Consider the following 144,179-nt stretch of genomic DNA (forward strand, 5'->3'; position numbering starts at 1 on the left):
GACAATGTTTGTTGAGTATCAGAACATCACCGAGTTTGTCTTTAGAACTTGAGTGTCAGTAAATGGGTTGACTTTGTGATCTTGATGGAAACTTATATTGTATCCGACTTTGATGAATTATGTTTCAGATTGGCATTTATATAATATATTATATCATATCCAAATATAAATGGAAGAAGAAATTATGCAAATATAGAGAGCAAAAGTGCAAAGTGAAAATGCTACAAGCACTATAAGGAGAAGCAAAGATTTATCTATCATAGCAAGGTGATCATTACATTTCAAAGGAATCTCAACCAAAAAATCAAAGTTGTAGATAGGAGATCAGCCACTAGTTCATTCTAACAGGTGTATCAGTTAAATCCTTTAACTAGGTAGACTTAACTATATTTTGCAAATTTCTTTACTAAGTGCATACTTCATTGTATGTTTTGTAAATCCTTTCACAAGGTGGACCTAGTAGTCCTTATTGCTCCTAATAGGGCAAATCATTAGAAGTGATCAATTGTAAGCCTTAACTAGCCAACTTTATACTACAATACTAAATCTTGTGGGTATCATCCCCACCCTAGTTTTACTTTCTATTTGGAAGGTTTCTAGGTCACCATATCTTCTGTCAAAGTGTTATGAATGTTTTACTACTTTCAGTCTTTCATGCATGCAATTAGATTAGAATATATAAGAAGGATTAATTAGTGAAATAAGGTTAAGTTTTAGTGGTTCTTGATTTATCCCTCCCCTCTTAGTAACCTAGCCTATCCTATATTTTCAACAAATGGTATCAAACCAGTTATGGTTCTCAGGAAAGAAGTTTAACAACTTGAGCAAAGATTAGAGGCAATGGAGGTATACAAGCTAAATAAGGCTATTGACAATGAAAAGTTGGATTTAGAATTGGCTATTGGGAAACTAAAGAAAGAAAAGGAGAAACTCTCTCAATCATTGAAAAGAAGAAAATATCTTCAGTACAAATGAATGCCAATCTCTACATTGAAGAAAGAATTGAAGACATCTATCTAGAAAGAAATTCAAATGAAAATAATGATGCAATCAAAGATCTATTAGAAAATATTCCAATCTTCAAGAAGAACTTAGAAAGCTGAAAAGGGAACAAGAAATTCAGTTAGTAAGATTATGTGAAGTCATGGAAGAAAAAGACAAAGCTAAAGAAGAAATAGAAGAAAAGAACATTGAAATTCAACATCTATCCCTTCGACAAATAGACTTCATTGATCAGCTTACCAATACAAATGAAGAAATCCAAGCAAAGGAGCTCAAAATAATAAATGGCCTACTTGCAATTACTATGGTAAGTTAGGTCATACATTAAACAAATGTTGGAGCAATGGTAAAGAAAAATTCAATGGAAAGTGTTACAAGTGCAAGAATCATGGACACAAATATTTTGAATGCAAAACCAAGATATTGAACTCAGCATAATAGATTGTGAAAGCTATATTCAGTTGGGACTACAACACATGGTGTAGATGCCACTACTATGGAGAATTTGGGCACATTAGAGAAAGATGTGTGACACATCATAGGAGAAAAAGATACACCACTAGAAGTTGTTTTATTTATACAAAACCTAGACATCTTACCAAGAAGTGTATGAACACTAGAAGGATTGAAGATGAAAAAAAAAAGCCAAAGCTAACAATATTAGAAAGCAGATGAGGTAGCAATGGATTCCAAAATCTTCTAAGAATACAATTCTGAGTCATGAATCACATGTCACTCAAGAATTGGGTGACTCAAGCATTTCAACTTGATCTCCCATAGGGATAACTGGAATTGAGACTCTGAAGCACACATCTCACATCATTTCTAGCTAATAAAGATCCAAATCAGCTTTCAAGATGCAAAGGGATCGCCAAGTAATTGCAAAAATTCAAGACCTTATTGAGCTAGGTTGGGTTGCAAGACCTTGTCGAGCAAGGTCAAGATACACTAAAACATTGTATGGACATCGAGTAATGATAAATTTCACCAAGAAATGAATGACTCTACTGAGCATTAAGGTTGAACCAAGTGGAAGATAGTCTGTCACCAAATGAGTGAACATACCAAGCATTTATGGTGATTGAAAAGAAAAAAATTGTTAAAAGAAAGGAAATCAAATTCATTTTTCACCATGAATTTTTGAAGAGCTATTTGCAAAGGGAAATTTATGTGTCTCCAAGCAATCTATGTGTTTTTTGTTGAATATTTCCATGTTTTCATAAACCCTATTGAGCATGGTGTCTTCCAACAGCTAAACTAGGAAAGGATCTAAGATGTTGGTTCGTAGAATTGAATGGAAGGCACTAGACTTCAAGTTGAGTTTGGCAATTGCAGAAGCACTTGACCCAACTGGAGCTCAATCGTAGATTTCACCCAAGGTATTACTCATTAATGACATTCATTCACATTTTCACTATTCAATTCAATAAATTGGAACCCTAGAGATGGATGAAACTCTAGTGAAGTTGTGTGTGAATGGTGTGTTGAAACTTGAGCATCAACATTTGGAGACCAAGGGTTTAATAAACATTTCACATAAGCCCTAAGACTTTCAAATAAAGTGGACAAGGTTTATCATTGGTCATGTACACAGTGAGAGATTATGGTTGGAATAGCCTATCCAAATAAGAAAGAAAATGATTCATAGGATAATAGGGCTCCTAATGTTGAACGCAACTACAACTACATGGAAGAAAATTTATAACTTGCATCAAGCTAGTGACTTTGCCATCCATGTTGATGAAAAAGATGATGAAAATATCAAGGAAGATGATGACAATGATGATGAAGAAGATATAGAAACAAAAGATGTAAATCTAGATGATGAGGAGGAAGAATGGGAAGCTACAGAGGAGAATCTCCCTGAGATTCAGAGTATTGAGGAAACTAAGCTAGGGAAGATTGCAGCATCAATAATGGCCTCATTTCCTCATTCTCTAAACAAATCTTTAATGCCATCAAGCTCAGAGAAAGCTTCTACTGAGTTGGTTTTGGCAACCACTGCAACATCAATCGCCCAACCAGACTTTGCACCTGTTCAGCTGAGTACCATATTGACTGAAGTGATCAACACCTCATCTACTGAGAAACTAGTGTCTCCACCATCATCAGATTTGGCTACAAAACAACTAGGTATTTCTACTATTAGTGCAATATCTACTTTTGTTGATAGCCCTTCTATTTCTATTATTGTTACAATTCCAAATGTATTAGTAACAAGTATAAAGATAGTTGAGATCATGCCTCAACCGAGTACAAAAGTTTCTAATAAGGATAAGGCAAAGAAGAAGACATTGATCTAGATGAGGATATAGTTATCCCAAATTGGGATATCCCTACTCTGAATCCTGATCAAATGAACATAACGGGTGAACTATTTCAAAAGAGATCTAAGCAACATAAGCTTAGAGCAGAGAAAACCAAGTGCTTGAAGATGTAAAGAACATATTTTTAGATGCACTAAATATTGAGGTTGATAGTACTAACCTATTTTGGTTCAATTAGTAGAAATTGTCCAGAAATTTAACAAAGATTTGAATGGACAAGAAAAGTTTCTATAGAGGGCAGAGAGGAAATTTGAGAACAAGGTATTGGCAATACATCAGGTAGAATTGTCTACTACTCTCAATTCATTAGAAACCTCTACAAATAATATTATTTTATTATTTATAAAGTTGTGTGATATATCTAACTTCACCCAAGGAATCAAAAAAATTATCTAAGATAGATGAAGACTTGAAGGCAAGTGCACACTAGTTATCACTTGACTTGAGCTACAGTTCTTCTCACTACTCAAAGATCAAATTTTTGACTAATTTGCAAGCATAATTATTAAGGGAAGAAGCCAGGATTAGGGCCACACTTGTAGACATCCAAGGCATGATTCTTCCAAACATGGATGCATTGCATAAACACTTTGCACATGCCAAAACTCCCATCCATGATAATAACTTCTCCATAGCTAATCGCATGATGGAGTTATCAACAAAAGTGCAGATTGCATGTCATGCAAGCAAGGTGTTATAGGAAAATTGGGACAAGAATATGGTATTGATTTTGAAGGTACATTCTGACTTCCTATCACATTTTGGCATTACCATGTAGCATTTTTTGCATTAATGTCAAAAAGAGGGAGAAGTAAAGCATAAGATGAGATATGTATATAAAAGGGGAGAGAAATATGTATTTTGATATATGTATGGGGGATCAACATAATATTATACAAATACATGTATAGATAATTAGAAAATATCTTTTACAAAAGTAATTTTGAAATATCTCAAAACAGAGCATGTTACCGAGTTGAAGACACAGGATGGAGATAAAAGAATATTTTGGACTTGAAATTTTGAGTATTCAATTTTGAATTGATAAGTGTTTTTGTCACTAATGCCAAAGGGGGAGATTGTTGACATTATGGTCAAATTTTTTTATTTAGTGACTCACACTTAGTCAATTGGTTAAGCTGCTACTAAGCTTATCTTTTAGTTTGTAGTGTTAACCAAGTGCCATAGTTACTATCAAGCAATACAGTTGCTACTGAGTTCTAGATTAGTATTTAGGTCACACCGAGTAGTATCTACCAAGTTGATTAGTGACAGTGCAAACCGAGCTTCATGGTATTAACTAAGTTGCACAGTGTCAACTATTCTCTCCACTATCCACCATGCTTGCGGTGTCAGTGATGTGAATCTAGTGTTGACTGAGCCAAGGAGTGTCAAACTAGTGATTCTATTTATACCAATGTCATAGTATTAGTGTTGACCGAGCCATGTAGTGTAAACCAAGTGATTTAGTTTATATGTCGAGTTTCAAAGTGTTCACTAAGTCACCAGTGATGACCAAGTTTAGACTACTTTGAAGTGATTAGTACAAATCAAGATTCTACATCTACCAAGAGCATGATGATGTTGAGTATTAACAATGGTTGCCAAGTATCAAAACCTCACCTAGTTTGTTTTCAGAACCCGAGTACCAGCAATTGGGCTGACTTTGTGATCTTGATGGAAACTTATGTTGTAGCCAACTTTGATGAATTATGTTTTAGATTGGTATATATATAATGTATTATATCATATCCAAATATCAATGGAAGAAGCAATGATGTGAATATAGAGAGAAGTGTGAAGTGAAAAGGCTACAAGTAGTATAAGGAGCAGCAAATATTTATCTATCACAACAAGGTGATCATTACATTTTAAAGGAATCTCAACCAACAAATTAGAGTTGTAGATCAGAGATCAACCACTAGTTCATTCTAATAGGTGTATCAGTTAAATCCTTTAACTAGGTAGACTTAACAGTCTTCTGCAAATCTCTTTATAGAGTGCATACTTCATTGTATTTTTGTAAATCCTTTCACAAGGTGGACCTAGCAGTCCTTATTGCTCCTAACAAGGTAGATCATTAGAAGTGATCAATTGTAAGCCTTAACAAGCCACTTTATGCTACAGTACTAAATCTTGTGGGTATCATCCCCACCCCAGTTTTACTTTCTATTTGGAAGGTTTCTGGGTCACCATATCTTGTGTCAAAGAGTTATGAATGTTTTACTATATTTAGTCTTTCATGCATGCAATTAGATCAAAATATATATGAAATATTAATTGGTGAAATAAGATTAAGTTTTATTGGTTCTTGATTTACCCCTCCCCTCTCAGTAACCTAGCCTATCCTATATTTCCAACACTAAGGTCTAGAGAGATCAGTCTAAGGTAATGTTGAGTTGTTATTTTGCATGATTTTGAACGACAAAGATCTTTTCAAATCTCTGTCTTGAAAAGTTGATCAATGACCAACTCCAAGGTTCGAGATGACTATTTTTCAACCCATTGGGTAACTCAATTAAATAAAAATTTGTATGTTCATGAGGAGGCTTTGTTGATTCCAACCAATCTGCACACTTGTTGCTAATATGTAACCACAAAAGAGATATATTTTTGTATTTTCTATTTTATGATGAATGTAGTTTGTCAATGCAACTATATGAATCCCTATTTTAGCCAAGTGTTTGAAAATAAAATAACAGAGATAGATTAACAAGAGATTAAAGCAAATTGTTGAAAGGGAAATTCCTAATAGACATAAGCCAAAGTAACAACACGCCTACAAATTAAATTATCAAAAGAATCTAGTAGGAAACCAATGAAATTAGGAGCAATGCTTCCTCAACTCCATTGATGCAATCATCAATGGAAAATCTAATAATAACCAAAAGATGTTTCACGTTTCATCAAATCATATGGCTACAAAAAGTGTGCTCACATGAGACAAAATGCTATGCAAGAACAAAGATGATCCTTTCTCCAATTCATCACAACAATGAAATTCATTAACACAAGGAAAACACTAGAACTAAAAGATCACACAGTCATAACAACACATAAAAACATTGGCTCCATTATTATTCATGAATGTGCATTCACAAAAATAGCACACTCTGACAAGAAAAACTACACTCAGAATGAGAGCACCAATAGCATATATTATTGCATCAAAATAATGGCTAGGAGTACATATTACGTTGATGTATTTATAGAAAATCATCTCCTCCCTTTGTGCTAGGAGTGAGAGCTCTTTGAATGCAAACTTATGCTAAAAACTAATAAAACAAGAGTTGTGATACAAATGGAGTCCCGTCTAATGCAAAAAGAGCAAAAGGAAATGTACTTATAACTTTGAGAAAATTTGTGGTATACCTTTGAAAAAATTCGTGGTGTATACAAGTTTTTGCATTAATAATAAATTAATTTTGCCAATTTTATAAATGATAATTTAATATGTATACAATATTCATATAAGTTGGTTTATCAATGTTTTTTGAGGGCAACCACATTAACATAAAATATATATATATATAAGAATTATTTTCATTTTTCACTTTTAATTCTTTACTATTTGGCTTTAGATACAAATAGTGTGTTACTGTTTCTAGGTTTATGGAGTTAATGTAAAAAAAATTTAAAATAAATAAAGTTTTTTTTTTACAAATTGTACAAAAAAAAATTTTGGAATTTTTTAAAGAAATGTAGAAATATTTCATTTGCTTGTTTTTTATTGGTGGCATAAGAAACATTTTGAATTTTTTAATAGAAAAATAAAAAAATACTAACAAAAATATGAGGAACCAATTAGGAAAAAGAAATAGATCTAAAAAAATAAAAATAAGATAATGGTGAAACATTACAAATTTAATTAATATTTCTAGAATGGAGGCAAATTAGCAGTAGAAAATGAGTAGCACAAGAAATATTTTGAATTTATGAAAAGAAAATGGAAAAACCTACTAACAAAAATAGGAGGAACCAATGAGAAAAAATAAAGTCTTTAAAAAATAAAAATAAAAACAAGAGAAATGTGAAACATTACCAATGTAATTTAATATTCCTACAATGGAGGCAAACTAGTAGTACAAAATGAGGAGAAAACATAAGTCTTCACCTATATAGGCAGGACTAACAAATCTAATTATATACAAACTGACTCTCTAAATGGTGATAAGTAGGTCTCCACCCTTGTTTATATCAATTAATGGGTGCATGAACCTTTACATGACATAAAAGAATAAAAGAATAAGAAAATAAGAAGATAGAAGCTATGAGATGATCTGGAAGTCTCTAGGAGCTCTAGAAATGGACACTCCACCTTCTTTAGGCATTTTTAGGAGTTTAATTATCGTCAAAATGCATTTTCGATGCATGGAATGCTCTAAAATAGCAATTGGTAGTTAACTATCAACTCATCTCTGAGAAAAGTGCACCTGCGCACCTTGGTGATAGGTTCAAAAAATCCAAAAAAACGTCTAAGTGTCAAAATTGAATTTCCAACATTTGGGTTTTCTTCCCCTTTATACCAAAATGATATATGGATGTTTCCCCTTGAACTTCTCTATTATTTCTGCAACTTCACTAGCCTCTAATAAATCTAATGCATCATATTTATTCTTAACTACTTTTTGATAGTTGCTTACTTCTATTCTAGTTAAAATCCTCAAGCTTAGTGTCGAGTTCCAACAATGCTTCTTTAGCTTTGAATGCGTGTCATACATCATCTTCTAATGAAGCATTTTTGAATGTGTCTCTAAATTGTTAAACTATCAATTGCACCAATGAAAGCTTGGTCTTTGACTCATATTCAAAAATCTCAAGGTTAGTAGTGTTATGGCATCTTTTCACTTCCAAAAATTGCTCTTGAGCTTTATTCTCTATTTGTTGGATTCCCTCCTGTAATCCTTCCATAACCTTATTTACCAAGGATATCTTCTCTATCCAATCATCTAGCTTATCTAGATCCTTTGTTGAGTATACTTCCATCAATATCTAGTACATTTGACCCTTTATTAATCTAAGTGCTTGTAAATCATTAGCCCAGGTACACACTTCATCCATCAACCCAAAATCTTGGTTTATAATGGAAACCAACTTGTCGACATTAGTCTGGATATGGTGCAATAGGTTCAAATTGCCCTATATTATTTGCACTCCTCTCTCTTCAAAACTATCATGCCATTGTTGACATGCTTCCAAAAATGAATCCATGTGTAGCCTATTTTGCTTCCTTCCAAGTGCCACTCCAAGAGCAATCTTAGTATTATCTAGGTCAATGGGTGCCACCACTTCATTCAAGTAGCCTCTTAATAGCTCATTCTACTTTCACAACATTATCATCTTTGATTCCCCCTGATCCATATGTTTGAACACTTGCTTAAGGCTTGTAGTGATCAACACTTTCGTCGTGTCCACCATGGGCTTTCCCAATATGATCTCCTTCATTTGATAATCCTTAGGAGTTAGTTCTTCATTGTCAGCATGAGGAGGAAGAATGACAATGTGTGTAAGAAGGTCCTGATCTTGATCTCAATTCTTCATGATGAAGGCAAGTGTTAGGTGGGTTAGGCTTTTTTATCACTTTTATCAATTCCCTCATTCTTTCCTCTTCTAAAAGTTCCATCTTCTTCCTTTGTTGGAACATTACCTTCTTCTTCAACCATGATGGTGTGGTCCCCATTGCTGACATATATTTGGCTAAAGAAATTGGTTTCGAAGCAAGCTCATTTTCCTTATTAATCCTCTTCGGTGTCTTCTCATGTCGAGGAAAATCTTTAGAAGTAGTTTCTATACTTTGTTGGGCTAAGGATATGGCCTCTATATTTGGGCTAACTTGTGGAGTTTCTTCTGCTATTTTTCCTTCTTCAGATACTTCATCAACATGCAACTATTGATACTCTCCTTCCTCTGTGTCCTAACTTTCTAGTTTTGCTTGGATTGTCGAAGGAGGTGGAGCTACTAACCCTTTATCAATTATTGTGGCCATATCCTATGGTGGTGGTGGTAGAATGCCATGAGGTCCTTGAGGTAGAGGAGGCAGTTGATTTCAATCCTATCCTAATGGCTCATTTTTTGGAGTATCTCTTATCTTTTCTCCTACCAGCTCGGTGCCCACTGGCATGATATCAAAATCCAGGAGGTAAAAAATATCATCTCCTTCACCCTCCATCTTAGCTATTCACTGTTGTTCATCTTTTGATGCTTCTACTTGGATAGGCTCCTTAGTAGAAGATGGAGGTGTTTGATTAGAGATTCTCCTTCTCTCCTCCTTTGCTACCTTAGCCGAGTAGGTTCTCTTATTTAAGGAGACAAAATCAATTTGTTCCCCTTCTTAATCATCCTTTGCTTCTAGAATTATTTTTGACACCTGTGGTGAGGGAGTGCTCTTTTTCTTCAATTTCCTCCTCTTGGTACCTACCACCATTGTTTAAGTTCTGGCTCTCTTTGGTACTAATGGGGAGGCTTCTTCCTCTGAGGTTCTTGGTGGTGGGACCCCTTTCTCTTTTGGTGCTTCCACCTCTTGTTGCTCTAATTGTTGCTCTTGTGATTTCTTTGGTTGTGCTTTCTTGGTTGGCTCTGGCTCTAGCTAGGATTATGTTGCTTGGCCTCAGTCGCTTGCTTCCTTTCCCTAGGGGCTGCCCTTTTCCTTTTACTTTACTCTTGTTAGCCTCAAAATACTCAAACTCCTACTCATGCTGATGTACCACTTTTGGTCTCGCTGGTGATTTAGCAAGGTATGTTAGTGTGGTGACCTTGGTACCTCTTCCTCTCTGAGGCCTGGCAGTAGCTTGTAAAGGTATGGCCTAGGGAATTGGATCCATCAAAAATGGCCTCCTGATCCATTCCCTTGTTAGTTCCACCACATATTTGCCTTGATTTATGTCATCATTCTCCTTGTGCCCTATTTATGCATTCATAATGGGCTTGTCATAAATTTTATCCCTATTGTACAAGGGATCCATTATCTCTAGGACATCATTTTCTATGAACTTTAAGGGTATATTAATGTTTAACACATTTTCTTCCAAATGTAAGTCATCCTACAATAGTCCCTAATGTAAACATTGTAGTTATCTATCACATTCATCCAATGGTCTTCCAAAGTTTCTTCATGCACGAACTTCTTCCCCACTAGATGTTGAACCATCCCAATATTATCAAAATATGGGCAAGGAGCCTGATAATCTTCCAAGGGATATTGATCTCATTATGAGTCAAAGGTAGTGATGTCTTGTTTCTACTTTACCTCAAATGCTCCAATAGTGATCGACCAAACCCAGGTCTTTTTGTGTTGTTTCCTCGCTCTCTCATATGTAGAAGTGAGTTGGCGAGCTATCTCCAAATGTATGAGTTAGTCAGAAGCGTACCTTGGGAGATTCTTGGGGCATAAAAGTATACTAGCTATCCAGAGATAGGTAAATGTTTTAAATTGGATTTAGTAGGCTCCTACTTCAATTATCCTTGCCACTACCTCTATTGACATCTATTTGGCATAATCACCTTCTATGAATCTAATGATGGAAATATGGATCCATCATTCACTACCCTTTATTCCACACTTTGCAGTGGGAGCTTCTTCTTCACTAGTTATGGGTATACCACGTAGGGCCAAGCATTTGCATCTTGCATGCTTCCCTTCTTGTACAATCCTGGGTAGTATGTGGTTTTGGATGCAAGTAGATACACCATATAAGATATCATGTAGAAACATGGGTCAATCTTGACCAAGATCAAGTGCTCATCCAAGTTGTCACTCAAGATGGTGGCCCAATTAATAGGCATCTTTGCAATCTTGATGGTCTTAATGAAGTGAATCGTCCATGTTTGTATGTGACCTATTGCAGGGAGGCCCAAATATCTATTGAGGAGAATAACTGAATACATGATGTCATCCTTCATATACCCCCAAGTCATGTCCACCTTTCCTTGTCTCTAGCCCAAAGGTGTTATGTCGATCAAGAATATAGGTTGTACCAATTCCTCGGCCTCTTTCTCATTTTCCCTATACCATTTGTCTGCTCCATCATAGGATATTTGGAGGTATTGGTCTACCCTCACGAGGTGGAAAATGTTCTTAATGTTCTAAGGTCTAAGGTTGAGGACTATCTCTCCTGCCATGCTCTTTACAACCTTCTCATTTGGCACATAGTGTTCAACTAGTGTCATGATCAGTTCAAATGATTAAACTAATGTAGGGTGTGAAGTGGTGTTCACCAACCTATTCTGGATCAATGTTGATACCATTGTTGATCTCTCCTTCAGTTTGTTGTAGAGTGTCAAAAAGGTGTTCCAGTCAATATGGTCGAGTTCTATATCCTAGATCTCTGCATGCTCATCTTGGAGTCTCGACTTTTTAGGAGCTCCTTGGTACTTGAATGCAACAATTTTAGGTGTTATTTTTGCTTCCATAAATGAAGATGATGATGTCATTATATTTTCACAAAAGAGGAAGACATTAGTATATTGATGTCAGAAGACCAAAATAGACTTAGCTAGTGCCTAAGCTGATAAAAACTTGAGGAAAAAACTAGTCAAAAATGAAAAAACTATAAAAACCTCCCCCTAAGCTTGTTTTGCACACTAGCACACCTATGCAGGGTATTCTAGTGCACCTCTATTTTTCCCTTTGGATGGAAAAGTGAGCAGTTGTGCACATGTGCACAACTACACTTGTGCAGTACTTTGGTGGGGGGAGGGGGGAGAACTGAGTTCTTTGTTTTGTAGGTGCTGAGGTGTGCACCTCCAAGAGGGGTTGTCTTTACCTTGGAGGCTAGTAGATGTAGATGGCGAAGTTGTGGAGCAACTAAAAGTGCACTAAAGAGTGGAGAGCAAAAAATAATGAGTGAGAAGGGGTAAGGGAGGGGGTTATATAGGATTGAGGCCTTGCGTTAGTGTGCACCTCTGCAAGTATGCACCCCCGAGGGTGCACATCCTTAGAAGGAGGCGAAGTGTGCATCTACACACTTAGCACACATGCACATGTGTACATGTGTGCAAGTGTGCACTTTATGCATTGAAAGCTTAAAAACTTTAATTTTCTCCTTGTCTGATTGCTCGACATTGCCCAGTCGAGAATTGGGGTTTGACCTAGACCTAGGGGAGGGTCCTAAATGACCGAGGCTTCAGACTAGATGCCTCATAGAGAATATTGAAACTAGGGGTCCCCATTTTGTGACTCAAAATGGGGCGTGTGTTGTGGGACCACAATAGGTAACTCAAGTAGATGACACTTTTGTAGCATGTAATCTAAGTCTCTATTGTAGGTTTTGTATTTTCCTATGGGTTTGCGTGTATCACATTTGCAATATGTGTGGTATATATTGAGATAGAGATCTTTGTAGGATCCCATCCCTAGTTTTACATAATTAGTTTTGTAATTTTATATCTAAGTGGGTTATGTTGTTATGTCCTCAAAATGGTGGGAGTGGACCTTTGGATCCATGTGGTCAGGTGATAGTAATTCTAGTACCATTGTGATTAGAAATTCATGTTCATATGCTAGATTATTCTAATAGAAGTTTTATTTCCATGTTTATCATTATTGGATACTCATTCTTATCTTTCATATATTGCATCATGTATCAATGTATTAGTTGTGATACTTTTGGAGATTGCTTGTATTTTGTACTTGGTCATTATTACATTCCTTGTGACTTGTACAATAGATATTGGCTCATTATATATATCGTACAATATCAATTGTCTCTATGTATTCACTTAGGTGATGATGTATTTGATAACCACCTATAAATATGAAACTTTGTACTTATGGTTTATCTTTATCATTAATTAACTATTAAGTAGTTCTACATTACAAAACCCTTGAGATTTTTGATATATGTTTGAGTCTCCTTTATGTGCATGTGTTATCCTATGTTACTTTTCTTTTGCATCATTTACATTATTATTGTAAACTTAAGTAAGAAAAAAAACTATTCTATTAACATGTTTTAGGTTAATTTTTGTTGGGTTCCCTAGAAAGGCATTACATTGTTGATCTAGCACAAATGCCTCTTACTATTTTCATAATGACAATTGTGTTTGTTGCTACTTGGGGTAACACTTGTATTACAGTCGAGGACAAGTTTAATCCTTTGGTATTGGTAGTGTGATCTAGAAAGCAATAAGCTTTTTCAAACTAGTTTGAGGCATCTTTAGTATCCTCAAAATATGATTACCTATATAATTGGTGAATAATTATCATGCTTGGTCATACAATATATTTTTTGGTGATATTGGTGGTTTACAAGTAAGATTTGATGTTTTATGCTTGATATGCTCTTTTCTATCCAAATGTGTTACCTTTATTGGGATCATTCTTTTAGTTCAAGTAAAACTTCATGATTAGGGATGTGATGTTATTTGGGTCTTGTCTTGGTGTGTGGAGATCTACATGATCCAAGAGTAGTCTAGAAGATGTTTATTGGCCAATTGGTTCTACAAATTTAATTTTCTATTCACATCTTATGTTTCAAATATGACCTTGGCCGATGAATGAAGCGTTGGATCTATTGTAGAAGAATATGTTAATAAATATTTGGGCACTCTCTTTCTCTTATAATTTACCACCTTATGTGTTTGGGGGCTTAGACATGTTATATTTTATGAAATAATATTTATCTTAGTTGAGGGTTCACTTGCAACAATTATTTTGATGATCTATCCTATATTTGAGGAATGCAATTCAAGGGTAGAGTGTGAGTGTGTATCATGTTTAGGAATAGATGTGTAGAAGAAGAATATAGTAATCAATAATATAAATTTGAAAGAAATATATTTAGAGATAATTTTTTGCATAGTATAATTCCAAACCTAAATAAATATATTTAGATACAGTATATTGTTCAAAGGTTTGAGCCTAAAGAAACATATTCATAAGACAAAAGCTAATTCATGTTCAAGAGATTCTTCTCAATTTTTTTCATCTTCTGAGATTCAAGTTATTGGATGATAGTGAGTTTTCTAGTAGATCTTTTCATATCTTGTTTTGAGATAAAAAAATTTAGTACTACAAGTCTCTTGTATATTACCCTAGACAACAAGCCTTAGTTGTGCAAGTCTATGCATGAGCCCAATCATGCAATACATTCATATGGTGAGTTAGATTTCTCACTATGGTTTTTCTCATCCTTGCCCTTTCCACATAAATTTGGTTTTCTTATATTGATCCTATGTTTTTCTTTGTTGATTCATTGGTGATAATTACTCACTAGTAGAATTGGCTTCATTTTCAACAAAAATTGGTCAAATTTTTGACTCATGTTGGTCAAATGATCTACAAATTATTTTTTTGATATTTCCTTGTTGAAACTTCAACCAAGTCTTGTGAGAATTAGAATTTTGATGCACAATTTGGTAAAAAATGACCTCTCTTATTTATGAGAATGACTGTCAAAATTTTGACCAAACTTGGTCGAACTTTTGACCCAACCATCGATCAGGATGCCAAACCCACAACGAAATCCTGGTCAATGCATTGGATAAACCATTCATAAGCTTCAAGTTTACAAAAAACATTATAGCAAAGAGAAGATTTGTTTGGGAGCCTTGGTATAGGGGCTCATATTCCTTCTCAAGTATAGGTATATCAAGCCCATCTTCATCATCATTATTAGATGCACTAGTACCCTCATCATGATCATCTTCATTAGTTGCATCAATATCATCTTCTTCAATCATGTTCGCTAGCACATTATCATCTTCTTCCATGGGAGTGTTATCCTCAGCTTGGATATTCACACCTCCATGTTCCTCTAGTTGGAAATCCATATTCACCAATTAACAAAAATTGTGCCCCCCTTCAACATGACCATGTTGCCTATAATGACTCTGGGCTATTGTGATTAGAATTATTCAATTCTTTAAGCCCTTACACTTTTTACAAGAACAATTACATTTATCAACTTTTTTTTAGAACTGAGACCACAATCTAGAAATTGTCTCATTATTTTATTCTAGGTTTATATTGTCAGGTGTGGTCTTTCTTCATAGGAAAATATATCTGCAAAATTATTAGACATGTTATACTTAATGTTTATATCTGCACACATGGTTTTGAAAGAAAAATTTGGTCACCTCGCTCAAATTCACCAATATTATAATCAATGAAAATTTTTCTACTTACAATTCTCTTTGTTAATGTCCTCCTTTGTGTAACTTCATTCTCAATTCTTCTTGAAGATGTAAATTCTTAAATTTTTTTTATTTCACTAGTTTTTGAACTTCATCACTAAAACACCTATTTCTTGGTTTTTGAGTGTTTTGGTTTTCAATAATGGAAAACATGTTTGTTTCACCTTAGACATGAATTTCTTACCATTCCAAAAGGTTTGGGATCAATTGGTGTCCATTAGGATTAAAAATGCAAAAAGTTGTCATATTTGACAAGAAATTGCAAATATGCAAAAATGTAATTTTGAAATAGTTGTCAAAATTGTCCTTTTGACCTCCCAACATTCATAACCATAAAAATTTGGTTTGAACTGATTGGATGAAGGTATTTAAGACTCGGTGTGTCCATTTCATAATTGATCATCAAGTTGTACAGAAGAATCAACATTTTATGAAGGGAAAAAACCTATTTTTGGGAGCAAATTTGTTTTGTATGGCTTTGTACAGATTGGTATAGATAGAAGATTCACATGTGAACTTGGATACCTATGTTACCTTTCATTTGCAATTGATTGGGTTGAATTTGATTGAGTTTCGAGGTAGTTATAGCAAATTTTTTGACTACGGGTCTGAAACCCTCATTTCAAGGGTTTGAAGCCAAGAAATGGCCATAATTTGCAATTTCACGATTGGAAATCGATGCCCTTCGATGAAATGCAAGTAGGTAGGATTCATTTAGATACTTCAAAGGCTCGGGACAGGAAAATCCCATTAGCCACTTCAAACTTCATGCCCTAGGCTATATATGACTATGTATTTAGCCTTAGAATGTGTTGTTTGAGCAAGTAATCAACAAGGGAAGATTGTGGGTCAGATTTTCTGGATGGAACAAATAATTCTTGGTTTTTATGAGGTCACCAAACTAATAGATCAATTTTATGCACCCAAAGGGGGCAGTTCTAGCAAAGAAGGCCATCCTAAGAAGCCTTGAAACCATAATCTCATCCTTGTTTGGAGAGAAGTCACTAGGAGAGACTTAGTCTAAAAGTAGGCTAAAGGCAAAAAATCTAATATGTAGCTAATTAACCTTTAGATGGAAGGTTGGGTGATTCAAACAAGTGTAAAGTCCTCCTTTTAAACTAGTATGTGATACCTTAAGTCTTGGGTCAGCATATTGAGACTCATAGTGCCTTGGAGGGAAGTAGGAACCAAGAAGTGAATTAGGAATCTTGAAGAAGGAATAGTAGAAGTTTGAGTTGATAGTGCATCAACACTTTTATCCATATTTGAACTTTGGATTAGGAAGAAGCTTTGTTGCATAACTTTGCATCATAAATGCCCAATAAGGCAAATCACAAGAAATTTGTTATCTTGAAACACACCCTCTCACAATAATATTTGATCAGAAATAAATTCCATTTGAAGTAATAAGACAAAATCTCTTTAAACAAACTTGAAAAGACATTTTTATGCCAGACATATTGGTTTATAAAAAAATCTTTGAAGAGGGGTTATGTTCATGAAAATCTCATATTAGAATAATTCCTTATCAATATGATTGTGATCATCAAAAGAAAATAGATAATTATAGTTAAAAAATCCTTATTAATTTGATTGATATAACTACGATGATGATTTTGGAACCAAATTGTAACCCTAGTAATCTTTGACTTGTTAGATTCACTTGATCATGTCATATAGATATGTTTCATCATTCAAGTTGTTCTAGGCTTTTGAGGCTTCTTCATTGATTAAGATGTAAAACGCAAGAAAACTATATTTGCCATATGAATTTACAAGGTATTATCTTATCTGTAAGAAAAAAATTGTATAACCATACATGGGCTAATGTATTTTAGAAATAAATTCAAAAGGGAGTTGGCACTAATGGAAGGTTTTTATCAAGACACTTAAATATCACATATTAAGATTTGATTTCTAGATTAGAAGTATTAAATAGTCAAAGTTGACTTATTTTTTAAGCTTAATTTTTTCCTAAAATATAATATTTAAGACAAACTATTTTATGAATCAATCATGTCCTATTGCCTCACCTAGTGTTGGATAAGATCCCTTTGTTTTATTAATTTCCTTTCCTCTTCTCTATGTTGTTCCAAACAACATCTCTCAAGCTACTAGTGCGCTCTTGTATAGCTTTTTGAAGATGCAAACTTGCATACTTACACATCGCCTTCAACACACTTAAATAAAATGTGAGGATTTTTGGGAAATAATGAATTCAAGCTTAAGCTCTTTGTGGCAACTGGATTTGAAGCATATTACCCATTTTTTATAGATTTGTATTTGGGTTAAGGGATTGAATTATAATTGGTTAAAGTATTGAGTATTCATTTTGAAGATCTAAGGTCAAATTTGACATGGAAATATTTTATATGAAATCCTAAATTGAATTTGATTAGTTTATAGTATAAAAATGGCTGATTGTTATTAATTTGATATGGATAACTTATGAACAAGATGTTTATAAACTATTATTAATATATATAGATAGCTATTGAAGTATTAATTGGGGTCCTACGCTTCTATCTTAATTTCATTGGGATTTATGCTCTTGAAATAGAATTCCAAGCATGATAGCAGTGGTTGAGACAATGTTTTCATTGAGGTCTCTTTAACCATTTCATTTTGGGCCTTTATTTTTAGTACTAAACATTTTGTGTACATCTTTGTTTGTGTTTTCCTTTATATGTTTTTGCTTTTTTTTTTGTGTGCTTTTGTATGTGATTTTATACTTTAATATCCTTAATTTGAAGTGTTTCACCTCTCTCTCTCTCTCTCTCTCTCTCTCTCTCTCTCTCTCTCTCTCTCTCTCTCTCTCTCTCTCTCTCTCTCTCTCTCTCTCTCTCTCTCTCCTACTTTAGCATGATATTGTATATAGGATCATACTCTTACTAAAGTGAAGGCTAAATGAAATATTGTAAATTGTATTCCCATATAATTTCTTTCTTATCTAGGTCCCACTAAAACCACGTGGCCTTCCACGTCCATTTTTTCTTATCCTATATTGATTACACACATATTTGTAATATCGTATCTCCAAGTAGGATCTTTGTTCCAAATTCAGATCCATCTTGGGAAGAGAAGGACAATTGGGGAGGACAAGGGCAACTTAGGGTTACTCTTTCCCTAAAATTTGTCCCTATCCTCAATGTTTGGTATCAAATCTAAATTGGGCCATATTTATTGATTTTAGTAGGGTTATAGGCCTATGTCAGTCTCATTTGAGATTTGCATCCCAAAATGGCTAGGAGAGGTATATAAACAAGGGTGCCTCCATCATTTACTAGATGCTTATGATTTGTCCACTAGATGAACATTAATTTTAAAACCAATTCAAAGTCAAACCAAAACATTTAAAATGTTTTCGTTGTCTATCCAAACTTCTCTCTTATCTACCTCCACCGAGTTTCTGGATGTGTTGGTTGATCGTGTTGTATTCCAAAATGCTCATATTCTTCACATATATTATGACTTAGTATATCATCGTGATACATTCTAAGACTTTCTTCTAAGATTTTTGTAGAGGCATTTTGGTACCAAATGAGTTTTAGAAAAATAATACATTTACAATACATGTATGTGTTCCATTTAATTATGTGTGGTAAGTTTAATGAAATTCTATTTTTATTTACATTTTTTTGGTAATAAACTATCTAATCATACATTGCATTATTTTAGGGTCATTGCCTTGTCTATTTTATAAGGATTCTATTTGTCATCAATAATATGTACATGTTCAAATTCAAATCTTGATAAACTTCAAATCACCATAAGTCCTAGTACATTATAGGTCAATTTTCGACCTTTTATTTTGACCAAGCCCTTAATGGGCTTGTTGAATACATTTTGTTTTTGTTTTTATGTCCAAATTGGGTAAAATTTTGACCAAATTAGGGTTTTCCAATTTGGTCAAAATTTTGACCAAATCAGGTTCATAATAAAAAAAGAAAAGAAAATTGGGTTCACAATTTCTTATTTCATAGAGCTTGTTTGGCGACGGTCTATGCACACAAGAGCCATTTTAGGTTAGTGTCATTTCAAGATGCATAAATTTTGACCAACATTGGGATAGTTATTTGATGGCTAAAATCAACACTGGGGCAGTTATTTGATGGCTATTTGATTTGCTCACTACCCACACAAAGCCCCAACCTAAGATTTGGCTTTGGAATGCTTGTAGCTCAAGTGACATTGATCTTAGTGAGGGTCTAAAAGCAGGCGAGCATTCCAAATCTATTGAGAATGCCCACACAATATGGCTCTAATTAAAGTTGCATAGATTTTCTTTGCATATACTGTCCTAGGTCCTATTCTACCATATCATATTATATGCCTCTACAAAGGTAAGTTCGAAGGTAGTTTTAAGAAAGAAGTTTGAATTCAACAGGGCTTCTAATTTGCTTTAGTATATGTTGCCTTGAGTTCTATTTTACACTAATATTACATGCCTCTACAAAGTTAATCTAACTAATGCATTGCGTAGGGTATCTTACTTAGCACATAATGCCCTTAGTCTTATTTCTACACTAAATGTTGCTAAAAAGGTAAATCTAGCTAATGAATTGATGAAGGTAGTGTGTTAGAAGAGAAGGTCAAGTTATGCATGACTTTTGCTTTTGATATTGTTAAGAAATGTCAATAATTTTGAAGAAGTGAGGAATATCTCTAAGTAAATTTCCTTACAACAGTGGTTTGATTTCATTATAGACCATGCATAGAATCAGATGCCCTGAATTCATCTTTCTTTATATATACTGCCTATTCCTATGCATAGAAAAATAGGTAAAAGGTTATGTTGATATATAACAGAGGTTGTATTTGAGAAATAATGCCTTATACCTTGATGATGTGATGCTCTTTTTGTTTGATCACAAGTATTGGTGTAAAAATATAGTTAAGAGATCTTAGATTAAAATTCATTACCTTGAAGTGAATTGGACACTTACAAACATGAGGATTAAAAGGATATCTAAAACAAAAACCTTTTTTGAAAACAAGTAAATAGACATAACTTAATGCCTTTTCCATATAATGAATGACTTTTGGTCTAGCATTGATATTTGAACTATCAATCATTTAGCATCTTTACTAATGTAGATACATAAAGGTTTGCATTTAAAATATGTGCATGTGAATGTCTAAACTAGTTTTCAATTGAATTAAATTTTAGATTCAGATAATAGTAGATATATCTTCTAATTGATTTATTTAGTACAACTATTTGTGTACCACCAAATAATCTTCACAAATTTATTATTAGTCTAGAATGATTCATCTCCCCTCTAAGTCCTACTGTGCAGTGAAATTTATTACTTTTTCCTTAATAACTTGTTTATAATGCACCAAATAAGCCAAAGCAATATGTGGACGAATATTATTTTGAAAATGTTGAATGAAATTATCAGTATTAATTAATTAACAAGCAAGGAGCAAAACCATCGCAAGAATTTATCATTTAAGGATTAGGGGATTGGTTTTTGAAGGAGTCCTTGGCCACAACAAAATTTACTACACAAAACAAAAAATATTTTCTCACTAGCAAGAGGGTCACCTTGTCCATTATATTTCTCCAATTAAGGAAACTCAATGTGTTGTGAAAGAGGAGTATGGAATATGCCAATGGAAGGTGGGATAATGACATAATATGTAGGGATAGTCTATAATTGGATTGGGTTATGGAAGCCAATTGTTTACATCATATTGTATCATTAAGGAATAAGTATTCTCAACTACTTAAATAATATTTTCTATGACATTTCCTCTGTAGTTGACATTATTTCACACTTCATGATGGAGCCAACTACATTCTTCAATACATTCATTGCATCATAGTTATTATATTTGTCATCTAATATGTATAGGTTCATAAATGATGACTAGACACATATAATTCGAATAGGTTGACATGCTTGACTATCATTATCCAAATTTGGTAATAATTTTAACTTGGTTCCAATTCCATTTGTTGGTAGATCTAAAAGCAAAACTTTAGTACTCTATCATTGGTCGAAGTTAACTATCAAGGCATTGTAAATGTTGTCATTGAGGATATTTGGCCTTGTAGTATCCTTACTAAATCTAACATCACTTTTCATAAGCTATTAGTAATATGATATGACATTCAAAACACCACTTGATTCAATCCAATTCGTCATTAGTGGATGAAATACACAAGATCCATATGCATTTTTTATGGAGCTAACTTCAAATTAGGTCATTTATTTGTGCCATTTATGAGAACAAAACAAGTTGTAAATATCTTCACCAAATCCTTTGAGAGTAAGTATATCCATTTTTTAGCTCTCTTTGACATTCGAGACATTTCTTGACCCTTCTTTGCATTTCCTCTCATTCAAGAGGGACGTGTTTTTTCACATTATTTTTTCTCCTTTTCTTTTATTTTGAAGGGATATTTATACATGGGTACCTCATCAAGCCTTGTCAAGACCCATCTTTGAGATTTTTTTTCTCTTTCCTTTCCCTAAATTGGATTTAATGGGGGTATAAGTGTGAATAACCATATACTTCATAACTAGTTCTCCACTTAGGTCCTTCCCATCCAGGTAAATTTTATTAAGCTATTTTTACATATTATTCTACATTTTACTATTTTTAATCTCTCGAGTGATGTATTCTATATATCTACTCATTTATAGTTAGTTTTTAATCATTGATTCTAATATGCTTTGTATTTTTGTTGAACATAATACAAATTTTTCTTTCAAATTTAGTCTTCTACTTTAACTTTTCTTTCTAATAACTTGCACTTTGGATGACTTCACAACTAAATCTCATACCTTACATTATTAAATTTTTACAATTTCAATTCCGCCATTGTCATCCTTTTCACTAGCCATTGAAAACTAAATTATTACATGTTATGTTGATTTATGTACTTGATTGTTGTACTCAAAACATTCATTTCTCCCTTAAATAATGCAAGAGCAATCTAGATTACTCATTACTTTACACTTTCATAAGAAAAACAAGTATACTTACACCTACATAATTCTTTTTTAGACCTCTTCCTTGTTCAAAAAGAACAAATTAAATCATTTGCACATGTCATATCAAATCCATGAAAAAGATTAAACAGAATAAATGAAATCAACACAAAAACCTTAAAAAATTGAAATCTATGCAGATAATTACTGACATTTCATCTATCCTTATCAAGATCTAAATATTTAGATTAATCTACTTTAATTTTAATATATATCTACGTCTATAATTTTAACGAACCATAAGATGATTCATGCTTAACTTAATGAATGCATTTGAATTGGTCTAAACAATTCATTAAGGGGTTGTAAAACCCTTCAACGCAGCTGTATCTCTCGACATCGGCAGAATCTTCAAATCCCGCCTCCAATTATAGCCATTCTCTTGTGCATATTACAGTGACTCAGGTCGCTTACCACTCTTTCGAAGAGAAGTACAGCAATAATGACAGAATTCAAGATAGATGATAAGAGTGGTACAACACTGCACCTTTTCCTCTTCTCGGAGGTTGCCAACAGCAAGTGGGTATTTCCTTCTTTAATGTCTTTAATTGTCAATTTATGTTAGAGAGTGTAATTCCTTCTGAGGAAGAATAAAACCTTTCTTTCCATGTCCAAATGTGATCACTCCTCTGTAGACAACGAGGCTGAGAGCTGCATCAAGATAGAATCTCACGCATGTGAGCTTTTTATTCACCGTAACAATTGTGTTATCTTTCTGCCTGCCATCTATGAATGTTGAAGCAGTATTTTGTGTTCACTTAGGTAGTAAGGGAAATTGTCAGACGGTACATTAACTTTTCTGTCAACAATAATTCCCTTTCTTAAATATTTATTAAGAACTTGGCCTTTGTACGAGGCTTGGGACAAATGAACATCCGTTTTGAATTTTTTTCTATTTTTTAAAAAACTGTTCAACTGGATTCCCATATATATCCTCTATCCAAGCCAATCTACCTGACGCTGTGAGAAAGTTCAAAAGAGTTTTCAGCGACTCATCAAACGTAGAATTTTCTTAGTACCATTATCCAGATCAACACCTAAGCCATAAGAGTGAAAGTCTAATTGTTTGCTTTGATATCTGCAGACAAAATAAGAGGTCTTTTCTCATCCTTGGGTAATTTATATCATTATATACTGCACCAACGGGGTCAAAGATCCATATACTTATTATATGGAGGGTGATCTGAGACTTTTGATTCCTTGTCGAAACTTTTCACCATTAGCAGTAGGTGGTGACAAGATGGATAAGTCTTGCCACAGCTTGACGAAGATGCAAATATTTGCAACAGGATGAATAAATAGTCTGCTCAGTCTTAGGATACATTACCACTGTTTACGAATGATCTGTAATGTCAACCAAAATTTGCTAGAAATTAGGACATCAAACAACTCAATTATTGTTCTACCCAGATTTGCAAAAAAAGTCAAAACTGGGAGGAAATATAAGAACTACTTCAAGTGCTGAAATGACTAAATGCAACACAAAGACAAGGATTTTTCTCGCAAAAGCCATTGCAATGCTCACGATTGTCCTCATGCTTATCCATGATATGCAAGGTGTTTCTCTCACTTACCCAGAAAGTGAAATCAGTTTCCTTTCATAGCCATATTGAATAATATGTACAATGTCTATATTGTCATGGAGTGGAAATATGCATCCTTACAACAATCAATTTTTTCTCTCAGTGCTACCCATGCTGCTATTGTTGGAGTAAATAGGTCATCACCTAATTAATCGATCATTAATTAATTAAACCCTCTGTTTATTTTATTCGCTTAAGCCAAATCTAGAAGTACTTTTCTATGTTTAGATAATGTTGTCTGATAGCGTAGGATGGGGATAGCTGTTACGATCTAACTTAATCTTCACTCACGGTTTTCTTTTTGCTTTTCTAACCATTACTTGTACATTGCAATCAATCTAGGTCATTCAATTGAATGCACATACAATTGCTTTTTTTGGAATCCATTCTCTTTTCAAGGTTGTGAGAGTACTTCATTGGTTTGTTCTCTCATCATGTGATAGCTGTTTTGGTTGCAGGTGATTCTTGGGGGCTGTGGAGTTTATTATTAACTCCAACATGGTATTAGAGCACTAAATTTTTGATTTCCTGTCAATTTTTTGAGATATCTAGTCTCGAGGGAAAAATTGGCTCATCTTGGAAAGAAACAAGAATCACCATTGAGTCTGAAACAACAAAAAACCTAGGGATTGCTTGTCCAAATGCCAAATCGAAGTAGTTGAAAGAAACAATTTTTAGGGGTGAAAGCATCTCATGCAATCACCACCATTATTTTGCAAGTATGGGTCAGATTGGAAAAAAAATAATTTTCTTTTAATCTAGATATGAAAAAATCAAAAGAAGGTACTTGCAGTACACTGTCAGGCTTGGTCAGTGACATAGGAGTTGTCATTTTAATTGATGATGAGTTTTGAGTCCATTGTCAACAGCTCTTTTCTAGCCGAGGACTCTTCTTAATCCTTCATTCTCATTATATTCACTGTCGGGGGCAATGCCATCATCATTGCTGACTATTGTACCTCTTGACGATGACAAGAAATTTAACCTACTTTATAGCAGAATTTACCGGTATCAAGAAGAATATTTCAGGTTTATGTGATATATATTGTCAATTTTGATTTTTTCTCGACAAACAAAGGTTTTCAGATAAATGAGGGAATATCCCAATAGAATTTACAGATTTTGGCTACTGGTTTTTTTGGCAGGCATTCATCATCTTCTAAACACAACTACTTGGGATTTGCATCTTATAGATATGTCATCATTGTTTGTGGATTTTTCAATTTGGAATTTGGAGGATTTTTTGAGGACATTCATCTCCTCATTATGACAGCCATATCTTCATTGTCAAAGTATGCTCCACAGAGTTTCTAGGATGGGGACGTTTTAGGGGACAAGGATGTGTTTCTGGTATAGGTATGGGTCAATGCCAAAATTTAGGCGACGGCCCTTAGGGGATGACGATTAAAAACATAGGGGATTTTTTTAAATATATAGAGACAAAATTCAAATATGCATATTATAACATTGATAAACCATTCACCATAGACATTTTAGAAGATCTATACTATTGGACTAAACTAGTCACTCACATGGTTGACCGACAAAATGGCAAGAAGAGGACTCAAGCATTGAGTGGGCATGAAAGTGTTGTCATTGATTGGCAACCGATTAACAAGAAGGCTGAAGTGTTGCAAGCATAGTAAGATGGGGACGTGTGTCCCCCCTTTTTGCCCCACATCCCAGAGACAGGGATGCACCAGGGACTTGGGAACTCTGTTCCCCCGTCCCTAGCGGTGCCACCAGATTTTGTCGCATCCGCCGAGGATGGGGGGATGTCCCAGTGTTGACTATTTGCTGATTCGACTATTTATGTTGAATGTTTGATGTTCCAATTTGTTGATGTTAGTTTTGTACCACTATATAACATATAACGATTGAATACTTGATATGGAATATCAAACACTCAATCCCTCTCTTGAAAAGTAAATACTCATGAAGACATGAGGAAAACTCCTATGTTCCTTACACCTGTGCATACTAACTCAGTTATATTAATGTGATTTGCTGGTTAATCACGTAGGCGGCCTTACGTCGTTCATTCAAGGATTGTCGAACTCTCGTTGTGATGATAATGATGTCTGGCCTTGTAAAGTATACCAACGTCAAATGATGTTGATGGTGATGACGATGGAGGGTGTGTTTGCCAATGATGCTTCTCCTTTTCTAACTTTCTAAGAATGAATTCCAACTACTCAACTACTCGCTGCTTTACCCTACTCCTATGAATGGAATGATTAGCAAATGGACGGGGATCAAATTTGATGAAAGCTTACCAGCGGCTCTAGCTCCACAGATGTAATGATTCAAGGGAAAAAAGATTAGATTACTACGCAAAGCTTCCTAACTAGCCACTAGGATGCCAGTGGCCTAGTTTATAGATCCCTATCAAACATTTACTAATATCACCATGTAACTATCCATCTACTCTTACTCTTAACAACTTTCTTGAAATAAAATCTACTTTAACAACTTCAATGAAATTTAACTCAAACTATTGGAAGTAAAAGCCATGCAATAACACCAAGTGTTCTTATCACCATGCAAGTCACAACAATGATAAGAGAAGCAATTTTGGTATTATCTTAAGCAACAACTTTCTTCCACCCTTTACAACAAGAGTAAATGGCCTTATATAGGGGCCAAAATTACAACCAATGCTAGAGATTAAGAGGCAAAATCAATGATCCACATTAGATCCCAGAAACCCTAATTAGGATTGCCACCTCATCGGCCATTGAGAAGACACCACCTCATCAATGGACCAATGAAAAAAAAAGGAAAAGTGGCAACCAATGAGAAGGCACCAAAATGGTAGCCAATTAGAATCAGACACCTATCCTACCCAAGAAGGAGAACTTTCCACTTGGGCTTACATCAAATGATCTAATATAATTCTACCATTTTCTTTCATCTTTTTAGCCAAGGCAATGAACTTGGCTAGCCTGTCGTTGACTTCCTTCATGGGAAGGCAAAGCGTATGCTTCATCTTGAACTCAGCCGAATTCATCATGTTGCTCGTTGCTTGCAGTGTCTTCTCATGATCCTTTTCATATTCTTTCGCATATTCGATAAAGACACTGAGGGAGGCAAGGGTGCCCAAATGCTTCTTCTTGATGGCAACCTTCCCCAACTCATCCAATCTCGATCCAAATTCTGTCTCATTGACGTTCTCCTCTTTGATATCTTCAAAATCAAGTGCAACCCCAACATCGCTCATCATGGTTGAAATGGAAGTGTCAACGCCTGGGCTATGCTGTGCAATCTCATTCTGTATCTCTTCAAGTATCCTCAATCTGATGGTCAAGGCAACAAACCAAGACTCCACTGTACTTATTCCTCCTTCATCTACCAACTTGGTTCTCTCCAAATATCTCTTTGGTAGCTCGATAAATGCTTGTAGTCTGGGAATGGCTAAGTCCTTGACTGGAAGGAAATCCTTCCCACTCCCCTTCAAATGTTCTGAATTTGTCTCTAATAGCCACTAATGACTTGAATGTTGAGATAAAGGAAGGCAAGAAATTTCGCCCCTCCTGAATTATATCATGGATCCAATCCTTGACTTCGTGCAGCTAAGCCAATATCTCTTCTATATTGCTCCCACTGTCTTGTGAAAGAGCTGCCTGACGCAACTGTTGGATAGGCTGGCAATCTCTCCAATACTTGTTTTCGACCTCCAACTTTACAATCCTTTCGTTTGCCTTCCTCAACCTTTCTCTAATTGAAAGCATGCCTTCCTGGATCTTTTTACATTCCATCTCATCCGTGATTCTTCCCAAGTTATACTCTACTATCTCATATTCTTGGGCTACAATCTCATCCACTGCCTTGCTAACCTTTGGTATATCAATTTGAACTTTTCGGTGACCTTCATCATCACTCCTAATTACTTTTGCCACCATTTTGGCAATTTGTCTCTGTTTCTCGTTATCTTCCTTTTCTTCTAACCCTTGAATATCTTCAACTATTCGAACATTCACCACCTCGCCTCTTGGCATAAGCATTTTCCTTAACCATAGCGGTGTAGTGCATCTCCCAAAATTGAGATTCGGTTCGACTAGCAAAGCATCACCAACGGCCTTTGGCGCCTAACTTATTTCTTCAATATCAATTGGCCTATCCTCTTCTTCACTAGTGACTGTCACATCATCTCCATGTTGGTTCTCCGAGAGAGGAGAGTACTCGGTGCTATCACTGTAACCACTTGATTCGAATCAGAGCTTACCTCTACCGCGACCCCTTGACCACTTGTATTATCCCCTTGGCTTGTAGCCTCAATTATGCTCTCCCTTGACGGTGTTGCATTCTGTCCCTTTGCTGGAGGTTCCTGATGTTCTTTACTTTTCTCAATCTCCAAATTTCTCTTCTTGCCCTTAACTATTCTTTTTTGCTGGCTACTGCCCTCACCTTTTTGTCCGACTGACTCCATTGGACCTTCTTCCTTTGGTTTCATCTTCTCATAAGTAAGGCATACCTTCCGACTTTGTAATTGTCTTAACTTCCCATTGTACCATGACTTAGTGTGTAGATCAACTGTCCTTGTAATTGCCTCTAAGGAAGGATTTTGATGATCATCCCAATCCACTGGACCCAACTTCGTTTCATCCACTATATCATAATTTGCTCTTAGCACATTTTCATCATCTTCTAGTTGATCGGGAATATCAAGTCCTCTCCATCTGATTGCCCTCATCATGCCCACTGACAATCTTGAGAAAGCTAGCTTTCTCACATGAAAGTCATCTTGTGCATTGGCCCAAAAATATTCTATAGTAGGAATATGTTTTGAATGTATTTCCGTGAGATGCCTTGATAAGACCATTAGGATCAAATCCTTGTCTTGCTCTATACCATCCTAGATGATACCATTCTAACTCTTTCTCCGCAGCTGCAAAGGTGACAGGATTGGGGCAAGTATCATTGCCTATTCCAAATGAAAAGGTAATCCCTGTCTCACCTTTAAGTTTCATCATCTTGTCATAATGCTCAAGTTGCCTAGCCAACACTATCAAAACTACCTTGTCGGGTGGGTACCTTGGAAGTCTCTTGGGACAAATTGTACTTCCTACTACTCTGATATATGTAAATTGCGGAAATTGGATGAACCAACTCCTATACTTCTTAACTTTTACTTCCGCTTCCAATGAGAGCCTTCTAGTAGGTGTCCCTTGTAATATCCTTACCGTCTTGATGGCAAAGGCATCATAAAACATCTTATAATCTTTGGTATTGTGCAAATGAAGCTATGGATAACACTCATGCACCAAACATTGCCCTGACCCATGGCCAATCACTCCTAAGGCTTTAAGTCAGGATTTGCATATAGTCTCGCAATCAGATAGAAAAGATAGGATCCCATATAGAATTGCTTTTGATTTTGCACTGTCCTAAGTTGCAACTCTAAATTTTCACTTATGATTCTAGCCCAATCAAACTTTCTCTTTCTATTTTCAATTTCATCAATAAAGTAGTGCAACCAGTACTTGAATTGCATACCTTGAGCCATGCCCATGATCCGACTGAGAAGCACAATTAGATCATTGTACTCCGGTTTGAAAACTGACTTGGTAACTCCCTTCTTGCCTTCGTGTAACCAATTCTGCTTTAGATGAATGAAGTAGGCCTCTTGATTATCCTAAAAGAACTTGGCCGCCTGATCCATCATTGCCACTGTCATGCCTTTATACTGGGGAATATTGAATACTTCTTCGACCACTTGTTTGCTAATGTTAGCCAACACTCTCTTCTCTTCATCGAAAATGATGGACTTGGTCACAATATCAAACTGGAATGCACACTCCATTACCAATTCCAGACAAGGCAAGGTAGGAGGGAAAGCTGTTGCATGTACAATTCCGCTCTTATAGATCTTCTTTTCCATGGGGGATTGTCCTTCAATCTATCCTTCAACTATACCATGTTCACCATGCCAATATTGGTATCACTTATTCGCCTCACTTTCGAGAAGAAGGTGGTCTTAGGCATCATGTCTTCCTTGTCTTTTTTGGTGTTCGTTCCCTTTGGGTTCTTGCTTGCACTAACATCTACCATCCTAAACACTTATTTTTGCCCCTTCATTCTAAATGATATGGACTACACTTATCAATCTCCAACCTTTTTTCTATCGATGGAATCTAGCTTATTTCTGCCTCTTCAAGTTCTATCTCTACACTTATCAATCTTCAAACTTCTTTCCTAGAGATGAGACTACCACTTATTTCTGTCTCTTCGTTACCGTAGGATGGACTATACTTATATCTCCCAACTTCAATCGTAGGGTGGTCTAGCTTATTTCTGCCTCTCCAAATGTCCTATCATGAAATCTACACTTATATCTCCCAACTTCAGCCTATCAATGGAATGATGAAGTGGTGGATGAGTAGTGCAAAAAGAAAATAAGAGAAACAAACCAAGCAAGAACAATGAATAAAATTCACCTTTAAAACCAATCTTCACCTCTAAAAATGAATAGAATTTTACTTTAAATCTGCCTTTACCAATAACCGGGCCCTCTTCAAGTTCCGATCAGATCTTGGAAATTTCAATCCTCCTTGCAAATAATGATGCCCTAGCAAAATCATAATTTCAACTTCCTTGAAATCGCCCACACTTGCCAAAAATCAGACATTAAATCATATAGCCTCTTCACCAAATAAAATCGCCAAATTTTGGAAGGAGAAAATCGCTGCCAAGGATGGAGATATCAGACTCAACAAAAATCGCCCAAGCTGGAAAAAATCAGATTTGCTCAAAAAAATTGCCCTAGGGCAGAAATTTGCCCAAACAAGGAGAAAAATGCCGCCAAGAAATGAAAAAATCTGTCCCAAAAATCGCCCAAGTCTGAAATTCGCTTCCCTTAGAAGAAAATTGCACATCCAAGGAGGAGGAAAAAGGAATGAGAAAATAAGAGGAGGGGAAGCCCCTCTTATACCACACTTTTTGCCTCTCCAAGTGGGTCGACCTGCTTGGAGGGAAAACAAAATTAAGTTAGTCCCTTAATTAATGGTCCAGATTTAAATGCAATTTTAAATTTACTTAGCCCATAGTGAAATTGGCCCATTTAATTGCTAGTTTTGATCAGAAATTTCAAAATAGAAACAAGGTGAGCCTAGGAGATGTCAAAATTTTCATTTAATAATGTTTTGGCAATTAAAATATCATTAAAATCAAATCTAGCAAGATAAAATCAATTTTCAATTCCAAATTACCAATTTCCTTTAACATTTCTAAAATCCTCCAGGCCAAAAATTTAACCAAATCAATGCAATTTTGCAATTCAATCCAATGTCAACTTGCAATAGAATTTTAATTTTTAACAAAATAAATCATTTTCCTGGTAGTCAAAATTCAAACTCCAAGTTCAATTTCACTATAGAAAAAAAATCTTTCCACCAAAAAATTTTCGAGATTTTCTAGAACGACTAAATCAAAAAATTTCATTTTGAAAATTCTCAAGCTTATACAATTATTTCAAATTTTCAAAAATCCATCTAAGTTCAAACTTTGCAATTTATCTTGCCAGATTTTGTTCTAACCATCGAAAAAATGTTGTCGTTGAAACCTGTTTGGCCTAAGGATAAAATTACATGTTCTGGAAAATCAAGTTCTGCACCAGATGAAAACAAGTCAAATCACATCCCTCCTAGCCCAAGGTGTCCAAGGTGTAAAATTTTCAAATTGAAAACCTTTGGACAACTACAAATTTGCTAAGGCAACCGAAAAAGGGGGTCCCCAAAAACTTTGGGGCGATGGTGTGAAAACCTCACAACACAATTCAATGCAATGTTCAAGTATTTACTCTTTTACATCTTTATATCATATATTGCAAAACATCTTTCCATAGCTAGCATTTTAAGTACCATATTTATAGTATATACAATCCTTGTTGTCCCCCTACCATTCCCCCACCTTCCCCAAATTAAGGCTTCTCTGTCCCCTCGTTCTGTCGTCCTCCCATCCCCCAGGGCAGTGTAACTATGGTTGCAAGAGAATGCAACCATTAATAGACTGGCATAGTGGTCATGACAAAGTAAAGACACTTTCCAGCTATGACAGACGAGCAGGCGTGGAAGTTAAATGCTCACAACTGAGTCACCATTAATGTGACAAAACCAAGAGAAGGTTTGATAGTGATGTGACATGCATGCAGAGAGAAGCGACAAAAGCAATAAAAGGAAGCAAGGACACAAAAGTCTATATGTAAACTTACAGGCAAATAGGCAGACCTACATGTACACCTATGTATAGGTAGTCACGGGTATTATGTAACTATGCTCAGTATGCATTTCAAAACTCAAATTGTTGATTTGAGCGGGATAATTTTAGGGTATTGATCGATGGATTGGAAGAGTGAATTTAAGGTCACCTAGTCTTCATTTTGAAGTTGTTGTGTTGATCAGAGATTTGTGTGAGACAAAAAAGAACAAAAAAAACAATGAGTAACAACAGACCAATGCTCAAGCATGAGAAAGAGGAAGTGAACAGAGATCGTTCACAAAGTCAAGCCAGAACAAAGGAAGGAGATCAGTGTATCTTCGTGGAGTATCATAGTGGATCTACAAGGCAAGTTGTGCTGCATCTTTAGATCTAATCTTTAGTTTGCTTTCTTACCATTGCAACTATTGTAAGCCTTTGACAGGGTAGACTTGTAATAAGTCTTTGAAATCATCTAATAAGGTATCTCTCAAAAAGGGATCAAAATTCTCTAACGAGGTAGCCTTTGCAGGTTGCTGTAATCCTAATAGATGATGTTCATTCCTAATAGGATGAGTTCTCAAAAGGAATAGATGTAAGCCTTTAACGGGACACCCTTTTAGTCACATAGAAAGGCTTGTGGGTATATTACTCCCACCGTGGTTTTCAGCCTCACATTGGGGGTTTCCACATAAAAATATTTGTGTCATTGATGTATGCTTCTTTGTGTGATCTTGTTTGGTTTTACATCATTGCATTTGTTATTGTTTTGATTACAAAAGTATTGGTAACAAGGTTTGTGAACAAGATTGCTGCTTTAATCGGTAGAATTGTACATACTGATTTACCCCCCTTCTCGGTACTAGTTGGGACCAACAATTGATATCAGAGCTCAGTCCCTAGCATTGACAAGCCTAATAGCTTGAGGGAAGCTCAGATGGCAACCATGAAATACAAAATGCAACTTGAAAAAGCCCTGGACACTATTGAAGATCTGAAGGACAAGTTGAGAGAATCTTTAGCTAAAAGGGAGAAATTGATGAAGAAGTTGGGAGAGAGACAAGAGCTAATAGAGAAACTTGAGTAAAGTGGTTCTGAAGATTCAAAAGAAGCAATCTCAGAATTGATGAATGGGAATGAAAAGTTGATGAAAAGGGAGCAAGAACATATAGTAGTAAGAATAAGTGAAGCACATGATGATAAAGGAAATGCTATCCTTGAGAGAGATCAAGCTTACGAAGAACTCAAAATGGTCAAGAAGCAAAACAATAAGCTAAAGATTTGCTAAAAGCCAAGTAAGAAGTAATGGCCATGATGGAAGAACACCAATATATCAGACAAGAAAACAATGCCTTACAAGAGCACTGCCATGACAAGGATGAGTAGTTGGGAGTTCTAAATGAAGAAGCCAAATAGCTGGAAGAACAAGTTCGTGAACTGGTGGATAAACTGAAGAACATCAAAGAAGAAAATGAAAGACCAATAAAGTCCAATGAAAGCACTAGGAAGCTGGAGGAGCAACTAAAAGATCAAAGAAAGACCACAAGCACAATCGGTTTAGGATTTGAAGGAGTCAGTACAACTGAGAAATGAGAGACCTAAGGAGCGAAAGACTCTAATCCTACAAAGAACAAGAAGACATCGAAGAGAGGTATGCCATTTAACAAACCTACTTGTTTTTGTTGTGGTAAAGTAGGATAGAAGTCAAATGTATGTTGGCACAGGCAAGTAGTACCTGATAGTCTGCACACAAATATAGAGGCTACTACAATATTTGTCACCATAATGGACACAGTGCACATAAGTTTAGAGATCTTGCAAATGATGCAAGAGCAGAATGCTACTGTTACCATTGTAACAAGTATGGTCATACTGCCAAAGACTGTAGATCAAAAGCTCAATCATATTAGTCATCGTCAAAGACAGAGAGATACATTGAGAACAACAAGTGTGTAAGATAGGTTTGCTTCACTTTTGGAAATAATGGTCACCTTGCACCCCACTACAAACTAAAGACAGGTCGCATGAAAAATGCTAGACCATGGAACAACACAAGAATGACATGCTACAGATGTCACAAAACTGGTCATATCGCTAAGAATTGTTGGGTTTAGCGAAAACCCAAGCAACAACGCAATGGCAACAAATAAAAAGATAAGGCCATTGATATTGAGCAAGGTAGCAAGGACTTTGCCAAGGTGTGGACCAAGAAGTCGTCAGAAGGTTCGAAGTAAAACCTAGAGAGGTTGTGAGCTCATTGACAAATGGTGAGACTTCCCAATCTAATTAAGGCAGTAAGTCTTAAGGGGTTGCACAAGCAAATTTAGTCTTGTACCTGTCCCCACATTCAAACTAGTAGGTCATACAAGGAAGTGCCTCGCAAAGACCAAAACGTGATCACTATTGCAAAGTGCTTAACCTGTGAAGATAAGACAAGTTGTCCTCAAAACTTACTATTGGACATGATGTCATAAAGCATTTATTGCACAAGGGCGAAGGTAGGTAAGAGACAAGGTTACCATTAGAACCTCAACGCTACTTTTCAACAGGATCTATAAATGTGCACATCATCCAACAAATATCACCTTTGCAAACCCGAGATCTTAAGAGCTTTATATTCGCAAAACCCTAGCTATCAAAAGAACAACCTTTGTGCAAATCTAAGCAAGAAGTGATTAGCAACCCTTGAACCAGTTTAGAGCAACAAAGTGTGTGAAAGGAACCATATCAGAATTTGATCTTACATTGACATGAGAACAATACTCTGATCTGTATGATGTTGAACTGGTTGGCGGAAAGGAGAATGATCCGCCAGTCTACAAACTGATCTTGAAGAGTGCTGATGAAAAAGAAATGACAGGAGCCCTATCCTCACTCCTAGGCAGTGTGTTACTAGTTGAAGATGTAAGAGACTATCTGAAGGCAAAGTTCATGGAGCTAGGAGACAAGGAAATTTAGTCAAAAGTATGAGGAGTTCCGTATCAATAACTAGTGGAAATCAAGATTTGAAGATCTGGAAGACACAACCCTAGCCTGTGCGGTGGATATCCCAAATTTCTTTAGAGATGAATGGGTGAGATTTGTGCTAAGCAAGGTGCATGATGAGCACATGTGGCTCAACAAACCCTACAAGATCACAAGGGAGGTGATTGAAAGGGTTACAGGGTTCAGCGAAATGGGAATTGAGCTAACAATAAAGAAATACAAGCCAACTGAAGTAGTAGAACTGATTAGATGCCATCATGATGGTAGGATGTGTTCGTTGAAGGACATTCCAGATGAAAAGGCACAATTTGCTGCAAGGGCGATTGCCTGCTGGTTATGTCAATCAAGCAGAATAAGCAACTTTTCTAGTGGAGCAGTGTATCGAGCACATCAGATTATAACTGAGCACGCCAAACTTAATCTAAGTGGGTGTCTCCATATGCAAATGATGGAAAATCTAAGGAAAATCAAGAGAGGCAGTAGTGCACACATATTCAAGTATAGTGCAATACTGGTATGTGTATTCTTCTACTTTAAGGTAGTATTTGTTGGATTCATGAAATTCCAGTGGAAGCTCAGAAACAACCTCACAACTCAAATAATGAGCATGTACAATAGGTTAGGTAGGGGTGCCTCTAATTCACTCCACAACTATTTTGAGAAGTTTCAGTCAAAAATGCACAGGAGGAGAAGGATACCCTTGAATCTGATCATGGATTAGATAAGAGACATTTGTTTCTTAGGCAGCATAGACAGGTGCATTGTCCAACCGGTCGAACCACGAACTCACTTGTTGACCAAACTGCCCAATTAAGTTGAAGAGAACTCAACTAGAGAACACATTAACTGGCTGTTGGCAATGCTATTGACCAGGAACAACAAAGATTTGGATCAGCTGATAAAAAGATAAAAGAGCTGAGAGAGCAACAGGAAGTAGTTGCTCAAGAGAACAAGCAAAAGAAGAAGGGCACAGGCCAAACTGTGAAGAAGAATGGGAAAGAAAGAGGAGGAGATGAAAGCCCACAAATTGAGCTTCGAGGTGAGTCTTCACCTGAACTAGAGTTAGAAGTAGAGGCCATAGGCAAGAAGATCGCAACTATTGTTAAACCCCCAACGGTAGAAACTTACAAGGGGAAAACCTCTAAGAAGGACCAGAAGAAAGCGTCCAATCCCACTGAAGGAAGAAAAAATTGAAGAGAAGACCGAGACAGAGAGTCTCAAATCACCCAAGGAAGGTAAGAAATTTACACCCAAGGAAGGTAAGAAATTTACTTTCATAAATATTATTGATGATATTGAAAATAACGGTAATTACAATACATTGAAAAATAGATTCTCAAAGTTCACCAAGGTGAACAAAAATAATATTGTAAATGTTGTATTAGTAAGTTTAAGAGTGTTCAATAGAACTAGGATGAAAATTGAAGCACTGGTCCCCAGTGAACTTTATACAATGATTAGTGAAATATGGTCTAAGAGCATAATTGATTGCAAAAATATGCTAGATGATGCTCTAGCTAAAATTAGACCTGACTTGAGTGATGAAGATAGAGTCAGACTAGTGGACTCATGTAGAAAAGACTTTGATATGCTTACAATTGTAGCATTAATAACTACATGTCTGAAGAGAGAAGCATTTTCAAATGCAAAGAAATTTTGGTCGAAATTGTATTATTAGAAAGAATCTAGCTTAAAGAAGAAGCATGGCCAAAAACAAAAGCCAAGAGAAAAGCCAAAGGAAAAGGAACCAACAAAGACATCGGGACCAAAAGGTTCAAATAAGAAGACAACTGAATAGCCTAATGCACCGACCGAGCAGAAGACTCAAATTAGTCAAGATCTGAATATGGAGCCCAAGGAGAGTGGTTAGGTTCAATAGGAATAGGCCACCAAAGTGACAATAGAAAGATGATACTTTTGCTGGTGAGAGTCATCTTGACATTATTGATGTCACAATGATGGACTCAAGTCCAAAAGACACAAAAAAGGAGGTCACGATGTGACCGGTATCATTGAGGGAATACAGGAAGGTGAAAAGAAAGGAGAAGCCATCAAAGAGAAAGAGATTGACAATGGAACTGGATATCAACAAATGCCTACAATGGAGATTCCTGAATATACAACGGGATAGGAAATACAAGAGGAAGAACTTGTAAAAGAAACAAAGCATGAACAAAGGCAAAGTGATTTTCCTTTATCTCAACAAGAAAAGTCTCCTATAGAGACTAGACTATCTAGGACACTATCCAAAGGACAAAGGAACGTTAGGAAACTGGAGAAAAGTAAAGACAAAAGAAAGAGAGATTTAGAGGAATCAAGGAGCAAAAAGAGGAGCGGAAGGAGACATCAATCCTCGAAACCGGTTGAATCATCTACATCTTGGGATGAAGGAGAATTGTATGATGCTGATACACAAGAAGCAATAAAGATGCATAAACTTTTTGTGAAAGTAGATGCAATGGATAAACACATCAATCTACTAAATAGTAAAGAGCTGAACAAATACACAAGACTCATAAAGAGATACAAAATAATGAAATTATCCAACAAGAGGCATGAGAGGGCAACTACATTGGTGAAGGCCCGAGAAATATTCAAACAACTAGCACGAGAAGCCCTGTACAATAAAGATAATTTGATAAGCCAAATCAAAGTTTTTGTAGATCATCTCTATGGAAAAGCGGAAAAAATTACATAGGTCATGGAACAATAGGTTCCAAAGACAAATTTCGAAAAGCAAATAAGTCTTGTTAAAGACAAGCAAGGGGAGTTGATGTCATTAAAAGGTGAATTATCAAAAGCGCTGAAAGAAATAATCCCTGTATTCCAAAAGCCCAACACATTACGTACCCTAACAGGTGATCTAGAGCAAATGAGAGAGAGCTCAACAAGAGCTTGATGCAGCTGCATAGGCTTATGATCCACTTACTAGATCAGCCTCGAAGTACATAGCAAAGATTCAGGATACCATGCACTTAGTACATCAGCTAAGAGCAGAGGAAGAGAAGCGAGCAATCAAATTGATGGAACTTCAATGTTTCCTATCCCCATTGCCAAGCATCATCAATGAACATCTCAAGGATGTAGATGCTCAAATAGCCAAGCCACCGATAGAGATAAAAAAATGCATTGAATAGGCCACTGATAGAGCCTAGAAGTGCAACATTGGCTCTTACTCACCTAAAAGAGTCCTGGAAGACTCTCTTTAATATAGCAAGGGGGCTTTACAAGGACATTTGAGAAGTCGTAAGCCCCAAAACTCTACACCCTTTTATACCCTTTGTCACTGATGACAAAAGGGGGAGATAATTGAGATAACTAAAAACGGGGGATATAACCAAAAATGAGAATACAATGCCAAAGATAATGACGAAAGGAGAGCATATAGAAAGAGGGAGTCCGCAGATAATGAAAAAACTTCATGCAAAAGGAATGTTGTGAAGATACAAAATATGGAGCTCAAATAAAGTCTAAGGCCACAGATAGACAGAACAGAGACTTAGAAGCAAAGAGACACATAAGCGTAAACTTATGAAGAGATGTAAGTCTTGTTAACCACATCAAATTTTATTATTAAAGAGATTTTGCCATTAATGCCAAAGGGGGAGATTGTTGGACTAAATTAGTCACGACATGGTTGATCGACAAAATGGTGAGAATAGGACTCAAGCATTGAGTGAGCATTAAAGTTTTGTCACTGATTGGCAACCGGTTAACAAGAAGACTGAAGCATTGCAAGAGAATGCAACCATCGGTAGACTGGCATACCGGTCATGATAAAAGTAAAGGCACGTTTCAGTCTATGATAGGCAGATAGGTGTGGAAGATAAATGGTCACAACTGAGTCACCATTGATGTGACAAAACCAAGAGAAGGTCTAATAGTGATGTGACATGCACACAGAGAGAAGTGATGGAAACAACAAAAGGAAACAAGGACAGAAAAGTCTATATGTAGACTTATAGGCAGACAAGCAAGCCTACATGTATACGCACCTATGCATAGGTAGTCACGGGTATGGTGTGACTTTGCTTGCTATGCATTTCAAAATTCAAACTGATGATTTGAGCGGGGTAATTTTAGAGATTTGACCCATGGATTGGACGAGTGAATTTAAGGTCACTCAGACTTCATTTTGAAGTTGTTGTTGCTGTGTCAATCAGATATCTGTGGCAGACAAACAAGAACAAACAGAACAATGAGTAACAATAGATCGGTGCTCAAGCACGAGAAAGAGGAAGTGAACAGAGATTGTTCACGGAGTTAAGCCAAAAAAGAGGAAGGAGATTAGTGTATCTTCGTGGAGTATCACAATGGATCTATAAGGCAAGTTGTGCCACATCTATAGATCTAATCTTTAGTTTGCTTTCTTACCATTGCAACTATTGTAAGCCTTTGACAGGGTAGATTTGTAATAAGTCTTTGAATCCTCTAACTCGGTATCTTTCAAAAAGGGATCAAAATCCTCTAATGAGGTAGCCTTAACAGGCTATTGTAATCCTAACAAATTATGTTCATTCCTAACAAGATGAGTTCTCAGAAGGAATAGAGGTAAGCCTTTAACAGGGCACCCACTTGCAAGGAAAGGCTAGTGGGTATATTACTCCCACTGTGGTTTTCACCCTCACACTAGGGGTTTCCACGTAAAAATCTTTGTGTCATTGATGTATGCTTCTTTGTGTGATCATGTTTGGTTTTACATCATTGCATTTGTTATTGTTTTGATTACAAAAGTAATGGTAACAAGGTTTGTGATCAAGATTGCTGCTTTAACCAATAGAATTGTGCGTACTGACTCATGTCCCCTCTCAGTACTAGTTGGGACCAACATATATACATGGAAATTTATCAAATGACAAATAGTAACTACTTCCATTATAGCAATATCGCATACATATAGAAAAAATTAAAATGCCTAAAGGCTCCAAGTATTATGTATAAAATCAGAATGAAATAAAGAGAAGTCCAACTAAAATAGTAAATAGTAAATACTAAATGCAATCTTTCTTCACTGCTGCTGCTGCTGCTCTATGCTTTTTTCTTCCTCTTAGCAAGTATGAAAAATCTAAAAATGAGTAGAAGAGTTAGTGTTTTAGTGTTTTAATGGACTAAATAGTGTTCACATATTTTTGTTGTCTTTAAGACTTCTAGAGGCCTGCGTAGACAATAAAGTTTTTAAAAAATGATTTATTGGGGGTGTTTTGAGGTTACCCCAATGACGGGAATAAAGGGGATGCCCAACAGTATTGGGGAGGCATGAGGAACAACAAAGTCTTCCTTGATACTGCTGGCTGTCCCCAAGTTTCCTGCCCAAAACAATGGCCATTTCAGGGACATTTCCAAAATTGGCAAACAAGGGATGGCTCTAGGGCTGGCAAAAGTCTGTCCCTACGTCCCCGTTGTCTTTGGGATGGGTAGGACCCCGAAATCGTAGGGGACACGCCCTTATGGAACATTGTTGTCAACCCATCAACATTGTCTTTGGATCTTGTTATACATCAGTCGTCGTAGGATTCTTATTCAACATAATTTCATTTCGTCACGTGGACATTTGATTAGTTTTCATAGGAACACATCTTTTGGATTTGTATACCTTATTCATTCAGTTTGTGGTAATGGCTTCTCTAATCACTAAAAAATCTTTTTCTTATGGGGAAATGATGTTTGGAGTTGGTGAGTCATGTTTCGACTTAAGAGTTTCATAATTGGCATAGGATCTATTTTCTTATCCTCGTCTCCTCTCTCCTATTCAAGGGACATTCATTGCACTTATTTGACACAAGCATTTCTTGGGGGATCATTTCAAGTCCTCCCATCCTTCTTTGATTGGTACATTTATTTCATTTTCTCCTTTTTGGAGAGGATTGTTTCCCATGAGGTTTTTTTCTCCTTTGATTTTGAGAGATTCATATTTTTGTACAAGGCTACCTCATTATGCCTTGTAGCTGAGACCCATCCATGCATCTATTATTGCTTCATTAGTAGGTTGTTAGCTTCCCTCTAAGGTGAACTTAATGCGGGGTGTTGGAGTACAAGGTCAATCACTCATTAATTAACTAGGCTCCCTTTTACTTTATTCACTTAAGCTAATCAGGAGTGCTTTTCTGTATTTTTGTTGTCTCATAGTATAGGATAATGACACTTGTCATGATTTAATGTGATCCTCACCTCAAATTTTTTTTTTGAGCCTTCATTCATAAAATGTAATCAATATATATCATTGAATTGAATGCATATGTAGTTTCTTTTCTAGATCCATTTTTTTTGTCAAGGTTGCAAGAGCACATTAATGGCTTTTTCTCTTTTCACACGAGAGGTGTTTTGGTTTGGTGATTTTTGGGAGATTTGAGGTTCACTATCAACTCCAACAGCTAGAAACCTATTGTATTTATGTAAACAATGAAAGTTTGCATGCCTACAACAACCAAATATGCTTTATAGTTTTTCCCTTGCTCAATAATAGCAAGTATGTATCCATACAACTTTCCCAAAAATTGTCATAGTGTTGCATATGCAATGAGTCAAAGTCTACATGGTTACAACCCCAAATATGCTTCACAGTGTTGCTCCTTCTCAATTTGAAGTATACATGCATATTGTTGACTAGGAAAATACGGGCTAGTCACAAACATGATCAAAGCTAACCATGAAAGCCATACAATCATGTAAACTATCCTATTCACATTGACAACACCATCAAAACGAAGTAAACAACATGACAAATCAAATCTGAGCACCGTTACTCCTTTGATGAAGCCTCATCACTTTTTCTCTCTCCTCTTATATGATATGTTGCTCTCAATTGGATAAGTACACCAATAAGATGAAAGCAAGTATGGTCAAATCAATAAAATAAGGGCGACGATACTAGAAAATTGTGGTTGCAAAAATGAGGCCAAAGAGGCCAACTTATAGATTTTTGAAATTTGAATTGACGGTCAAGATTGAAGACAAATCAATGATCACAATTGCATATGAGAACTTGTTTTTGGCAAATGACAAATTTATGACAAATTCAAAAGTGATTTCAGCAAATGACAACTTATGACAAATTAGTGAGTGATTTTGGCAAATGACAAATTATGATAAATTGATGAATGATTTTGGAAAATGATAAATTTATGACAAATTGATGAATGGTTTTGGAAAATGGAGAAATTAGTGGGATTGACATGTGAGAAATTAGTGGGATTATGACACAAAGTGAGAAAAGTTGGATTGGAGAGAAATTAGGCGGCTATAACATGAGTTAGAAAACAAGGGGGAAATTAATAATTTGAAATTAACAGTTCCCTCGTATTTTTGGAAGTTAGCATATTAATTAAATAAAATTAATTAATTGTAGGAAAACGCGATAAAGAGGGTAAATAAATCTATTTTATTTACCAATGTGTGCAACCTTAGGACAAGGGGATGAATTCATTTTTTTTCACCCCTAAAGGTTTAATCAATCATTTGATCATTTAATCAGGCAAAATATGATGCAAATTAAAGGACGAACATCAGTAATTAATTGAATAGTTTTCATTATCTAATTAATAGAAGAATGACACAATGTTGACGAATAATTAAAAAGGGGAGCTCTAGGCATTGGCCATTTTTTTGTCGTTACACATACAATGCCTGCAAACATTTCATATTGCTGCCCATTCACCCATTCTCTTGGCAATTGCCTATACAAATAGAATAAAACTATATTTTTGTGATGACATATTGTAAAACATGTACATGCCAACATCTGTGACAAATGTTTTCTATCCATGTTGCTAAGTTTGCTTATATTGCTTGAAGATTCAAAATCTCTCATGCAACATGCATTGCACTACTCTTGATTTCAGACAACACGTGGATGTGATATTCATTACAACAAATTTGCAAGAAATGTGAAAGCTGAAATTTACCCTTCACCTCATACATTTTCCTTTTGCTTGTCTTGGCTTCCCAAGTAGAATTGCTTAGCATGCTCACCCATAGTAAGTGCAACATACTCCTTGCTTGCTCTACAAATGGAGTTAGCAACATGGACATCCTTAACATATAGAAAAAACTTGATATCCTTCATGTTTCTTGCAAAATTGTTGAAGTTTCTATAGTGTAACAACGATGTGAGCAAATGTTGGGATAGGGGGACGCCGAGACAAGTTTCTAGGGTGGGAAAAAAAGGGCCTCAATTTGAGGACGACGAATGGGGGGAGAGGGGTGTTGCATACTATACATATAGAACTTGAAATGCTAGTTATGAAATGATGTTTCAATATAATGTATCAAATTGATTCTTGAAATACTTGAACATAGCGAAATTACAACATGAACCAGAACCATTGAGCATTCAACATTGTACATAGTAACATACCCAATATTATAGTAACATTCAAAAATCAAAATTCAAATTATCAGCAAATTGGATTTTCATTTATATTAGTGCTATCAAAGATTCAAATATCACAAAGATGATTACAATGAGTAGCATAATAAGAAATCATGATCGGTGCATGGGAGTCCCTTGGGAGTCAAGGGGATGTCTGGGAGTCCCCCAGTGATCTCGGGACGTCATGGAGTCCCCAAGAACACAACCGATGTGGTGGGGGTGCGACTGAGAAATGACGGAGCTCAGATGACAACAAGGGTACCTGGTATTCCAGTACGTGTCCCAGGGACATGCCCATTTCAGATACTCTGAGGTTTTGGGTTGGGTGCACATTCCTAGGTTTCATTGAATTTTTGTCACTAATTGAAACATTCTTGAAATGTCATTTGGTCCACTTACCATCTAATGGTGGTGTAGACTCATAGGAGAGCTATTCTCTCTTTGAAGTTGGTGTTTTGGTTTTTGTTTCTCTTCCTCTTGTAGGTACTTTCTTTTATATTTCCCCTTCTTCCAGTGAAGCTTCCAGCACTTGCAATACTAATGTTCTCCAACCTTGCAATGAGAGCAATAGCCGTGAGCTTAACACATAGTCAAATCAACTTGTTTTCTATGTTCTAAATTGTCTTGACCTTTCTCTTCCCTTTGTCTTGGGGATTGGATTTTTCTTTTTTGTCCTTGCCATCAATATATGCTCCTTAGTGGTGTTTGCTATCATTCTATAATGATTACTTCCTCCACAACAAGTGCAAGGAACAAGAAACCTACATTTTGTGTGAAATCAAATGAAACATAAGATGGACTCTTCACCTTGTTTTCTCACGTGTTCTTCTAGTATTGAAGTGGAATCTCCCATTTCTTCTTTTGTTCTTGTGCATTGTCATTCTTTGCTCTTCCCTTTTGTGAAGGTCCCTTTTTGTCCTTTTGAAGTAGAGTTTTGCTCTTCCCTTCTTCCTTAGTTTGATGCACATATTTTGGAGAGAACACATTATCATTTTAAGGCTTTACAACAACAATATTAGGGGAATTTTTATCTCCCATGGCCTGCCCTTGTTTTGTGCTTGGTCTAGATCCCTTCTTTGAATATTCACCATTTTCCTAGATCCCATATCTGAGACCCTCAAATGGTGGTCTTTCCTTCACAATGATGGGCTGAAGTATTCATTGACCATCTTTATGAAGTCCTGTTACATCAGATCCCATCCTTTCTATGAACGTGGAGCCTATTGTTAACGTTAATTGTAGCTATGGTCGGAATCCTTCAGGCTGACATAGATAATATAAAGGTTGTGATAGTTATAGTGATAATATAAATATTGTGATAGTATAATTATGTTGATAATATAAATAGTTATATTGATAATATAAGTACTGGGGCCAACTTGGAAGTGTGGTGTCCCTTGGTGAAGGGGCACTACCGATAGGTATAAAGGAAGAATGGATCTTCCTCTCTCTTAGAATCAAACATACACAACCTACAACTGATCGATTAATAAATCTGCATTATTTAGAAGAGAAGTGCTTGGGGGAGATGATAGCCGTATGTCGTTTATGGTTGGGAGGGGAACAATGATTTGTGTCATTCCCGTTGTTAAATGAGCACACCTGAAAGAACGTGGTATCGGAGCAGCTCAGTCTTAGGGATCTTTCGGGTGCGAGCAGAGAGGTTGGGGTGAGTTTTAGTAGTGGCTGCCTTGCCTTGGCTTGGGTTCTTCTACATTGGGGACCTTTGTGTGTGCGTGTTAAAACAAAACCACCACACTAGAATCCTTGGTCTTTTTGAGCTGTGCGATGTGTCTTCCGCATACATGGAGGATGCAGCAGTCTCGGGACTTGAAAACGTGCAGATTTGATTGTTCTACTGTATTCAGATGTCTGAGCAACTGCCATAGGAATGGCTGCTTAGAATGCACAAGTCTGTGAGCTGCAGAAAATAAGTGCCACTATTGTTGAAGCCAATCCAAAGATTCTCTGGCAACAACATAGACTGCCTAGATGCATCAATCAAGCATGAGCTGTGAATGTTTTTGTTTGCAGATCACGTACAACAACTCACACAAGAGCATAAGCGCTGCTAATGAGAAGCCCGATCTGCAATAAATGATTTATCATAGTGCGAATTTTACAACTATATGCTGTCAATGAATAACAAATTCACTGTTTGCAATGAACGATGGGCCAGATTTTGTGGGGGTCATATAGCATCAGGACAGATGTGGATGTGCTTATAATATCTTGACCCTAAGCTTTTTTCTGCCTATTCCTATCTATGCTTTAATTGCAGGATATCTTTTGGTCATACTTATCTAGATTGATTTACTTTGTCCCTTTCTAATAATATTATACAATACAAAAGAAAACTTTTTTAGCCCAAAGTTTGAAAGTTTACCTTCTGTGAAACTTGTCTGTGAGCCTCCAACAACAACCCGTCACAAATACTACCACTTTTCTGTTAATCCAATTTCAGACAATCTGAATAATATGCAAGAATTGAGACCATTCAAGGGTTTTGAAGATACTCGAGCTTCAAAATCTCTTTTTGCCTCAATGCATCTCCATATCAATAAATAAAAAATAATCACGAGTAACTGTATTGTGTAGGCAACAGGATCTCTATATTTGTATATAAATTTAACACAGGAAAGGAATATTATATTATGAGGCTTACCCCAGCAACAATACCAGCAAAGGAATTACATGGAAATGAGAGCAAATTCAAATGGAAGGGTGCAAGAAGATCCAAAAGCACATATTGTTCAAAAGGACATTGAGAAATCGCAGACATCTAGAAGTAGGAATTATCATCATCACACTCTGCCTCTGGTTGTATGAGGTTGGCCCTAGTTATTGGGACTGGCTAATCTCCAGACAAAATTCACCAAAGACAAAAAAAAGTCAAACATGATTCTTTTTCAGATTCACAAAAACAGAGCGAAATTTTTTCAAAAACTTTGTTGTTTTCGATCACAAAATATACAGATCATGAAGATCAAATGCTGAAAATATCAAAAAATTTCATGTTGTTTTCGTTTTTTTGAAATTTAGTCAATGGTGCAATTTGTAGGGAGGATAGCCGCGTCCCTAGTTATTTTGGCCAATTTTATTGTCCTACCCCTAGCCTTCTATTTCTCCAACCAAGCCTAATCCTAGGCTTCCTCGGCCGATCTTGGCCATCAAGGTCAACCTTAGCTGTCCACAATGATAGATTGCTGCCTGAAAAGTGACTTCCCAACCAGTTGAGATGATTCTCTATGTCAGAGGTAAATCTTCAACCATCATATGGATGCCATAACCTTGGAAGATGTCTGGGTTGTGGCATAACTCAGCCACCTAAAGGTAATTTACTAATTTGTGAAGCAATCTGTGCCTTGAATCTATAAAATCTCCAGTTCAGGGCTGTGAATTAAATTTTGCAGAGAAAAAACTTTGTCAAATTGGACTTGAATTAACCAAGTTCCGTGTGCTTGTGCTAAATTCTAGATTTAAGAGTCTGGAGATGATTGTCTGCCTAAATTAGTGAAAGGCATTCATTCAGGGTGAGTGTAGAGGGGAATTGTGACAATGGAAATGAATCTGAACATTGATTGGTGTCTCTACTTCAGCTAGATGTTTGACTTCATCATTACCAATTTGATTACCAGTTCTAGTTATCTTGATTGAAGCTGGCACAGCATAAGTGTCATCAAGAGTCCATTTAAAAAATATAAAATTCAGTCTGTTTGGTGATATAGTGTCATTTAAATTTAGTTTTTCCATTCCAGTAGAACCCTAGATTTGTAGCTCATTGTAACTTGTTGTTTGGTTTCAGCACGATACTAAATTCTTGAGTGGTAGATAGGTGTAGATATAGTTTAGTTATTTACACTGAGCTAAGAATTGTAATTCATGTATTTGATAAAGAATTGATTATATGGCTTGTAATCTACTGATGCCCTCCTGTTAATTTTGGGATTGGTAATGGTTATGGTAAGGTCGTGAACTCACTGCTATTGTAAAGTGACGTACATGCCACGTTCTTACCTGTACATACTAGTTGGGTTGAAATACTTTATTTTTTGTCTAGTTCTTAATTGAAGTCCATGAAGATCTTTCTATGTTTAGTCAGACCTCTGTATGTTGGAGACTAGATACAATACACATTTCTATATGAGAAATTCCAATTCATTTGACATGGATATGTTTAACTGAAATATAAAGTTGTTCAAGCCTTCTATAGAGTGTACAGTCCCATTTTGTAAAACCATATACATATCATCTCTTTGTTTTGCTCATGATTTAAAATTAACTAGCTATCTGATCCAGAAATTCGAATCCCATCTTTCAGTTTGTTGATCTTTGGACTAATGGTGAGTTGGGGCCCATAACTTCATAATAACTCAGTTGCGAAACCTGGAAAGCATGCCCAGGATCCTTAAATGCCAAAAAAATAGCTTTAGTTTTATATCTACAATTGTGGATCCCAACTGTAGTATTAAATCAGTTTCTGAATTAATTCATAAGTACTAAGGATTAATTTCTGTTTTGTTAATTTTATGGGATATGGATTGTCAAATTGAATGGCCAGTGTCAGAGACTTTCTTAACTGCATTATGATGTGATTATTGAACTTATGGTGCATAGGATTTGAATTTGAATTTAGGAAGAGATTCAATTGACCATTTGCTTTTTAAATTAATGGAATATTGCTTTCAAGGTCAAGTCAGGGAGGAAATCAAATAGTGAACCTTATCTCAACGTTATCTTCCCTGTTAATCATCTAATGTGCATTCCCTTTTTGCTTTACCAATGAGTAGGAAAGATCACATAGATCAAGATTCAAGTCTCTTAACCTAGTGATATAAGGTTATGTCATCCCATGAGGGCTATGTTTAGCTAGGAAAGGGGCACACTTGTCCTTTGACAGATTTTTAATGCATTGTTTTCTTATTTTATAATTAGTTTAGCAATTGCCTTCTGCCTTTTTATGTCTACATTTATCTTTTTGTTTGATACTTCGATGGATATACATAGTGCATGCTAATGGATATACATAGTGCATACCGATTTGTCCAGGCTTTAGCAAAACTAATATATTGCTGTGAAGAGTTGGGCCTTTTATTGGGCTCATTATCTTTTGACTTGATATGGTTCGTTCTGCTCAGTTCATTATTTCTTTCGATTATATTTTTTTTGTCTTTTTACCTTAAGATGTATTTAGAGTGGGAGTTGTATAGTACTAAAGATCCTTATATCATCTCTCCCATATGTTTCCTTTAGTAAGATGGCAATTTGAATGGACATATTAAATTTGTTTCCCATGTCTCTTCAACAGAATTCCAGATATTTACTCTTTTTCTGTGTTTCAGGGAACTATTAAATCTTATGCAAGCAGGGACACTTGAACCAGAACTGGCATTCTTTAATGCAGCACTTGTAGGTTTCATTTCCCAGTTCTGTCAAATTCTCTTTATTTCCTTATCAAATGCTTGAATCCAATCTATATAATCTGTATGCATTGCAATTGTATGGATATAATTCTTGATTCTATTGATGAGTCAATGGGTGTGAACTGTTCTTTATGGTCAGAAAAAGATGTTAGGTTTATAGTTAGTGCTTTAGTTGGACGTCAATCTTTTTACTTCCTTTAGGAATTAATAAATGTCAGTGCTATCGATCTTACTTTTATTTCTCATTGTTTCAGCTTTTTTAAACTTAAGTGTTAAGACTTAAGAGTTCTATTAATGGGGACCTCATCCAAGCGATATGAGAAAGATTATGTGAAAGGCCTTCCTGCGTGAACAACCTTGAACATGGCATAAAAAACCAAAGAGCTATGCATGTAATAACTATCCATAGCATATTATAAAAAACAGTATAGAAGTACTGCCACTGCCCCACAACAACATAACTGTTAAAAACCATTCTGCCAAGAATTGTTCTTCAGAACACGAAATTATCAACACTACGTGTTTTAGAAAACCATGTTCCGAGAATAGCATGGTGTATCCACTTGTAATTGACAGCGTACCTTATCTACTAAAACCACCATGTTTCTCATTAATACAAATATCTGCATGAAATTTTCTAAAATCTCTGCATTGATGATCATATCCCTGGTATTCATCCTCATATATTTCAGCTAGAACCGTGTCTCCTTATACTCCACAATTCCTTTACCATCAGATTTTTTTCTCTTCCCAGCTCCAAACTACTTCCCAAACCTCAATCTTCTTCAGCAAGGTAGTTACTAATAACAGCTGCATCAAGCTATCCCTTTAGTTGTCTATTCCCTACTGTCTGTTTCAAAATTACATTGAATTCTGCCAAAATAGTTACATGGGACTTTGGAAAACTATTATCAATCGTGCCTTCTTTATCTGAACAGTGTTAATAACTTTGAGGTTTTTAGCTAAATTGCAATTGGAATTATTCTTCAATGAATGATCTGTGACCAGGCCTTGCCTGAAGAAGCCACAAGTCAATAAACTGCACATCCTTCCTGTAAAATAAATAGCTATAGAAATCAGGCCATAGAAAAATAAAACATAGAGGCCCTTCACATACCAGATAGCTCCACCTAAAGATAAACATATACACATCAAAACAAATTTTTATATTGTTGTTGAATATGTCCAATGCTATTATAATGATACGAAGGAAATCTGGTAGTACTGATGCTACCTTGTAGCTACTAGCCTACTTCAAGTACCAATTGCACTCTATTTGGGAATTGTACAATATAAAAAGGGGTTCATGCAAAAGGGCTTATTTCCCCAATTCATATGGCACATTGGAATACAAAACCACCTCAAACCCAATATGATTAATACCATTTGAAAGATGCCAATGTGATATCTATGCTTGAAGGTTTTTATTTCTTTGTTGTTTAGAATTTGTGATGCACTTGAACTACCAATTTTGCTCAACGCAAATGATAATGAACCTGATAGAAAATCAGCAATGTACCCAATGACAACACGGGTGATGCACCAAATGACAATGCGGGTGATGTGCTCGATGACAATATGGTGAGGTGTCCGATGACAATGCAGTGATGTGTTTGACGACAATGCGAGTAATGCGCTTGATGACAACGTGGTGAGGTGTTCGATGACAATGCAAGTGATGTACCTAACGAAAACGTGGGTGATGTACTTGATGCAATGCAGTGAGGTGTCTATCGACAAGCGGGTGATGTGCCTAACGAAAATGTGGGTGATGTACCCGATGACAATATGGGTGATGTTTCCGAGGACAGCCTTCTAATACCTTAGACAAACTCAACCCTTTGGTACTCTGCACTCTTCGAAACTCGACACCCTTCTACTCCCTTCCACACTCTTAACTAATAGGAGCCAACTGTATGGTTCATAGATGCCAAATGTATTATTAATGAATAAATTCTAACATAGGGCACTCACTGACCACCAAATTGAATTGCAAAGAACAAAGAATTTGTATTTTCAGATTATATATCTTAGAGTACATCAGATTTGTGTTCAAGTGAAGACTTGACAATCTGAACAATTTTGCACAAGTGAAATCTTTGAAATGATATCTCCAGCAACAAACTAGGATGGCTGCTGACCACCAAAATTGCAATTACAAACTAGGGAGGATCTTGTACCTTCAAAATTGCAAGGACTCCCCAACTAGAATTGCAAATACATAAGATATTTAACTCCATGATGACTTCCAACAATGCTAAACATGACCTTATAAAGGGCTCCGGTAAGTTTCCAAAGGGTTTTAGGGTCGACATATTTAATTACTTTAAGTTTATTTATAATTAAGTAAATTAAGTAAAGTTGTTTTTATGATATTATTTAAGGGACCACTTAATACATTAATATAATCAAATCACTTCCTATTTATTTGGGACATTACGGTCCTCACCGCCTCAAGATTGCTTGCCCTCAAGCAATTTGTCATCAAACCATTTGCCGACTGTGAAGCTCCAAGATCCCAAGCCAAGTGTGAGCGCTAATAGTTGTAACTGCTGAAAGCTTGATGCTGCAACATGACCATGTGCGTGCTAATAGTTGTAACTGCTGAAAGCTTGATGGTGCAACATGATCATGTGCATGCACCTAGATGTAGGCGAGAAGAGTAAATCTCCATTAAGCTTCCATTTCTCCACTGCGATATAAACATTGCCATGGTTGGAGTCATCAGGATCCCACAAAAACCAATCATCAAACACATCAATGCTTAGATCCCAATCTTTCATGCTTTCATGCCCATCAATCTCTTTCAAAAAATGGTCTGAAATCTTAAAGCTCGGATTTAACTTGTTCTACTCATGAGGAAACCACGCTCATATAGAGAATGTAAAAATGCACGTTTCATGCCCAACCAAATGGTAAACTCCATATTCAACCAATTGCAGAGATTGCTCTTGCAAGGGATCATTGGTAGAGTCTGCATCTCCATGAAGAATCATTGGTAGAGCTTTCTCATTCTAAGATCATTGGTAGAGCCTGCATTTTCATCAAGTTGATTGATGAGTGTTGGTTCAATGTGTTAGAGACCCTAAAGAACGATGTTAAATTCTATCCATTGAAATATAATTTCAATCAAGTGATATCAATTGATCAAATATTATAATTAAATCAATAATCAAATTATATATGTTAAAAAGTAATCAATAAATGATCAAATCCAAGAATAACCAAAAGTGTCCAAGGGGTTTAGCTTAATTGATTGAAACAATGTATTCTCATTGTGGAAATCTTGGTTCAAATCCCATGTGGGACATCTTTGTGGCTTTCTAAGTTGTGACTCTTGGGGTCTCCCAATTGTTGTTGCTCATCAAGAGCTAGAATTTCATGTTATTCGCATGAACACAAGATTTCTAAATGATATTCAATAGAAAAAAAACAATAACCAAAAGGTATGAATGTCTAATAATACATTTAAATTATAAAATGTATGTTTACTCTGACCCACCTTTTGGATAAGTATTAAAGAACAAGAATGTTAGAAGCACCCCCAAGAATGAATAATATAAAAAAAGTTATAAATCCCCTTCTTGGCCTTGGGCTGTAGAAATGCATTGCACACAAACCAATAGGAAGGATTGGCTCGCAGTTAAGAAAAGGCCGCTCAGTAATCTAACAATATTGACACTGTAATTGTCACTGACGAAATACACACATGGAGTGAATCGAAAAAGGACAGCTGAGACGAGTATTATAAAAATGATATATTGGCTTTGGATGCCAAGTGAGATGAATTGAGGGCTAAGGATGTCTATGTTGAATGCAAGACCCAAATCCCAAAGTCAAAGGAGAAGATATCGGGAAGTAAGCCTCATGCATATCGGGCCTCCCCATCATAAAATAGTAGTCATGGTACTTCACATGGTACCCATAATACATAATTAAATGGGATATATATATCAACTTAAGTAAATTAAATCATATTTATATGAATAGAGATCAATGATGAATTAAATTAAGGAATATGATAAAAATATATACACGATGTTAATAAATAAATAAATAGAGTGCGATTTATTATATAAAGAAGTATCAAGGGAGTTCATATTTTTGAGCTCTATATAAACGTATACAACTTGTAATGTATAGAGATTAAAAGATGTTTATAGCCAAATTTCTTATCTGCTTACTATACTCCTAGGAGTTGATAGATGGTGTTGTGTAGGGAGAGGCGGAGTAAAACCAGAGGATGTGCTGGTGTCAAGTGTCCTACGACAAGTAAATCCACACTCTCATTAGGATAAGTATAGGAGGGAAGTAAGGAATTAAGGTTTAATCATGTTAATTACTAGATGCATTATAAAATATCTATTATTTACACTAAAATTGATTAAATTTTTTGTATGGTAATGTGTGTCAAACTTTGATTATTGACAACCTCAGATTGGCATCCTGTGAAGGGCATGCATGCCAAATCAAAAGAAAGAGGATAAAGGAAAAATGAATGCTCAATTAGCAAACAAAATGAGATCATTTATGGAACAAGCAAATCAGACAAACCTAGCACTACTCAAAACACAACAAAACATGGGAAACTCAATTGAAAGCCTTAAAAACAGTTCTATTGGGAGGGATATGAGTTCCAACCATTCTGAAAATTATAATAACGGCTACCCATCTTGTGGGATACTTGACCCTCCCTTGCTACCCAAGAAAGAGGCATTAAGAGAAGAGTAAACTGAACACCCTACAAATAGTGCAGTAGATAATGCTAGAGCCTATGCTAGCCTAGAACCTAAAATCAGAGAATTCATAACATTTAGCGAATTTTGTAAAAGCCAAAAACATGGAGCACAAAAAAGAGCGATAGTGGATTCAAACAAGGACCTTAAGCACAAAGTAAGCAAAGTTATATCTTGAACTTTGATGGATCAGGGGAAATCACAACATATGATTGGTTGCAGGCTCTAAACACTTACCTCACGTTTAGCCCCATGACGGGGAAGATGCACTCCAATTTTGTATCTTACACCTAAAGGACATAGCCCATGAATGGTGGTACTATGGAACTCACACCCGAGACTGATCAAAAGATTTGATAGGAAGAATTTGCAAGAAGACTTTAAAAGACTAGCACATATCACGCAACGAGGAAAAGTCAAAAGTTATATTAATGAATTTCAAAGACTTTCAATGTGAGTGACAAGAATAGATGAAGCTCGACTCACATATTTGTTGGAAATCTAATAGGGAAAGTAAGATACTAAGAGGAGGGGGGGGGGGGGGGGGGGGGGTGGGGGGTGAATCAGGATCTTCAAAACCACATCAAACGTAAACCATATTTGATATCTTCACCATAAATCCTCATTAAACCTTAACCTTATATCAAGTCAATCATATACTCCAATGTAATATCAGATGTAACATCTGATAACATAAATAACACATATAAGCAATTGATCAACACATGACACCAGATATGGTAATGCAGAAACCCTCCAAGGTGAAGGTAAAATTGCGGCGGGGATGACACCCACAAAGATCTTCACTACTGCAGCAATAAAGTGTCCTTGTTAGGGCTTCACTTCTAATGATCTACCCTTTGATGGGTCTGCCCTGTTAAGAGCTTACAAGACTGTTAGGTCTACCTCGATTAAAGGATTTAACATCACAACTAAGTGAGTACTCTGGTAGGAGATTTACATAGGCCTTTTAGGACCACTGTGTTAATAGATTTACCTTGAAACACGTGTTAAAATGTTACAGTACTTAAATCCTTCGGTTTGCACTAGAATGCTGATACAGATCTCCTCTATCCAATGTAATATCACCTCCTCACTGCACTGCTTGATCGCCTCTATCTTTTATTTTTTGATTAACTTAAACTTCATACTTACACGATCCTCTGTCAACAACTTAACAACCATACATAGCCCTGGCTTGAATCCTTCTTTTATAGTCATCTAAGAAACTTCTAGATCTCATCCAACAATCTAGATCTAGCCTTCTTGCTGCTTAGTCCTTCTAATGATTTGATTGGTTGATTACCTTTCATAGGGATTAATGATCTGTGATTGTAGGTGTAATCACCTCCTTGATTTTCTTCTCAATCCTTAAATTATGCTTCCTGTTCGGCAAAAACGGTTTACATAAGATTTTGCACCATTACAAACTCATATATAGAAATTGGCTTACTCAGCACTAATAGTCTTTTGTTGCTTGGTCATGCCTATTCTTCATGTTGTCCCTCGGCTTTAGCTCTGCTCGGCTTATACTGTAAGTTCCTCTATCTCACTTGGCAGACATTGTCTCCTGAGTCACTTGGCAACCACAATATCTTCCTTCTCTGAATTGTTTGGCTTCTATGTTAGCTCGGCACTAACCAAATTGGTCGGCGACTGTGATGGATACTTGGCATTAACTATTACTCCGTATGAACTAAATATGTACACTTCACCATTATACTTGCTCGGCCTATATAGTGGCTCGGTCGCAGTGTTGACCGACCAACATTGCCTAGATAATGACTAAGTGTTTTGCACTAATAGACAATATTGAGATTGCCTTTAGGGTCAACAATCTCCCCCTTTAGCATTAGTGGCAAAAACACTTATCATGATCAACATTTCATGTACATAAAAATTCCAAAACTTCAAAATCTTCAAAAATTCCCCCTTAGGGTGTGCTCCATAAATATATGTGCTGCTTCTATCTCTCGGTATATTATCCTTCATTTCGCCTTGTGCTTTTACTTGATCATACATATTTTGCCCCTTGTTTTTGTCACAGTTGTTGTGGGGTACGAGTAGGGGTTAAACCATACTTGTCCAAAAATGGTTTATGAATTTGCAAAATCATGTCTGTTAATGTTAGTGTAGTTTCAGTCAGATAAAACACACACACACACACACACACACACACACACACTATATATATATATATATATATTGTGTGTGTGTGTGTGTGTGTGCATAAGTTATTATCATATGCTTAATCATGATAATAAGCAAATGTTAGAACTAATAAGAATTAAAAAGAAATGTCTCTATGGAGACATGCCTCTTAATATCATATACATATGCATTGAGAATGTAACTTGAAAAACACATAAAATGTACAAGTGCTATTGCAAGTTATAGCATATCGAAAATCTTGGAATATATAACATGGTATCAGAGCCTAGTTCCCTACCAGACATAAATATTTCATGACTGGTAGAGAGTGATGGAAATTGGTTTAGAAGAATATATTCTTAGTCTTCATATGTCTTTTACAATGGTCCAAAGTAGAAACAAACACATACAGCTAATATAGTAAGCTCATATAATCGCAGAGTATGTATATATATATATATTATGATCGTAGTGACTATTATATATCGGAAAAGATCAATATATATTGCTGAATATACATTGAAGACATTATAATATCAGAGGTTGATATCAGTCAAGTTGAGATTGTGGAAAAGGATCATGCCTAGATGCTTGTATATGGGTGATTAGGATTTGTGGCTATCGATCATTTGTTGTTTATCAGATCTACCTGGGAGTTTCAGCAAGTCGCTATAAGCATTTTTAGTAATTGACTATGGGCTTTTGCAAAAATAGGGCCAAGGCTGGGTTTTTCCTTTGTATTTGCAGCATTTTTTATGCCTTGGTCATATCTAAACTCCACTTAGGCCACATAAGCATTTCCTCTGTAACCTTTCGTTGATGTTCACTGTCAATTTCAAGGAAGAACGATATTTTATATTGAATTCATTTGGCAGAGAAAGGTAGGAAACATTTAGATAAAATTCAACTCAACTGTGGGTCTGTTTGTTGGTTTCAGAAGACTCCCTCTTTGTGCATGCATCCACATGTAAATGAGTAGCAGGTGAGTTGACCGGATCAAGGACATCAACCATGTAGATGCAGTTTTTGGGATGTATTATCTTCCTTATACAATAAAGTGCTCAATGGATTAAAGGGAACCACTGCGGAGCACAGAACACAAAAAGGGCCCACATCATTGACAGGCCAACTGATATCAGATTCAGATATAAATGCTTATATGGAGGCATTAATTGAGAAAAGAAAGAAGACAGCAGTCAAAAGGACCTTTGAACGATGGACAAGTGACTCGATCCCCGTGTATGAGCTGTAATTAATTTACGTGCCTAAGTCTTCCAAATCAGACTGGGAAATAACATCATTATTGTTGATTAAAAATATAAGAATACAGTCTTTCCTGTTGGTCGAACATCTGTGATTAATAATTTTTGATGGATCATTGGATGTTGCAAGTGCCACGTTGATATTTTAGCCATGTGAGGAATTCATTGTGATCTGCTATACTTGGAGGAAAGTATGTGCAGATGTTGCAGTGCTTTCATTATCAGGAATTTTAATATGTAGAGTTCCCTATAGCACAGTGCATAGAAGATTAATGTTTGACATGTCAGATTCTGACTTGGAGCAATACAATGATCATGTTCAAAAGATTGTATTGGAAAATAAAGAATTACAGCAGCAACTACACTCGTCACTATCAGTGTAAAGCACATACTTATTTATCCCCATCAATTTCTATAGTATCATTTGGAATGTTTTCTAGAAGATTATATTGATCAAATGAGAGAAAGTATTTAACATGATATTGATTACCTATCAATATCTTCTCCAATTCCAGTTGACTTTGCGTGAATTCAGAATATATGATTTATCTACCAATGTGAGCACATGAATTTGGTTTAAGAAACTTCTTGTCATCTTTCGAAGTTATTGAGGATTCATTAGAAGTCTCAGATACCTTTTACTGTGATTTTTTAAAGAAAACGACAATATGAGAAGAGGAAGATATTCATTCTGTGAACTGCATGTTTCAATTGAAGATTAATCGTTACCAAATACTTTGGAGGCTATATTTTCAAGTTAGAAAAAGTGGAAGTTTTGATAAATATATTTATAATTGGTATGATAATATTCGCACATGCTCTCTTACACAACATTAGAAGCATCAGGCAGGCTATAGAGTTTACTTATGCTTATCTCAAGATTGACAAACTTGGTGAAATCAAATCATTTATCTCGACGCCAAATACTGCCAATCTTCAACATGTGGGAGATCATCTATTTAATGAAATTCTAAATGAGTTTGCTAAAATAAAGTCCGGGGAAAGCTTGCATAGACATTGAGTTCCTAGCATGAAAGTTGTAGACCATGGCTGTTTCTTTATTTGTGAAAGTTTTATAATATGATTACTATCACGTGGATATGAAAATTAGCAGGAACTTGAGATGCAGAAGGAGAAATATAAATTTTTATGGGTATCAACTAGTTGGTGTGACCGTGTAGCCCGTCTAGCTTCTTGTTTAATCAACTTTGGAATTTTAACATGGTATCAACCTTGGAATAATATCTATAAATAATGGAATAAGTGGGAATTAAACATTGTAGCGAGGAATAATAACCAATGTTCCGTTCCCATTTGAACCATCCTTAGTGGGGAGATGATTCAAAGGGGAGATGTCTCTCGAACAATATGAGAAAACGTTTTCTAAGTTGATGTAAATGGACCTTCACTGAAGCAATTTGTATCAAAGTTGTGCAGATAATTATTTCTTATTCTTAAGTATTACATTTATCTACTTATTGTAGTCTCTCTGTTATTTGTATTTCTATATGTTCTATAAAGAGTTATTTGCCTTGATCTTTTCCTTTGTCTTTGGAGATGTTCTTGTAGGAAAAGGGTTGATACTTTACACATAATATGCAAAACTCGATCTTATGACAGTGGCTCCAAAGAAGCTTTTGATCTCGAATTCATTAAGTCATTTGATGATCATGCTATATAATGTGAGGCTCTTGAAGTGACTATCTTTGATGATTAAGATTATGAAGTAGCCTTCTATATTAAGAGGGAGTCTGACAGTTCATTAGAGGCAACCTTGGACAAAGAGAGGGAGCAGATAGAAGATATGCTTTAGTCATATTTTTGATGATCTTGGTTGTATTGATTCAAAGGAGTAGACCATGTTGAGAAGGATTCTCCAGTGATTAGAAACTAAAGCAGTTAAAAGACTATGATTCATGGGATAAATTTTGATGTATGTAGGTTGGAAGGTCTTATGCTATTAGGATACCTATTGAACTAGGGAAGCATGATACGACTAGCTGCTAGGAGGTTAGAAGGCTGATAATAGATTCATAGGGAGTTTGACACTTTATTAGAGAGAACCTTGTACTAAGAGGTCAGAAAAGTTGATATCAGACTTGGAGTTTTTGACACTTTATTAGTAACCTTAACAAGGAGGTCAAAAGGTCAGTGTTTCTTCGTAAAGAAGAATCTCCAAGTGCAATCCCTTGCAATACATCCTTGTCTATGAGAGATAAATTTGAGGTGAAAACCTTATTCTCTAATACGTTTCATGGTAGATGTCATGACAACACCAAATGACAGTGTTTGTGGTGACTTTATGTGAACTTTTGATGTCATGTTGTATGGGCCTGCCCTTTGTCTACAGCCCTTTGTCTACATCTTGAGGAAGTGATTACTTTTAAATGATAATCACTTGTACTTGCAAAAGTTGTTGGAAGGTGACGACCTTACAATAACTTAAAATTATGATATACATTTTATGTAAATGTTGAAATAGATCATGAAAGGCTTTATCTTGTAAGTCAACAACTAAGTGTTAGATGTCATTAAATTGATGGTCTATAAGTTGTTTGTATAGATATATGATAGGTATTTGGTGAATATCTTGCCTTGATATTTTGATAGGCCATTACCGTATTGAGTACTTGGTGGATATCAATTACTGATCTTCTGTTAGGCCATTACTCAGAGTCATTGGTGAATATCATGTGTTGATATTTTGATAGGCCAATACTCATGCTACCTAATATGATATCATAATAGTATTTGGTGAATATTATGTGTTGATATTTCGTTAGGCCAATACACATTTGATATCATTTAGTGGAAGTCTTTTGATCAAAGATTTCCTTGATGTGTCATTCCTAAATATTACCAATGGTGTATTATTTACTTATGTGTTTATCCTTCTAAACTTAGAGGGAGTGTTAATGTTAGTGTAGTTTTAGTCAGATAAAACTCACTAAAGATATATATATATATATATATATATATATATATATATATATTTTAGATATAGTGTGTGTGTATAAGTTATTATCATATGCTTAATCATGATAATAAGAAAATGTTATTGATAGTTGATAAGAATTAAAAAGAAATGTCTCTATGGAGACATGCCTCTTAATATCATATACATATGCATTGAGAAGGTAACTTGAAAAACACATAGAATCTACAAGTGCTATTACAAGTTACAACATATCCAAAATCCTGGGATATTTAACAATGTCCACTGTACTGTCCCAAGTAGTCCTTATGAACTCTAATGCTTGAATTTCGATTTCCAATTTTGCTGCGAGATCAACCATATTATCTTCTATAGATAGATTAGGATCCCTCTTTATTAACTCTCTAGCATTCTGTAAATGCCTTTGCATTATCTACATATGGGGTGCCAACATAGCTTGAATAGATATAAGCTTTGCTCTTATTCTGCTATCTTCTGCCATTAATTCAGATTGTCTCCCTTGCAAAAATCTCATCTTATGGAAATGAACTGAACTAGAACTTGCATCCATGTTCAGTGTGTTTGCACTGTACTGCAAGTCAGCTTCATTCTTATCCATTTGTGCTCTTATTTCTTTTGTGAATATGGAAACATCACATAACCTTTCTAAACAATATGTGTACATTCTGAACTACATTTTCCAAAATATCTACAAGATTAGAAAGTTCTACCTGTCTTACAGCTAACTCAGCTGCAATTTTCTCCATGACCTTTTTTTCAAACTTCCTCTTAGACCATTGCATAAGTTTCTCATTTGTATCAATGTCTGGATCATTCAATTTTTCCACTATTTGAACCAATTATTCAATGATTGGAGCTTGTTCATTCAAGTTATCAATAACAATTGTGTTAAGGAAAATGTCCTTGATCTCATACTATACCTCCTTCTGTTGTTGTTCCCTTCTCATCTCTTCTTGTTTAGTTTTCCTTGTTAACAACTCTCGAAGTGTCTTCATCTGATCATAGGTTAAATTATTTGTGTCCCAATTAGGAATCACAATCACTTCATCAAGTGTTATAGGCTTACCTTGTATTCCTCCCGAAGATTTCAATTTTCTTTTCTTATTTTTATTCCGCTTAGAGTCTGGGGTGCTGGTACTTGGCACAAACAACTATAGACCATTTGTGGGAATTTGTACACTCGGTCTTTGTGGCTCCTCGACTCCTTTTGTCTCCATTTCTTATGTCCTTTGCTCCACATTAGTTTGTCCCTCTCCAGTGGCTATCACCTGTTGCTCAGGTGCATCATCCTTATCTTTCTAACACTAGAAATGAGTTCACTGGTCAAGCTCAGTTGCACAACCTCCTTTGTTCCCTCAATCCGAGGTCCTGAGGCATTGACCATCTCATCTATAGTAGACTTATCTACTCAAACATTTGGGTCTTCTTCCTTCTTCTCTCCTTCAGAATTTATACATACATTATCCTTATTTACATCGTTTGTCTATTTAGGTTCTTTTGCATTTTTGCCTTCATTGCCCAACACACTCTATTGCTCGGCAACACTTGCATTTGCATCTACATGACTTTCAATTGGATTCAAAGTGATAATAGGAATAGGTGGTGGTTCGACTAGTTGAGAAGTTACCTGTGTGTCAATCTTTGGACATTCTTTAACTTGTAATACCACAGGATTAGTGGTCATCAATACTTATCTTGCTGACTTCTGTGTAGGAGCTTGCTCCTTTTGTTCTTGCTCGGTCAATGTAGTCTTTTCTAGCTCTTCCTTTGCATTTGTCCCACGTTTCAGTGGATCTTCTATAGGTTCATCCTCTATGGTGACTGTTTCAATTTGCTGCTCACTTTCTTGAGCCATCTGATGGATTGAGTCAACTAATTGCTTGGCAACATCATAGATGTCCTCATTATATAATTCAACTTGGCCAGCCTCCTTCTCTTCCTCATCCTTGTTCTCTTCATCATCAAGCATTAAACCATAAATCTTCTTCCATGGTATTTTGCTTTCTTGAACTACCTCTTCTACTTGGTTCTTCGATAACAAATATGCTCTCCTCTTGGGTACAAATCTATTTGTATGATCTCTCATAGCTAAACAGATTTGTTGCTTTCTCAATTCAGGTAGAGTTTGGGCCAATGAGGCTTCCCTTATTTGTCTCTTGGTCACTAATGCCTATTTCCATTTTGCATCAATTTTGTTGTACAACTCCTTTGGAATCATCTTTCCTAACTCTATAGGTGTATATTTAAAATTTGCCATCATATCCAAAACCGCTTCTTCTACCTTACTTTAATCAGCATTAATTAATGCATCATATTTTATATAATGAAATCCAGATATTCCTGCACTACCCCTTATATTCTTACCAATGTTATGGGACTTGGACTTGTCTCTGACTCGGAAAGTCAGAATCCGACTTGGACTCGGACTCGGACTCGGTGACTGGACTCGGCCAGTACTCAGAAAATTGAAAAACACATGAAATTCAAAGATTTTTAAGGATTTAGAGATTTTTTCATACATCATTTAGTCAATTAACATCAAATACACAATAACTGAGATAAATAGAAGCTACTTAACATTCATAAACAATTTTGCATAGATCACATAACAATGAATTTCTGAAGGAAAAAAATAGAATAACATAATATAAAATTAAATAGAGTGTCACTGTCAAATGTCTACAATATGAAATCCATGGAATCAAAGGTTGAAAACATATATCAAAATATTAGTTAGAGTGTAGAAGACTAAGGTTCATAGTAGCCTATGCCCTCCTACGAATATGCCTAAGATAAGTCATGGAAGACTTAGATATTGAGAAATATGTTTGTTACAGCTTATGTGCACATTGTAGACAACAACAGGGCTCTCAAGTATGTCTATCAATTTGCTTGGTGAAACACAACCTTTAACGGTAAAAGTCTTTTAATAACAATTATAGTGGGCTTAAAAATTTTTGCCAAGAAAATGCTCAAGGACATAGCTAACAACACATATACACGTAAGTCTGAAAGTTTATAACTTTATGTACAACACTAGAGAGTTCTAACATTCATGAACACGTAAGTCTAAAAAAAAAGAAAAACTCATATACATCATTATAGAATTCTAACACAAATATATGTAAATTTGAAAATATTTGTACAACATTACTAAACTCTACAATGCTGAAAGCGACTTATTCATAATGGAACCTAGATAGTAACCAATATTGGCAGGGAGTCTTCAATTTGGGTAACTATCCTTCATTTTGAGATGCAGGGCTATTCAGCTATGTAATTTGCTATAACCTGGTTAACGACATTTGAAGATTTAAACATTAAATTTCCTATAATAGTCAAGATTTTCAGACATAAATTTGAAGATTTAAGATTTAAGATTCAATCCTTAATAAATTCCTGACATACCACAACATCATTTTTAGAATTAATATACACTGAAAAAAAAAACCTTCCAAAAATCTCTAAGTTTTTTAAAAAATAAAATAAAATAAATTCGGGAGAGTCTTGGGCTTGGGACTCGGCAAGTCCATGTGGACTCTTCCAAGACTCGGTCGACTCTAAGTCCAAAGGCCTTTTGCCTTGGAAAGGCCACCTCTACCTTAGACTCGCAGAGTCCCGGAATACTGATTCTTACATACCTCGTCTAAGTTCTAGGGCTTCTTGTGTGTAGCAATTCTGAATTGACTCTAGTCATTTGACTCGGTCCTCTCTACATCCTCTTCCTCATCATCCTTCTTGACTATGAGCCTTCTTGGTTTCTTCATAGTTTTGCTTGGCTTGGCTTCCTCAGAGGTTGTCTTCCTCTTTGTTGAGCTCTGGATTTGAGCTGGCTTGGTTACCTTCACAACTGCTCTCTTTTGAGGCTTGGCAATTGCAGTAATAGTTGCCCTGGTCCTTTGTCTTGTTACCCTTGGTGGTTTAGGTGTAAGTTTTGTGGCAGGCTTCTTCAAGCTCTTCTTCACCTCAAGCTCGGGAACAACAATCTATTTGCTTTTTGTTGCTCGTGGCTCAACAACCACTAATTCTTTGCCTTTGCCTTCTGCTACTTCTTCTTCTTCATTATCTCCTTCATTACCTTATTCTTCATCATTGCTCAAGTCTTCACCTTTGCCTTGTGTACTCTGTAATGGTGCCTCACCAAATGTACCGTCCAAGTTCTTTATCATTTTCTTCCTCTCTCTCCATCTTAGGCACTTTTGTTTCCATCATGATCTTGATCTTTGTTGTTTCATATGTGTCGAATGGCTTGACATCCTTATTAATAGGTTCATCTAATAATATTGTTATGGCAACAACAACCTCATCAATTTTCATCTCATAACCTAGTGGTCTCAACCATGCAATTCTTGGTAGAACTGCTTGAACATAAGTCCAATCTATATCAACTAGGAAATAAATGTGATTGTAGTACTTGTCTACCAGAGATTTAGGTATTCTTGACCTATTTTTCATCTTTTGTTTAAACTCTTCAAAGTACCCATCCATGATAGTCTCAACATCATCTCCTAGCTGCTTAGTAAACTCATTAATTTGTTGAGTAACTGACTTCTTATTCCAATTCACGTTACCAATGGTAGGAAATGAATTTTGCACATAAAAGAATATGCAAACTAACAGTGAACCAAACTTACACATTGTATTATTTTCTTTCTTGATGCTTTTTAGGTTCTCATCCAATTGTTGTAGTTGCAAGTCAGCAAGATCATATTAATGACCTTTCTTCACAATTTTCCATGCTACGTCAATTGCAATGCACGATACACTTCCTGGTCGACTAGATTGATAGAATTTGTGAGCCATTACCCTCACTGCAAAGTCCATCTCTAGATCTTTGATAGTGGAAATTGACATTCCTCGCTTATTCCATTTAGCCAACGTATTTGCTTCAATCACTTCTCTCCCTTGGCAACGAATAGATTTCACTTTATCTAAAATAGGGTATCCGGTAACTCAGTGGATAATTTGTTTAGTGATAACAACCGGTCCTCCTTCTAACCATAACTTCATATCATGCACATGACTTAAAACAATTTTGATCCATTCTAATTTGAAAACCTGTAGAAAATTTAGGGCATGAGTTAACCCTTTCTCAGCAATGTGTTTGTGTTCCTCCTTTAGTTTCCCATCAAAATGTAGCTTCTCATATGCATTCCTTAGTTTGAAGTCTCTAATTTCACCAATTTTGCACGTATAACAGCATTTGACATCAGGAATTAAAATTACTCTAGGAGGGATGAAGGATAGGGCTCTAGATGCATCTCCCTTAACTAATATCTTAGGGTATGCCTTGAATTTAGGCGGATTGCAAGCATCATTATGGATCAATTGATTTTTACTAACCTTGAATGATAGCTCTTTCTCCATTATAGCTGAACTTGATGCCATTCTTTGTGCTTAGGGTTTGATTTTCCAACTCTGCTTCACTCGGTAACAATACGACCCTTGAAGCACACTTGATTGTCGATGGCATGTTGTAAGATCTTCACTCAAATCGCTGTTCAACAATCTGAATTGCTCTAGCTCTTTGGTCTCTTGAAAACTCGAATGCATGACAAGTAAAATGATCGATGAAGTCCGTTATAAAGGTTAAAACATTTGAATTAGGGCCTCATTAATGCATCGTAGATATAGTGGGTGTGCAACAACTGTCTTGGCCATCTCTATAAAACTTGGCAAACATACTTCCTTTAGCTTCGCTCAGTCAATACCACTGCAATCTTCAGTTCGGTCTATGTTCCAACTTGGTCACTATAGCAACTTGGTCCTTACTAGCATTTTAAGACCCTAATACTTGCACTCAGTCATCACAAGTTATTCAACTCAGCTCCAAAATACATTGCTCGATTCAATCAGATCTATCGTCATGCATCTAATATCATGCTGATTTGGACTTTTATGCAAACAATTTTAGGAATTGATGTATGATGTTGCAATTTGGAACACAGTTCCATACATACCTCTTTATTTAGTTTGAGGTGGGGGAATCACCTAATCCATTGGATTGGGTGATCACAATTTCACCATTTGCACTGTTGCTTCCATCAGATTTCTTCTTCCAAGTTTGATTCATCTGAGTTCTCACTTCTTCTGCATTGACCTTTACTTTTCCATTGCTCTCTTCATCATTGTATATTGGTGCTCGGTTCCTACACTCTTTGCTTAGGTGATCAACCTTCTGATAGTGAAAACACACTGGCCCAAAATGTTTCCAATTCTTTCCTCTAAAGTGTGTCTTCACATAATTTGCTGCAATATGTCCATTCTTACCACATAGCTGACAAGTGACCCAAGTGTTGTAATCCCAACTTATTGCATTACCTTGTCTAGGTGCGTTGCCTTGATTCTTAGGTGTCCAGTTAGGTTTTGCATTAGATCTGCAATTTTGTGCCATGTGACCATGCTTCTAACATGTATAACAATATCCTTTCTAGATCCCTTATTGACCTTTGATCTACACTCAATTGCTTAGTGTCCATACTTGTAATTAAAACAATTTCCATTGAATTTCGGTTTAGGATTTGACTTACCAACTTTGCTCCTGCAAACATTTGCAATATGGCCCGGTTTTCCACATTGATAGCATGTAGGCTTTTTGTTCTTTGGTTTTGCAGTCACATTCCTCTGTTCTCCTTGCTTTGATGACTCTCCTTGCTTGACACCTGATAGGAACTCAACATAGCCTAATCCAAAAGTGTCATGAGGTCTCCTTGATGCATTCATCTGTTCATCAAGTAATCTCATAGCCTCTTTAGGTTTGTTCATCCTTTCAATGACTTCTTTTTCAGCTCTCAATTCATTCTTCAGTTGATCATTTTCAAATATCAAATTTGCAATCTCTTCCACCTTTCTAGCAATCTCATGATTGACACTTAATAATTGATTGACCATGTCAAATTGATTTTGTGTCATCCTTTGCACTTGATTGATCCTTTCATCAAGTCTTATAGCCATTTGCCTCTTGTGTTCATTGACTATTGCTCCTCAGCTTTCTTCTTTTGTTCCATGACTTCACATAACCTTACTGAATGCATTTCATGGTCTCTTTTCAGTGCTCTAACTTCTTCATTCATATTTCTGCTATGGCTGCATTAGATTCACTAGATCTTCCTTCATCAAACAAGTCTTCAATAGTTTCTTCTTTGCATTGTGTGTGATTTTGTTGAATTTCCATCTCTTTCCTTCTCTTCAAGGATTTCCTCAATGTCTCCCTTGCGGTCTTAACTTTTTCAAATGCAAGCTGAACATCAAGATTCTGATTTTCAATGATCTTTCCCCATTTGTAGGCTTCCATTTTTCAAGATCTTTAACTCTCAAGTGGTTAGACTTCTGCTAAGAGAACACTGCTCTGATACCAATTGTTGGAAATCTAATAGGGAAAGTGAGATACTAAGAGGCGGGGGGGGGGGGGGCGCGGGGGGTGTGAATCAGGATTTTCAAAACTAATCAAACATGAACCATGTTTGATATCTTCACCATAAATCCTCATTAACCTTAACCTTATATCAAGTCAATCATATACTGCAATGTAATATAAGATCTAACATCTAATAACTCAAATAACACATATAAGCAATTAATCAACACATGACACCAGTTATGGTAACGAAGAAACTCATAAACCCTCCAAGGTGAAGGTAAAACTATGGTGGGGATGACACCTACAAAGATCTTCACTACTGCATCAATAAAGTGTGCCTGTTAGGGCTACAAAGTTTGATCACTTTTGATGAGCTGCCCTATGTAAATCTATTAGGAGATTTACATAGGCTTGTTGGGACCACTCTGTTAAGAGATTTACCCTGAAACACCGATTAAAATGTTACAATATCTTATCCTTCGATTTGCACTAGAATGCTGATACAAATCTCCTCTATCCAATATAATATTACCTCTTTGTGATTGATCTTCATTGACTCCATTGCACTTCTTGGTCGCCTTTGTCTTTTACTTCTGATTCACCTTAAACTTCGCACTTACACGATCCTTTGTCAACAACTTAACAACCATACACAAACCTGGCTTGAATCCTTCTTTTATAGCCATCTAAGAAACTTCTAGAGCCCATCCAAGGATTTGGATCTATCCTTTTTGCCGCTTAGTCCTAATTTTCTGATTTGTTGATTACCTTCCATAGGGATTAATGATCTATGATTGCAGGCATAATCACCTCCTTAATTCTCTCCTCGATCCTTAAATTATGCTTCTAGTTCGGAAAAAACAGTTTACATAAGATTTTGTGCCATTACAAACTCATATACAAAAATTGTCTTACTCTGCACTAATAGTCACCAGAAGGACTTCCTACCAAAAGAAGAGCTTAAGAAAAATAATTTATGTTTCAAATGCCAAGAACCTCGGGGACAATGGCACACTTGTCACCAAAAAGAATCATAAGAGAAAAAATGGTGCTACAAGTGTAAGGAGAAATGGGGTCCCGAGCATAGATGTGGTAAGAGAGAGAAAACCCTAGCATAAAAAAAACACTCAATATAGAGACATACATGAAGCCGAATAAAAGAGGAAAACACGATGAAGTGGGGAGCAAAAATGTCCAAGAGGCGAATGAAGGATTGGGAAGCAAATGGAGCTTTATGGAGGAACTCCTTTAGCCTCTACAACATTTTTTATTCATCCCCCCATGTAAGGCAATACTAATAATGTTAAAACCTTGAAAATCATTTGGAGAATAGGACATATAATGCAAATGTAAAGATGAAACAATAAAAATAAAATTAATTGATAATGTGTATATACTTTGTATCTTGATGCAGTTATGTGTATTCTATATTTTTACCTCATCTTTAAAACACTAACATGTATAATTTGTCTCCTTGTAATAGATGTAATTCTCTTATAGATTGATCTCAAGAATAAAAGATACTTAAGTTACCAATCTTGATTTTCCAAGAGGGAAATATACATTGCTTGAGGGCAAGCAAATTAAGGAAGGGCGGACTGTTAGAGACCCTCAAATAAGATGCTAAATCCTATCCATTGAAATATAATTTCCTTTAAAGTAAATAAATTGATCAAATATTATAATTAAATTAACAATCAAAGTATATATTTTAAAAAGTAATAAATTAAATTACACAATGAAATTTGTGCAAGCATCTTCTTCACCTTTTTGGTGTGCCTTGAAGATTTTGATGTACTACATTTAAAGGGATAATTGTTGGTTCTTGCTTGTCGATATTCCTCGTGTGACTAAAGTGAAGTTGTAGGCATGACTTCATCCTTTGTAGAGCTCATGGTGTTAAGCACCTCATTGTTGATCTCCTGTTTGGGATTATTGTTGTAGGTTATATTACCTTTAGATGATGGATACCTCATCCTTAGGTATGTCTTGTCCTTGAGAGATATATCCATTAGTCATCCACCATCAACCCGATCCTTCTTCAATTGCTTTAGTGACTCATCCAAAGTGGGTGTTTGCATTTCTTGTTGCTCAATCTTGGGTAGGAAGGTTGGTAGGATCGGCCTTGGGTTGAAACATTTTGAATCTCCCTTCACCCTTGCTTTTGTCAAGCAATTGAGTATCTCCTCCATTTTTTGGTACCCTCTTGCTAGGGTCTTACTAAATTATTGTTGACTTCTTATCAACTCCCTCAACATGGTTGTCATATCCATATATGCTTTTACATTCTATCAATGGGTGCGATGGTTCTCTCGACAGGATGGTAGAATCACCAATTTGTTACCGCAATGATGTGCTTGAACAACCAAATGTACCTAACACAAATGATAATGAACCCGACGGAAAATCGGTGATGTACCCAACGATAACACATGTGATGTTCTCGATGACAACGTGAGTGATGTGCTTGATGACAATGCAGTGAGGTGGCTGACAACAATGCAGGTGATGTGCTCAACAACAACGCAAGTGATGTGGCTGATGGAAATAGTGAGGTGTTCGACGACAATGCAAGTGATGTGCCCAATGACAACGCGGATGATGTACTCGAGACAATGTGATGAGGTGTTTGACAACACGTGGGTGATGTGTCTGACGACGATGCGAGTGATATGCCCCATAGCAATGCGGGTGATGTGTCGGATGACAATGTGGGCAATGTGCCTAATAACAATGCAGGTGATGTGTGCGACGAGAGCACAGGTGATGTTCTTGATGACAACATTCTCACATTTGTACAATAAACTCAACTCTTTGGCACTCGACACCCTTTGACTTCCTTTGACACCTTTAATTAAAAGGAGTCAAGTATATGGTTCATAGATGCCAAATGTTTATTGATGAATAAATTCTAATATAGGGTGCTCACCAATAACTAGATTTAATTGGAAAGAACAAAGAATTTGTATTTTCAGATTATATATCTTAGTGTACATCAGATGTGTCTTCAAGTGAAGATATCACAAAGTTGAACAATTACACACAAGTGAAATATCTGAAACAATATCTCTAACGACAGACTAGGGTAGCTACTAATAACATAAATAGACTAGGGAGGGTCTTGCACTTTTGAAATGCAAGGGGACACAATTCCAACAGGAATTGCAAATACACAAGAAAATAAACTCCACGATGACTTCTTGCAATGCCAAACACGACATTAGCAAGGGACTTCGAGAAGTTTCTGAAGGGTTACATGGCCGACATACTTAATTACTTCTATTATTTTATTACTTTATTTTATAATTAAATTTATTTATGAAAGTAGTCCATATGATATTATTTGAATTTGGGACCACTTAATAAATTAATTGAATTAATAGGCAAGAGCCTACAACACTAGGGCAAATTGTGAGCCTCTTATTTGGGAGGTCTTGGGTTCAAGTCTACTCAAGCTTAAGAAATAATAATAATTGATCACAACAGATAATAATAATTAATCTTATCTTCAGCCTCTTATTGATCAAAAGTTAAAAAAAATTAAAAATTATTGAATTAAATAAATTCCCATTTATTTGGGACATCACAAAATCGAGAAAGAAAAGGATGATATTGATATGCGAAAGACTAGATACAGATATGGTCTAAACCAACTGAGGAAATGATTTATAGGGAATGGAAATGAATATAAATGCTCCTAGAAATGAAATAGGAAATGTGAGCTTTCAGATCTGAATTCTCGACTGTTGAAATGTTAGAAGGAGCTGTAACTGCAGATTTGGGCCCTCAAGATTCTAATTTGACTCTGCCAAATTTGTGCAGAAAATGCTAGGGACAGGTCAAAACTTGTCTTGTACCCAGGAGCAGATCGCCAATGGCATTCAGTACCCAACAAATTTGACTAAGACTTCTTGGATCTCTTCAACTATGTCCGATATTATTGATTCCCACTTGGTGGCTCCGTCACCTGATCTTACACAATAAAACGGTGAAAAATGTTGGCCCTTTTTAAGAATCAACCTTGAAAATGAAATGAAATTACATAAGGAATGATGAAATAGAAACAAGATCTGAATTGTAAATCACCTTATATCTCGATGATGCAATGCTTCTTTGGATGTGATCACAAATGTTAATGCAATATCTTGAACTCCACAAAAACCCTAAAGGAAATCGTGAAATATAAGCCTTGGATGATGGATGTTGTAGTTTGACATAATTCTTGATAAAGGAGGGATGCTTTGAAGTATTGAAGACTTGGATCCTTGAATTGGTATGATCTCCTTGTTTGAAGATTGTAGATTGAATTTTTGTGTTGAATGAATGGGAAGGGAGGCCTTTATATAGAGATCTCAAAATAAAATTACCTCTAGGCCGACTTTATAGATGTGGAAAATATGCTTCAAACTTTAAAATGAGGTGAGACCATCTTAACGTGAGGAAATGGAATAATTTAAAGGGCACAATTATAATAAATGCCACAACAAGATTTTTATGAGAATAAATTACGAGAGGAGCCATAATATTGATTTAGATTAATAAAAGGTCTAACCCACTTTATATGCTAAATATAATAAGAGAGAACCCATGATATTAATTTAAATTAATAAAGGTCTAACCGACTTTAGGTGCTAAATAAATTTAAGAGAGGACCTATAGTATTAATTTAAATTAATAGAGGAGGACTCATAATATTAATTTAAATTAATAAATGAGGACCCATAATATTGATTTAAATTAGTAAAGGAGGACCCATATTGCTAATTTAAATTAATAAAGGAAGATTATATCAATTTAAATTAATAAAGGTAAAGCTCCAATGAGTGTTAGAAGAGCGTGAGATCAATGTGGGAATCCATACAGACTAAAATGGGGCTAAAATGAACATCTAATTAAGGTTGCTTACTTTCTAGAACGATATAGGAATAAACATGTTATGTATATTCTCATTTATTATAGTGCTCAGATTTTCCCAGTCATTAACCTTTGTACTTTCCACCAATGAGAGATGTTTTCCAAGCTCCCAAGTTGGCCACAAGATCTGCAGCCTTTTGTTCCCTATAACAATGTGAGGTAAAGGAAAAATAATTTCTCTTCATATTAATATTTCTTCTATGGTTGCTTTAAGTGCCAACTTCGACAACTTTTTTTAGTAACAGAAGACCACAATTTGCAAATCACAATTTATTTCTATTTCTCTATAACCAGCTCTTTAAGAAGCTTGAATATTTGCAAGAAGCACTATCCACTTCTCATAGTTATTGATTTTGTTCCCAAAAGAAATTAAACCTCCAATTATAAAGTTTCCGGTTCCTTTCTCATCTCAGAATATAAAACTATCCCCTACTAAGCCAGGGTTGCCTTTAGAGGCATCAACAAAATTTAGCTTTACAATTACCCCTCTTGCAGGCACTTGCAGTTCTTTTCTTTTATGTTATTTTTATCATCTATTAACCTTTCAATTGGAATCCCATTTTTGTTCAACTTATTCAATATATTTATAAAGATTAACCATTAATTCATTGACCGGTTTCGTAAGGTTAATGTTTCTGTGTCATCTCTAATCTATGTATTGGATTGTACTTACATCCTTGATAAAATGATGAACAGATAAAATATTAAAGTACTGTTGAAATTCATTTATATCTGTTCCTACTTTTATTACTCTGAGCTCAATTTTTCCAATAAGTTTTCCTTTCATGTTGATTTGTTGCAGATACCAGATACATTTCCTATTCTTGCTGCTGCACATAAAACTCTCTTGGCCAAGTGGCGAGGGTGTCTTACTACAAGAACTCTTCATTCAGAGCTTGTGTACAACTACTCTGGATCAAAGCACGTAACCTTCACTAACAAGTTTCATCTTCAAGAAGAACCTTTGCCTTTTCATTACTTCCTAAATCAATAGTTTTGTAGACCTTAACATTTTCAAGATATCAGAATCTTTGAAAAGATGTGGCATTGACGAGAATACAACATATATTCTTGTAGCTCGCTTTGATGCCACTTCGACTGAGGTGACTATCTCTAAACCTTTTCTTTGTAGTCATTTCTAATTAAATATGGCATATTGACAAGCACAATGCATTTCTATGTTCTGTTTTCATATTGTCAAGTATATTTTCATTAAATCAATAAATTATGTACTAATACAAATTAATTTTGGGAGACATGGTTGATCTGAAATGGAGCACAAGAATTATGAATAGATGCAAATAAATCCATGAACACTTAGACCATGGATTTACACCTGAAAAGTCCAACAAACACCATCGAAATCATTCTGCCATACCTCTTAGATATGCTAAGCTACCTTAGTGTAACATGTTAGAATTCGAGTGGATTGCTATGAAAAAAATTAGTGAGAGTTGAAACATTGTTGTTACAAAAGTAGACAAGGAGAATGCTGCAGTGGTTATGTCCAAGGTTGACTAGGAGGCAATGATGTAGACCATTTGATAAACAATGAAAATTTCAAAAGATTGGACAACTTCTTATGTCCATGTTCATTAAGAAAGTGCGAAAAGCTATAAATCAAGTTGTTTGAGGACAGGGTGAAGAAATATCTTAACCCAAATAAGACATCACCTCAAGAATTTCTGGTGCCTAATTGATTCACAAAGAGGGGGTCCCATTAAGACCAATTATGGGTACATTGTTTTTCTTGATTATTGTTGGAAGTACATTAAGTTTAGCATTAAATTAGAATAAATAAATATAATGTGAGGTAGTAGTTAGTCATTCTCACGAGTGGGTTGGAATGATATGGGAAAATGGAAGGCTTTATAAGCCATTTGGAAAGCAATGTAAAATCATCTGGAGAAAATCAATATTCCATTTTTATATTGATATGCAAACTATGGTTTAATCTAAATTTTCTTTTGATGGCTCTACCATTTTAGCATGGTATCGGAGCATCTTTGAGCTATGTGCCTGTTAAATTATGGCATGATATTTGATAGAAGGCATTGCATCTCCCAACAGGGACATCAGTCTATCTTTCAATAATGATGAAGTGATTCTGAGAAGGGTGAGTGAACCAGCTGCATGTAAGGAGGTCATCAATGTTGTATAAGGAAAAGTAGTATCTCTTAGTATGTGAAAAGCAGATTGCATTGACAGAGGAATGGATTACAGGGAAAGGTACTTGTATCGATTGGTCACCATTGAAAAAAACTCATTATGAATATTAGCAAATTGATTCAAACCATGGTGCATTTATCTACAGTAGTTTGGTAAAGCAGAGTGGTTTTTGCAACTATTTGAAGGTTGCTCTAAATTACTAATCATAAATAATATTGCCTTTTCTCTTGTTTATGTTGTTGGGCATGATTGGTTATTATTTGACAGTGCCTTGTTGGAAAAATAATACGCATGGTGAATGAAGCACAAAATTCTGTTGGAAGTCCATTAATATATCATTTAATGGAATACTTTTGTAGGCTAAAAATGCATTGTTGAAATGCATGTTGCAAAGGTAGTTACATAATTGTGGTTTACTTTGAAGAATAGATAGAAGCAAAGTGAATAGGAAACATGGGAAAATTCAATTCTGCATTGAGTATGCAGATGCTTCTTTGCACCTTTTGTTGTGCCTCTTACACTGTAAACTGTATGCAATGAAAAAAGGAAGTTTGAAATCCTTATCATCAGAATATGTGAAGCAAAACTGAGGTATCTTTTGAGAAATGTGCTGCAAAGTAATTAATTTTCTAGTGTGCTATTGATCTAGTGATTTGACATTGGTAGGTTTATATGGTGGTTGCATAGACAAGTCTAATGTTTAGTGGTGTTGGTATTCACAGCATTGTTTTAAGGTATTCAAATATGTGATTGGAAGTTCAAAATGGTACCTTTCTTTTTTAACGAGAGTGGCATTTTTAGACAATGGTACATGTGAGTATTCAAAAGACAGAGGAAGTGAGGTAGAGACAATGTTTACCACACTGTAAAAAGGTGTATTTTTACTTGAATCAAACACCTTCAATTTTTTATAATGTTTAACTAAAAATTATATTGTCAAATGATTGTGCTCTCGGGGCTATGTACACCACCCTTGAGAAAGCTTTTGATAATGCAATGTATGGTAGTTAGAGTGTAAATGGGTCTTATTGGAGGTTGCACATCTATCATCTTGAGCTAGCTTCTCTCTTAGGTACGATTCATTAAATGAGAAGCATCTTTTCTATTTGTGTTCCTTAAAGGACCAAGGGGGACTAATCTTTTCTTGTGGGTGCTATTTGATGTATCTACATTGGCTGATGTTTTGTGCAATGGATGACAGATTGTTTTCACAACACCAGAGAAGGGATTTGACACATGTTTTCACAACACCAGAGAAGGGATTTGACACATTTAGAGGAGTTGTGGACTCTCGAAGGAGAGTTGTTCTCTCATGTGCAACATTGGGGAGGACTTTGATACACTTGGAGGAGACGTGGATAGAGGAAAGTTGTTCTCTCATTGTATAGGAGGATGGGTGTAATGTCCCCTTCTCACTAACACTCAGATTTAATGGACGTTGGCCTATAATTGGACCCTCATAGGCCAAGGTGTTGAGGAGAGGGTCGTGTGGGCAATTCTTACTGTTGTTACAATCTTCTTGCAGCCACAAACTTCTGGCAGCTACAGATTTCCTGCAGCCACGGACTTTCCGTAGCCTATGATCTTTGCACTTTATATTAATTATATTTTTTAAGTGCAATTAATTATTATTATAAGAAGGGGTGAATCTTCTAGAAAGTGAAATATATGAAGTATGGGAACCTAAAGATTGAAAGTCGGAAGCGCTTAGCTGCCCTATCTAAGCAGTCTGGTTCACAGCCCACAGCGAACAGTGCGGAGCACTTTGAGCAGACAAGATCTGTCTTTTACACTTCTTGACAGCTTTGTGCTTTGGATAGATTAACCATTAAGGGAGGGTATTATGATAATAGATAAGCTTCTATTATAGTTAATTGTTATCTGTTTGTAATCTATTGTAAATATTAGAATGTCTCTTATATTTAATTAGCTGTAGTTATTTGTTAGCTTTCTTTAGCTTTATTTTAGCTAGAATAGAATATTTCTATTTTTTATGATCATTTCCTAAGGAAACATCGCTTTATTCTTTTGTATATATAGACCTCTCGGCCTCTATTAATAACAAGCAAATATTTTACCAATTACTTTGTAAATAAATCAATAATCAGAATTAATCAAAATCATATATCAAATGAAACATTGGAATCTACATAAATAGGCCTCTTGGATGCATGATTCAAGGGGATGACATGACTAGAGGGCATGAGTTTAACAAACAGTTAGTGGATTAGTTAATAATAAATATAACTGGGAAAAAAATAGTCGAACTGCCAATTAGTGAAATGGTCAACTCAAATTAAGACGCAGGTGTCTTGATTGAACAAATGTGACGCCTAGCTATTGTCAATAAAGGATTGATCAAGCAATGGTGGCACCTGTGCACCTTGATGGAACTCTAAATTGTGGCAAAATTTAGAGTTCCAAATTCCATGCCAAGGGGAGAATCTTCATGTATGACTATGTGTACATCCTCATATTCAAGTGTTCATGAAATGCCAATGCTTTCTGCAATACAAGCAACCTTTACGGAGTTTTGATGACTATATGTTGCAAGTTCTTGAAGATGATTGGTAAAAAGAAAGGTGTGACTCTTTGCTCAATCTGAATCATCTTCCAACCAGTTCTAAAGCAAATGGCGGTATCTCTTCTAGTATAAGTCGAAGTGTCAAAAGTTTATCAGGTCCAAAACTACAAATCTCTCATAGGGCGCGCAAAGTATGCAGATAGTACCTACAACTGAGAAACCTTTTCTTGAAAAGAGGGCTTCAGCTTATGCAGATGTTGCGAGGAATCTTAATGCTCAAAGAGAACGTGGTTTTTCTTTTCAAGGTGATAACAACTTTCAAAACATTCATTGAGGTACTGATGGCAAAGAAAGAAATGAAGTATACAGAACACACCTGAAGTAATGTATTAGATGATGACAGGAGGAGCAATTAAGATTTGCGTAAATTGCAACATTGTCTATTGTATATTGATGTGCTAAATACATTGCTGTAGCATTTATGCTAGCAGAGGTTTATTAGAGAGAAGCCACCAAACATCAGACATAAAGACCAATTGGAGAAATGCTTTAATGGTTATTACTTGTCACATCATCATTGAAAGAATACAAAATTAGGATTCATCAGCAAGAGTACGTACAGTGACTGGAATAAAACAAGAGTAATATGCAAATAGAGATACTAATGTATCAGAAAAATTATGGAGTCAGCATATGTGTTCAACATAACAAGAAATCAAGAATGATGGCACATACATGTATTGCTATCAAGACATCAGAGTTCATAACCTTAATTCAAAAGAACAATATCAAAGTATATGCATAGGATAGCTAATAGGAAAACTGACATGTTTTCTTTTGGAGTGTTATTGGTGGAAATTGTGTGTGGTAGGAAGTCTTTTGATGCTTCAAAATGGAACATTTTAATTTTGGGCAAAACCATTGTTAGAGTTTGGAAACAACAAATCAAAGGTTTGACTTTCAGTATAACACCGTTGAGATTGAGAGGGTGCTTTTCACAGCATCCCTGTGCATAAGGCATTTAGCAATCTAGAGGCCATCCATGAGTGAGGCTCTATAATTGTTGACAGATGGAAAAAAGAAAGTACAAGCAGCATGGACAAACATAAAATAAAGAAAAACGCATAAGGGGGAGCTCGAACTAACCAACATTGAATGAGGTATTGACGACTTAAAAGAAATAAGACAACATCAATAAAAATTAATAACATATGTGAAAGATTCTAGAAGCAACAAAGTCCAAGCCAAACATGTCATCCGTTCACAAGGAGCCATCGTGAATCCACTATATGCAAAGGACAAAGAGCATCATCTTCAATGGTTGCCGGGAATGCATCAATGTATATTTACATATAGAAACACTTAAGGAGTTGGAAGAATTATCATGATGTCGTGAACCAGACTGAAAACACTTAGATGGAGAGTATGTGTGACTTGAAAACTATTCCATGGTGTTCGACTGATGTCTATATCCATTACCATCCATGGGGAATTGACTATGTCTACTCGATGATAAAAGAGTGCTTGCAAATTAAACTATTTGGTTTCGGGACTTAAAACAAAGTTTAGATTATATTATAAACTAAGTTTAAGAGCCCGAACTAATATAATTATCAATCAATTATTATTATGGAGCAGTATGTTGCTTAGAGGCAACCTTTCATCCTTTATAATTATTTTTAAAATTCCATAAACAATTTATGTCAGATTAGTGGATGTGGTCATCTATGGCATTTTAAACTCAATCATTGCAGATATTGTGAAATAATTAATTGTTTCTGAATATGTGTCTAGTTTGTCTCCTCGACCTTAGGAGTTAAAGTTCAATCTGGACTAGTTTGGAATTGCATATATATATTTGATCCGTCGCATCTTGATTATTAAACTGTTTATAGTTTATGTGCATAGAACATTATAAAGTTGTATGTTATAATATTAATTGTAGTTGACTCTATTGGCCGAATAAGCTAAAGCACTAGTCTTTTATCATTGAAGTATTGGATTTATATTTGAAGTTAGAAAATCTATAACTTCCTTCTTACAAGCCTCAAATCCATTTTTAAAACCTTACAAAATTCATTCAATTAAAACATTTAGCATTTAGTTTCATTTTAATTGAGTTCAAGAACTTTGTCAACCAAAGAACTCTCCAAAGCTTAAATTCGCTATAGAAAAGCTCTAGACCAAGTCAGGTTTGAGGAGAAGTCTACCCGCCTAAGTGTAGTGGAGCTTGAAGTGCAGGGGAATCAAGGTGATTCTTGTTTGTTGGTCATAAGTGATTGCATAATCCTATCGGAGAAGTGGCAAGTTCTTGGATTTCCAATCTACGGTTTTGGGAACTAATAGATTTGTGACTCTATTGGGGAGAGTTGCTTGCAACAAGTTTTGTGCTGTTATCTAGAGTTTCAGATTTCGTAAGACTAGAATCATTAAGTAGTTGTATCAGTTTTGTTTGGAAGCGTACTTTGCTGGAAGCAAGAACCCGAAGGATCAACAAATCAATACATTCCTCGAAAGAGGTGGCGACTCTATTCAATAAAGACTTAAGTTGGTAGCTCTGCTGAGGGAGAAAACTCAGAAGGAGATGGTGGATAGTTTTTTCAAATGTATCGATCATTTCAAAGAAAGCCTTTTATTCTAGATGGTATCAGGCCATTGGATTTCAGCAATTTTGATTATGAACCTAGCATGTTATCCCCAAAGCTTTCACAACTTGTACCAAAGTTCCATGGAGAATGGGATGAATTGGCAATTCGGCATTTGGATGTGTTTTATACATTCATAGAGGACTATAAGGTTTGCGTAGAGGATCAGGTGATGAAGCTGTTTGTCAGAACATTGAAGGACAATGTGAGACAGGTGTATGAATCATTACCTACACAATTTATCTCTTCTTGGAAGCAATTTGAACAATGGTTCCTATGTGAATTTCATGATGGTAGTGTGTTGAATGACATGTGTTATGAACCAGATGAAGACCAAAATTGCAACATGGAAGAGGATCTTAACATGTCTCCACTTGATCCCTTTTTCAATTTGGAAAGATTTGCAGGGGAGTCTTCAGCGTATTTGTACATGAGGATGAAAAACACTTATCATGAGATACCATCAGACATCAAGCCTCCATATGTGGAATTTTTAAGGATTTTTTTTTTGAGTTGGGAGTCTCACCAAGTGACCCTGATTTGAAGCTTCTTTTTCAGATATTGGAAGAAGGTGGTATCAAAGAGAAACAAATGCATGAGGATGTTCCTAATTTGAATGGGGAAGAAGTTTTGGGCCTAGTTGAAGAAGAATTCATCCATGATGAGACCTGTGCAATAGTAGATGACAGTGATTGTAAATTGAGGAAGAAAATTCTCTTAGTGTGGAAGAAATTTCAGCATTGTTAGATTTAGAATATTATAAACATGTTGAAAGAAATAGTGCAATTTTTTTCTCAATTCACCATAGTGAGCAAGTTGATGGATCAGTGCATTCTCAAGGGTTGCTGGGTGAAGGAGATAGTAATTCATAGGAATCATATAGTGAAGATGAAATAGAAATGCGTACAATGTATGAACATGAGGAAGTTTCAGGAGATAATGAAGATATTAGTCTTGTTGATGAAACATTTGATGATCTGGATATAAACTCTCATTAAATAAATGAGACATGCACTACTTCATCTTATGAGCAGGAGTTGTGTGATAAGATTGAATCAGCCAAATAGAATGAGGAAAATGTGTTGAAGGGTAGTTCTGAAAATTTTCCAAGTGCCATGTCTGATCAGGTTCTTGGTAAAGGGAAGTAGCATTTCCTGAATGTGAGTTATCTTCAGAACCTTTATGTGAGGAAAAGCGATGTCTTGAGTACTGATGGAACTCTAATTTCTGCAAAGGATTAGAGTCTCCATTTGAGAAATAATATTGGAGATTTATAATGGAAATACAAGCAATTGATGTGTCATAGACTCCAGCAGCAATCAAACAATTTGGACATGTGATATGTACAGAATGGGCTGATAAGTAAAAGGTAACAATAAGGCAGCAATCCTCATGAAAACTTAAGCCGCAGATATGTATGCTTGTGGAGTGCAGAAAAGAAGAACCGGCACAGAAGTTTGAAGACCAGAAATAAAGATAATATACAAATAGCATGTGATTAAAGACCGAGATAAGCATAGATCAATCCATTCAAACTGCACATGATTCATGATACCAGAATATCTTCTCGAGTTCCAATACTGATAGATATGGAGATTCTGCAAATTATATTAATGTTTTAGGATGTATATCCTACAGCCAATGGTGAAGCAAATTAATTGCAGAAGAGTAAAACAACTAAGATACTCAAATCCTTATATGCACAGGCCAATGAGACATCAACGTCCTTGTTGAAGTGTCATGATGATTAAAAACAACAATATATGCTATTGTTATGACACAGAATATATCATGCTGATTTGGTGCTATCAGATCCTGTTATTTGGTGGGGCTATTGCTAGGCATATTTATTTGTTACAAGTCAGGAATAACTGGCATCTGGTCTGGAATGATAGCTGGGACTTCATTGCAGCGCCTAATCCTTTTCTACTCTGCATGGAATACAAATTGGAATGAGCACATTAGTGTTTGAAGACATACAGAAAATCAGAAATGAAATGGCATTCTTATTGAATTCAACGTTAGCATATAACCAAGAGATATAGTGCCTTTGGAACTATTGTGAAATGAAGTTCTAGAGTACTGAACGATCATAAGTTCCAGTATCGATTTGTAATCAGATTCACGCTGAGCCTATTCGGACAAAATGATGGAATGTTTAGATGCAACAGATGCCAGTGTACAGGGAGCAGAGGATGAGATATTCGGAGACATATGTTACGGAGCCAAAGGAAGATGGGAGACGCCAACAGTGAGCATAAAAAATATGAAGAGATGAAACACCAGCCAGTAAAAATTACACGATGCCAAGAGACTTGGTGCTACGACAATAAACCAGTAAATATAGAAAGAGACTCCGCCATCAATAAAGCCATGACATTAGATACCTAGCCCGATGCCGGCAATAAAAAGACGAAAAATTATATGCATGAACATGGATAATAACCCGCCAACACTAAGGAATATAATATATACTTCAATGAGCAAAAGTCACAATGGAATAAATTTAAATGAGTTATTGTCAAAAGTCAAAATAATAAATAAATTACTTTAGTTTGGGGGCTAAAGTTAATTATGAATAGTCGCATCTAATTTGAAAAGTCGCATCCCCATATCATTAAAGTATAAATAGGGAGATACTCAAGAAGCAAGAAGAAAAAAACATTGAAAGACATCCACATTCAGCGAAAAGCATTTTATATCTACTTGTTTGGAGGAATAAGGGCTCAATATGGCTTTGTAATATGAATTCCATTATTTTAATTTTATAATAAAATAAGTGTTTTGTTTATTTTTAAATGGCATGGAGATTTAAACTACAGATGAATCGTCCTTTGTAATTTTTTTTGGAATTTTGTATACAATTTAAATGTCGGTTAAGTGGACATGGTCATTTAACATTTTAAATTCGATCATCATATATATAGTGAAATATATAATTGTTTCCGTATCTCTGTCCAGTTTGTCTCCCTACCAGAGGAGTTAAAGTTCAATTTGGACTAATTTAAGATTGCATAAATATTTGATTTGTTGCATCTTGATTATTTAATTGGTGGTAGTATAAGTGCATAAGAACTTTATGAAGTTGTATGTGAAAATTCACTGAAGTTGACTCTATTGCCCGGATGAGCAGAGGCACTGGTCTTTCTATTATTGAAGTCAAAAAATCTATATATTCCTTCCTACAAGCATCAAATTCATTATTAATAAAACCTTATACAATTCATTCAATTCAAACACCCAGCATTCAGTTTTCATTTTAATTGAGTTCGAGGAACTTGCCAGTCGAAGAACTCCAAAGCTTAAATTCACTTTAAAAAAAACTTTGAACCAAGTGATCAGGTTCGAGGAGAAGGTTTACCCGCCTAGGTGTAGCAGAGCCTGAAGTGCAGGGGAATCTAGGTTGTTCTTGTTCGTTGGCCAGAACTGATTGAGAAGTCCTATTAGAGAAGTGGCAGGCTCTTGGATTTCCAATCTACGGTTTTGGGAACCAACAAGTACGATCATGGATTAGATTGTGTGCGAGGAAATATTAAAAACCTTGATCTAGATGTTTGCATGATTGATCAAATGCATAAAGATCTACTTAGCAAAGACCATGTTGTACTTGATGATTTCTTTAAGGCTAAACAAAAGTTGCATACCAAATATGAGATTGACAAAGAAGAAACAAAAAGGCATACCATGATTAGAAGGAAGAAATTGTTACATGATCAGAAGTTAGAACTATGTGTTCGATAGAGGAAAGAAGTAATGTTCATTTTTGGGGGCCTGGGGCCACCCAATTTCACTGTGCATCATGTTAAGCATGGATGCACAGTTTGCTCCTCTAGAGATAGCTGGGACACTCATTATGCCCACAAGGGGCATATGTCCCCAACGAGAGCCACTGATGGAACTCTAAATTTTGGCAAAATTTAGAGTTCCAAATTCCATGCCAAGTGGAGAATCTTCATTTATGATTGTGTACATCCTCATATTCAAACATTCATGAAATGGCAATGCTTTCTGCAATACAAGCAACCCAACATGAGAATTTGCGGAGTTTTGATGACTATATGTTGCAAGTTCTTGAGTGTGATTGGGGAAAAGAAAGGTGTGGCTTTTTGCTCAATCTGAGTCATCTTCCAACCAGTTCTAAAGAAAATGACGGTATCTCATCTGGTATAAGTCGAAGTGTCAGAAGTTTATCAGGTGCAAAACTTCGCATCTCTCATAGGGCACGTAAAGTATGGAGATAGTGCCTACAACTGAGATACTTATGGGGACACAACCCAAGAACAGAATGGACACAACAGAAAAGGGGAAATTATATTAATTGAGAAAATAAGCTAGTACAAACAGTACAGAGAAAATAAACTTGAAAACATGCCCTAAGGGCTTACAATAGCATAAATCTGGAGATAATTTCTCCTTTCAGTACCTCCTCTCAAACTCCACTCCGAACTGACTTTTACAATGCCAAAAATCTCCTTAAATAGACCCCGGAGGGTTAAGGACTAGGAGTACATTCTAGAAAGTGCTAGTAAGCATCCACCGACCAAATAGAAGGTTCCAGAAGCTGCATTAGAAGTCGGTGCAAATCTAGAAGAATCCAGAAATGGTAATCGAACTTCCGGGAGGCATAACTTTTGAACAGTAGCTCCGATTGACGAACCGTTTACATTTTCGGAAAGCTCTCGAAGTGCTCTATAGCCCTATGGACAAGCTTAACTCGTCCCCCATTTTTCGGCCCTTTTCGAGGTCATTTAATGCCCCTAACCTGACTTTGAAGCATTCTTAGGAGGTCTCCAAAACTCGAAAAACTGCAATAACTTTCAAACCGTGGGGCCTTTTGACCTGATTCTTTTTCTGGAATGCTCTAAATCACAATTACATTCATCTAGCCAATTCACACCTTCTAGGTCATCAAAATGATGGCCAAATTGCATGCTCCTATTTACTTGATGGGGACACAACCCAAGAACAGAATGGACACAACAGAAAAGGGAAATTATATTAACTGAGAAAATAAGCTAGTACAAATAGTACAGAGAAAATAAACTTCAAAACATGCCCTAAGGGCTTACAATAGCATAAATCTGGAGATAATTTCTCCTTTCAGCACCTCCTCTCAAACTCCACTCTGAACTGACTTTTACAATGCCAAAAATCTCCTTAAATAGACCCCGGAGGGTTAAGGACTAGGAGTACATTCTAGAAAGTGCTAGTAAGCATCCACCGACCAAATAGAAGGTTCCAAAAGCTGCATTAGAAGTCAGTGCAAATCTAGAAGAATCCAGAAATGGTAACCGAACTTCCGAGAGGCATAACTTTTGAACCATAGCTCCGATTGACGAACCGTTTACATTTCCGGAAAGCTCTCAAAGTGCTTTATAGCGCTATGGACAAGCTTTGCTCGTCCCCCATTTTTCGGCCCTTTTCGAGGTCATTTAATGCCCCTAACCTGACTTTGAAGCATTCTTAGGAGGTCTCCAAAACTCGAAAAACTGCAATAACTTTCAAACCGTGGGGCCTTTTGACCTGATTCTTTTTCTGGAATGCTCTAAATCACAATTACATTCATCTAGCCAATTCACACCTTCTAGGTCACCAAAATGATGGCCAAATTGCATGCTCCTATTTTTTCGGGATTTTCTAGCACACTGATAGTTGAACTGTGAGAGTTGGAACCTTTATTTGACCCAAATGGGTATCCAAAAATGTAAAGACATGAAACAGAAACTAAGTCTAAGTACATTTTTTTTGGGTGACACAGGATTGCCCTTATACCTCTGGATGCTGCTGCATCAGATACCTTTTCTTGAAAAGAGGGCTTCAGCTTATGCAGATGTTGTAAGGAATCTTAATGCTCAAAGAGAACATGGTTTTTTCTTTCAAGGCGATAACAACTTTCAAAACATTCATTGAGGTACTGATGGCAAAGAGAGCAAGGAAGCATACAGAACATCCCTGAAGTATTATATTAGATGATGACAGGAGGAGCAATTAAGATTTGCATACATTGAAATATTGTCTATTGTGTATTGATGTGTTAAGTACGTTGCTGCAGCATTTATGCTAGCAGAGATTTATTAGAGAGAAGCCACCAAACATCAGACATAAAGACCAATTGGAGAAATGCCTTAATGGTTTCCACTTGTCACATCATCATTGAAAGAATACAAAATTAGGATTCATCAGCAAGAGTGTACATACAGTGACTGGAATAAAACAACAGTAATATGCAAATAGAGATATTAATGTATCAGACAAATCATACAGTCACGCACATGTGTTCAACATAAACAGAAATCAAGAATGATAGAGACTTGCATTGCTATCAAGACATCAGAGTTCATAACCTTAATTCGAAAGAACAATATCAAAGTATATGCATAGGATAACTGACAAGAAAACTGATGTGTTTTCTTTTGGGGTGTTATAGGTGGAAATTGTGTATGGTAGGAAGTCTTTTGATGCTTCAAAACGGAACATTTTAATTTGGTCAAAACCATTGTTAGAGTCTGGAAACAACGTATCAAAGGTTTGACTTTCAATATAATATCGTTGAGATGGAGAGGGTGTTTTTCACAGCATCCCTGTGCATAAGGCATTTAGCAATCTGGGGGCCATCCATGAGCGAGGCTCTACAATTATTGACAGACGGAGAAAAAAGAAAGTAGAGCGAGCATGGACGAGCATAGCATAAATAAAAACGCATAAGGGAGAGCTCGAACTAAACAACATCGAATGAGGTATTGACTGCTTAAAAGAAATAAGACGGCATCAATAAAAATAAATAATGTATGTGAAAGATTCTAGAAGCATCAAAGTCCAAGCCAAACATGTCATCCATTCACAAGGAGCCATCGTGAATCCACTATATGCAAAGGACAAAGAGCATCATCTTCAATGGTTGTCAATAATGCTGAGTATATTTGCATACAAAAACACTTGAGGAGTTGGGAGAATTATCATCATGTTGTTAACTGGTATGAAAACACTTCGATGGAGAGTATGTGCGACTGGAAAACTGGAAAACTATTCCATGGCGTTCGGCTGATATCTATATCCATTACCGTCTACAAGGAATTTAATTATGTTTACTCGATAATAAAAGAGTGCTCACAAATTAAACATTTTGGTTTTGGGGCTTAAAACAAAGTCTAGATTATATTATAAACTAAGTTTAAGAGTCCGCACTAATACAATTATCAGTCAATTATTTATTATGGAGCGGTATGTTGCTTAGAAGCAATCTTTCATCCTTTTGCCCTCTTATAAATAAGAGATTCTCTTACTGAAAAAAACACATAAGACATATTCAATAGGACATATTCGAAAAAACCATTTGAAAGAAGACATTTTTGACATTAACAAGACACATTTGGAAGAGGAGTACAAATGTAATATATTTATTTTGTATGGAGGGATAAGGAGCTTTAATATTACTTTGTAATATAAATTTATTCATTATATTTTTATGATCAATAAAAGCCTTTGTTGCTTTTTGATTATTTAAATGGCATGAAGATTTAAGCTGTAGATGATTTGTCCTTTATAATTATTTTTAAAATTCCATAAACAATTTATGTCAGATAAGTGGACGTGGTCATCTATGGCATTTTAAACTCAATCATTGCAGATATTGTGAAATATTAAATTGTTTCTGAATCTGTGTCTAGTCTGTCTCCCTGACCTTAGGAGTTAAAGCACAATTTGGACTAGTTTAGAATTGCGTATATATATTTGATCCGTTGCGTCTTGATTATTAAATTATTTATAGTTTATGTGCATAGAACATTTTAAAGTTGTATGCTATAATCTTCATCATAGTTGACTCTATTGCCCGAATAAGCTAAAGCACTGGTCTTTTATCATTGAAGTATTGGATTTATATTTGAAGTCAAAAAATCTATAACTTCTTACAAACTTCAAATCCATTGTTAAAACCTTATACAATTCATTCAATTCAAACACTCAGCATTCAGTTTTATTTTAATTGAGTTCAAGGACTTTGTCAACCGAAGAACTCTCCAAAGCTTAAAATCTCTATAGAAAAGCTCTGAACCATTGATCAGGTTCGAGGAGAAGGTCTACCCAACTAGGTGTAGTGGAGCCTTAAGTGCAGGGGAATCGAGGTGATTCTCGATTGTTGGCCAAAACTGTTTACGGAATCCTATCGGAGAAGTGGCAACTGGCAAGCTCTTGGATTTCCAATGTATGGTTTTGGGAACTAACACACCTTATGTCAAGGTGACATGTCATTACTGGCTACCTAGGTGAGGACAATTAAATATTTCTAATATGCTGAGAAGACTTATTAATCAATGGCAATATACAGTTAGAATAAACACTATCTTTTGTGAAATAAATATTACATTAACATGCATAGTTCATTTCCCTCCAAAGTTATATTAACTTTGAATCTACTAATATTCCACCCTTATTTTTAAGTTGTTGTGCAAGTAAGGATTTCTTCTAATGCAAACAAGAGTCGTAGTTAAATTTGGTGTTTGTTAAACATGATCTTTGCAAATGATGACATGAATTGTTTAAAGAAATCATAAAGTGTTCTTGAGCAGTGTGGCCTGTTCATCCAATATTATATTACTTAAATTGAACATAGCTCAGCGCTATTTTTAGGGATCTTCAGATCATATATGCTTTGAAACCTAAGGTTGATGACTCTACCTGCCTGTTTTATCCATTTGCTTGTGTTGTGCAAGGTCCTGTAGGTGGCCATGAAGATGAGGCATTTTCTATTGTACTTTATCCTCAACTAATATTTTGAATATTCTTGTCGAACCTTCAAATCTCATCGCCCAGATTACCAGTTTAAGCTTATTAATACGTTCTTATGGAATGCATAGTGTCTTCTAAAAATATCTACTGTTAATGTTCTGGTTATCAATTATGAAAGCTGAAAACTGGATTTTTTTGAATTTTATATGATCCTGCAATCCACTGTTATTGATGGTCCTTAGCAGCCCCGTTTTGAAAATAAAGCTATGAATACCAAAACCATTAGGGTAATCTAATAGTCAATTATCTGAATAGTGTGATACAATTAAACACACAATCCACTTAATTGAAGAATACAACTATTCCATATTACAAATATACCTAATGGTCTTGGATATTGTTAAATGCAAAGAAAGCATATGCAGGAATCATTTGGTGGGATGAGACTTCTTGATGGTCTCATATGATAATTCGTTGACACTACAAACATATTGTTAGTAATGAAACATGGGATGAGGGAGTGACGGTTATGGAAGCAGTGACATCACTATGAGGAGATTGACTATGCTGTTTACAAAAGGCTTATTTGAACCTTTCAAGGGTTTAGTAAAAGAATTTGGCCATCTATCCTAATGCTATTAAGAAGGCTCTGAACCTGGAGAGAAGCTGACAGTAGGGAGAGGAATCCTGTAAATGGGGGAACATGGTGGATGGTTGACTGCCCTGAAATTGCAATTTATTAACATTTCCAATCATACGGCACTTTTTTTTTTTTGTAATATGCATGTATCATCACACACTTCCATGAATGTCCGTAAGACCTAAGTCACAGGGCTTGCTGAATTTCCGGCTTTAGGTTAAAAATTCGGCAAATCCAAACAAAATAAAAAAAATTCATTACTAGTCGACCAAAATTGATATGGTAACTTCGTTTCTGTTCATTGATGGCTATGACAACGTTTCAAGTTTCAATTGTGACGGCGGTTAGGGCAACATTTTGTCTGTGGTTGGCTGTCTGCAACTCTGCAATCGTTTGTGCTCAGATCGTTTCTGTGGCTGGCTGGCTGGTGGCATATCTCCACTGTCGTCTGTCGTTTTTGTGATGTGCAACTCCCGTCCATCATTTCTCTGCAACTCCCGATCCCCGTTGACTCTGTTCAGAATCCAAATAATCTTCGGCCAACAGCTCTAAAATTTTTATAGTTATTAACTTATATGATTTTTATTTTGTGTTTTTAGGTTTGAGTTACTTTTAATAAGATTTTAATTTTATTTTTTGGTTTGATTAAAACTTATTTTAATTTATGTTATTATTATTTTATTATATTGACAATATTAATATTTAATACAATATTATAAAGTTCTCTGCATGGAACTCATAAACATATAATAAAAACAACATATAGGTACTTATATTTTTTTGAAAATTACAAAAGGCAGATTTAATGTAGATTTTGTTTGACTTGTGGAACCTCATAGTTGTTGAACTCCAACCTTCTGACGTAGTGTAAGACCATGAAGCCCTTAAGACTGATGCAAGTCTTCAAACAACTATACTTGAACAAATAACATTAATAAGATGTCCTTCCAAGCCAAAATATATATGTACAAAATGTGCATGAGATTCATCTTGGCACTAAGACGAGACTTATCTTTTAGCATGGTTTTGGAGATTCTGTACATTCTTCGAACATTTAAGCTCCCAACTTTGTATATGGTGTGGAAATTTGAGCAAATTCACTTCTTTCTGGGTTTGTACGTTTTTGCATAGAGTAGAGTATCTAAGTAGTTCTTATGAATATTTTACCTTGCAACAGTTGGAGGCTACTAGGAGGCTTATTAATGGTACAGAACTAAATTTGTCGGACTTGGCGATCAGAGCTGACAAAGCTCTGATTCAAAAGGTATGTGTTCTACAAACATTCATTCAGAATTATGTATTATCGATGTAATACTGTTTGACAATATTCTGTTTTTTGCAGCATTATAAGATTTCATCTCTTGAACTAGGGGTTTCATCTTTGGCTGATGCCATTGTGTGCCGAATCGCTGTTCGAGATGCCTTGTGAAGTGGATGGAGATGGCAAATTTACGTAATACAAGACGTGGTTAGAAATTTCAGATTATCTTAGCATTTATCATGGTACACAAGTCTGCAGAATTAAAATCTCCTAAAAGTTATACACAGCATTTGTACTTTTAGGTATGCTTTTAATGTTAAGAATCATATGCATTGCAAATCAAAATAGCCTTTTTTTTGAGATTGATCAATTGTTACAACCTATATTATGCTGTTACGTATCAAATGAACTCATTTTTCTGAACAGTTTCTTGTCGTGTTTTCTAGGATAACAGAATGCTTCTGTATTACCTCACAGTTGCTTTCACTAAGCCGTGTTTTATTGATTAAGCACTGTAAATGAAACCTCCCCAAAGGCAGCATGCATATATACCATTTTATGATGGTTTCACACAATATTATTTTTCTTTCCTTCCAGTATTCTGCTAATGAATTGGACTATATATATCACTGAATGTAATTAAACTTCATTTGGCTTCTTAAAATAAAATCTCAAATGAAATGAACTTGTGGGCTTTTCAAAGGGATTATGCTGCTTGCATCAATTTTCCAAGGCCATCTTTCTTTTTGTTTAGATGAAGCTCATTCAAAAAGTTATTTGACATTGTACCCTTCGCTGGGTCAAAGGTTGACAGAGATCAATAGGGTTTTGACCCAAATTTAAGCCCTGCAGGTTGAGAGCCTCATAGCTATGGGAGTGTACCACTGAACTTTCTTAATTACCTTTAAAAATTGTCATTTTAGCAACAATTTAAGTTAGTGTGCCATCCTATAGATAGAGTGAACTGTTATGCACTCCGTTAAGTCATAGTTGTGTTACCTATTTCTTTAAATTTTAATTTATTAAACCTATTACACATATATTTGGTTTAGAATTAAGCTGTTGAGAGGAGGGATACGGGGCTTAAAAATAGGACCCAAATTCATTGTATAGTTCTCTTAGGATTATGAACAATGTTATCTTGATATATGTGCATAAAATTGTTTTATTCTTTGATACCTGAGGAGTCTTAGATATTGTTATTTTTCAAAGCTCTGTTGGTATTTGAGGGTGCTGGTGTGTAGGTGGACACTTTTATTTGGTATGATATTCATGAAAACCATTCCACCATAATGCAAATTTTTAGTGTTCTTTTAAATCTTTTCTCAACACCATGTTGCCTTATGCACATCTTTAATATTTTGTTGTTGGGTATGGTCTTTGAATGGTAATGTTCATTAGCAAAAGCAACTATATAGTGCAGTTTTCTGTTTTGAGTTGCTCAAGATTGTATCAAAGGCTCTTTCAATTTATTTCTCTTAAATTCAGCATAAGATTTTGGCTTGCTGCTCTATGGCTGGAGTAGTTATGCCTTTTCAGCCTGCAATTGTTAATTATTTACTGAGACCAGTTTAAAGAAAAAACTCTGGATAAAGTGGAAAAATAGGACATCCTACTTTGTTATTATTGGCATTTGTGTAACAACATGAGAAGGGAGGAACAAGAAGCATGGATGCATGAGGAGTGATAAGATATTCTATGTGCCTGTGAACGAATGAGTGTGGAGTCTGGGATAGTATTGTGAACTTGAAGAGGAAGAGCATCTGGTAGATCAAATCAGCAAAAGAGGCAATTTACACAGGTGTTTGAAGAAATGCATGAAAATCTGTCATTACTGTTTTCATCAACATGGGCAGCTATCTAAGCCGTGATCATAGTTTGCAAACTCTTTGAGTACTCGAGTTGCTGAGTACTCTATATTTTTTTGCTAGGTGAGTATTCCAAGTTTAACTCATTTTTACAGACATAAAAAAACATTTGTAAAAATGTTGATGAAGGTAATATGCTGGTTAAAATGTGTTTTTCACATGCTGGTTTTGCTATAAAACCACGCATTTTTTCTTTCCAGATGTCAGTTTTCATTTTGTTACATTTTGTAATTGAAATTTGCCAAAAAAATGTTTTAATGGATATTTTAATTTCTTTCTAAGTTTTCGAGATTTTGCCTACTTTTCTCCAAGTTGAAAATTTTGGGCTTGCCAAGTTGTGTAGTTTTTGTGTCAAACTCATTGACCCATGTTTCATGAGTAGTAGTTCACAAGAACCCATCTCTCATGAGAACGAGTGGAACACTTAGCACTCATTGCATCTAGGTGATGTGCATAGAGTTGAAGCACCAAGATTTTTTGGGAGGTTACCTATTCCAGTACTACTCATGAAACATGGGTCAATGAATTTGATTCAAAACTAGACAGTTGAATCCTGATAAATATCACAATTTGACTTTCTATGAAAATATCTCCTTATTAAGAATTAAGCAGCCACGACCAACCCATGTCCTAGCACTCAAAGGAGTATGGTACTGATTTTTCTGTGAAATCAATTAGCTAAATATTGTGAAGCATGGAAGAGGACAATGCACTTCAATGGCTACAAGAGACAAAACTGAAAAAGGTCTATTGATATTATAGTTTTAATTTTATCTATGGTTTAGTTTAAAAAAAATTAAAATATGTTTGTATAGTTTGGTCTAAATATTAGGCTAGCTTGACTCTCTTTCATCATGTGAAATCATTCCATAGGTTTTGTCAGATTATACTAATTTTTTGAAATCATTCCATAAGGTTTTGTTAGATTGTGCTAAAATTTTTAATCGAAAAAAGAATACTTGATTATTTAGCCTTTCCATAGTGTATTTAAATTTATAATTTTGACCCAAGACACGAGTTTTGACAAATCTTTACACAAAAAATGTATGCAAATATATAGAGGGAGAATTAATTGTTTAAGTGGTAAAATAACATTTGCATATTTCAAATTCATAAGTTTTTCCTTTCTGGGTTCAAAGAAATGCATTATTGGTGGTAAACATCATCTTTACAAGTTATTTATGGTTGTGGAGAGAAGAGGAAGGGAATCAAGTAGAATTGATGAAGGATGCATGTCCAGGAGGTTATCTCATTCATATTGCTTAAAAACTTGTTATGACTATTTGTAGAGCTCTGTATTGTGTCTTGGGGTTTGCATGCCTATGTCAATTAGCTCAGGTATGTAACCTAAAGATCACAAGCGAGGTTGGTGGCTGACATTAGAATGGAGGATAACTTCCAATCTGTAGTTGACTATTTGGTGAGCTCCATATTATATTTTGTGGCTTGCATGCCCATGTCAATCAACTTGGATACATAAGTTAAAGGTTATAAGGGGGATTGATAGACTACTTGAGAATGGAGTATAACCACCATCTCTAGTTCATTACGAGTTTAGTGTGATGTCCCCAATATTATTAAATAATAATGTTTTCTTATGTGGCCGAAAATCAATGTTTTTAATCTCTCGGACCCACTCTCTTGTACCCACTCTTTATTTTTGTTTAGTACTTGCTAGCCTATCGATACTTTTGTAATCCTTCAAGAAGCTTCCTCGAAGCCCTTTATAAGGCCTTATTGTAGGTTGTTTTAGACATGCAATTTGGATTATTTTCTTTGTACAGTGAATTCCTGTTGGAGTTCTCTATTGTTCACCATTTCAAAAGTGAAAGATCTTCCCTACTTGGCTTTTCGGTTTCGGCGGGATTCAACCCTCACCCTATTTTGTTGCTTGTAATACTTCGCCTAGATATGGAAAATCAGAGCGCCATCTGTCTGTGAGTATTAATTGGAGAATATTGGTATTCAATATCTATTCATGCTTGACATTTATTTGATGGAGTTGTGTTCTAATATTATTTGCATATGAGTTTGTATGCTCTTTCCAATTTTTGTACAATACTCCTCCCTCCCCCTCCACCCGTACTCCTCCCTCCATCCACCATACTCCTCCCTCCATTTGTACCCCTCCCTCTATCTGTACTCCTCCCTCCATCCGTCGTACTACCTCCCTCCATTTGTACTCCTCCCTTCATCTGTCATTCGTAATACCTCCCTCCGTACTCCATACACTTCCATATTCCATACATTTCCATCCCCTCCGTACTTCTTTTTTGATCTTCTACTACCAACCATCGTACTAGGGTCCTCTTCACCATATGTACCCCATAGTCCATATATCCCTCCATATTCACAAAAAATTTGACGTATGGTCTTGAATCCATCGTACTCCTCTTAGTCTGGACAAGGAACATTATAGTGTTATCAGAGCTGGTGATCTTGCCAACCTGTCAGTGACATTGGATGCTACCAAGATCCCGATCAGTAGGAAGAATGGATGAATCAAGCACTGAGATGATGCAACTTCTAAGGGAGCTAATAAGAGGACAACAACTTAGTGGAACCTTGCTGAATGGACAACGATAGCTCGGTGAGACCTTGGCAAAGGGGCAAAGATCAAATTAGTGAGACCCTTCGACTTTTGGCAGAAGGAAGGACAAATGGAGGACACAATGGGTTTGTTGATAATTCTGTCAATGAGAGGCTTCACACAGAGCGTTCCCAAACACGACCAATGATGTCGACATTTCCCCAACAGTTGGAACAACCTAGGGAACAAGAGCCTACCTTCCTCGAGAAGCAAGATCAATTCTGTCAAGATTGGTTTGATGCTAGATTTGGTGCAGGATTGTCCTTAAGGATTATGTGGATTTGCAAATGAGATATTCTAGGAGGCAGGGAAATTACAATGATGACATTAGACGAAAAATCGGAAAGATAAACTTATCATGCTTTGATGGATCTGGGTATACATCAACACGAGCATGGGTTCATAAGGCTAATACATACTTCTAGCACAACCCCATGCTTGAAGAAGAGGCAATCAAGTTTGCGACACCTTCATTGGAGGGAATCACTCATGAATGGGGGCACCATGGGATGGTCACCCTCAGTCATGATTGAATCACTTCATATGTTGATTTCATGGAGAGACTTATTGACCGCTTTGACATAAAGGATCCAAAGCTTAACTTCAAGGAGTTGGCACAACTAAAGAAAACTGGAGCAATAGGGAGTTACATTACAAAATTTCAGAGGCATTCAATACTAGTGACAGACATTTCAGAGAGAAGATTTGTTGTCTTATTCATGGATGGGTTGATCGAACCCTTAAAGGGCTGGGTGAAGGGTTTTAACTCTAACACACTTGTGGCAACAATCAAGAAGGCACGAGACATGTCAACATCCACTTCTTCTAAAAGTTATTCACCTGCCAGGCCACCCATCGCTCTGAAGGAGAAAGACAACAAGCCCCCTCCAAAGAAGCAGTCAATACCAAACAAGATTTGAGGAGGAGGAAGCTATTGTTTAATTGTAAGGAATCATGGGAACTAGGACATCGATGCTTAGGGAAGGGGAAGATCCATTACATAGAGGTGATGTTAGATAGTGAAGGAGATGAGGAACCAAAAGTCAAAGAAGATGATTAACAAATTTCCAAAGAGGGTAACATAAATCTTGTAGTGAGGATTGTTGTGCTAGTATGTTGAGGAGGTACCATTGCTCTTGCTAACACTCCGAGGTGTACTATTTTTCGGGTATGAGGAACTCTCCAAGGACAACGGGTCATAGTCATGCTGGACAGTGGGGCCACACTCAATTTCATTAATTCATCACTTGTGAAACAAAGAGATTTAGCTACGGAGGCACATGCGAGATTCCAAGTCAAGGTAGCAGGTGGAAACCTCCTATCATGTACCCATTTGGTCCCACAACTTAGCATTACCATGGGAAACCATACAATGACTGAAGATTTCTTTGCAGTAGATCTAAGATGACATGGAAGTCATTCTTGGCATCTAATGGATGGAAACTTTGGGCGAATACACACAAAGCTTCAAACAAATGGAGTTTTCATTCGAAGTGGATGGAAAGAAGGTAGTCCTCAGGGGAATGTCAAATGGAGGGCCAAAGAAAATCTTAGCACAACGGATGGAAGCCGTTCTTCGACATGACGACATTGTTTGGGCAACATGATGTTTGATCTTAGCAAAACCAATGAAGGGACAGTAGACGGACTACCAGGATGATGAGCTTCACACAGTGTTGGATAAGCATAGTATAGTCTTTGTCGACATCCCTCTAGGCATCCCTCCACGCAGAGGATTTGAGCATACCATTGAGTTGGAGGAAGGAGCCAAACCCGTCATCACTACACCCTACTGCCATCTTAAAAGGTTTAAGGATGAGATAGAAAAAATGATCCAAGAACTCCTAGAGAAAGGATGAATTAGGCCTAGTTCTAGTCCTTTTGCATCGTTAGTAGTTTTGGTTAAGAAGAAGGATGGAACCCTTTGAATGTGTGTGGACTACTGTGCACTGAACAAGAAAACCATTAAAAATAGGTACCCTATTCCCAGGATTGACAAATTATTGGACGAGTTACATGGTGCACTTTATTTTTCTAAAATAGATCTTCATTTTGGATACCATCAGGTTAGCATGAGGGATGAAGATGTGGAGAAGACTGCCTTTAGTTGCCATTATGACCATTATGAGTTCTTGGTCATGCCATTTGATCTGACTAATGCTCCAACTACTTTCTAGTCATGCATGAACCACATCTTGAACAAGTAACTACGAAAGTTCCTACTGGTGTTTTTTGATGACATTCTTATTTACAATAAGACATGGGAGGAACATTTGAGGCATTTGGATGAAGTAATCAGGATCATGGAGTCACAATCACTGTTTGCCAAGAGGTTTAAATGTGAGTTTGGAATGACATAGATATTGTACCTAGGTCACATAATCAATGCTCAAGGGGTTCAGGTACACGAGGAAAAGATTCAAGCCATCTTGGATTGGCCGCCTCCCAAGACTTTCTCCTATCTACGTGGATTCCTTGGATTGTGTAGTTATTACAAAAGGTTCATGAAGGGCTTCTCACAACTTAGTGCACCACTGCCATATTTGACAAAAAAATGATCTTTCCATAGGGATGCAAAGGCACAACACATCTTTGACAAGTTGAAGGAAGTCATGAGTTCATGCTCGGTGTTGGCACTACCCAATTTCAATCTACCCTTCATCTTGGAGTGTGATGCATCAGGGGAAGGTATTGGGGCAGTGTTGATGCAGAATCATGACCCCGTTGCATTCGAGAGTCGAAAACTCTCAAGAACAGAATGACTTTACTCCATCTATGATAAAGAGATGCTCGCAATCATGCATGCACTAACAAAGTTTCGACAGTATCTCATTGGAGCAAAATTTGTGGTGCAGACAGATCACAACAACAGGAGATATTTTTTAGAAGTAGATAGATTAAAATGAACGACAATAGAAGTGGGTGAGCACAATCCAAGCATTTGACTTTGATATTGAGTATGTGAAGGGAAAACATAATGTAGTGGTCGATGCTCTATCAAGAAGGCCTGCAATATGCTCTTTGTGTGAAATTTCAGTGGACTAGAAGGAACACCTATTGGTTGAATACTCCAAGAACATATTTTCCTGCCAGTTGATGGATGGTCAAGTACAAGATAATAGGTATATGGTGGTAGATGATATTATCTACTACAAGGGCAATATCTATCTAGTCCCCAAGTCCAAAATGAAGGAAATAATTCTGAAGGAGATGCACCTGGACCCCTAGGATACCTGAAAACCTACAAGCAGATTTGAGAATGTTTTGCCTCAAGGATGAAGTCTTGCACTATGTACGTGAATGCTCTACCTGTCAACAAAACAAATCTGAGCACACCCTACCTACGAGACTTCTCCAACCATTGCCAATCCCTGATCAAAAGTGGGAAAGTATTTCAATGGATTTCATCACTAGGCTACCCAAAGTTCAGGGGAAGGATTGAATTTTTTCCGTGTTTGATTGTTTGACCAAGTATTCCCATTTCTTTTCCATTTCCACTAGGTACCAAGCATCTCAAGTAGTTGAGTTATTCTTCCGTGAGGTTTTCCGTTTACATGGTCTCCCACGAAATATAGTAAGTGATAGAGATAGTCATTTCCTCAACACTTTTTGGATGGAGTTATTTAGGCTAGCGGGAATAGAGTTGTCACCAAGTATGAGCTACCATCAACAGTCAGATGGAAAGATGGAGATTGTGAACAAATGGCTAGAGGGCTATTTGAGGAACTATGTTTTAGCACAACAGGATGCATGGGTGCATTGGTTACATTTGGGTGAGCATTGTTATAACACTACCTATCACATGTTGATAGGCATGCCACCCTTCGAAGCATTGTATGGTTATGCACCTTCATCATTCATGGATTTGACATTTGGGAAAATCATGCACTGAGGGCTAAATATTGGCTACATGGGAGTTTAGATATCATGAGATCTGCCAAGGAAAATCTACAAAGGGTTCAATACCAACAGAAGATTGTTGCAGACCAACATTGGATTGAGAGAAGTTTTGAGGTGGGTGATCTGGTATACCTTAGACTTCAATCATATAAACAATCCTCCATGAAGCCGTCTGGTAAGGAGAAACTAAAATCACGCTTCTACGAACCGTACAGAGTGGCTCGAAGGGTAGGAGAAGTTGCCTACGAATTGGAGCTGCTTGAAGGGAGTCGAATCCACAATGTTTTTCACATGTCATGTATGAAGAAGGCTATTGGACAACGTGTCACAGTGTTGAAGGAATTGCCTCCCATTGACAAGGAAGGGAAATTAATTTTAGAGCCAGTTGAGATCATAGATGTCCGGGAGAAGAGGCCCAGGAAATTCTAGAGCATCCAAGTTTGCAATTGCTTGAGGGAAAGCAAATTTTGGGCTCCCCAATATTATTAAATAATAATATTTTGTTATGTGGTTGAAAATCATTGTTTTTAATCTATCGGGCCCACTCTTTAATTTTTGTTTAGTACTTGTTGGCCTATCGAAACTTTTGTAATCCTTCGGGAGGCTTCCCCGAAGCCCTTTATAGGGCCTTCTTGTAGGTTGTTTTAGGCATGTGATTTGGTTTATTTTCTTTGTACTATGAATTCCTGTTGGAGTTCTCTATTGTTCGTGATTTTGGAAGTGAAAGATCTTCCCTACTTGGCTTTCTGGTTTCAGTGGGATTCAACCCTCACTCTATTCTGTTGCCTATAGTACTTCACTTGGATCTGGCAAATTGGAGCACTATCTTTCTCCATGAGTATTAATTGGAGAATATCGATATTCAATATCTATTCATGCTTAGCATTTATTTGATGGAGTTGTGTTCTAATATTATTTGCATATGAGTTTGTATGCTCTTTCCAATTTCTGCACAATACCCGATGTACTCCTCTATCCACCTCCCTCTGTACCTCTCCCTCCATTCGTACTCATCCATCCGTACTCCTCCCTCCATCCGTACTCCTCCATCCATTCACCATACTCATCCCTCCATCTGCCGTACTACCTCCCTCCATTCGTACTCCTCCATCTATATTCCTCCCTCCATCTGCCATAGAAACTCCCTCCCTCTGCCATAGAACCTCCTTCCATTCGTCATTCGTACTACCTCCCTCCGTACTCCTCCATACACTTCCATATTCCATCTTCCATATTCAACATTTCATATTCCATACATTTCCAACCCCTTCGTACTTCATTTTTTAATCTTCTACTACTAACCACCGTACTGGGGTCCTCTTCACCATCTGTACGCCATAGTCCATATATCCCTCCATATTCACAAAAAATTTGACATACGGTGTTGTATCCACCGTACTTATCTTAGACTAGACAAGGAACATTACATTTAGATATTGGAGTATTATTTTAGTAGTGATATTGCTTTAAAATAAGTTTTTTTAGTAAGCCTTAAATTGATTGAATATCACCTAATCGAATTACATTCTTTTGTGAATAATAATAATAATTATAAATGGTTTGACTTTGTTCATATGAATCACCATAGTCATAGTATACATTAATAAACAATTGCTTAAGTGTTTACTCAAGTACATGTAGGGGTTGCTTCCATAATGGCAGTGGATTACGAGCCCTTGTAGGTTCACATGCATACCCCAGCTTGTAGGGTGACGACCCCCCTTCAATTCTATTGGTTGGGGCCACTCGCGAATAGTAGAGCATGCATAATTGAGGCAGGTGATCGACACCAGGGGTTTGCATGCAGGTGTTCATGGTGCAGGCTAAGGTTCTCTAGCCGTTCCCACCCAATAATAAAGAATAGGGGCGGTGCAGAATAATAGAATAGTAGGGACCAACAAGCACATGATGAAGAAAAGAATAATCTCACTATTCATCAATCCGGTGTTGATCTTCAACAGGGGGTTTTCTCCATCTCGAACCCTCGCCCCAAGAGGGATGCTCGAGTAACCCAATACCCCCTAACCAATGTTGTGCCAGATGGTCAAAATTAATGGGCTCGTTTGACAAGGCGGCCCAATGTCGCCCTACAATTCTATGGGGCTTTGGCCACTGGTTCGCTATAGAAGAGTAGGGCCACCATTGGTGACCCCTACTCTTCGTTGGGTGATTTAGGGAATTCTACTGGTTCTCCTCGTTTGTATTGAACTTGAACTATAATGTCTCATTATCTACGTATCCCTGGCTCGAGGGATACCGATCGGTTAGCATGTGAGTTGTGGATGTATGACTTGTACCTATCGTTCTTTGCTCGTCCCTCGCCCAATATTGATGCAAAAGGAGAGCCTTGTGCCATTTATAATAGTAGGGTAGGCTAATGCTTGCCACAAATAATTGTGGGTCAATCTCATTTGCTTCCACACCAATTGAAGGGCTTTGAATTACATTTTTTTGTAAATAATTATTGTTATTCACATATGGAGTTTATTGTTATAAAAAGTTGGTTCATATGAATCACCACACTCTAGTGTACAATAATAAACAATTGCACGTGTAAGTGTTTACTCAAGTACATGTAGGGATTGCAATTTGTGCTTTAATTCATGCAACCTGAATGTTTCTTGATGACTAGCAAGCTTTGCAAACTCACTTCAATTGAAAATTTGTTGGATTGTGAGGGGTGCCCCATGCATATATGAAGTTGTTTCTCTCCTAGTTTGAAGACTATAATGGTATCAGGGAAATTAAAAACATTATATGAAATCAATTCATCCAAGTTATTGATTCAAATTATTGTGTGTATTGCATATGCTTTTGGTTTAGGAGTAAGGTATGGGTTGTATGAAATACTCTATTGGAATAGCTCTAGTGATTGTTTTGTGAGATACATTACTCATCTAAATATCATGTTGAGATAAATGAGAGACTTGAACCTAAATTTATTATATAATAGTATTATAAGAATTGTGTTGAAGTATTTCATCACCAAATATAGGAGAAGTAACAAAATGACAAATTCAAGTAAACTATAATATTATGTATGCACTTATAACTAGCCTTTGAACTAACTTGAGATACTAAGTTGATTTTGCACATAGGTTTTATTTATTTATGTCGAATTAACTTTAGTTGATATAATATTGTTTTTATATTTTGTATAGAAACAATTAAGGGAGTAAGAGGATATAGTACATTAAAGTTAGGTTTGAAGCAGACCCAGTTGCATCTCCAAGGGACTTAAAGTTTGTTCAGTAATGGACTTAAATAATTTACCATCATTTTTGTCAATTAAGTTGTAATGATTGAATATAATAATTGTTATGCATTAATAAAATTTAATATTTTTATATTGAAGTGATGAAAGCAAATGAATATTATAAGTTGTGTCTGAGATACAAACCCTAAGACATGATAATATTCTAGAATTGAGTATCATATTAAAGCAATCCTTGATGTTTTAGAATTTATTTATTTGAAGTTGTATCTTTACCATTAAATGTTAAGCTATGCATTTTAGTTTATAATTGTTGTATCGATCATGATATTAAGATTTTGAACTTGCCTCTTCACTTTTGTAGCTAGCTTTTGACATATGTAAATTTATTTGTGAAATGCCAAATACAAATCAATTGTCAATTTTGTTGTGTATATGTGAATGTGTTTGTGAGCACCAATTTAGTGACTTTGTTCTAGTTCTGTATTTCTTGACTAAATATAATGTTACATAGCCACTTCCAAGGTTGAATAAGTGAAGATGATCTAACAAATGATTGAGCACTAATAGTTGCTATGGTGGTTGGTAAGGGCCCTTTCATTTGAACTTTTACCCATTACTCATAAAATTTAGTAGTATGAATTGTTATGCTTATATGTAGAAATGGACAAAAATATTATAATGACCCCCAACAGGTTATAACTTTGTCAAACTCAAAGTCCTCTCTAATTCACTTGTTTGACACTTTGTCAAACACTTTGCAAGCAAGAGATATATTGCACATTTAAATTTTGATTGCTTTCTAAATGCCAAACTTTAATAAATATGCTTGCAAAGAACACACTAAACATCTAACAATGAAGATGCAATTGTTTTTGAATAACACTGATTACAAATAGGAAAATATGCATCTACATCAATAAGAAATTAGGGCAAATTTTTTTGATAAAACTTTGATATAAATAAGATTACAACATATTTCACAAACCCTACCAATGCCCTAAATCTCTACCCTCAAACAATGCAAAATGTAGTAGATACAAATCTATAATTGCTCCCAAAATATTTTCTGTTGCAAATCATAGTGGTAGCGTCATTGTAGCAACATCATTGTAGCAACGATACTGTAGCAACTAACAATAAATGTATTCTTCGAATTAAGCACAAATAGAACTCCAGAATGAAGCTCTCCTAAATGCCAAATTCAATGGATATTTCACCACCTCAAATGGTTGCAACGCTGAAGAATTGATGCTCTCCAATGTCTAATTGAAATCAGAAACCCTTAGTTTCTTCTCCCAAGTTCATATCAAATGCAATTCACAATAATCAGATGCTTAACAATGAAGCTCTTGCCTCTATTTATTCTTTTCCTTCACCCTTCTAGAAGGAAATAATAAAAAATATTTAATTGCACTCTCTAGAAGCTTCCCCCTTTCCAAGGCAATAATTAGTTGTACTTCTAGAAAATGCACTCTCTAGAAGCTTCCCCCTTTCCAATACAATAATTAGTTGTGCTTCTAGAAAATTAAATTAATTAAATATAAAGTCACCTTTTAATTTAAATTTATTTAATGACTTGATAAGAAATTAATTTAATCAATTTTTCCTTATTTCTCCATTTAGCCTTTGGAGAATGTAAAGGCTAAGACCTCCACTGAGATGCTAAAAAGATGGGGACATTACAGTCTGCCTCTCTTGAAATTGCTTGTACCCAAGCAATCTCAACTCTAGATGTTGCAAAATTTCTTCACTCTCCCAAGTGGCATCCTCTACTAGCAGGTCCTTCCACTTCACCAAGTACTCTATGATAGTATGTCTCTTCAAATTCCTCTCCCTGAACTCAATGATAGCCTCTGGTACTAAAACCAATTTCCCCTCATTGTCCAAGGGTGGAAGCACTGTAGAAGGAACAATTTGGTGTCTTAATGCCTTTTTGAGATGTGACACATGAAAAATATTATGGACTTTGCTCTCTGCCAGAAAATCCAACTCGTAAGCCACCTCTCCAACTCTCTTGATCACCCTAAAAGGCCCATAATAACGTGGCTTAAGTTTTTTGGCACCACTCTTCTTGAGAGTGGACTAGCGGTAGGGCTGCAACATCAAATGTACCATATCACCTACCTCAAAAGTCTGCTCAGTCCTCTTTTGATCAACATACTGCTTCTGTTGATTCTATGCCTTGGTGATATTATCCTTAAGAGCCTTTACAATGTCTTGACACTCTTGTAATAAGTCTCTAGCACTGGGCACTCTACTATATAATAGCAACAAATCCATGAAACTAGGTGCCTCATACCATATAATGCCATGAATGGTGACATCTGGATAGATGTGATACATGGAATTATAACAATATTCACATAGATATACCCACTTAACCCAAGCCTTCTCTTTCCCTGCTATGTAATTCCTGAGGTATCCCTCCACCCATTTGTTCACTATCTCTGTCTGATCATCTGTCTAGGGGTGGTAGCTAGTATTCAAAGTGAGCTCTGTCCCACACAATCTAAACAACTCCTGCCATAAGTGACTCATAAACCTACTATCTCTGTCACTTACAATGCTCCATGGTAAACCATGCAACCTAAATACATCTCTGAAGAAAAAATCTGCCACCTGTGTAGCAGTGTATGTAGTGTTGATTGGGAAGAAGTGGGAAAACTTTGTAAGCCAATCAACAACAACATATATATAGTCTCTACCTTGGGCTCTTGGCAGTCCTGTGATGAAGTCCATGAATAAACAATCCCACTTCTTGTTAGGAATTAGAAGTGGTTTAAGTAAGCTGGCTCGATAAGAGTGCTCCTATTTATTTTGCTGGCAAGTAGGACACTCTAACATATTGCAACACCTCATCTTTGAGCCCTTTCCACGAAAAACGCTCATGAACCTACTGGTAAGTTTTGTAAAAACCTGGATGTCCTGCCATAGGTGAGTCATGATAAACTCTCAACACCATCCTCTTCACCTTTTACCTTGGCACCAAATAGATGCGCCCTTTGTAAATGATGATCTCATTCACAAGGGTGAAATCACTATTCTGAATCAATCCATCTATGAATCTCGATGCCCATGTATCATTTGCATACTCTGCAAGGATCAAATGTCTCCAATCCTTTGATATATCGGCCATCAAGCTTAAGTGGGGTCTTCGTGACAAGACATTTGCTACTACATTCTATGTCCCCTTGAAATATGTAATATCAAAATCATATGCCTGTAATTTACTTACCCATTTCTATTGCTTGTAATTTAGATCTCGCTGCCATAGGAAATGTTTTAGGCTATTGTGGTTAGTTTTTATGTTGAATTTGCTACCCATTAAATATTGCTTGAATTTGGCCAAAGCATGCATTATGACCAACATTTCCTTATCATAAATGCTGAAGCTCCTTTCAGCCCCCCTAAGCTTCCTACTCTCATAAGCAGTTGGGTGCTTGTCCTGCATAAGCATCGCTCCAACACCTTAACCAGATGCATCACAGGGCAACTCAAAAGGTTTGCTAAAATCTGGTAATGCTAGCACTAGACAAGAAGTCATCAACTCCTTGAATTTATCAAAACACTCCTGTGCCTCAAGAGTCCATAAGAAAGCCCCCTTTCTCATCAAGTCCATCAAGGGTGCTGCATGCCTGAAATATCCACTAACAAACCTCTTGTAGAACCCACACAACCCCAAAAATCCTCTCAAGTGTGTCAGGTTCACTAGAGTAGGCCACTCAATAATAGCATGTATCTTTTCAAGATCCATGTGTACTCCCTGAGCACTAATAATGTGACCCAGATATAATAACTCTGATAATCCCAAATCATGTTTGGACTCCTTTGCATACAAGGATTTCCTTCTTAGAATGCTCAACATGGTTTCTAAGTGCTGCACATGCTCATCCCATGTCCTACTATACACCAGGATGTCATCAAAGAAGACTAACACAAATTTCCTCAACTAATGCTGGAAAACCTTGTTCATTGTGGACTGAAAAGTAGCTGGAGCATTAGTTAGCCCAAATGACATAACTACAAACTCAAAATGGCCACAATGACATCTAAATGTTGTCTTCTCTATATCCTGCTCTCTGACTCGGATCTAATTATAACTTGATCTCAAATCAATTTTGGAGTAGAAACATGCTCCATGTAGCTCATCCAATAACTCATCAATCCATGGGATGGGGTACCTATTTTTGATAGTCTTCTTGTTCAAGACCCTATAATCTATGCACATCCTAAGAGTCCATCTTTCTTCTTCACCAAAATCATAGAAGAAGCGAAAGGCGACTTACTTGGTCTAATGTGCCCCATAGCAAGTAGTTCTTTGATGGTTTTTTTGATCTCATCCTTCAATCTCTTTGGATGCCTGTAAGGTGTGATCATGATGGATTTAGCACCCTCCTCTAACTCAATAATATGCTCAATACCTCTATCCGGAGGTTTACCTGGTGGTATTTCACTGAAAACCTTGTAGTGCTTGATTCTTAGTTCTTGTATGTTTGGGTGATATTTTAATTTTTGTTGTTCTTGTGATGACATTATAGTGTAATGGGCTACCTACTCAACTTGGTTATGTCTCAACAAACACTCCATGCGTTTGCAAGACATCATCCTAAACCCACTGTCACAAATGGCCTTAAGTATATGGGTTTTCCCTTCTGACTGAAACTTCATCTCCATATCTCTCAAATTGAGAGTGAACTTTCCTATGTCATATAACCAAGTCATACCCAAGACCAAATTTGTATCACCCATGTTAACAACATAAAAATTTGCTTTGAAATCAAAATTGCTGATCTTTAAGGGCAGACCTATAATCTTCCTATCACATTTGAGGATGTAGACATTAGCTACCCTCACTCTTAGACCCTCAAATTTATTTGGTTGTATCCCACGCCTCTCAATCAAATCTGGAGTCAATAAAATTGTGAGTAGCACTTGTATCAAGCAAAGTAATAACTTGTTGACTAGCCAGTACCCCTCTAATCTTGAATCATCCCTCATATTGTACACTACTGAGACGGGCTTCCTTAAGTCTACCCTCAGTCTTCTCATCACCTATATCATCTGTTCCTTCCTTTTCTTCAATTGATTCCTCATTTTTAGATTGCTGGTCAAAATTTTCAGAATCAGAATCCTCATAATAAGCCTACATAACCCTGTTTACTTTCCCCTTTGGCCTCAAAGGACAATCATGGTTCATGTCATAAGGTCCTTTACAATAAAAAAAGAATTTTTTCTTCCTTAAATCATTCAATATCTCTCTATCCAAAGGAGCAAACGATTTATCTTTATTTTTAGCCTTTGTTTCATTCCTCTCAGGTTTCTTGAAGAATGGTTTGTCTTTGCGAGATGATGCACCCTTTGACTAAAATTTATTTACTGGGGCCGCTTGTTCCATACTTCTAGCCTTCTTAATCACTTCTTGCAAATTGAATGGTTCAAAGGCTTTTCCCAACCCTTAAGTGGTTCAGATAATCCCTTTATGAACAAAACAACCAATCTTCTATCTGATATATCTGGCACCATAACAAATAGCCTCTGAAAATCACTAATGAAATACTCCAATCCGCCCATCTATTTTAACTGTGCCAACTCCTTGAAGTAGACTTTTGGATCTTTCTTATCAAAGCTCTCTACCAACCTGTTTACGAAGTCCTGATATGAAGTCACTTGGTTATGCTGAAGGGTAACCATCTCATGGTACCACCAATCATGTGCAATTCCTTCTAAATGTGGCGTGGCATATTTTATTGCTTCCACTTCTGTCATAGGTCTTAGTGCTAAGAAGGTATCAAACTTGTGAATCCATGCTTGAGCTATCATTTTGCTACTCCCATCAAATGTAGTCAAGGAAAGCTTCCCTATAGCCCACTTTAATTCATTATCCTTGCCATGAGGTCTCCAATTCTGTCTGATTACATGGTAGTGTTCTCGTCTTTGGTTCACAAATCTCTCAAAAGTCATTCTGTCCCGTACTTATGGTGCTAATAATTCCCATTCATCAATAGCAGTGATAAGGATATCAGCAAATGTCCCATCCTCAGTTTCCTCTACTAGCTCCTATAGTGGTTCCTCTCTAACAAAAGGTAGGATGTGTGGGCCTATCTGCTGTTTTGGAAAGAGTTCTATGAGCTCTAGGTGATCCCACTACACTCTTGTTATCCCCTTGTTCTTGATTTCGTCTGTCTTGTGGGTTCACGCTCTCAACCATGGTGGTGAGTGCCTGCAAAGTTTGAGGCATCCGCTCTTATCCTATAACCATTGCTTTGTAAAATTCCCTTGTTTCCTGATCCTCATTCCTATTGTCTCTTGGTGAGCTACGCTCTTCCCTGTCACCCATGGTGTCTGGCTGCTTGTCAACATCTTGTTCCCTATCAAGCAAAGCTTGCCTGCGAGTGGAAATCTGTGAGAGCCAACCCCAAGTGGCTGCATGTGATTGCTAAACCCCAATAGGTTATAACTTTGTCAAACACAAAGTCCTCTCTAATTCACTTGTTTGACATTTCATCAAACACTTTGCAAGCAAGAGATATATTGCATATCTAAATTTTGATTTCTTTCTAAATGCCAAACTTTAATAAATATGCTTGCAAAGAGCGCACTAAACATCTAACAATGAAGATGTAATTGTTTTTGAATAACATTTATTACAAATTGGAAAATATGCATCTACATCAATAAGACATTAGGGGAACAAATTTTGATAAAACTCTGATATAAATCAGATTACAACAAATTTTACAAACCCTACCAATGCCCTAAATAACTACTCTCAAACAATGCAAAATGTAGTAGATAAAAACCTAGAATTGCTCCCAAAATATGAATTTTCTGTTGCAAATCACTGTAGTATCGTCACTGTAGCAGCATCACTGTAGCAACAGTACTATAGCAACCAACAATAAATGTATTCTCCGATTTAAGCACAAATAGAACTCTAGAATGAAGCTCTCCTGAATACCAAATTCAGTGGATATTTCACCACCTCAAATGGTTGCAACACTAAAGAATTGATGCTCTCCAATGGCCAACTGAAATCATAAACCCTTAGTTTCTTCTCCCAAGTTCATATCAAATGCAATTCACAATAATCAAATGCTTAACAATGAAGCTCTTGCCTCTATTTATTCTTTTCCTTCACCCTTCTAGAAGGAAATAAATATATTATTTAATTACACTCTCTAGAAGCTTCCCACTTTCCAAGGCAATAATAAGTTGTACTTCCAGAAAATGCACTCTCTAGAAGCTTCCCCCTTTCCAATACAATAATTAGTTGTGCTTCTAGAAAATTAAATTAATTAAATATAAAGTCACCTTTTAATTTAAATTATTTAATGACTTGATAAGAAATTAATTTAATCAATTTCTCCTTATTTCTCCACTTAGCCTTCGGAGAATGTAAAGGCTAAGAACTCCGGTGAGATGCTAAAATGATGGGGACATTACAAATATTTATTTTATCAAGGGATATCAAAGAAACAAACAATCATATGATGATACATTAGATAATTATTAATACGTGACAATGCACATGTTTCCTTTTTTTTTCGGTGTTTTAAAGCAATTTATTGATGTTGTAGTTCATTTTGCCACATTGTTGATACTTACAACATACGACAAAAAACAACTTTCAATTCAAATGTATATTTGAACTTTTCATGAAATTTCGTGTTATAAAGTAATTTAGGAGTTATCATTGTGTTGGTCATTATAATTTATTTCAATATCTAAGCAAGGCTTGTGAAAAAGTGACCACTATTACAATAATGAACAAGCATATCGCAAAAGATGAACAACATTACAATTACAACAAACTATTATAGCACAAAGGATGTTGACAGACTAACTCGTTCATTCTACATTTTTTTTTTCTTGAATGAGCAAATGCCAACATCAAGAATACAAACTAATCGCACAACTCAATGTTTTATTCTACAACATATTCCCTTGAATTAACACACACGTGCGCGTGCACACACACATACTCACCCATCCACCCACACACACACACACACACACACACACATATGCGCACCCACCCACACATAATTGCACACACACACACACACACACACACACACACACACACACACACACACATAGATGCACCCACACCCATGCACACACACCCACACACATGCACACACACACACACACACACACAACGAATCAGCTTACAAATAGACTAATAGTAGGGCTCTAGGTAAACTATTCTACAATTCTTTGAAGGGTATAGACCAGGATCTGGGACTAGTAGAGGACTGCCTTTGTAATAACCCATGAGTTTCCCTATGCCACCTATGTGTCTCTCGTTCATCCTACTTTGGATCAACATTAACTTTAGGGAGTGGGATGGACCTGGATGATAGGAACTGGAATAGATTATTTAATGACGATCAATCCATCAACTTACCTAAATGATAATGCAGGTAGGTACTAAGCATGCTGACACAACTTGGGCTCGCTGTCTATGAGGCTACCCCTCATTTGAAAGTGGGATCTTAATTTATTGGATAAGGAGTACAAATGTTGCTGTTATGGGTTGTTTGGCTCATAAATCTAGTTCATTGGCTCCAACGTTTTGACTATGTGAGACTCAAGATTTGGGGGATGCACAACCAACTGTTTGTAGGTGGGTGGGAACAAAAAAAAGGTAGAAGATCTACTATTGCTAATAAGTATGTGACTTAGTAATCTGGAGTGATATATGGATATGAAATTAGATCTTGAACCCGCATCTCAGCACATGGAGAATTTGCTTGTGGACTAGGTTGAGGTTTCCTAGTCGAATCCCTAGTCATTGGGCAAGCATTCAGATAGAAGCAAAGTTGGCACTTGAGAGATGACATTGACTAGGCTCTCATTAATGCCAATAAATTCTTGAGAATTTGAATGGTGTGCAGAGGAAGAAAGTTGGTGAGTTGTAGGTTGAGTTGTCTCAACAACAGTAGGGGGAAGACTTTATCAAGACATTTTAGGTTGTGAAGGATATGATTGAAGTAAGGATGGAGCATCTTGTTGATCTACTGACTGAGGTTGAGAAATTTGTGTGGAAGTTCCCTATCTCTAACTAGACAAGATCTCTAGACAAGCCCATGGAGTGTAACAGTTTGAGTGCTCAACTAAGAGCAATTGTTATAGATTGGAAGAAAAATAGTTCGATGCTAAAGGAGAGGTATAAGAAAGTCTTCACAGTTAAATATTCTATTTTTATTTAAACTTTCTTTCATTATTTTCTACTATTTTTGCTACTTTCGACCCTTTGCCATTATGGTGAAAAGTGGGAGATGTTTTGTTGAGAAATAAAAAGATTTTTTTTACTCAAGGGGAGTTCTATGTTTATAAGTTTGTGTAGGCATTGATAGTCGTTGAGGGTGAAATAAGGAGAATGAGAGAAAATGGTCTATCCCATGTTTATTTTTGCCCACTGCATTAATTCATTAGGTCCATCCATAATTATGAAAGAAAGGGATGTTAGACTTACTTCCTGGGCATATCGTCAATTAGAGGCTACTGCCTACCTTATTTCCTAAGTTTTCATGGATCTATTTGTAAGGCACGACCACACACACCACCTTATCACTCTTCAATTTTCCACTTTGGTAGGGTAGGATTGACTAATTCATACGAAACCCTTTTACTCTTTCATTTTCCATCTCCACATAACTAGGGTTTTCAAGGAAATTTTCTATCCCCATATACCACCTTTCATTAGTTCATTTCCCCAAGATTAGGGCATGGTACGACCAGTCTTGTTGGGATGGAATACAACTCCCTTTACCATATAATTAATGCTTGGATATTAGCTCCATGTATGATTAGCTTGTCCTAGCACACGATGTTTTAAGTTAGGCTAGTTTCAGGTTATGCTTACCTCTATAGTCAGAGTGTCCTTGATTCTTTTGATATTCTTATTAGGAGGGTAACTTATGTATAGATTTCAGGCCAGTCAAACCTAGCATATCTTGGTGGGTCTTAGGGGGAGGGTGGGGTGGGGGTAGTGGAGGTCCTGCCCCTACCTTTCTCTTGGTTCTAAGAATGTGTGGTCTTACTCATACCCAAGAGCACTTTCTTGGCATGTCATGCCACCCAAGATATTAGTAGATACTAGTGGGGTTTTCCCATTGATAAGAGTAACCAATAGATGTGCCACATGTGAACAAAGGTTCGAGCATCTTTATTGTCCCACCCACCTAAATAATGCCTACTATGGCAATAAGTCTCAAACCCCTAACGCCATAAGAAACTATAGACATCACCGCCCACCATTTTACCTTTAAATTCTAGGGGGCAAATTCAAAGCAAGTAGATAGGGATCACATTCGAGAAGCAGTTTCCCCCCACAAAAGATCTCCTCTTTAATTCTATGGGCACCTAACTGCTATCTCATGACCTATGAGAAAATGGAGAAATGTGAACTCCCACACTACGATACATGATCCACCAAGCCATAAGTAGTCATGAACTAAACAAGTGTCTTCATGCTACCGCCTATTGATTGTCATTGCCCTCCCTTAGTGAGCTTGGACCACCTACGTCACAGTACACTAACTCCTTGATCCCATTTCCCAAGTAAGTCACAATATCGAGATCCCCTAAAGGACAAGGTATCTTTTTCCCATAGCTTGCCCTATTCTAAGGTCCCCATCCCACTTCATTCCCTACTATTCTATGGGGCACCTTTTTTTAATCCAATTCCATCTACTTATTGAATAGATATAATAAGACTAATTGGGAGAGAGGAAGCAAATGCTTTCCTATAGAGAGCTCAAGATGGACAATGATGTCCATAGAATGCATGAAGAAAATTTCCAAGGTCCTTAAGAGGAAGCAAATAAAGCTTAGAATGGAGATATAATGCAAGAGTTCAAATTTAAGCGTCAATGGTTGGCAAGCTTACCCCTTCCGTCTTAATGTCCTTCTACTTCCTTACCTTCAGGCTTCATGACACTTCGACTACAAAGGTAAGCTTGACTTGAAACTAGCCTAACCTAAAACTTCATGTCCTTCATCTTTTAGTAAGAGGGGTAGCTTACCTACAAACTTTAGTCTACTCAGTTTAGTCCAAAGGAAAGAGGGTAAACAAACCCATTTCCTTCATGTCATATAGGTATGCATTTCCAAACTATATGTATGTATGTATGTATGTATGTATGTATTTATGTATATACATACATACATACATACATATATGTATGTGTGTGTGTGTGTGTGTGTGTGTGTGTACACACACACACATGTAGTTTGGAAATGTATACCTAATTAGTTTGAAAATGTAATAAAATGATAGTGGTGTAACCAACAATTAGAGATGCAAAAGATTGTGCCATATGATTGATAGCTTGAAAAATGTATTGAATCAAAGATGGATCTATAAACTCTGTCCTTGTAGACTTGATTTTTGCACTTGTAGTTTTGATCTTTGCAATTGCAAATTCAAGCTTGGCTTGCAAAAATGAACTGTGATTGCAACAATGAATTTGAGACTTGTAGACCTTTTGTGTTAGCAAATATGGTCTCTCTTTCATGTATGAACCTAAAACACAATATTGGCGGGGTTAATGAGCACCCCTCAAAGATTTCTATGTCCTAATGAAAAGCCTTAGGATTTGATTCAACAATTTTGATAAAAGAAAAATAATGTGCAATAAATGCATTAACCATTGATTTAACAAGTGTGTTGGAACTTTGAACACAATGCAAAAGGGTTGATGCAATAATCTAAGCACTTATGTATTATTATGCATTTGATTTGAGAGTTCAGTTATCCACAAGACAACTACCCACAAACTAATAAACACTATAATGTTAGGGGCATAACACATGTTTAACAAATACCTAGGAGACTAATACAAAGTGGTGTCAAACAAATGGTAAAAATGTGAGATAATGTAGTCACTTAGGTTTGTGACCTTGTCAAGCTCCTAACAACCTACTAAAACATGGGAATACCTCTTAAAGCATGGGCTTCAATAATAATGTCAACTTTTGGAGAGAGTTTGTTCCCTTGTTTCTATCACCTATACTAGACTAGCTTTCGCTACATACTTGGGAAAAGGATAGAAGAAACATAAAATTAAATCTATTTCTAATGGGTGTTGCACCAAATTGTTTACAAATCTATATTACTATTTTGGGGACACAACTAAGCAATGATAATGTTGTTCTATGCACACCTTAGAAATTTCATAAATTCATCCATCAATACTAAATAGGGAGGTAATCATATCTACTATCTTAGAAGGGAAATGTAGCATTTCCTCACAACTATGACTATTTATATCATCCACAAAACCTACAACCCCATACAAAACATATATTTTTATTATCTAAAAGTGTTGATAATGAGATTGTTCCAAAGAACACTATATAAATCACAAGGAAACACAAGAAACATATAACAACACATAATAAAATAACTTATGAAGGAAAAGAATTTATCTTTTATTCAAAAGGTTATTTACAATATCTTCTAAAATAGAAAAACTAATTATAGTTACAATACCATTACTAGGCCTAAAAGATTTGTCCTTCAATTAAAAGGAAAACTTGAAAAGTATTGAACACAACATGACATAAAATGTTTAAAATTCTCACATCATCATATGTTAAAAACTTTACTTTATAGCTACAAAATAATGTGATATTTAAAGGAAAAATAATCTTGTACAATTGTACAAGAGAACACCAAATTTATGTTGAAAACCCAACAAATGATGGTGAGAAATTTTAGAAAGTAAAACTAAATCACACCTTTGTTAAGGACCACAACCCAAGGAAGAAACAATTCCTCAAATATTAGTTTTATGGTTAAAACCCTAGGAAGATGCAATTCATTAAATATTACTTTTATGGATACAACTAAAGGAGGTTAAGTACTCCCTGAGAATACCAACACTTATATAGATGGCTGCTACAACTTCAAAATATCATGAAAAAGTATTGAAAATACACTACAACACATATACACCATTAGTTTCATTTGGTTCAACGCCTCCAGAACATTTTTGGGCATATTTAGTTTTATATACCTTTGACTCATTACAACTTGTATGCATTAAAAAATTGTTTGCATACTTCACAACATCTACAAACTTCCAATTGACTCGATCTTTCATTTATATCCTTTGCAAGCACCAATATCATTTTCCATGTCAACAAGATGAAATAGTAGACAAAAATATGCATGGACCAAAGAGGCCACACCCAACCATTCTCGTAGTGGAAAGGAAGTAAGGATGGACCAAGGCAAGGGATAAATAGAATCAAATCATTTTGACACATATCTCCATGTGGCTGCAACCATTGAAAATTAATGCACATATCCAAAGTTGGTCTAGAACAACTTAGCCTTACATCCAAATGTTCTTGTCACGAAATAAAAATAAAAATATTAGGCACCATTATGTGAAGCACAAAAGAGCATTATATGATATTGTACAAAATTTTAGTACCATCTTTCACACTACAACACCATATTGAGCCAACACAACAAACAAATATGGAAACTCTAGAATTACTTGCAAACCAATCAATATAGTTTTGAGATGTAACAATTAGGTTCATACTTGTGATATGATTGAGAACCATAAACTTGAGGATATGTAATATATAGAAAATATGATCAAGTCCCTCAAACTGCAAGAACATATATTGAAACACAAAGAAGTCGAGAGTATTCTTTTTATCCATTCTATTTTAGAAATAATACTAGCTTTACATGGAAAGCCCCTGAATCTTCTATCTTGGCTTGTGTGACATGAAATGTGAAACATATAGAGCTCACATCTTTCTTTGTCCAATTTTAAACTACAAAACCATAACTTCAAAAATAGAGAAATTGAGTACACTTCATTAAGCCAAAGACATCAAAACTAGCAGTACATATCTATGATGTTTTATTACAAAAATCTATCAATAAAAACACATTTGATAACAACTCATGAACTTAAAAATAACCACGTTTGATCAATACATTTGATGTCCAACCATGAACATTAAATCAATACATTTAACACCCAACCATGAACATCATATATCATATTTGATAAGAACAAATTTTACAACCACGGACATGAGATGCACACATTTTATCAATGTTGTGATGTGGAGCCTAATTAGACTCGAAGGTTTATTTGATGTGATTTCCCCCCAGATTATTTCTATGAGGGCTTGGGGGTAATGCCCCTAGTGGGCTCATGGGGCAGCACCCCAGATGCGCTCCTCGTCACAGTAAAGGGAAGGGTCAAGGGGTAATGCCCTTGTGGGGGTTTTTCGGGGCAACACTCACGAAGCAAACAATGAGTACTATCGTAAAAGGTGTCAACTATTATTTTTCTATTAGAGGACTTATTCTAGCCCTAATTTTGTGAGAGGATAAAGATTGTACAAAATGGCTCAGGGTTAGGGATTTCATAATGTACGATGAGATTATAGCTTCTTGCAGTGATATTGAGCTGTAAGAAATTGCAGATTGTAATAATTGGATGATAATAATATTGGACTTGTTGTTGGTGGACATAGCCCAGGGATTGGGTGAACCATGTTAAATCCTTGCGTCTTGTGTTCTCTTCTATGCGATTTATTATTATTTGATATTGGTTATATTTGCATGTAATTTTTATTTCTGTCTGTGGTTAATCCTAACAAGTGGTATCAGAGCCAAATTTTTGTCGTCATTTTTTAACATAGATTGTCGTTGTGTTTTTTTAGCTATCCTCTACAGGAATGTCTTACGGTTGAGTGGGAGTCTCATAATTGATTAGGAGAAATGACAAACAAGGGTAAGCTGAAGGTTGAGAAGTTTAATGGGTAGAACTTTCAATTAGGAAAAATGCAAATGGAGGACCATCTTTATCAAAAGGATTTATGGTGGCCATTGGAAGGAAAAGCCAAGAAACATGGAACTTTGAAAAATGAGGAGTGAGAAATTTTGAATAGAAAGGCACTTGGAAGTATTTGATTATGCCTTAGCACAATCAGTGACATTTAATATTACAAAAGAAAAGACAACTGAAGAGTTGATGCAAACCCTAGCAAGGTTGTATGAAAAACCCTTCGCTTCAAATAAGGTATTTCTCATGAAGTGTTTATTTGATATGAAGATGACAGAAGGTGGATATGTTGCATATCATTTAAATGAGTTTAATACAGTTACTAATCAATTATCTTTTGTGAATGTCAATTTTGTCAAAGAAATTAGGGCTTTCTTGATTTTGTGTTCCTTGCCTAAAAGTTGGAATGGCTATGAGCAATTCTATTTCTGGATCTAATACCCTAAAATTTAAGGATGGGATTGGTGTTATTTTGAGTGAAGGAACTCATAGGAAAACCTCAGTTGGAGTAACATTAGGAAGTTCTTTGAACACACAAAGCAGAGACAGAACAACTGAGAGAGGAAGTAATTCTAGAAATCATGTGAAATCAAGAGGAAAATCAAAGGGGAAGAGCTCTCAAACTAGAGGACCAAGAGATTGCTAGTACTATGGGAAACCAGGGCATAAGAAGAAAAAATGCTTGAATCAAAAGAACAATGAAGTAGAAAAACCAAAAGGGAACACATAGACAAATGTGGTAAGTGAAAAATCCGAAGAGGATGCTTTGCTTCTTTCTTTAGAAAGTGTTGATGATTCATGGGTTTTAAATTTAGGGGCTTCATTTCATGCTACTCCCCATAGAGGTTATTTCCTAGATTATGTCAAAGGATATTTTGGTTTTTTTAATTTGGGGGATAATGAACCCTGTTAGATTATTGAGAAGAGAAAAATTAAGATTAAGTTGCACAATGGGAATCATTGGCTACTGCAAGAGGTAAAATATTAACTAAGACTAAGAAGGAATTTAATTTCAGCATGGCAATTGGGTGATAAGGGTTGTATAGTTACTTTTAATAACAAAAATTGGAGGGTTTCAAAAGGTTCCTTTGTAGTAGTAAAACGTGTGAAAGTAGGCACCTTATATCTTTGTACTAGGTAATACTCTTCTTTCTACTTTAACTGTTCCAGAGAAAAATGAATGTTTAGGAACAGTTGAGCAAGGAGAACAAACATTTTTTGTAGATTTTGATATAACACTATGACACAACAGACTTGGGCACATGAGTGAGAAAGGTATGTAATTACTTCATTCAAATAAAGTTTTACCAGGTCTGAAATGTAGCAATATGGATTTCTGTGAAAGTTGTGTGTATGAACAACAAAAGAGAGTGAGTTTTGTGAAGAGTGGAAATGAAAAGAAAAATGAGTAATTAGAGTTTGTGCATACAGATGTATGAGGACTAGGTATCTTTCTTTGGTGGCTCTCATTATTATGTTACATTCATTGATGATGCAACTAGAAAAGTATGGGTTTATTTCCTTAGACATAAATATGATGTATTTAAAACTTTTAAGAAATGGAAATGCTTGGTTGAAAATGAGACTGGTAAGAGATTAAAGTGTCTCAAATCTGATAATGGTGATGAGTATTGTAGTTATAAATTTGAATATTTATGTTCCACTAATGTTATTTGTAGACAAAAAATTGTTCCAAGGACTCCATAGGAAAATGGAGTGGTTGAACGCATGAACATGACAATAATGGAGGATGAGGTTGCATACTAGGCTGCCTTAAATGTGTGGGCAACCAATGTCAATATTTTTATATATTTGATTAATAGAGGTCCTTCTACCCCTTTAGGCTGTGGTATTCTAGAGGAAGCATGGATTGGTAAGAAGGTGAATTATCCTTTTCTCAAAGCCTTCGGTTGTGAAGCATTTACACATATAGATTCTTAAAATAGAACCAAGCTGGAAGCTAAGTCAAAGAAATATGTATTTTTTGGATATGGCATTGATGAATTTGGTTATAGGCTTTGGAAATTTAAAAATCGTAATTTGTAAGAAGCATGGATGTCATATTCAATGAGAAAGCATTGTACAAAGATTTTTTGTAGCAACATGAGAAGAAAGAAAATGATTATGTAGTGTTGGATGATACTCAAAAGGAAGATGTTCAAGTACTCCCTCATGCTCTATAACAACCACAACAACAAATATGACACACCCTGGTGAATGTTAGATGACCAAAAAAGCTAAGTAGACCTCCAGAAAGATTTTCTCCCTCTTTTTACTCTATTTTACTAATGGATGCTGGTGAACTTGAATGTTATGATGAAGCTGTGCAAGTGGATACTAAAATTTAGTGGGACTCTACACTGATAGATAAAGATAATAAGATAAGATAAATTTATTAATGTCCAACAAAAGACCACAACGTGGGTCTATGGGACTGATAGAAGAAATGACTCCTTGCTGAAAAATCAGACTTGAGATTTATGCAAGTTTCCTACAAGTAAAAGGAATTTATAGAATAAATGAGTTTACAAGTTGAAAGAAGAGGATGGAGGTAAGAAAATATTAAGGTCAAGTTAGTTGTAAAAGGATTTGTGCATAAAAAGGGCATTGATTTTGATGAGATATTTTCTCATGTTGTTAAAATGACTTCTATTCGTACTTTTTAAAGTATTGTTGCTACTGAATATTTTCATTTGGAGCAACTTGATGTTAAAAAAACCTTACTTCATGATGATTTGCATGAAGAGATATATATGACACAACCATAGGGATTTTAGGTCAAAGGTAAGGAGAACTTAGTGTGAATATTGAAGAAAAGTTTATATAACTTGAAGCAAGCACCTCGACAATGGTATCTTAAATTTGATAATTTTATGCACGAGCATGGTTACACTTAGTTTTATTCTGACCATTGTGTTTATTTTAAGAACTTAGATGATGACTACTACATTATTTTATGTTTATATGTAGATGACATGCTTGTAGCTGAGTCTAACATGGATCACATTATGGGGATGAAATGACAGTTAGCACATTCATTCTCTATAAAGGATTTGGGGGCAGAAAAATAAATCTTTGGTATGAAGATTTGCAGAGTTAGGAAAAATAAAAAAATGACTTTATCTCAGGCTAATTATATTGTGAAGGTGTTGTACAGTTTCTCTATGGATAATGCTAAAGTTTTTAGCGCACCTTTACCTGGTCATTTAAAATTGACTAAGGAGATGTGTCCCAAGACTCAGGAAGAGGAGGAAAAAATGTCCAAGGTACCTTATGCCACTACAACATTTGGGGTGAAATTTCGATGATAATTTGTGACAACAGTATAATTTGTGGTGATTTTCATATTTTTTTTTGCAATTGTCCCCGACGCCGTCACAATATCGATGTCTGTTTCGTAATTGTGATGCCTGCGTGAGTATATACAAAAGAAGAAAACATGACATAAATTATTCCCTATTTGTTTTGATTATGGAGAGTTGCTTGCAAAAGAGGGTGTAGAGCTCTGAATGTTTCTGTGTCCTTGTCATTGGCACATTTTGTTGCTGTGATCTCTGCATTTCATTTCTGTGCTCTTGCTCTACAATTTTGTTGCTATGTATCTTTGCATTTCATTTATGTGCCCTTTCTCTGCGATTTAGTTGTCGTGCCCTTGTGATCTCTACATTTTGTTGTCATGCACTTACTCTACGATTTTTTTGTCATGCCCTTGCTCTGCAGTTTTGTTGACATGTTGTGCCCTTATGATCTCCGTGATCTTGCTCTGTGATTTCGTTGTTGTGCTCTAGCTCTACGATTCCATTTCCATGCTCTAGCTTTGTGATTTTCTTCAAGGGAGCTATGTAAATGTTGGTTTCTTTTCCTTCTAAACATGTATCTCTTTGTATTTCCTTCTAAACATCTACATTTATAGATCTTTTTTAAGGTGCTTATTACATCTTAGCACAATAGAAAAATTCATCCAACTGCATACATATTCCAGAATCCAAATAATAAAATAATAAAACTCACTCAACCTATGCTAAGTGACTTGCCTCAAGATCCTCCAAAAAAATAATGCAGACCAGGAAAAATGGGCAGAGTTCACAAGAGATTTTACAAAAAATATCATAGCAGATATTTTTAGAAAGAAATTAGTCATAACCTAGTGAAATGGGTCTAGTTGCTGATTAGTTGGGTTGATTACAAATTCTTGTAGAACTGTCATCAGATTAGGTCAACACCATCACTTGCAGACCTCTCATGTCAAGCACTTTCTGTATTGTTTCAACACCATGTTCTTGCTTCTAAGCTAATAGTTCTTTAGATGCATTTTTCTGTAAAATATTAATTTTGTTGAACAACTTTAAACTCTTAGAAAGTAAATTATTTTTTTCATGTATGCATGTATATATAAGCATGAATAATAATAATATTTTCATGTATGTCAAAATAATAACTAACATTACCATTGGATCATATAGTAATGAAGTAATCAACCTAGCCAATCAACAACTAGACCGGTTTAACTAGTGTTTGCAATGTCATAGTACCAACCACAAAACTTTCCTGGATTCTATCCAGTGGCTCCCATAGTATTCTCTATGTTGTCTAGATGTTGTTTCTCCTATGCAATCTCTTTCAAAAGTTACTCCTCTTTCTAAAGCCGCTCCTTCTCCTTCTCTTTCTAAAGTCACTCCTCCTTCGCTCTCGTACCTTAAATTTTGATTATCAAACTTTTGAATATCTTCCTTTCGTTAAGTCAAGCACTTTCTATACTATTTCAACACCATGTTCTTGCTTCCGAGCTAACAGTTCTTCAGGTGCATTATCTTGTAAAATATTAATTTTGTTGAACAATTGTAAACTCTTAAAAAGTACATCGTTGTTTTCATGTATGTCTGTATATATGTATGTATATATATGTATGTATGTATGTATATATGTGTATATATATATATATATATATATAGAGAGAGAGAGAGAGAGAGAGAGAGAGAGAGAGAGAGATCGATCTTGTGGATTGTGGATTAAGGATTATAAACAAAAAAGAAAAGAAAACATGACATAATCATTCCCCATTTGTTTTGATTGATTGTGGAGAGCTGCGCGTGAAAGAGGGTGGAGAGCTTTGAATGTTGGCAGAGATCAGTGGAGATATAGACTTTTTTTGCCATTCCCTTGTGATCAATTTATTTCATTTCCATGCTGTGCCCTTGTGATCTCTGTGCCCTTGCTTTGCGATTTTCTTCAAGGGGAGAAGAGGTACCTGTGTAGATTTTTTTTTTTTTTTTTCCTTCTAAACATGTGTCTCTTGTTCATATATAATAGCTTTGGTCAGATTCAAGTATAACTGATTATGATGTTTGTATGCATATGTGCATGTATGTATGTATATCAATTCACTATGTGAATTGCTTTACATGCATACATACACACTTGCATAGTACTTGTGCTAAATTAAATTAATCATTCATATCTTGAATTCACACAAGCAATTATCCTTGCATTCAATCAAAATCATTCATATCAAACTAAGTATGCATAAATTTTTACTTATAGATTATATAATCCCTTGGTGATTGAGTAAAAATCTTGTGCATAATATCATCTAGGTAATGATCAGATGCATTCATATTAAGTCATAATAGGATTGAGCAGATGATCCATTTATGTTACTTCACACTTGTTTTATTGAATATTTTGTTTAACATAATCACTAATACTAGAATTATACAACTACAACTAGTACTCTTGTTTATTTTTTTTAATCATATAGATTTAAGACTATTTTTTTTCTTGAAATTAGATTGTACATTTTTATCACTAAAACAAAAATATAGATCTATGATAATTATCTTTTTTAATTTCAAGATCTTCATATTTAATGTGAAGAGTTTCCACTACTGGTCAGTGGAATAGCCATAATGTGGAGCCACATAGCTCATGGCTATTTCCACCAAATTATATTTTTATTATATTTTTGTCCTTCAAAAATATTATAGGTGGACGTTCTTCTAATTTTTGATACATGTAATAATTTGTCACTTGTCATTTTTTGTTTGAGATAATTTTCTATTATGAGATAGAGATATCTATCATAAGGATGGATATGCCAATTTTGATCATCCCGCTTTCAAAGTTGACTCCCTTATCAAATTAATGAAAATACTTGCAACTGACACCTTGATTTTCTGCAACTTTCCATATCAGCCATTCACACAACCATCTTCCTCCTACCCCACCATAGCATGCAACCCTTGTTTGAGGTTTATATCTTAGTCCCTCTTTGGTTTTGAACCTCATTGAACCTATTTCAAAATGGTTCCATTGGTTTAAGGAGGTCCATATGTTTGATAACTTCAATGTCCTAGGTAGTTTAGTGGTTTCAATGTTTAGAAGGCTCTTGGCTTGGATCAAAGTACCGAGATTCAAAGACTCTGTAATTTATATTGAATGGTTTATACAATTTCTGTAGATGCTTTCAAATGTCTCGAAGAACATTTAGGTGTATTTTTGTTCATAATAGTCCATGGACCACAAATCAAAATGAAAGTTCACATTTCAAAGGCCAGAGGTTTTGAACATGAAGCTAGTGATTCAAAGTGTTGGTTCATCAATCTGAATGTATAGTCCATATACTTTTTGAGATTCAAAGTGTTGGATCAAAGGCCAAAGGTTCTGAACATGAAACTAGTGATTCAAAGTGTTGGTTCATCAATCTAAATGTATAGTTCAACGGTTCAATTTTGACAATTCCAAGTAGCCCATATCATTTCAAAAGACTAAGTCCAATGATTTGTATCTAGCAATTTGATGATATATAAATTCAATATGGAGGAGGATATATTGGCATCACAAACAAATCATCCCATATCCATAAACAACATCTAATCTTCTGTAAGTTTCTCTTCTCTAAAGACCCAATACATGGAGTGATTATCATCATGAGTAGACTCTCTCTCCCCAGATGAATTTAATTGAAACTATTCATACCAAACATAGTATGCATAAATATGTACTTATAGACTATATTATCTCTTGGTGATTGAGTAAAGATCAAATATAGTTTTCCTATTGGAAATACAAAAGGAGTAACTGAGAGGGGGGGTAAATCAGTTACTATTAAAATAAATTTCAAATCCCTTAGATGTCAACAATAAAATTTACACTAAGAAAATTGATTGCTACTGATGCTCGATAAATAAAAGAAATTTCCGTAACTTGGTAAATGCAGAGTGAATTACTTTTAGCAGATCTTAAAACATTATTAGTAATTAACTTGCAAGAATAAGAGAAATAAAATGAATGCACGAGACACCAGGATTTAACGTGGAAATCCAATTTGGAAAAAAACACCAATGTAACTAGTTGCTATTTTTCACTATTCTGAAGTGAGCCCTATTAGAAGCCAACCCTGTTAAAGGTTACAAAAATACATTGTTAGGTGTGACCCTATTAGAGGATTTAATCACCCTGTTAGGAGTGGCCTTGAAAGAGGTCTTAAAACAATTTAGTGGAATTTCCACCTTGTTAGAGGATTTACAACTGGTTGTTAAACCAACTTTGTTAAGATATTTTAGATCACTTCTTCAATGGTTAGAGAGTAACAATGAAATGACCTGATTGCGATGCAATTGGATTGCTGAATCCAAATCTCTTTTCTTCTTAAACTTGATCCTTCTTGATCGAATATTACTTTTTTGCTCCATAAGGATACTTGCTTATCCTTCAAGTTTTCTCCCTTTCTTTTCTTTTCATTTCAGTCAACACAGTTGCACACACTAGAAATCTCAATCTTGACCTTTTATTTACACCTTCCAGATTGTCAAGTAGGCCCAAATTGAAATTACAATAACTAATATTCATCATCATAGTTGGCTAGAATCAATACATAAAGTAATTAAGCTTCATATGCCAAAATAAGAAAAATCCTTCGTAAGCCGACCCTACTCAGTAGAAACTAACTTTGGAATGATTTATTGTGTTAACCAACAGAAGCTCGGTTAACACTATGAACTTGTAGAAATCCTTTAGCAACCGAGTGAACTTGGTGAGTACTAACTCTGTCCAACTTTCCCTTCATTAATCGAGTGAGCTTGGTTAACACTCTTTTCTGCCTCAATTCCTTTGATGCCCAAGTGAGCTTGGTAGACATTGTCATCTATTTAGAGTAGACCCATGAATGCTCGGTACACAAGAAAAACTATCTTCACTGACCAAGTGAGCTTGGTAAGCATTGTCTATCAATTGATATGACATTTGTGTAACATCAAAGACAGCACATAATTAATTAATTGTATCAAAAAATCTCCCTCTTTAGCATTGATGGCAACACAACATGTCATAGTACAATGAAATTTTGAGAACAAGATTCCTTTTGACAGAAAGTTTCTCCCTCTTTTATTTTACACAATAAATTCTTCTTTATGCTGTATTCTTTCTTTGTGAAGGAACTGCATAACTTCTTTTCAAACTTCTCCCTCTACACAATTTCAGAAAGATAAAGATATGATAGTAAACTTCTCCCTCTTTGACAACACATGCCAAATTTGTATCAATGTACCTTGAGTACTGATTCATATGTAATATTCTCTTAATTATGCTGCATCAACTGATTGATCTTTGACTTGGTTCTTGTTGATGCATCACTAAACTCTATTTAGTGAGCTTCAGATAGGGGAATGACCCCTAGCTTACCTCTTAGATACAAGAATGCATCTTTAGGTAATGGCCTTGTGAATATGTCTACAATTTTTTCTTTTGTATGGACATATTCCAATTTGATTTTTTTGTCCTACACTAGTTCTCTGACAAAGTGATATTTTATAGCACTGTGCTTTGTTTTGGAATGCATCACTGGGTTCTTTGATATGTTAATTGTGCTCGTGTTATCACAATACATGATTACTGGCTCTTTGATTTCAACCTTCATTCCTTCTAGTAATTGTTTGAACCAAACAATGTTAGAACAATTTATTACTGCTGCTACATACTCTACTTCTACTATAGATTGGGATGTGTAGTTTTGCTTCTTGTTTTTCCAAGATACCGGCCTTTTATGAAGAAAGAAAGCTCCACCACTAGTGCTTTTTCTGTCATCAAGATTTCCTGCCCAATCAACATTAGTAAATACCTTTAGGTCTAGGTTTCCTCCAATTTTGTACCATAAACCATAGTCTTCAGTACCTTTCAGATATCTCAAGATTCTTTTTATTGCCATCTTGTGATTTTCTCTCGATTTAGCTGAGAATCTTGCCACTATCCGAACTGCTAAGACAATATCAGGCCTAGTGTGAATTACATACTATAATTTTCCAATCATTGATCTATATAAGGTCTAATCTACTTCTTTGGAATCATCATCTTTGGTAAGCTTGAGTCTAGTACACATGGGGGTACCAACTAGTTTTTAGTCTTCCATTTCAAACTTCTTGAGTATCTCTTTTATATACTTGGATTGAGTGATATAGATACTATTTTTATTCTGCTGTATCTGCAAGCCAACAAAATTTTTTATTTCACCAAACATGGACATCTCAAACTCTTTGTTCATTTGTTTTGAAAATGATTTTCATAGGTCATCATTTCCTATAAATAGAGTATCATCCACAAATATCTCTGCCAACACAATTTTGTTATCTGGTTCTTCCTTGATGTATAGACTACTGTTATCATTTGTTCTCTGAAAGTCAATTTGTATCAATTAGTTATGTAGTCTTTCATACCGGGCTCTAGGAGCTTCTTTGAGACCATACAGAACTTTGTGTAATTTACAGACCATGTCCCTTTTGTTAGGATCAACAAAACCTTTTGGCTATTCAATGTAGACTTCTTCATCAAGAATTTCATTTAGGAATGTAGATTTAATATCCATTTGATATACTTTGAATCCTCTATGAGTTGCATATGCAAGTAGGGTCCTAACACCTTCTAGTCTCGCAATAGGGGAAAAAGTCTCACCATAATCAATTCCTTCTTCTTGAGAATAGCCTTTACACACTAATCTAGCTTTGTTTCTAGAGCATCCTTAATACTTCTAGGTTCAAAATCAGCAAGTAAACATGTAGCTTTTAATTTTTTTCTTGTCATATTACCTTCTGATTTATCTCCAATGATCTGATTAGGTGCATGATGCCTTCTAACATACTTGGTCAATACAAGTTCTTTTCCTTTTGAATAAATTATACTGCATTCATTTTGAATTTTAACTTCAGGCTCAGGTTGTTTAGACTCGGTAGGTATTGAATCAGTAGCTTCAGATTGTGACTCGGGTCCCTATGACTCAGTTTGTACTTCTTGCAACTCGATAACTATGGAAGACTTAGGAGGTGAAGTATTTTTAGTGTTAAATATGTTTGGCAATGTATCAGATTCAAAGTAAACAAATCTCTTGTAATCTTTTGATTCTTTTTTGCTTTCTTCATCAATCTTTTTTGCAAACTCATAAATTCTCACATGTGCACTTTCTATGATTTTATGAGTAGACAAATTCAAACATTTATATGGCTTACTTCTGCAAGAATATCTTAAGAATATACCTTCATCACCTTTCACATCAAACTTTCTTTTTCTTGACTCTTTCAAGATATAACATATACTGCCAAATACTTTTAGGTAACTTACATTGGGTTTGTAGCCATACCATAATTCATAGGGAGTTTTATGTGAGTCTTTTTTCAACTATACTTGGTTTAAAGTATGAACTGCAGTGCTGATGGCTTCCTTCCAGTATTTGATAGCAACATTCTTTTCAATCATTAGAGTTCTTGCACAATCCATGATGGATCTGTTTCTTCTTTTAGCTATTCCATTCTGCTTAGGAGTGCCAGGGCCTAATACTTGCCTTTTGATTCCTCTTTCAATGTAGAAATTATTGAATTCATTGGAGATGAATTCACCACCTCTGTCTGATCTTAAACATTTCAATCTTTTTCCTATTTCTTTTTCTACTCTTGCCATATACCATTTGAATTTCTCAAATGCTTTTGACTTTTCTCTAAGATACATAATAGTCATCATTCTAGAGTAGTCATCAACAAAAAGAATAAATAAAATTTTCCACTATAACTTTCTATTCCAATAGGTCCACACAAATCAGCATGCACAATTTCCAAGACATCTTCAGATTGATAGTTTTTGCTCTTAAAACTAGTCTTTCCCATTTTGCCAATCTGACAATTTTTGCATAATCCAACATCTGGTTTCTTCAAACTAGGGATACCTCTTACTTTTTTGAATTTTCTTATCTTGACCATATTAACAAAGTTTACATGACATAATCTTCTATGCCATAACCAACTTTCTTCCATTTGAGTAATAAAACATCAGCAATCACCAAGATCAATATAAAATATGTTACCTCTTGTTTGTTTGCTTGATCCAATCAGATTCCATTTGTTATCCACTAGTCTTGCCTTGCCATGCATGAATTCTACCTTGAATCTAATGTTGATTAGCTGTGCCACACTTAGTAGGTTATGTTTTAGTCCTTCAACCCAATAAGCATTATTACATACAAGTTCATTAGTCAATAAGATGCAACCTTCCCCTTTTATGCAACAAGGTTCATTATTTTCAAACGTTACACTTCCTCCATCATAGTGATCAAAGTGTTCAATTTTTTTTTTGTCTCTAGTTATATGATGTGAACATCCACTATCTATGATCCATGTGTCATTTTTACGAACATGAGAGATAAGGGCCATCTTATCTTCTTCTTCATCAGATTCATCTTTTACAACAATATACACAATTTCATCTTCACTATTATCTGAATCTTTAGCTCTAAAATAAGTCTTCTTACCTTTGTCTTTGAAGGATTTGTGACTTTTGGATTCCTTCTTGCCTTTGTACTTGTGGCTCTTCTTCTCATCCTTTCTTTCTCTGTTTGGACTCTGGCAGTAATATGACCAATTTATTCACATGAAAAATAGATTAAAGGAACTTTGTCTTTGTACCTTTCCTCTACCTCTAGAATATTTCTTTGCAAGTAAAGCTTTAATAACTTCAAGATCATTATTAGAACTTTCCTCTGTTTCCTCTTCACTTTCTGACTGATTTTCCTTTGTTTTCTTGCCTTTTTCTTTGAGTGAAAGTTTTACTTCAAATGTAGACTCAACATTTTTGGAAGCTGGAACACAATTGTCAAAGTTGTCTAGCTCAAAAGCTGTCAATCTTTCTACTAGGGCATCCAAACTTAACTTGTGATTTGGATCACACCTCTTTTCTTGAATAGCAGATACTCTAATTGCATAGATAGGAAGAAATGTTCTGAGAACTTTACTTATAATAGTTTCTTCTTTGATTTCTCCTCCAAAAGCTCTGATTGTACTGACACTAGCTTTGATTCTTTCCACATATTTGACAATATTTTCATCTTCTCTCATTCTCATCTAATCAAAATGTCCTCTAAGGATTTCTACTTTGGCTCTTCTTACATTATCATCTCCACCATAGATATCCTTTAGCTTGTTCCACATATCAAAAGTAATTTTATAGTCTTTGATCTCATCAAATTCATCATAGCTGAGAGAAGATGCAATATCAATCATCATGATGTTATGGCTCTTTTTCTTAGCAAGATCTCCAAAAGATAATGTACCAGTAGGAGTTTTGTATTCTTCATCAAGGTATTTGTAGCCTAAATCACTAATGGTGGTAAGATGAAGTCTTATGAGTTGCTGCCATGTTGAAAAGGTGTCTCTATTTACCTTTGGAATCTCTCTTTTGTAAGACATCCTGATCTTTAGCTTAGGTCCTTGAAACCTTTTCTGCAAGCATCAAAAGCTCTGATATCAATTGTTGGAAATAAAGAAGGAGTAATTGAGAGAAGGGGGGTGGGGGGGCTTCCCATATCCCTTAGATGTAAACAATAAAATTTATACTGAGAAAATTGATTGTTGTTGATGCTTGGTAAACATAAGAAATTGCTATAACTCAGTAAATGTAGAGTGAATTACTTTTAGCAGATCTTAAAAAACTATTAGTAATTAACTTGTAAGCATAAGAGAAGTAACATGAACACATGAGACACCAAGATTTAATGTGAAAACCCAATTTGAGAAAAACCACCAATGTAACTAGTTACTATTTTTCACTCTTTTGAAGTGAGCCCTATTAGGAGCCAATCCTGTTAAAAGTTACAAAAACACATTGTTAGGTGTGACCCTATTAGAGGATTTAATCACCTTGCTAGGAGTGGCCTTGCAAGAGGTCTTAAAACAATTCAATGGAATTGGCACCTTGTTAAAGGATTTACAACTGGCTGTTAAACCAACTCTGTTAAGAGATTTTAGATCACTGCTACAATGGTTAGAGAGTAACAATGAAATGACCTGATTGTGATGCAACTCAATTGTTGAATCCAGATCTCTTTTCTACTTAAACTTGATCCTGCCTGATTGAATATTACTTTTCTGCTCCACAAGGATACCTGCTTATCCTTCAAGTTTGCTCCCTTTCTTTTCTTTTCAATTCAATCAACACACTTGCACACACATTAGAAATCTCAATCTTGACCTTTTATTTATACCTTCCAGATTGTCAAGTCAGCTCAAATTAAAATTAAAATAACTAATATTCATCATCATAGTTGGATAGAATCAATACATTAATTAATTAAGCATCATATGCCAAAATAAGAAAAATCCTTCGTAAGCTAACCTTGCTTGGTAGAAACTAACTTTGGAATGATTTTCTGTGTTAACCAACAGAAGCTTGGTTAACACTGTGAACTTGCAGAAATCCTTTGGCAACCGAGTGAACTTGATGATTACTAACTCTGTCCAACTTTCCTTTTGTTAACTTAGTGATCTCGGTTAACACTCTTTTTTGCCTCAATTCCTTCAATGCCCAAGTGAGCTCGGTAAATACTATCATCTGTTTAGAGTAGACTTGTGAACACTCAGTAGACAAGGAAAGCTATCTTCACTAACCAAGTGAGCTTGGTAAGCATTGTCTATCAATTGATATGACATTTGTATAACATCAAGACAACACATAATTAATCAATTGTATCCAGCATTTCCAATGTGATAAAATTGCATATGCAGATGTATGTATGTATGCATGCATGCATGCATGTATCTATATATGTATCTCTACATATCATTTTTGTATCCTTGTGATCTTTGTATATGTATATACATACATACACACGTGTGTCTATGTATGTATGTATATATACACATACATATACATAAAGATAAGCTTTTCTAATCAAATGGTGGGGGAAATATAAAGAGATATATGTTTAGAAGGAAAAGAAAAGAACATTTACATAGGTACCTCTTCTCCCCTTGAAGAAAATCACAGAGCACTACTACATTTGGGCTCGAATACACCACAAATTACACCACTGTCGCAAATTGCTGTCTCAATTTGACCTCAAATATTGTAGTGCAAAAGGCATAGAGATCACAAGGACATGACACGACAATGAAATCAAAGAGAAAGGGCACAAAGATTATAAGGGAATGACAATGAAATGTAGAGATCACAAGGGCCCGACAATGAAATGAAGTGATCACAAGGGCACCACAATGAAATCGTAGATCTCCAATAATCTCCACCAATGACATAAAAAAAAATGTAGAGATCATAGAGATCACAAGGGCACGACATGAATATGAAATCAAAGAGAAAGGGCATGAAGATTAAAAGGGAATAGCAACGAAATGTAGAGATCACAAGGGCACGACAATGAAATGAAGTGATCACAAGGGCACCATAATGAAATCATAGATCTCCAATGATCTCCACCAAGAGCACAAAAAAAATGTAGAGATCACATCAACGAAATGCACCAATGACAAGGGCATGACAACGTTCAAAGATCTCCACCCTCTTTCACTCGCAGCTCTCCATAATCAAAACAAATGGGGAATGATTTATGTCTTTTTTTTTTTGGTTTTTTTTAATATCTAAAATCAACTTCACATTTTTTTGTAACTCTGGCATATGTGTTTGATCTAGATAGCTTTCATTTCAACATTTCAACATTCAAGTTTTTAAATTTCCTCTTCATTATACAATCCTTTCCACCCTAAAAACTACTTTTTTACTTCATTAAAATCAAGATTTGGACAAAGCCAATGATATAAAACCTATTGCCACTTTGAAAAAAATGTTGCCTCTAACATTGCAACCATATGATAAATGGGAATAACACATGCCCAAAACATAACCCAATCAAATTGGTCTAGTTGCTAATTAGTTGGGTTGATTACAAATTTCTGTAGAATTGTCATTAAATTAGGTACGATAAAATGAACAAGTAGTCGTTCCCAGCTAGTAGGATCAAATACAATTTTCCAAGGTGATAAAATTGTATATGTAGATTCATCACTTGAATGCCACACATGAAGCACATTCCCAACCTTGAAACACTCTTATAAGCAATGATAAAGCAAATGTAGATGTAGTACATGAAAAATTGCACAACTTGTAGTCTACATATATACAGATAGATCTTTTTCAAGGTGCTAATTATATATTAGCCACAACAAAAAAAATTGATCCGACTGCATACATATTCTAGAATCCAAATAATTAAACAATATAACTCACTCAACCTATGCTAAGTGACTTAGCTCAAGATCCTACACAAAAATAATACAGATGAGGAAAAAATGGCAGAGTTAGCAAGAAATTTTAGAAAAACATATCTTAGCTGATATTTTTAGAAAGAAACAAGTCATAACTTAGTTAAATTGGTCTAGTTGCTAATTACCTGAGTTGATTACAAATTCCTATAGAATTGTCATCAGATTAGGTACAATAAAATGAACAATTAGCTGTTCCCAACTAGCAGGATCAAATACAATTTTTCAAAGTGATAAAATTGCATATGCAAATGTATGTATGTATGTATGTGTATATATATGTGTGTATATATGTATGTATGTATGTATGTATATATGTGTGTGTGTGTGTGTGTGTGTGTGTGTGTGTGTATGTGTGTGTGTGTAGATTACATACATACATACACACAAATGTATGTATATATATATATATATATATATAGATCTTGTGGATTGGAGAGATTGGTTGGAGATCTAGGATTTTGTTGTCGAGCCCTTGTGATCTTTGTATATGTATATGTGTATATATGTGTCTATGTATGTATATATATAGAGAGATCTTGGCACAATAGAAAAATAATAAAACTCACTAAGTAGGTAGCATGGCCAAAGATTCAATGGCAATGCCTATTGGTAAGTAGATTCCTCTTTTTCTCTCTCATTTTTCACATGTGAACTATTATTTCTTAGAGGGCATTTTCTAATATTGGATTCATTTTATGCAAGAGGCAATGAGGACATTTCTAGATGTACTCGTGTGATGAATTGATTGTGAGCAATGAATATGCACTCCCTTGAGAGTAGCACGAGGCGTTGAGGACATTCTAGGTACTTTAAAGATTGATATCATGATATTCCAGGTAACTTACCATGCTTATACACATATGGATGTTCAAGTAATCAACTTTACATTCAATAAAAGGAATATGTGCTCTCAAAATTAGCTTTTAAACATAACTATATAAGGAGTGAGTTAGGACGTATATAGGTTAACCTCACATTAAGTGTAACCCACAACACAAAGGTTGCACCAGGGTATTATAGTATTGTAATTATAGAAAACCTCCTAATTTTCCTGAGTGGGTATATGCCGATGAATAACTGTATTAGGTGAGTAAAGCTCACCAGTGGTCATAGGAATACAACTACATCAAAATAATAAAACACCAAAACTACATGTTAGTTAGAGTGAGTAGTTCAAGGGTCTTGATCCTTTGGATACAGGTATGTAGACATCTTGGTAGGCAGAGTATGCCTCTAGTGTGCAGATGCCTTAGACATAGTTAGGTAGCACTTAACTATTTTAAGATATTATATGTTAACTCACGAGGCTCATTCCCTTGGAGAAGCCTCTGCCACAATGACATTACATCTAAACCATGCAAAGGATGTTGAAGTGGTTCCAACCTTGAAACACTCTTATAAGCAATGGTAAAGCAAACGTAGATACAATATATATATATATATATATATATATATATATATATATATATATATTGCTATTATTTATGTATATTTATGTATGTATGTATATATGTATGTATGCATGCATGTATACACACACACACACACACACACATATGTATGTATGTATGTATACATATGTGTATATACATAGAGAGATCTTGGTAGAATAGAAAATTGATCGAGTTGTATACATATTCCAGAATCCAAATAATAAAACATTCTTAAGTAGACATTTGTGAGCACTAGGTGTATGAAGGCTCCATGCAAAAACATGTAGAAGCAAAAAAGGTCATGAACATTTTCGATGACATGTTTTCCAAGAGCATATACAAGTTCCTCAAGGTGACTTCCATTATTAATTTTTCATATACATTTTTCTTGTCATCATTCATTTCTTTATTAATTTTATTATAAGAATCCATTGCATTTTGTATTAGGTGATGAAACATATGGGTATAGTTATATGTTTAGAAAATGGGAGTATGCTTACACTAAAACACATCCCACATTTAACTCAATTAGGGTTTTCTATAAGTTGCATGTGGACTCAAAAGGATTATCATTTGGTGTTGTGGGTTATAATAGAAAATCTCTTTATTGTCTAACTATGGAACTGATTTTGAATTGGTGGTATGATGTATTTCATTTGTAGGTTCAATTTAGCTTTTGGTAGTGTGAGTTGTAAAGAGATTTCATGTTTATGATCTACTAATGGATATTAGTTTCTTAATTGCAACTTTAATTGGTACATATGTGTGTGGGTTATGAAAGGATTAAAAGTTCCTAATGATCTAACAATGAAGATGAGTTTCATACAAGTTGAAATGGTTCATATGTAAATTATAAATCTTTTTGTACAATGAAGTAGATAGAGATTTCATTTTATGATTTGATGTGTATGTTGTAAATTATCTTGTAGATTTTTTTTTTTTGTGGTCTCTTTATGGGTCAGACTTTCATATATGTTGGATTGCTACTAGAAATCATCTATAGACTTAAATATAGATCTTTTGGTATTTTTTTTGTGGGTTGCCTCTAGTAATAACCTTAATTATTACTAGTCATTGCCCACAGTTTGTATCCTACAAGGGAATATTGCTTGTGTTTTGCCATGAGATTCTTCCTTATTCAACCAATCAAAAAGTGGATAGAAATGCACTAATACTGATGAGAGCATTTCTTTCATCTGCTCTATGAATGAAGAGTATCCAATGAGAGGATTATATCTGGCTACTAATGACAAATGATCAAACTTCATTATTTCAAGCTTTCATGGTTTATCATTGATTTTCTCTAGTTTGATTATGGTGCATCTCAACTAGTTGCTCCAATGATGCAATCATCCATCTATCTCTAGATTGTGTAAGTATTTGTTGTTTTACAAAATTTGTTGCCACTTTGGAAAAAAATCTACCTCCAACATTGAAACCATATGATAAATGGGAATAATAGATGCCCAAGCCATAAACTAGTTAAATTGGTCTACTTTCTGATTAGTTAGGTTGATTACAAATTCTTCTAGAATTGTCATCAGATTAGGTGCAATAAAATGAATAATCAACTGTTCCCAGCTAGCAGGATCAAATACAATTTTCCAAGGTGATAAAATTGCATATGTAGATGCATCACTTGAATGCCACACATGAAGCACGCTCCCCAACTTATAAAAAATGGTTGGATATAAAGGCTCCATACTCTGGAACAATAATGGAAGCCAAGGATGGTAACCATGCATGTATTGGCAGGCTCTCCCTGTAAGGGATCCCAAGTATCTACTGCTGCTGTTAAATTTGGCATCACTATATGATCCAAAATGTTATGAAGTATTGAAGCCGGTAGTAACTTCTCCCATGTCTCTAGAAAATGTAGCATAGGTTTAGAGTCCTTTGGCTCCTAGGAATTTGTAGTAGCTATTCTCACTGCTGGAAGAATAACTTCAGTGAAGAGTTGAGTGTAAGGAGTTGAAGAAGCAAGTTTTGCTTATGTGTAAATGCCATAATCGTGAGGCTCATTCCCTTGCAAAAGCCATAACCTAGTTAAATATATGTATATATCAACCCAGTTTATCACCAACTAGACCCATTTAATTGGGTTATGACTTGTTTCTTTCTAAAAATATCTGCTATGATATGTTTTTGTGAAATTTCTTGTGAACTCTGCCCATTTTTCCTGGTCTACATTATTTTTGTGGAGGATCTTGATGTAAGTCACTTACCACCTTAAAAAATATCTCTTTGTATATATATACATGTATGTGTGTATGTATGTATGTGCCCTTGTGATCTCTACATCTTGTTGTCATGCCCTTGTGATCTCTGTATATGTATGTATGTATGTATATAAACAAAGAGATCTTGGCACAATAGAAAAACAATAAAACTCACTCAACACATAGCATGGCCACATATGTAATGGCAACACCTATTTGTATGCATATTCCTCTATTCCTCTCTCATTTTTCATGTGTTTAGTTCACTTGAACTATTATATTTTAGCGGGCATTTTGTAATATTGGATTCATTTTTTGTAGGAGGTATGAGGACATTTCTAGATATACCTGTGTTAGATGTATGAGAATCAATAAAGATTTGTGATAAATTTCTTATGAGTAGTGAAGATGGAATTCCCCTGAGAGTAGTAGGAGGTGATGAGTACATTCCAGGTACTTTAAAGATTGATCCTTTGTTAAAGATTTTAGATGTTAATGGAAATTTAGATGTTGGGAGGGGGGTGTAGGGACAAATGAGATTCCACTTTTACATGGTTGGCCCTGCTTAGTAGAGAACGTTAAACTATTCTCAAAACCAAGTGAAGCTTAACATTAACCTATGATTGTATGATAACTAACTTTGTGAATCTATTGGTTTCAAGCAATGCAGAAGGATGCCATAGTTCAATATGAAATCACAATTCATATGCATACAACATCAGGTGGAGCTGAAAAAACCCAAAAAGTTTTCATTTTTGTTAGAGGTTTGCATAGACCTATTAAATAAATGTAAACATGCTGGGTTTTATCAGCTCCTTCTATTTTCTATGCATACAAAATGCAACTACACGTGCATTCTCGATTCAGAGTGGCAAAATCTTATTTTGGATGCGATGAAAACATGACATGCACCAAAAGATGATGTCACTTTTACAAGCCTAGAACCTTTTTTGTACTTTAAAGATTGATCATTTCTTAAAGATTTTAGATGTAACTGGGAATTTAGATGTTGGGAGGGGGGGAGGGGGTGGGGCCAAATGAGCTTCCACCTTCATGTGGTTGGCCTTGATTAGTAGAGAATATTAAACTATTCTCAAAACCAAGTGAAGCTCAATATTAGCCTATGATTGCATGACAAATAATCTGTACAGAGATTTGCAAAAAATAAATTATATATATATATATATATATATATATATATATATATATATATATATATATATATATATATATATATATATATATATATATATATATATATATATATATTACACAAAAACCTGTTGCAATTTCCATGGCTTGTTTGACAAACAACCTTCGCCCCAACAGAATTACCATTGCCACTATAATGGAAACCACCAATGGTTGGGTGTCACTCCAACAATATTTCTGTCACACACCCATTGCCATTCTGACGTCACTTTGGCCATATGCCCGTTGGGCCTATAGCAATGCCATTGGACCTATGATGATTGACTGAAACTATAGGTTTTTATAGTTGCAATGATATATCATCAAACCTTCGATGATGTTTAGAGGAACTCTTCACCTTTCTTTTTTCAAAATCATGCCTTCTTTTTCCATCACAATTATGACCAAATCCCACACCATTGCAATTTGTAATAACAAAAGTTTGACACCTGTCTAATAGGTCCCAATTCTAGTTACTATCGCTCATCCGAGGGGTGACTGTTGCAATTGAGACAGCTTGCCATTGCAATTGGAGCCAAAATGTAGTAGTGTGCTTCAGCTTTAGGAAGTTTTATGTATGCCATGGTATGTAGTAGGCTAGATATTGCACATATAGGAGGAGTTGTTAGAAGGTATATGAGTCATCCTGGAATTGAGCATTGGAATGCAGCCAAATGGATTCTCAGATATTTGAGAGGAACATCCAGTAAGTATTTATATTTTAAGGGTTCTATTACTGATTTACAAAGGTATGTTGACTCATATTTGGTAGGGGATATTGATTCTAAGCAGAGTACTACAGGTTATGTATTTACCATTAGTGGGGTAACAATGAGATGGGTTTCTTGGTTACAAAATTGTAATAACACATTGTTACACAATTGCAATGATCTCCGTATTTGAAAAATTGAAAAGAACATTCATCATCATAGGCTTACATCAATGACAAGGCACTACTCCATATTTATAATAATATAGCTACAATTATTTCCCATATCATGATATGACATTAGTGACACTACACTATTCCATAATCTCCCTTTTATCATTCATCGAAACACTTGCTATGCGCTCCAATTTCTCTCCGCCTTTGACATCAAGGGAAATAGGTAAGAGGTATTAGATTTTAATTTGCAAAAAACATAAGCTCCCCTTGATAGAGACAACATAATCATTCTTACTATATACTACCCTTGAATGGTAGCCTTCATTAGTCTAGGAAAAAAAAAAGAAACCTTGAATTTCTTTCTCTAGACAGATGCCCCATCTATGTATATAGTTAAAAGGAGAGGAAAAAACCCCTAATTTTTTCCCTAGGTACTCAAATGTATAATTTGAAAGAGATTATGTAAAGATATATGCGACTTAATCCTTTGTGGGTAGAATTTATAACTAAATTTATCAAAAATATTGATGACATTGATATTGTCACATAAAATATGAATGGGATCATTACACATTTTCTAACATCCTCTAAGTTCTTCTTTATCCACCACACCTAAGTGCAACAAGATGTTTCTAGTACGCATTCTACTTCTAATTTTTATAGGAACACTAAAATCTACTTTTTATGAACCATGAAACCAATTTTCTTCCTAAAAAGAATGCTTCACAACTAGTACTTCTTCTATCATCAATGAGACATGGTCGATCAACATCAATGCATGTATTTAAGGGGAAGTGATTATCCTTTTTTCACCATCGATCACATTTGAGAGACTTCTTCAATTTTTTGAATTTTCTCTTTATTACCTTCACACATATTTCCCTTGGATTGGCTTGAAAATTTTTAACCAAACATACAACATGCATTATGTCATACCTAGATGTAATTAAGTGCAACAAGCCCCTAATTATTAACCTATATAGTGTTTGATCAACCATGGGTGACTCATCATCCTTTCTCAAATGACCACCTATCAATAGTATAGTAGTTCTCCTTTATTTGCAATCTTCCAAACCAATTCCTTCAATATTTCCCTAAATTTTTTCTCTTGATATTTAAAGATGCTTCCATATAAATGATTAATATAAAGTTTAGGAAGAAATGCTACCGAATATAGAGGTCTCAAACTCTTTTTTGATTTCTTTAGAAGTTTTTTTACATATCTCATCAACTCCACCAAAGGTTATGACATTTACATATAACCAACAACTATGAAAATTCTACTGAAGCTTCTATGTCTGCTAGGTCATTGCAGGCTTCAACTAGGATCTTGTCATCTACTGATGGTGTTTCCCATTTTGTTGGTACTTTGGCTATTGGAGTATCTAGGTTTCATCAACATCCAAGGCTTCACTTTATGTTGGGTTGGTACAGACTTTGTTGGTTGTTGGTGCTTGGCTAGGGTTTTGTAAACCACTAAGGCTTCACTTTTTGCAAGGTCATTATAGGATATCTAGCTACTTATGCTATGGTTGGGGTTTCACCATTTTTCGAACCCTCACTTTCTACGGTGTTACATGATTCAACTGGGTTTTTGTCATCTTTTGATGAGATTTCATCATCTGTTGGATCTTCATCTAGGATTTTTTTGTTTGCTAGGGCTTTACAATTTTTTGGTTCTTTTTTATCTGCTAGGTTTTTTTTTTTTTTTGATCTATGCCTTTTGTTGGTTCCTCTCTTCTTATGGGGACCTTTTCATATGGTGGTATAATCTTGATTGGGGCTTCAACTTTCCTTTTAAGTGGGGCTTGGGATGGTGATGGCTTGGGTTTGAAAGTAAAGGGACCTTTCCCTATTTTGAACCTTATCCATATCTCTTTGGCTAAGGAAGTGGTGGAAGATGTTGATTTTGGCTCCTCTGAGTTTTCTTCTTGTGGTGTGATCTATCGTTTAATGAGTTTATGGCCAATTCTTCATGACTTTCACCAATGGATCTCTAGCCATTGGGAACCTCTTATTTCTAGTACTATTCACATTTTCCCTATGGCCAAGGGATTTTTATTGCTAAATTCAATAATGTTGAAGATCAAAATTTGATTTTGTGCAATCACTCTTTCACTTGGGAGAATCACTTTATGTTGGTGGTGAAACTATGATTCCCTAATTTCCCCCTCTTCAAAAATTTTCAACAAGATCCCAATTTGGGTGAGGCTCCCCTATCTTCTTGTTCATCTTTGGATTGACTCCCTTTAGGAAGAAATGACAAAGGATTTTGGAGATTTCTTGACAATGGATGAATTATCAACTAAAATTACACACTCTACTTATGGATGTATTTTTGCAGAGATGGACATTTATAAAGGGTTACCATAAATGACTAAGCTAGAGCATCCAAGGGTTTCTTGGATACAAACTTTAAACTATGAAGGGATTCCCTTAATATTTAGGAGGTGTTTTAATTTGGGTTACTCGGTGGCCAAATGTAGATAACAAATGGCTAAGACAAAGAGGCCTGCTTCTTGGTGGAAGGGCGCTTCTTCTGAACATTATATTGTTGCTAAGAAAGAATGAGTTTGTTGGTGTTGTAGGTTTAGAAGGTGTTCCTCTTAATGTTTATGCTTCTATCAGATCTACTATATTGCTAATGGTTCTTTTGATATTAGACAATTTATAGGTATCTCTTTTGTTGGTATCATTCTTGGTATATCTCCTTGTAGTTTAGATGCTTTTAGCATTTTTTCTAGTATGTTATTGGTATTGTTCCAAGTAGTTCTAATGCTAGATATTTTTTAGGTGTATCTTCTTTTGGTACTACTCCTATTAGGTCTATTGGAAATCCTCCTGGTACTTCTTCTTCTACCAATGTCTTAAACTCTAACTCTATCATGATAAATGCATCATCTAGTTCTATTGTACAAGTTAGGGATTCTAATTCTACAAGACTTTTTGTTGTTAATAATTCTAGACTTGGTGTTTCTCCTTTGTGTAAGGAGGCATGTCCCCTTGCTAATTCTATCCAGAGTTCACTTGTTAATTCTATGGTGGATGGCTCTTCTTCTGCATCTATCTTGGGGTCTCAAGCTTGGTAGAAGGAGGCTTCTATCGTGGAGGAAGGGTGCACTCCAATTGTTAGAAAACATCATAAAAATCCTCCCCGCTCAATTTGATATGACTCTTCATGGTGTAAAAGCACTTGGGGTTTGGCTCAAAGCCCAATGCAAAACTTTGGCTTGTAATGACCATGGTCAAATCATTGATGAGATGAGGGTCAAGAGAGGTCCAATGGTTTTTTTATGTGTGTGTGTGTGTGTGTGTGTGTGTGTGTGTTTGTTTTAAGGCATTAGGCCAAAAGTTTCCAAGAGATTGCACAAATGTTGTCACGTATACTAAATTTAGCACAATATAGTTGAAGACCCCTAAAATTTAAAAATGAGTCTAAATGTTGTTAAATATGTCTTAAAAGTGATTTTAGGTCATAATAAAAGGTTTGGAGTCAAGTTGACAATTAGAAAGGTGAAAATTGAAAATGTTGTAAAAGTTGTTGTGACAAGTTTTGCAACTTTGCAAATTTACATAACAACTTTTTTCATACTTGTTCAATTTTGGGTAAAAATAGCTAGAAGAACCCAACCTCAATTGGAAAAATTAAAAGAGGTCTATATAAGACTTTATACATGGGTTTTGATGGGTTAGATGTTAATTGGTGTGAAAGCAACATTGAATGAAAAAAATTTCTGGACTGTTATATCATGATGTTGCATTTTTGTACGAAAAAATCCCTTAGATGGATTGAATTCAATTTTATATCATCCTGTATAGATTGAAAAATTTATTTACTATGTTTCTTGGTTTTTTTTTGAAGTATTTTCTTATTTTGTTTAAAAAATCCACAATACTAGCATGTTCACTCTCAGGACCAAGGTAGTTGGTATTCAAATGGCCCTAGTATGAATTCTACCTATGAGACTCTTATGTACATTTGGGGAATGAAACTAGGGACCCTGTACTATACATTTTCTTTTTCTCAAGTTCAAAAATTTTTGTTTTCTATTTCTACTGTGATGCCCTAGGCAAGTGCAGTGGAAAATTGACTAGGAACAAATGCTCATGGCAGGTTTCTATTGTAAAAATTGGATTGATCAAGCCAAGGTAATGAATTGGATCAATCAAGGTAATTTTGAAGAATCTGTAGAAAATATTTTGGGAGTAGATGAGATACTTAAGGGATTCTAACCTTTGAAAACCTCAAACTATGTTTTTTCCTTTGTAAATTAGCCAAATTGGGGTTGACCAGTGTACAAATAGGCCTGACAACATAAATCCTAGAAATTTGTTAGAACTCTAAAAAATGGTAACATGAATGGTGATTGGTTTTGGGCTTCATTTGGAGAGTTTACAAGTTATTCAAGGAAAACTCAGCTAGGAGACCTAATTGAGGACTATTAGGCCTAGCAGGTCTAAATAGGCTTTTCTAGCTCATATAAGTTTTGTTGTTAATCATCATTAACTTTAACATTTGAACTTTCACCAATCTTCCCTATCCTCTTATTTTAGCATTTGTAAGTCTTTCTACTAGTAAGTATCCAAGGAAGATAATTTATCAAACCTAGACTACCAAGACTTCATCTCTTTTAATTTGACATCTACTACCAAAACTTCAAAATACTTGACATTTTCCAATATTCCATGCTATAGCTTCAAAGGGGTCTTACTGTTGTTCACCCTTTTTTTTCCTCTATTATGAATGTAGATAACAATGTGAACTACCTCTCTCCAATATATATTAGGAAAATTAGCTTATTTTAACATTGTTATTTCCAACTCTTGAACAATTTTGTTATTTCTTTCCACTACATTTTTTTGAGGAAATCTAGAATTAGATAGGTTCCTTTTTATTCTGTTGCTTTAATAAAAATTCAAAATTCAATATAGGGAAACTCAACTCCTTTCTAGATCTCAAATACTTGATTTTACCATTCATTTCATTTTCAACCATTGACTTGAAGACTTCAAACTTACCAAAATATTCTTGTTTTTCTTATAAAAATATAACAAATGTCATTTTGTAGAAATCATCGATAAGGAACATAAAGTTCCTATCTCCTTGAAGTATCATTATTATAGTAGGTCTACACAACACATGAATTAGTTCCAATGGTTTTGTAGAAGAGCACACATTTTTCTTGAATCTTGTTCTTGTCTTCTTTCCAATCTGACATTCTTTGTAAAATGTGTTTGTAGGATTGACAATTTTTGGCATATCTTTTACCCCATCTCGAGTGTCTATCTTCAAAAGAATATCAATGATGCTCCCATACCCTATCTAGAAACCACTTATTTTTTAAAAAAGGCTCTTTATCCCATAAGCCTCTTTTATCTAGTATGCATTTCCTTCAATTGTAGATCCTTTGTAGAAGTTGTAAAAACCAACTTTACAGATCACCAAGAACACGTGCATGCAAATAACTTGTACTAAAGAGAAACCAAAAAAGGAAAAAGTAGAGCTTGGAAAATCTCAATGGTGTGTGAGAGAAACTCTATTCCAAGTTATGAAAACAAAAAGTAAAAAATTTCAATCTTAAAGGTGAATGGAACCCTAAAGGGAAAGAAAACTAGGTTTGCACATCATAATTGATATAAAATATTAATTATATGCACCTAAGAGAAAGCTTAAGTAACTAGAGTAATAAATGACTTAATTAATTAAATAAACATGATCTAATTAATAATCATAACAAATAATTACTCTAACACCCCCCTTAAGTGAATCTCAGGAGGTAAGCAACCTAGCAAAGCTATGAAAGCAAAAAAATGGGTTCTGACAATAAAGCCTAATAAAGTACCCAAAATAAGGAAATCTCTATAAACCAGAGATAAAGGAGAAAACCCAATAGGAAAAAATCTCCTCCAAAAAGAGATGAAAAGAAAACAAAAAGAAATGGCTCAAGAGACTCTCTCAAAACCATAAGTACAACACCCCCCATGAGAGAGAGAAGAGACACCAAAGCCACCCCAGAATGATGGAACCCCTATAGAAATGAGAAAATGAATAGAAATCCAATGCGAAATAAATAAGGGCATAGAAAAAGGAAACC

At 35.5% G+C, this 144,179-nt stretch overlaps 2 protein-coding genes across 4 annotated transcripts; both read left to right on the top strand.

Moving 5' to 3' along the window:
* Positions 1 to 22,700: 22,700 nt before the first annotated feature.
* On the top strand, positions 22,701 to 91,047 carry LOC149533726 (EKC/KEOPS complex subunit tprkb-like protein). 3 transcript variants are annotated; one of them, XR_016357211.1, is made up of 7 exons: positions 22,701 to 22,984; positions 48,937 to 49,003; positions 73,199 to 73,321; positions 73,416 to 73,499; positions 90,279 to 90,365; positions 90,444 to 90,664; positions 90,809 to 91,047. XR_016357211.1 is itself a non-coding variant. In XM_089805230.1 (6 exons), exons 1-6 carry the CDS (start codon positions 22,908 to 22,910, stop codon positions 90,528 to 90,530), a joined length of 525 nt encoding a protein of 174 aa, XP_089661356.1. In that variant the 5' UTR covers positions 22,701 to 22,907; the 3' UTR covers positions 90,531 to 91,047. The 3 variants fall into 3 exon arrangements, 2 of the variants coding, with proteins under 2 accessions (XP_089661356.1, XP_089661357.1); XM_089805230.1 differs by having other exon boundaries at positions 90,444 to 91,047; XM_089805231.1 differs by lacking the exon at positions 22,701 to 22,984 and adding an exon at positions 23,015 to 23,142 and having other exon boundaries at positions 90,444 to 91,047.
* A 7,700-nt stretch (positions 91,048 to 98,747) lies between these two features.
* Positions 98,748 to 99,149, top strand: LOC149533727 (uncharacterized). Its single transcript, XM_089805905.1, has one exon. It carries the CDS (start codon positions 98,748 to 98,750, stop codon positions 99,147 to 99,149), a length of 402 nt encoding a protein of 133 aa, XP_089662031.1.
* Positions 99,150 to 144,179: the final 45,030 nt, after the last annotated feature.

The sequence above is a fragment of the Cupressus sempervirens genome, chromosome 10 (genome assembly GCF_028749045.1).
Source record: "Cupressus sempervirens isolate cs-2001-9-10 chromosome 10, ASM2874904v1, whole genome shotgun sequence".
Lineage (NCBI taxonomy): Eukaryota > Viridiplantae > Streptophyta > Pinopsida > Cupressales > Cupressaceae > Cupressus > Cupressus sempervirens.

What these genes read in the sequence shown, in the direction of transcription:
- LOC149533726 (XM_089805230.1), top strand. Translation starts at nt 22,908, where the DNA reads ATGACAGAATTCAAGATAGATGATAAGAGTGGTACAACACTGCACCTT. An exon ending in TTGATGCCACTTCGACTGAG is followed by an intron (nt 73,500 to 90,278) that starts GTGACTATCTCT and finishes ACCTTGCAACAG; the next exon opens with TTGGAGGCTACTAGGAGGCT. An exon ending in ACAAAGCTCTGATTCAAAAG is followed by an intron (nt 90,366 to 90,443) that starts GTATGTGTTCTA and finishes TGTTTTTTGCAG; the next exon opens with CATTATAAGATTTCATCTCT.
- LOC149533727 (XM_089805905.1), top strand. Translation starts at nt 98,748, where the DNA reads ATGAGATCTGCCAAGGAAAATCTACAAAGGGTTCAATACCAACAGAAG.